The sequence below is a fragment of the Nelumbo lutea genome, chromosome 4 (genome assembly GCF_056320005.1).
Source record: "Nelumbo lutea isolate HS-2025 chromosome 4, American lotus-T2T, whole genome shotgun sequence".
NCBI classification, from domain to species: Eukaryota; Viridiplantae; Streptophyta; class Magnoliopsida; order Proteales; family Nelumbonaceae; genus Nelumbo; species Nelumbo lutea.
In genome coordinates, this window is record NC_142687.1 from 90,407,585 (window position 1) to 90,510,831 (window position 103,247).

At 38.0% G+C, this 103,247-nt stretch overlaps 6 protein-coding genes, 1 long non-coding RNA gene and 1 other non-coding gene across 15 annotated transcripts; 2 read left to right on the forward strand and 6 right to left on the reverse strand.

The window, feature by feature from the left end:
* Positions 1 to 15,578: 15,578 nt before the first annotated feature.
* On the reverse strand, positions 15,579 to 15,660 carry TRNAS-UGA (transfer RNA serine (anticodon UGA)). The gene has a single exon. It is a non-coding gene; the product is annotated as a tRNA-Ser (tRNA).
* A 148-nt stretch (positions 15,661 to 15,808) lies between these two features.
* On the forward strand, positions 15,809 to 23,238 carry LOC148861729 (uncharacterized). The gene is made up of 2 exons (XR_016112685.1): positions 15,809 to 16,226; positions 23,026 to 23,238. It is a non-coding gene; the product is annotated as an uncharacterized LOC148861729 (long non-coding RNA).
* Positions 16,331 to 29,158, reverse strand: PPDK (pyruvate orthophosphate dikinase). Its single transcript, XM_088983401.1, has 20 exons — positions 28,827 to 29,158; positions 28,589 to 28,645; positions 27,245 to 27,478; positions 26,943 to 27,080; positions 25,973 to 26,135; positions 25,576 to 25,811; positions 25,339 to 25,467; positions 23,728 to 23,907; positions 22,628 to 22,765; positions 22,005 to 22,169; positions 21,752 to 21,913; positions 21,497 to 21,586; positions 20,816 to 20,954; positions 19,922 to 20,099; positions 18,462 to 18,591; positions 18,112 to 18,240; positions 17,735 to 17,872; positions 17,165 to 17,242; positions 16,655 to 16,746; positions 16,331 to 16,565 (listed from the first exon to the last, which is right to left on the reverse strand). Exons 1-20 carry the CDS (start codon positions 28,836 to 28,838, stop codon positions 16,523 to 16,525), a joined length of 2,631 nt encoding a protein of 876 aa, XP_088839527.1. The 5' UTR covers positions 28,839 to 29,158; the 3' UTR covers positions 16,331 to 16,522.
* Positions 29,159 to 40,777: 11,619 nt separating this feature from the next.
* Positions 40,778 to 48,876, reverse strand: LOC148861731 (uncharacterized). The gene is made up of 2 exons (XM_088983197.1): positions 48,232 to 48,876; positions 40,778 to 47,993 (listed from the first exon to the last, which is right to left on the reverse strand). Exon 2 carries the CDS (start codon positions 44,806 to 44,808, stop codon positions 43,744 to 43,746), a length of 1,065 nt encoding a protein of 354 aa, XP_088839323.1. The 5' UTR covers positions 44,809 to 47,993; positions 48,232 to 48,876; the 3' UTR covers positions 40,778 to 43,743.
* A 1,652-nt stretch (positions 48,877 to 50,528) lies between these two features.
* On the forward strand, positions 50,529 to 53,804 carry LOC148861732 (Cox19-like CHCH family protein). Of its 7 annotated transcripts, XR_016112689.1 has the most exons (6): positions 50,536 to 50,760; positions 50,867 to 50,912; positions 51,421 to 51,517; positions 52,373 to 52,461; positions 53,299 to 53,360; positions 53,460 to 53,804. XR_016112689.1 is itself a non-coding variant. In XM_088983403.1 (4 exons), exons 1-3 carry the CDS (start codon positions 50,620 to 50,622, stop codon positions 51,480 to 51,482), a joined length of 249 nt encoding a protein of 82 aa, XP_088839529.1. In that variant the 5' UTR covers positions 50,529 to 50,619; the 3' UTR covers positions 51,483 to 51,517; positions 53,299 to 53,804. The 7 variants fall into 7 exon arrangements, 3 of the variants coding, with proteins under 3 accessions (XP_088839529.1, XP_088839528.1, XP_088839530.1); XR_016112687.1 differs by having other exon boundaries at positions 53,299 to 53,804; XR_016112688.1 differs by lacking the exon at positions 53,299 to 53,360.
* Positions 53,805 to 55,112: 1,308 nt separating this feature from the next.
* LOC148861733 (putative protein phosphatase 2C 35) lies at positions 55,113 to 60,063 on the reverse strand. Its single transcript, XM_088982618.1, has 3 exons — positions 57,720 to 60,063; positions 55,522 to 56,073; positions 55,113 to 55,403 (listed from the first exon to the last, which is right to left on the reverse strand). The coding sequence occupies exons 1-2, from the start codon at positions 58,659 to 58,661 to the stop codon at positions 55,936 to 55,938; spliced, it is 1,080 nt and encodes a 359-aa protein (XP_088838744.1). The 5' UTR covers positions 58,662 to 60,063; the 3' UTR covers positions 55,113 to 55,403; positions 55,522 to 55,935.
* Positions 60,064 to 61,180: 1,117 nt separating this feature from the next.
* On the reverse strand, positions 61,181 to 75,262 carry BSM (Mitochondrial transcription termination factor family protein). 2 transcript variants are annotated; one of them, XR_016112692.1, is made up of 3 exons: positions 75,129 to 75,262; positions 72,881 to 74,596; positions 61,181 to 61,731 (listed from the first exon to the last, which is right to left on the reverse strand). XR_016112692.1 is itself a non-coding variant. In XM_088983405.1 (2 exons), exon 2 carries the CDS (start codon positions 74,565 to 74,567, stop codon positions 72,993 to 72,995), a length of 1,575 nt encoding a protein of 524 aa, XP_088839531.1. In that variant the 5' UTR covers positions 74,568 to 74,596; positions 75,129 to 75,262; the 3' UTR covers positions 72,721 to 72,992. The 2 variants fall into 2 exon arrangements, 1 of the variants encoding a protein (XP_088839531.1); XM_088983405.1 differs by lacking the exon at positions 61,181 to 61,731 and having other exon boundaries at positions 72,721 to 74,596.
* Positions 75,263 to 82,373: 7,111 nt separating this feature from the next.
* On the reverse strand, positions 82,374 to 84,103 carry BUD2 (Adenosylmethionine decarboxylase family protein). Its single transcript, XM_088983406.1, has one exon. The coding sequence runs from the start codon at positions 83,878 to 83,880 to the stop codon at positions 82,858 to 82,860; it is 1,023 nt and encodes a 340-aa protein (XP_088839532.1). The 5' UTR covers positions 83,881 to 84,103; the 3' UTR covers positions 82,374 to 82,857.
* Between the last annotated feature and the right edge of the window lie 19,144 nt (positions 84,104 to 103,247).

Genomic DNA, 103,247 nt, shown 5'->3' on the forward strand with positions numbered 1-103,247 from the left:
AAGAGCCAAAGCTAGACATGGCCAGAGCTGCAGGCTGTCTCGTACAATTGGGCAAGGTCTAAAAGGTTGACAAATATAGCATTGTTATAATCCAGTTGTGATTTGTTTATGTTTCTACTTGAGATGTGGGTCAAGCTGATGGACAGACAGACTTGTCTTACTGAGAAAACACCAGCAATGCATGGGTTGGTCTTGGGGTCATGGGGATATCAGCAGAATGGACAGCTTTTCTGTCCTATCTGCTCTTGAAAATGCTTGTGGGTGTTGGGTCTCCTTCTCATCTTCCATCATGTGGGGTTACTGAAATTTAGAAAATGGAAAGCAGAAAAAGTGGGCAATTGCAGTACAGATTTAAAATATTTTGAGAGAGCAATATCTCAGTGAAAGATAATTGAGAGAGAACACAGACTAAACAAGCTTCACAGAGAGGGGTCAGCGCTAATGACAAATTGTGGATGGTTGGGCTCAGGAATCTCTATTATTTGGCGTGGATGATAGAACAGCTGACTTGTTTTGCGTGTGCGGTATTCCACTTAGGTAGCTGTACATTGAATAGGTTTGTCTCCCAAGTCTATGGATATTTGGGTAGAGCTAAAAGCTTAACTCTTCTTCTCCTCCTTCTTCTTCTACTCAAAACAAATTTCTTAACCATTCTCTTTGTTTCTGTTCTTATTTTTCTTTTCTCCACATTCAACAAACTAATTAAGCTCAACCAAATTTGATCTACCTTGTCAGTGCTTAACAACCCAATCGTACAATAATTGAACAACAGTCTAACCCAATCAAGGCTAGAAGGAAGCTGAGCAAAGCATCCATAATTCAAATTTCAAGTCAAGATTCACTGAGGAAAATATGGTATCCCTAGTCCAAGTGAATGATGTAGGAGCATAACAACCACAGTTAGTCATTTCTATAATGTTAATAGTCAAGTGAAGTTCTAAGTATCAGAATAAAGAACCATCAGGTCTAGCAGGGAGCATAACCACCACAGTTAGTCATCAGAAGGGTCTTTTTGAAACATTCATGTATGTCGGAAGGTTGGATTCTTTAGGTTCCGGTTTGAAAAGAGAATAAAAATAAATACATAGAGTGCAAATACATATAAAATATAAAGTTTTGCATTCTTCATATTTGTATTTATACTTCTTCCAAACTAGCCAAAGTGTATAAATTAATACAAATATATTTAATATTAATAGATACAGAATAATACAAAATACAAAATTTTGCACCCTACATGTTTGTCTGTGCTCTTTCCAAACTGAGCCTTAATGTCGATTTGCCTTTACGAGTGGGAAGGACCGTTTTTAATTAATATGGTTCTGGCATCAATTTACCAATCGTATACAATGCACAGTCATAGCTTTCATGGCTTTGCATTCCCAAGTGGATAGGACAGAACAACATCAATGCCTCATTGCTCTGATGTTCATGTGATATCAACGCTGTCACCTCACCTTCCTTAGAGTCAATTCCTACAGATAGCAAACCAAACACCCCCTAAGAAAGGTAAAATAAATAAATAAATCAATTATAGGAGTCATTATCCAATGGTGGCCCCAGCAATTTAGAGTTTTAGAAGTGGTAGACTGGATGCGTATCTGGGGATATAAACAAAGGGGAATGGCAGAACAGGATTCATGTAGATGAATCCATACAGTTACAGTTAGGGACAAGGCTCACTTAAACTGAATTGTAGAGTGGGTAAGGATTTAACAAAGGTTCAAAGTATAGAGCATTTCATCATATCAATACTCTTTTTTCTTAACATTTTCAGTTTGACAATTTGCAAGTTATCTTCTTCTTCTTATTATTATTATTCAAAAGCCCCACACTCTATGTATTTCACATATAGGTGACTCAGTACCCTTTCATTTTTTTGGTAAGTGTGAATTCTAAGAAAACTCAAAATTTTCAAGTTTTTTTTTTGGCAACTTACTATGTTAACTTTTCACCAAGAGAAAAGGCTGCCAAAATTCATTTAACAAGTGTTTAATTAAAACAAAAAAAAAGATGTAAGGATAAATATTCAATAAAAAAGATACGGTGCCGTATATATCAATACAATCATTTCTTTTTGGTTAATATATACATACAACCTTTGAACATGCTTAGACCTAACCTCTGGAATTAGGGATGGCAACGAGGTGGGTTCAAGGGAGGGTTTTGGAAATTTTAAACCCTATCTCCCCCTCCCCCTAAACCTCTAAACCTGTACCAGCCCCAAAATCTATAATGGGTTCGATTTTGACAATTCAAACCCTTATCGTACAACTTTATCCTCTTCACACTCAGGGGTAGGGGAATATCTGATTTACAATCCACATCTAATTTTCTATTGTTTCTTGTTGTATATAAATAATAAAAATAACAAAAACAAACAATAAAATTTTCAATATAAATTAGCCTTCATATAAAATTTAAAACATTATTAAATCCAATATCTAATACATAAAATTTATGTGCTTTCCAACAATATGCAAGTTAGGAAGATTGGATTTAACCTAATATCATATCGTATATATACTCATGCAAATTGTAGAATTCCAAAACACATTCCTGACCTAAAACCCATCCTTCGCGCAAAAAAAAAAAAAAAAAAAAAAAAAAAAAAAGAAAAAAAAAACCACCAGATAGGATAGAATTATTATCCCTATCTGAAATTGAGCAGAGTGGCTGCTCTCAAACTTAGAAACTAAATAACCTCACATGATTGTCCTGACTGTTCTTTTGAACCCAAAATCAAGATATAATGTCTTGGTTCATTGTACTTCTAAAGGAAAGAACGTAGTAGTTAATATCAACCTTTTATATGTCATGTTGCTTCCAGTTCCATACAAAGGAAAAACGAAGAAAAGCCATTAATTTGTGTGTGAGGATTTCAATTCTTAACACAAGATCCAAGAATCGGGTGACATCCCAGCAGACTAAGTTCTTTAGTTTTATTTTGCAGAAATTTACAGATATGTGGTCAATTTCTACGGGAAGAATGGCCTATTTTGAATGAAATTGAATTCTTTGTAGTAGGCACTTAGCAGTGGTCTTGAATCTTGATAGTCGGTCTATGGTAAGTGATGAACAAGGGGGAACCTTCAAAGCTCTGAAAAACATCACTATTACTGAGATGCCTGAGACCCTAAATTTTGGCGGGTTGAAGTTAAATGAACCTTCTAAGAACATCAAAGAAGCAGTGAGAAGAAGCTTGTTCAAAGGAAAAGAAGGTAACCCCAACCCCAACCTTAATCTTGAAACTCCAATAACAGTCGTGTTGTCACTGGTGAAGGCACAATGAGATGATGCAGCTTTTTCGAGACGTAAGGTCGGCGCCCTCTCAAAGGTGGACAATGAAGGTGGCTCGATAGTTTCCTTTTCAGTGAATGCCAGCAGGGAGAAAGGAAAAAGAAGGTAGTTGTAAGCTCAAGGAAGCTCATGGCCGGCTCACAAAAATGGAGTCACCACCCTTTTTAGAGAAAATGGGCCCTTATTTTTAGATTCAACAATTGGTTTATTTGCTTTGATAGTGACTCCATTCTTTGTCAAGAAAGGCACCTAACCGAGTCTTAAGTATTAATTTCCCTTATACCCTCGCCTCTCTACCTCTTTTTCTCAACCTGGATAAAACCAGAAATGCAAGTTTCCTATGGTTTTGGGACCTCAAGCAACCTAGAACACTGAAAACAGAGATTTACGAATTTAGAAAAAAAAAACAATGGTGAAACGAGAGACCTACCTCTCGTGTGCAACATTGATAAAGGTTTTCCAGCAACTAGAGACGCTTCAAACGAAACTTAGGTGAGCTATCATATTAGGATGAGCATTTTTGGCTTTAAATTTGTACTCTAGAAAACAGGGGAAGTAGATTTGGGGCTTGGACTTCAAGGACTTCAAGATTTTAGGTGAAATGGGTGCATTGCAAAGACTAGGGCAATGCTCTTCTCTCCCCCCCCCCCTTTTCAAGTTCAACTTGGGCTTCTATTTATAGAGGAAAAGAGAGGGAAATGGGTAATTCGTTTAACTACGGTGTCTACGATTCAGTAGAGTTGTTTCATTGAAATAGGCAAAGATTTTGAGAGAAAAAGGCTTACAATTGACCATTTTTTCTTTGTGCAACAAATTTTCTCAAGTTTGGAAGGCTTTTAATGGATTTCGTGCGTCCGATGTGGGCTTGGGGCGTGCCAGACGTTGCAGCCCCATATTTGGAACCAATAGTGGTAAAAAATGTAAATTTGATGAACTTTTGAATGTAGTTTTGTCCTTTCTTAGTTTCAAGTGGGGGTCTGTTTGGTATTTTGAGCTTTTTAAGCCTATTAGGCTCAAATTTATTGGTCCAGGTGTTTTAATTGGGTCAACTGATCAAGTAAGGAGCTAACATCAGTCCCCCACCCTCTTGAGATCCTAGGATGGGACAGTTGATGTGATGATTCAATCTGGTATGTCAAAATGGAATTTCCCAAGTTTAACGGTCAAGTAGGTGAATTAAGATGTAGATTTGGCATGCTGGGTTTTTTTGGGTTTCTAAACATGTTGGTGCAGTCCGATTTGTTAAATAACGCTTGGATCATAGAGATTCATGACATGTAAGCTTTTGATTAATAAGATTTGTCAAAATATGATCAAGGTTTGATGATGGGTCAAACGAGGGAATTTTGAGATAAAATTTGGTGGGTAGGTGTGAATTGGGATTATGAGGCTGTTGGAAGGATTTGATCATGTTAGGTATGTGCAGATCATATGTTTTAGGCTCAAGGAGCATCGTAGTGTTAGACGCATCGAAATGAAATCTCTAATGGATGATTGGCTAAATCCTGGAATTTAGGGTTGGATTTTTTTGTGATTGGTTGTTTAAGGATTTTGTTTCACGTGATGGAGTTTGATTAGGGAACAAGTGTGGTGATGTAGCACAATCAAGACCATCGAGAGGGAATCATGTAGATTTAACGATGGATTTATGGGCATTTGGGTTAAAATTTGGTTTCTTAGAGTTTTTGCATATTTTAAAGTGATTGGTGTGGAATGTAAGAGATGAGTCAAGGAAATAACTGAGCAAAAATTGAGTGCTAACACTAGTTATTTCCCCAATTAGGAATGGATCACATGTAACTTTGACAGAGCTCGACAACTTGAGTGATATTGTAAAAGATTATATGAATGAGGCAAACAAGGGTGTCGGCTCAAGCATGGGCAAGGGAAAAATCACAAAGGTTGAAGATGATAACTGCACCTTAGCAGCAAACCATGGTATAAAAAGAAAACCATAGTTAAGTGTCTGGTAGGATGTGGACCCATTAATTGATGGGGATACTTTGACAAAGACTAAAGCACTAAAATGAAATTGAAGGCCATTTTTACAGAGGATCCTTATCAGAAAATAAGCAGCTTCAGCAAGTGTGCTAAGATAGGCCTAATATGGATCACAGATGAACTAATCCCCAACATGAGTCAAAGTCAAACCAACTAAGGGAAAAAGGATACAATTGTATCCATCCATTCTAAAATGACTACTAAACTAGTAGGAGAGCATGGTGATGCTGACATGGACTTGGACATCTCCAATAGCCAATTAGATGAGGTACTTCTAAACTTATTTAACTGTTGCGCTCACTCTAATTTTGTTAAACTATCCTGCACTTATTTTGATATCCAAAGGAATTACTCTAAGGTTGACCTCTTGTTCCCAAAAGACCCGAAATCAGCTCAAACTTCTAATTCTATCTTAGAACTCTTAGATGTCAAACACAACTACTGGGGCCACAAACCAAAAATGAAAAGGTACAATAGGAGTTCAATTAGGAGTTTAAAAAAATTGATTAACTACCAATCTAGAAAGGAATTTAGTATTAGTTTTCACTCTAGAAAAATGCCTTTGACAAAACTGAACTACAACAATGAAAGCCTTACCCATGGATAAAAATCTATTTTCTAAGATGAATTATGCGTAGAAACCTTTTCAAAAGAAGTCATACATCGATTAGCACTAAAAGGGGAATAGAAAATTCTCCTTGGGAATGTGTTGTAAATTATGTTTTGATTTCTAATAAGTCGGTTGTGAGTCATGTCCCAAAACAAGGCTCAAGGTGGAAATATGGCTATTTTGTTGGAACTATTATGGAATTGGATCCTCCGTTGACAATTCATTCCCTCAAAAGGACCAGTTTTTAAGAAAATACGAATATCATTTATATTATGGAATCTAAAACATCGGTTTTGAATTGCAAAAAAGAGGTTACACTTTTTGAATAATTAGAACTATTGGGGAGTTGATTCTAAAGGCTTAAGTGGGGGGTCAATCTTGTTCTAGAAAAAAAAGATATAGACCTCAGAGTGTTATATGCTGACCCAAATTTCATTCATGCTTTTATCCAAGAGGAATCCTTTGGCCAATGTGAGTATTCCTTCACTTATGGGGAGCCAAACAAATCTAATAGAAAATTCTTCTTTGAAAAACTTAAATCTCTAGCTAGCAGGGTTTCTAGGCCTTGGGTCTATATTGGAGATTGGAACTTTACTCTTTACTAATCAGACAAGCTAGGGGGAGCCCTTGTAATATGAGAACTTTTCGGAGAATAAAAAATGTGCTTGATGAGTGCAGTTAGGGGTGAGCATAATTTGGTTAAAACCGAAAAACCGATCCAAAAATTTTGGTTTCGGTTTCATCGGTTCGGTTTAATCGATTTTTCAATCAGGTTCAGTTTTATTATTCGGTTTTTGAATATTTCAAGTTTCAATTTCGATTAACATATTTGTTATATCGGTTAACTGAAAAAACCGATTTAGTTTTATAATTATATTTTTAAATATTATTTATATTATATTTTATAGTTTATATTTAATATTTAATTAATTAATTGATTAATGATTAAACTTTATACATCGAAGATCAAACATGGACATGCAATTCCAATTTCCAATCCATAATCATAATGAGCAATAAATAAAAATTTGACTGATTTGTGTATTACACACAAAAAGTTTTCGTGGAAAACACTCAAAATAGGAAAACTCTTCGTTTTCCTTCGGATCCTTCCATTGTTCGTCGTCTATTCCATAGTCACACAATGCATAGTCCGCTACACTTCGACGCTTCTAGAGTTCCAGTTCTAGACTCCAGAAGTCTAGAGCAGAGACAAAGACCAGACTCCAAAGTCGAGAGTCCTCCCAGTCCTAGCCCTAGGCACTCTACAGTCAGCACTTAGGGACTTTCGACTGCCACAGATTTAGACTAGTGACTTCCATTGCGCTCTTTTGGTCTTCTGGTGCTGAACTGTTGCCACTGTTCTTCTTCGGTTCTTCATCTTTACCACTAGGCACCAGTTACAGTTCTTACAAGCTTACAATAGAAGTCCAGAGTCCCGGCTGTTGTCGAGTGTTGACTCTATTGTTCTTCTTCTTCTTCTTTTTTAGAAGTCCAGAGTCCCAATTGCCGTCAAGTGTCAATTCTGTGCCATCATTCTTCTTCTTCTTCTTCTTTGTTTTTGATAAAACACAGACTAACTTGCTCTAGGCTCCAGGTTCTACTGTCGACAGAAGACTTGCCCAGCTACCACTACATCAATGCATCTTCCCTCTAGCTCCAGGCTCTGGTTCACCACAAAACAAAAATATTTTGGTTCTAACCGAAATAACCAAAATAAATTTCGGTTCGGTTTTTTCGGTTTTCAAATATTTCGGTTTCAATTCGATTTATCATATAACTAAATCAATTTTTAGAATTTTGGTTGAATCGAAAAAACCGAATGATCACCCCTAAGTGCAGTTTGTCTGAAATTGATAATCATGTTCCAATTTTCACTTGAAATAACAACAAACAAGATGATGAAAATGTTAATGCCAAGCTGGACAGAGCCTTCTGTAGTACTGATTGGTGCTCTTTGTTTTTAGATGGACATGTTAAGTTATTAGTGCAACTGGCTCAAATCACCTTCTTATTTGCTTGAGTACTCTCCTAGGATTGCCTAAAAGAAAAAGATCCTTCAAGTTTGAAGAGATGTGTACTACCTGGGAAAACTTTGAAAAATGATAGAACATGTTTGGGAAGGAAATCAGACGGGATCCAATCAATTCAATGTTAGACAAAAAACCAGGGAGCTAAGGAAAGTCTTGACTGAGTGGAATAAGAAAGAATTTAGAAACATAAACAAAAAGATTAAAATCCTACAGGAGAAACTCCAAGCTAAAAAAGATGTTGATCCAAAACTCTTTGATAAAAGCAAAATCAAGAAAATTGACAAAGAATTTGATGACCTCCTTAAAAAATAAGAAATCATATGGGCCCAAAAATCTAGAATCCAATGGCTCACCTATGGTGATAGAAATACCAAGTTCTTCCATGCTTCAGCCATCAAAAGAAGGGCTAGGAAAAGAATCCTCAAAATCCAAAATGAAGAAGGAACCTGGATTGAATGCCAAAAAGAAATTGAAGAAGTTCTCAATTCCCATTTCATTAACATCTTTAAAACCTCTGAGCCTACTGGCATTGATGAGATGGTATCCTATCTTGAACCCAAAATCACAACTAAAAACAATAGCTGGTTAGAAAGGGAAATTCAAGATGATGAAATCAAAGAAACGTTATTCTAGATGGCCCCTAGGAAAGCTCTTAGACCCGATGGCCTCCCCAACCTTTTCTATAAAAAATTTTGGAATATAGTGGGTGATGATTCGACTAGGGCTGTCAAGAACTTTTTTAAGTCAGGTCACATCTTGAAGGAATTCAACTTAACTTTCATTGCTCTAATTCCAAAAATTAGGAATCCTTTTTAAGCCTCTCATTTTAGACCCATAAGTTTTTGCAACACCACTTACAAAATCATTGCAAAAATTTGAGTCACCCCTCCTTCAGAAGCTCATAGGTGAAACCAAAGTGCTTTCACTCCAAGTAGAGTAATAAATGATAATATCCTGATTACTCATGAAATTATAGACTCTGAAAAAGAGTAAATCTAAGAAGGCTAACATGGCCCTGAAGCTAGATATGAGCAGGGCTTATGATAGACTTGAATGGACTTTCTTGGAAAAGGTGTTAAAAAGATTGGGTTTGGGGATTCCTAGGTTAAGTGGGTCATGGAATGTGTTACTACTGTCTCTTACAAGCTTATTATCAATGGCTCACCCAATCAAAGTTTTAAGCCTGAAAGAGGGATCAGGCAAGGGGATCCTCTATCCCCTTATCTCTTTCTACTTTGATTTGAGGTTTTCTCTACAAATATTAATCACTTGGCTTCTAACTCTCATTTGTCTAGTGTTAAGCTGAACATGGAATGCCCTACTATTTCCCACTTGTTCTTTGTAGATGACAACTATATATTCTCTAGAGCAACCCTAGAGGAATGCCATGTACTTCTGGATACCATCCATGCCTATAAGAGTGCTTCAGAACAGCGGGTGAATCTTGCAAAATCTGAGGTCTTTTTTTAGCCATTGCTTTCACCCAAGATTGCAAGAACTATTAGTCGGGACTCTTCACATGAAGAGAGTGGAGCATCCCTCAATCTATTTGGGTCTTCCAACTAAAATTGGGAGATAAAAAAATAGTTGTTCTCCCACATGGTTGAGAGAGTAGGACCTAGAACAAATGCTTAGAGTGATCAATTGCTAAACCAAGGAAACTATAGTTTCAGCAATTCCATTCCTGCCTGTACTATGTCATGCTTTCTAATCCCCAAGCAAGTGTGCAACGAATTGGCTAAATTATAAACAAAACTCTAGTGGGGTAGCAGCAATTCTAAGAAAAAGTTGAATTAGGTCAAGTGAGAGAATATTAGTAAAAACAAAGGGGATGGTGGACTTGGGCTTCAACCTTGCTCTCCTAGCAAAGCTAGCTTGGAGATTTTGTGTAGAGGAGAGTCTTTGGGCTAGAGTCATCAAAGCAAAATACCTTAAAAACAAAATCTCTCTTTTCAAGCTTCCTCATAAAAGGCATCTGTTGGAGTGTCTGCCCTATCTCTAAAGTTAGGATTTGAGATGATCCTTGGCTTCCAAGTGTGGATGGGTTTAAAATAGTGGGACCAAGGCCAACTTATCCAAACATTATTTGGGTCAAAGACCTCATGGTAGAAAGGGGAAGAGTGTGGAATGCTCCTCTTATCCAATTAACTTTTCCTCCAACCTTTGCAAACCTCATTCTAAAAATTAATCTTTCTAGAGGACAGTGGGAGGGAATGCTTTACTGGACCCTAACCTCTAGTGGAAATTTTACTATTAAATCAGCTTACTATGTGGCAAAACATTTAGTTGATTTAAACGAGGGTGACAAGAGAGTTGTTCACATGAACAACAAACATTGGAGGGCTTTATGGGCAGGGGTGCAACTTGGGCGGGCCTAAGTCGAGCTCGAACTGGCCCAACCCAAAATTTATATAGGTTGGGCTTGGATTTTTTATCCTCGAGCTGGGCTCGTGCCCAAGAAATTGGACTTTTCTATTTTTTGGGTCGGGCCCGAGCCTAGCCCTTAGGTAGCCCGAACCCAGCCCAACTTATATATATATATATATATATATATGTTAATTACGCATACATATTTATGGGTTAACTTTGGCTGTTGGGGCCCAACAACATAGGCTGTTGAGACAATTTCTGGATATATATATATATATATATATATATATATATATATATATGTTAATTACGCATACATATTTATGGGTTAACTTTGGCTGTTGGGGCCCAACAACATAGGTTGTTGAGACAGTTTCTGGGCTGGACACGTTCTGGGCAGTTCACCTATTCACACCCATGCTTTGGTTTTTAGTAAAAATAAAGTAATATATAATTACTAATTTACCCATTCTCGTGGTAACGTGGCATTCCCAGAAATTCTCTCAACAGCATAGGATGTTGGCCCCCAACAGCTAAAGTTTTTCCCATATTTACATATATATATACTAGGGGTGCAACTTGGGTGGGCCCAGCCCGAGCCCGAACCGGCCCAACTTAGGCTGGGCTCGTGCCCAAGAAGTCGGGCTTTTTTATTTTTCGGGTAGGGCTCGGGACTATCCCTTAGGTAGCCTGGACCCGACCAAATTATATACATTTATACATATATATGTGTATATATGTAAGTGTTGCATACATATTTACATATATATGCATATATATATATATATATATATATATAACATTTGTATAGATGTTTTGCATACATATTTACATACATACATACATATATACATACATATATATATAACATTTGTATAGATATTTTGCATACATATTTACATGCATACATACATATATACATACATACATACATACATACATGCATACATACACATATACATATACATATGTATACATACATACATACATACATATACATATATATATATATATATATATATATATATATATATATATATATATATATATATATATATATATATATATATATATATATATATATGTATATATATACATATATATATTTGCATAAATACACTTATATATGTATAATTTTAGAGTAGGTTCATTGATCAACCCAAGCTCGAGCCCAATCCGAGTGCATCAAATTATAGGGCGGGCTTTTCTCGAGTTGGAAAAATTGGGCTTGACCTTGGGCTTAAGTCTTAAGCCCAAATTTTAGGGTCGGGCCTGGGTTGATCATAAACATGGCCCAACCCACTCGACTTGCACCCCTAATATATACATATATACATACATATTTGTGTGTGTGTACATTTGTATACATATTTACCTATTTATATACATATATATATATATATATATATATATATATATATATATGTATAATTCTAGAGTGGGTTCATTGACCAACCCAAGCCTGGGTTAGGCTCAAGCCCAACCTGAGTTCATCAAATTATAGTGCGGGCTGGGCTCGGGTTGGGAAAATCAGACTTGACCTCACGCTTGGTCCGGGCTCGGGCCTTAAGCCCACAAATTTTAGGGCTGGGCTCGGGTTGACTATAAACTCGGCCCAACCCGTCCAACTTGCACCCCTATTTATGGGCTATTCCAATGGACCCCAAGATTAAGGTGTTTGTGTGGAAATGTTGTTGGGAAGCCAATGCAATTAAACCATCCTTGGTCAAGTGAGGTGTTGGAAGCTATAGTACCTGCCCTGTCTGTGGGAGTGAGTCTGAAGTAGTGTTCCACGCTCTCTGCTCGTGCCAAGTTAAAAGCTGTATGTGGTTTGGAAGTTTGTTTAATACTAGACTGGATTCCATACCTCAGCCCCCATCCTTTGAGCATGGTTTTCATCCTAGATTGATCTATGTTCCTCTATGGCTGAAAGAAAACAAGAACTACTACTTTGATCTGTTCTTATCCTTTGGAATTGGAATATTTGGAAGGCTCGTAATGCTTTAATTTTTGAACATATTAATATCAATCTTGTTCCTTTACTTTTGTCCATTAATAGGGAGTTGAAAGTGAGGGTGAAGACTTTCCAACTAGGATGACAAGAGTCTGCCCAACATCCTAGTTCAACCAGTCATAATCTATTTTGGTCCCCTCCAGAATCTGGTGCAATTAAAGTCAACATTGATGGAGGTTTTTGTGCATCCAAAGGGGCTAGTTTTGGTGTTGTAGTGTGTAATAGTGAAGGCCAAGCATTAGCAGTATGTTTTGGTCCTTGTAATGCTACTTCCCCCTTAATGGCTGAAGCTTGGGCTATTTTGAAAGGTATTGATCTGATAAAAAATTGTGGGCTTTCATCCTTTTGTGTGGAAGGGGACTGTCTCCCTCTCTTAAACCTTTTTGCCGGGGTGAGTAGCAGTGTTCCAACCAACATCCTTTTCTTGTTCAAAGAAATTTCAGAGGAAACCCAAGGTTTAAATGTTCATTTTAATTTTGTTAAAAGAGAGATGAGTTAGTTAGCCCATTATCTTGCTAAGAGAGGTATGAGTAAGTCACGTTTCTTTGTGTTTAATTACCCTTAATGGATTGCAACCCTTACTTCCCAAGACTTGTTGGGAAGGCTTGTTGTTTGATTTCTTCTTTTTAATATATATCTCTTTATTACTAAAAAACTAGAGTCAACAAAGTATGTGTGTTGGCATCGGTGCTGGGAACACCACACCGTTTTCTCATGAAAACGGTGCTAGGTATGTGGAGTTATAAGTAATATTTTCTCTTATTTTTTGTTTGGAAATGGTGCTGCCACATAGGCATTTTTTGAGAAAACAGCACTGGTTTTGTTTGGTATCAATGTTGGCAACAACATTTTCAACATTGGTTTATATTATCCGATGTCCAAGATGATGCCACATCATTGCACTACTGGCACCAATGCACCATTTTCTTAGAAAACATTGAATTTGGTGTTGGTCCATATCATACTTTTCCAATTTCTAAGGTATGGTCTGGAGCAACATTTTTTTCTGGAAAAACGGTATCAAACAAGAGGACATTATTTGAAACACCACTTTCTATAATGTGGCGCCTATATGGAGCCGTTTTCTGAAGCAATGGCATTGATGCCAAATGCACTCCAAATAAATAATTATAACTAGACACCTCTTCCAGAGAAACCAAATGGACCCTAAATCATGTTAATCAATTTCAAAGAGGAAACTCAATTCCAAGAGGAAGAAAGGAGTACCCAAGATGTTGGGCAAATTTGTTCAAATATTCCATTTTCCCCCTAAAGGTTGTGCTTGTTTGTAGTGTAAATGTTGGACTGGTGTAATTAAACACTCCAGTCCAATTTTGTAGCCGTTTGGGTGAAGTATAATTAAATATTGAAAATCGATGTAAAACTCCACACACGGCGAGATTTACATTGATAGTTGATGTATGTAAACTACAACTTTGATAAAAATGATATACACATTTCTATATCAATAATCCCACTGTCTATTTACAATGATCCGTAACTTTAAACCAATTGGTGTACAATTCCATCAATGTAAGTGTACTTTTACACTGCAATCAAATATAGCCAAAAGCCCTAAATCACATAAATGGGTGAAGAAATGCTTCATCACCACAAGACCACAAGTAATTGGTAAGATGGCATTAACGAAAGAGTAAATGGAGATGAATAGACCTGGCAAAAAGTTGATCCAACCCACGAAGCCAACCCAACCCAACCCAGGGTTGGGTTGATCATGGGTAAACCCATTGACATGTCTAATTTATGTATTGTTAGAAGCTTTCATTCTTTAATTTTTACTATTTAGCCTTTACTCTTTGAATTGTTGATTGTTCAAGTTTTTTATTTTATTGTATGTTATGTTTAGAATTTTAAAGTTAATTCCTTTAATTTTGGGGCTAAGATATGAAAGGTAGGTAGTTGAAAAATCAAAATTTCTAGACAGCCAAGACCCCTATGAATAATTCCTGGGGTTTTAAAAGTTTGATGGTGGATAGGGATGTCTTGAAAGAGGGTCTTTGCTGGAGCATAAGCAAAGGGGAAAGATTGGACATTTTAGGAGGACCCTTAGATTATAGCTTGGCCTTCTTTTAAACCTATGGGTCCAAGGTTCAACCCAAGTCAAGCTAAATGGGTCAGTGATCTGATTGACACCCAAACAAATAAGTGGAATATCCAAAAGATTACAAATCTGCAGAAATAGCCTCTCATATTGTGCTTTATAGCTTCCAAGACTAAGGAGGGGAAGATAGAATGGTCTGGACTCCCAATCCCAAGGTTCAATTCTCAGTAAAGTCAGCTTACCATATGGCTCAGAAGCTATTAAGTTACTCACATCAAACCTCTAGATAAAGTCCTTTGTCCTCAGCCCAGTGGAAAACTACCTGGAATTTGAATATCCCACCAAAGTTAAAGCACTTTGTTTGGAAAAGCTGCCTAATGGTATAACAGTTAAGTAGGTTATGGTCAAAAGGGGAATGGGTGGAGAGGCTTCATGTCCTGTGTGTGAAGGTGCTATCAGTCCCCCCAACGCCACTGCAAATCTGTTGAACATGGCTTCCTTCCATAGATGGAACAGTAAGAAACATAGTTTAATTGTGAAAGCTCTTTCAAGACTCAAGACCTCATTTGACAGGGGACGCCAACGGTGTATCAGCACCATACCCTCTCTGGTTTCAATTGTTGAAGTCACCAATTCCTTGTTTCCAATACTCTCCTTATGGCTGCTCTGGTTTGCTTCAATAAAGACGTGTTCGTGGGTCGTGTTGATGGGTCTGACTGTATGCGCACTGGCGTTGAATTCATCAATTTATGTCCTCTGTTCTCTCATCAAGTCAATGCAATTGTGGCTCAGTGTTATTATGGTTCAATTTTAAGGTAGAAAATGAATAGTGTTTTGTAGGGTAATTTGATATTTTGAAAATTTTAAATTGATAAGATAATTGACCGACTATTATTCTGTTAATGGTGAGGACTAATTTGACACCTTTTAAAAGTTTGGGTACCAACTTGATACTACCCAAAGTTCAGGGTAATAAAGTGAAATTCTCCCAAGCATTCAATTCAATTAAGTCTTCTCATGCCAAAATGCCTCCTCACAGTCACAGACTCACAGCCTGACCTGAAACCTGATGGATGGAAATCGGGTTGCTGGTTGAAGGATTTGGGCTTTCAACTGCAATCAGGTTCGGTCCCAGAATCCACCAAAATCAATAAAACAGGTTCCTCAAAAACATTGATCAAAAAAAAACGTCGACAGCAGGGCTCGAACCTGCGCAGGCGGAGCCCAACAGATTTCAAGTCTGTCTCCTTAACCACTCGGACATATCGACGATGGTTGAAAAACTTGGTTTCTTGATAATCTTCTTCTGGAAAATGCCGGAGGGGAGTGAGTACTTAGAAACTGGAATTGGAATGGTTGGAATCTGAAATAGTGAAATTGGTATCTCTACAATAGTTGACCAATCTGCAACTCTGTGAGTCCATCAGTCCACCCTCAACCACCAGCCTTGTAAGTAGCCTCATCTGCTCGTTGTAGGCTAACAGAGGATTCTCCTACCTGTAGGATTTGATCATTGTGGCCGAGAGAACAAAAATCTACATTCTCTCGTTTCCTCTGCCACGTCCATTCCATATTACCCTGTTTCTCTTTTTGGACTTGTTTTATTCTCCTAGGGTTGAATAAACAAGGGAACTGATATCTCACCGAACGGCTAACTGGTTGAATCCATACTCACCCACACTTGATTACAAGAAGGGTCATTGGATTTAGTATTAGATGGGAAATCTCCATTTCCCTTCACAAGGTGGGCGGAACAATTAAATTATCAGTTCCAGTTGGCTTTATCAATTATATATCATCACCGCCCAAGTCGTCATTTCTGACGTTCCAAACAAGGTAAAGGATATCTGCACCCATCCCATTTCACATTGTAAATGATTGTCAACGCAGATCATGGAAGGTCTGGTAGAGTTCCTTTGGCCTTTTCTTAAAGAGTAAGGTAGACTGAAGAGATGATATACTATTCATCAAAAAAAAAGGGCTGATATACATAGCAAGTAGCAACTTTATAATCACGTCTTGATTATTACATCATACAAGAACAACCCATGATTATTTACATAATTCCTGCACAAAGTTATCTAAAACAGCAGGTGGTTGCCTTGCTTTATTTTCCTTGATTGACTCCTCTCTCAAACAGCCACTTGAGCTGCTGCTAGCCTTGCGATTGGAACCCTGGCAATAGAAATCAAAATTTGCTTTCAAAACCCATCCTAGAATCAAATACAAGGTTAGATCAATTCCCACAAGCATTCTTTGCTCACCTGAATGGTGAACAGGAGACGTAGTCAAGTCCAACCTTAGCAAAAAATGCAACAGAAGAAGGTTCTCCACCATGTTCTCCACATATTCCAATCTGTTTATGAGTATTGTTAATAAATCCAAGTAAGAACATATCAGGAAAAGCAGGCAACATTCCATAATGTTGCAGGAATTGGTTTAGTTCTTCTTTAAGCATGTAAATGATGCTAACAAAAGGGCAGCATCCATCCTACTCAGATGAGATCTTGTAAGGTGATTACAACAGTTTGACCAGGTCAGGTTCAAGTAGGGCCACCAAATATACAGAGTCGCATTGTTCATTTAACTAGGGTGTTTGGGCTGAGTTGATGGAAAATAATGCATCTAGATTTGTAGAATTCCAGACACCATCATGGTGGGAATGCTGAATTACTTGAAAAGGCTAGCTAATGATAAACATATGAAATGAGACCTACTTGGTGATAGGAAGCAATCTCGTTAAATATTTTATAGCTTCAAGATTTAATACCAACCTTCAAGTTAGGCCTAGCCATGCGTCCTTTTTCTGTGGCAACCTTGATGAGTTGGCCCACACCTTTCTGATCAAGCACCTGAAATACCAAAGGTGGGCTCATATAATCAGTAATTATAGTTGTAACTTAAGCCTCTTAGGTCACTAACCATTTAATATTTTGCAGTTCATTCTTATATTTATGGGAGAGTCTGAAAGGAAAATAATGCAATAATCAGCTCTAATGCTTCCCCACAACTTCCAAATAGGTTGAATTTTCCTACATGTCCAAGTTTGATGTAATGCTTTTGTTCAACCCACAAGAATACGAAGAAGGGCCGAGGTTGAACTTAATTATCTCAAGGCTTGATCCTGCAACCTGCAAGTCATCTTGAGTTGCAACTTGTATGAAGCACATACAAGCTTCATTCAATCACAGTATCCACATTCTATGGTCCCCAGAAGTGTCTCTTGCAAGTCCAGCTGGAAAACATGAATAGTTTGATCCAATTGCTTTGGTATGGTGGGTTCAACTAAACTTGAGGATCTTTACACAGATTAACTCAAATTTTACAACATTCATATACTCTACCTCAAATGGATCACACTTCAGAATGCCCTTTGCTAGGTATACGGGTAGAAATTTGCCAACATCATCTCTACTGTAACCAAATGTCATCTGTGTGAGGTCATTGGTCCCAAATGAGAAGAACTCTGCTTCCTTTGCAATCTACCATGTAAGTAGAAAAGTAAATGAATAAACTGAAAATTTCTTCAGAAAAAGTTCAATAAATGAAGGCCACCATACTCCATTGTTGGGTCAAGGTTCTGAAATGCTAACCTACCCGACAAATAAATAAATAGATAGTTGGAGTCCTCATTACTTTCCCATATACATTTTCAAGGTGAAGTTACTGAAAAATGCAACTGGATATGTCTATGAAAACAAGAGGGCCTATGTTCCTTTACCTCATCTGCAAGTAGAGCAGCCCTAGGGACCTCAATCATGGTTCCAACCTTATAGCTAATGGTTGTTCCCATCTCAGAGAACACCTTCTCTGCAACACCACGTATTAAACTGACTTGGTGCTCCAGTTCCTGCCAGTCAAAGCTTGAGTATTCAAAAACAGACCCTAAAAAGTAAAACACCGTGTCATGTCTTCCAAAATTTAAGACTGCTTTTGAAATCAGGGTCAATACATTAAATTTGTTGAAATAGGACATAGATAATAACATTTGTTTCACATTTTTTATTTACTGTTAAAAGATGAAAGAAAAATCACAAAAACAGAGTTACGTGAGAGAGATGAAATTCATACCTGAGGTGTTCCGATAAGGGGAACCATTATTTCAGGGTAAACATCAACACCCTGCTTGCTCATGGAAATGGCAGCTTGAAAGATAGCACATGCCTGCATTTCAGTTAGTTCTGGGTAGGAGATCCCAAGCCTGTTACACATAATCAAGAAAAAAGTTCATAACATAATACTTTTGAGATCCTCTTAAGTGCTTCCTAACTTCAACTAAACAGATTCGTAATTAATTACATTTCTACCAATTTGAACACATGGGGGCATGCATCTTGGACAAATTACATGAATTGAACTGGTGCATATTCACCTTCAGAAAACTACATACTATGAAATCACTTCACTTGATGATTTAGATTGATTAGTTGACATTTTCCACCACAAGCCAAATTTACCCACAATAAGTAGGACATTTGCACCTACAGCCTTGTCATTTAGCAAATTTACATTTGTCCCCCAGGTCTTATATGTATCTCCCTATGTAATTAAACTACTTGCCTTACACTTAGTAGGTCATTGTTCCTTGTCTCTATAGGCCATACTTATCTGCAGCAATGTTAGCTTGTGAATCAATATAGATCATGTGATCAATAGGCCAAATGTGAAAATATAGATATGGACAGGGATAAGCCTTTTCATCTCTTGACATTCAGGATTCATGTACACATGGGTTGGTATAAAGTTTTAATGCTGATCACAACCTGGCAAAACTAGTATACTTGAGCTAGGCAAGATATAAACTAAGAGTTGTTGGTGACATAATTTTGATCCATGAGGATGGAGACAAGGTAGCAGGATAAATGCAATACTAAAACCATTGATAGGTAATCCAAATCAAAAGGTTTTAATATAAATCAAACTAAGATGAAATATAAAAATTACACAGTTATAGTAAAACCGAGTACGAAGTCAGCGTGCATCTAAAATTGATGATCAAGAGATACCCCAAAGTAATTACTTTTGCCATAGGATTAGGGTGGGGTGAGTGAAATGGAGGTGTGTCTGGAGTTCTGTCTGATCGGTATAGATCAATCAGAACAAAAACATAGCCTTTATAAGTTGGCTGTATGACCAGAAATGTTGCAGGGAACATAATGTTGGGCAATCAAGAAACAATACACACACAAATGAAAATATCTAGATGAATAAGCAGTAAAGCTAGAGAGATAAAAATGACTACATTCATTCTAACTTAGAAGTAGCTGCAATTTGTGACAAAATGAGGGAAAGATGATTGAGATGATTTAGCCATGTGTATAGAAACCAATGAGGCAATGATTGCAATTAAGAATGACTGACTCTGTGAAGGTTGAAGGTTTTAGAAGAGGACATAGGTTGAAGCAGTGAGAAATGGCTGAAGTACTTACAATTTGATAGAGCATATGAACCTTACATGCATGAGGAACTATAATACTTGAAAACACTGTTAAAAATAATAATGAAGAAGATTGGATACTAAGAAACCAAACCTGCAGCCACGGAAACCAAGCATAGGATTTACTTCTGATAGTTTCTCAACCCTTGCAAAAACCTCATCTTCAGTCACTCCAGTGTCAGAAGTTAGTTCACCAACAATATGTTCTATGTCACCTTCTGGCAAAAATTCATGGAGTGGAGGATCTAAGAGTCGGATTGTCACAGGAAGACCTGGAATGCCAATATCTCCTGTTATGTCAACTAGAATTGCAAAATAAAAAATTGCAAAGAAATAAAATGCTCAAGGAATCCTAAGAAGCTTGTCACTGTAGATGGGGTGATGCGAGTCTAATCTCAAGAAACATCCCACAGTGAGAACTATAATTTTAAAAATGAACCAAGATGTACCACACAAGTGGACATTCAACAAGAAGAAGACTACAACTACAAATGTAGCATTATGTTTTCTTTCTGGTTAGTGCATAGAGAATTAGTTTTATACCTAGAATAAAGCACATCTGCAGATACAGCACAAGACATTTAAACTGTAGCGGTTCAGCATAGAGCAAAAGCTCGTATGGGAAAAGTTCATGTTTAGATCGTTTTCAAGAATAAAGGTTCAGTCCAAAATTTGGTCAAAGAACTCAATACATAAATAATCAAAAACATTTTTCATGTATAATACTATTAGTTAAAATCTGGAATGATTTGGCCTTCTCATATGTTATATATAAGTGAACCCGAATGTACCAACTGAATTATTCACATTATTCATTTTGCTGAATAATTTTTAGATAGTTCACCGGTTCTTTCAAAACTTTGAAAAAAAATCACAAGTGTTTTTCAGAACTTATTAAATCCAGTTGAAAAACGCCTCATTTAAAACAAGGAAGAGATCTTACATTTTCTATCAACAACATAATTTTAGAGAAGGAAGATAAAAGTACCGTCCATTGCACGAAAAATGCCTTCAAAGTCAGATCGTTGATAAGGCAATAGCAAGTCTAGTGCTTTCTTCCTCTGTTCAGGTGTTGCTGCCATAATCATCTGTCTCACAGTCTTTATCCTCTCATCTGATGCAAAGAACTAGGATACCAAACACCAAATCAACAGATAATCAAATGTATCAAATAACATGCAACCATTCATGATGGAGCTATGGAACTTATTTATTGGAGGCTTAAATTCTTCTCAAACTCATGAACCTACAGTTCTTATCCTACCAACCTTCTTATAAGGAACAAAAAGTATGATTGCTCTTACAAAGTATACAAAACCCACCCTTAAGAAACTTTCTTGCCACTTTTTCCTTCCAAAAAGCAGAAAAAGTATTCTCATAATATTTTAAAAACCAAAGGAACCAAAACAATAGATAAATAGATGTATTATGCCTTCAAGTTTCTTCATGAAATTATCTTCTTTTCATCTTTTTCTTTATTTTACTTTTTGGAGGGGGAGGGGATGCATGGAAGGAGTTGGCAGGCACTCTACTAGGAAGGGTTTCAATTTTTAGTTCTCTCACTAAAGGAGACAAATGGATACCAGCTCAACTTTTGTAAATATGAGAAGAATGATGTCACAAAATTTAGAAATTATAAAACAATAAAAAGTGAAAGTTCAGCATATACCATGTGTTCCGTTCTACAAAGCCCGATTCCTTCTGCACCATTATTTCTTGCTGTTTGTGCATCCTCAGGTGTGTCTGCATTTGCCATAACCTATCAAGCAGCATAGTCCTCATACATTAGCTGGAATTCTCAACCACATATCATCATCATCTATGTACAAGTAAATTTTAGACCCTTCTTTCAAACTTAAGTTTGAGAATATCTATCTTTAGGCATGTTAATCCATGTATTAGTGAATTGGTATCGAAACATTACCTTGAGATGGCGTATTTCATCGGCCCAAGACATGAAAGTCTGTAAGCCACCACTCATGGCAGCAGGAGAGAGTGGCTGCTTCCCCAATATCACTTCTCCTGTAGATCCATTAAGTGACAACCATTCCCCTTCTTTAATAATTTTGCCTCCAACTATAACAACCTGCTTTGTAAGTAATATAACCCAAGTATAAATAGTGAATTCTTTTATATCTTAAACATCAATTCTTCAATTAATGAAGCATTTATTTCACCTTTTCACTGTCATTTACACGAATGTCAGAGCAGCCTGAAACACAACATTTTCCCCATCCACGAGCTACAACAGCTGCATGGGAGGTCATGCCACCTCTAGCTGTCAAGATGCCAGCAGCTGCATGCATGCCCCCAACATCCTCTGGGCTGGTCTCCATCCTCACCTTTCATCCACAAACAACCCATTATGGATGATAGTTCCAATTATAAAATTGAAAATGGCCTAAATGCTGATAGGTTTTATATGAAGTACTCATGGACAAGAAATCTGATATGATCATTCAGGAACTTCCATAAGGAAATGCTGTTTACTGAATGCAAATAAATGAAAGGTTAAAGATAAAGATAAATGAACATGCATGCATTCATACAAATTACACACACAAGCAAAGAAAAACATATATGGAAGATGAAATTTTCCCAAGTATATTATGGTGATGAGTCCTTTCCAGAAAGTTCTTTTGACCAAAAATAACACCATGAATCAATTATCACCTTCTAATAATATCACATGATTTTTACGAGTTAGGAAACAATCAGTTAGGATCATCTCTGGATATTCTCAATCAACCTATATATCAAGAACATAATAAACAATAAATTTTAATAGAGAAGAACATACCAAGATAACATCCTTTCCTTGTGAATGCCATGATTCGGCATCATCAGCACTGAAAACAACCTGACCCACTGCAGCTCCGGGTGATGCAGGCAATCCAGTGGCAATAACTTGCTCTTTATAAGCAGATGGATTCTCAAACTAATCAAGAAGTTTTTATTATCAGTTAAGCAGATATGTGAATACTTAACTACACAAAACACATGCTTCCAAGTTCCATCAAGACACTAAGGTAAAAATGTATACACCTGTAGGTATTGGGAGCTTTCCTGCTTTATTTTTCTGTATAAATAGATCTTTTTGCACCCTAGTTTTGGTTTAGACAAGGAGTCCTAACATAAACTTGAATCTTGATTGGACTTACAATATCTTTTTTAATTTTTGAAACTATTGAAGTGTAGGCTTTGGTTGTTAGAGCACCTCGCTAATGCAGGAAGGTGTGGAGTGAGGTCTTACAAGTGTTCTGATGTAATGTACTCTTATACAAGATGAAGATGACAAGGCCCAACCCAGCCTGAACAGGGTTTGGCTCAGGCTTTTCAGTTTAAATTTTCAAGTTATGCCAGGGCATTGTATGATGGTTCATTTTATAGATTTCTTTTCTCTTTGATTCATATGCCTATTGCTTTACTTGCCCTGTCTGACCCACCTGCCCAGCTGAATTGAATACACACATGATGCTATGCAGAAAGTCATCAAGATTTTTACCATAGTATGCAGTGTGTCAACAAAATTTGTGAGTGAAAGTGCACTTATTTATTTCAGTTAATGCATATAAGCACAGGAATATCATGACTCAAATAGTAATATGATTTAATAAACTGATGAGAGACACAAAAGTGTAATGTCACACTTCCACAGTAATATTAACTTTATGCACCAAGGGTTGAGATGGTATCCTCAGCCCATGATGTTACTTCAAATACCAGTGTACTGTTTTCTCCAATATGAATGGCTCATAGAATCTAAAATCATACAGTTGATTATGGTAAGAGTCAATGTACACTAAAGCAAGTTATAAGGTGTATGTTTTTCTTTCCCAGTTCTGTAGGTGTGACAGTGTTTTCTTTTGGGGGGGAATCTTGTGCAGTTAACATGTCTACCTGGGGATGAAGAAGTTGGTCAAGATGCTGTGGCTCAACCATCTTTATAGCAGAACGAGTATCAACAAGACCTTCTTTAACCATGTCAACTGCAATCTTTACAGCACCCCTTCCAGTTCGCTTTCCTGTTCGGCATTGCAACATCCATAGCCTATTTTCCTGAACTGTGAATTCAATATCCTGGGATAATCAAAGGAAACCCCTCTCAGTAGCAGCAGAGATGATAAAATTGAAAAAGAACATCATCATCATCATAACAACAACAACAACGACCATAAACCATCAATCAAAACCAATCAAGTAATCAAAATATCCTGTCATTGTAGAATCACATGGATTCTGTAAGCCATACTTGACTTCTTCACAGTATAGGACACTAAAAAATTTCAAAATTACAGGATGAACCTTACATCCAAATTAAGAAAAAACACTAGGAAACGAATTTCATCTCTAGCTTCAAGTATAAGATTGGTTTATTATGTTTTGTAGTTTCTTCAGAGACATGCCAACTTTATAATACATTTGGAGGCTTGCCTTATGTGGAAGCCATGTGTCTCACATGCTGATTCACATCAAGGTTTCTGACAGGAATTAAGATAAAAACAAATAATATTCAAAGTTACTGAAACTGGGACTACTTCAAAACCCTCGTAAATCTCCAGCACATCAAGATTTCCCTTAATAGATGTTCAAGGGTTTAGAACCAGCATCGAACAAATTAGATCTCTTTTGGACGGTTTATTAGCATCAAGATCACCAATTTCAAAGACCATTTGAGATTTTGTAATGTATGATAATGATAAAAAAGGGTATATAACATATTATATACATCAACTAAAAATTAAACATTAACCAAGGCAACTGCATAGATTCTATATCTGTGTCTCTGTCTGCATGCAAGTTGGCTCTGGGAGGTGTTAAGACATTTGTAATGCGTATAATATCTGTCGCAAGTTTCTACTTATCCTGACAAGTGAACAATCACTACATTGCAGCTTTGTCAAGTTGGTAATATCTGAGGGGTTCTGTTATAGAGCTAAGTATACATACATTCAACTACTTCACTAAAAGTCCTAACATGTGACCATTAGCCTGATTATTTCTTGAATGAGAGAAAGAAGGAAAAGGAATCATTAGAATCATTTTACTCCTTCAAAAGTAGATTGCAAAAATAATGTGGAGCTAGAGAAATGATTTGCTTTTCTTCCCTTCAGATGGAAAATGTCAATTGATACATTAAACTTTGTGTCAGTTATCAAATTTTGTTGTTTAACTTTCTTTTCCTTTTATTTACTCACTAGGTGGTCACTAGAAGAGAATCAGATATTTACTTGAATGAAGAGTCTGCTTCCTGGGTCTCAGGTCCATTAATGACTTTTGGTTTAACTTGATTAATTTAATTAGAACCCAGCAGGATTTGTTTACAGTTTCCTGCCCTAAGAAAATCTCAGCCACAGTGCCACACACCAAGTTAAACTCCCTTTCTCAAACACTAGTTGGCATGTTCTCTAAGACAAAAGAAAGTATGTAATTTAGATCACAATGAAGAGATTAAAAACAAGAAGTTGTAAAACCAGTGAAGAAATATCTTCTTGTATTGGGAAACTTTACCATCATATCTTTGTAATGCCTCTCCAGAATTTCACAGTTTTCCACAAGTTCCTTGTAAGCTTCAGGCATGCATTTTTTCATGGTGTCTAGGTCCTGTGGTGTTCTAATTCCAGCAACAACATCCTCTCCCTGTTTAAATACAAGTTAATTATCAAATGACTCAACAAAATTATCTAATTAGAACAGATTCTCCACACATATAATAACAAAATTAAGATAGAAGTAGGATTTGTGCACCTGAGCATTGACAAGAAACTCTCCATAGAGCTTATTTTCTCCAGTGCTTGGGTTCCTAGTGAAAAGAACACCTGTTCCAGAAGTACTCCCCATGTTTCCAAAGACCATACATTGAATATTAACAGCAGTCCCCTTCAACCCAGTTATTTTGTTGATGCTCCTATACTTGATAGCCCTTGGACTATCCCAGGAGTCAAAGACTGCTTTGACAGCCAAGTCTAACTGCTTCTTTGGATCTGCAGAAATATGTAAGCAAAATATAAGTGTTTGGGATACATCCTTGATGGAAATAACAGAAATCCTGTCACTTAGATAAATTGTTCAGGCAAACAGAGATCCTACTAATAATCCCAGAGCAGACAAGGCTTATTTAAGTTTACATGGAGAGTTGGTGTACCTGAAGGAAATTCTTCACCCCTGGCTGCAACATAGACTTGCTTGTATTGTGCTACAAGCTCTTTAAGATCAGAAGCTGTAAGGTCAGTATCAAGATCCACTCCTTTTTCATCCTTCAGCCTCTCTAACTTTTCCTCAAATAATGAATGTGAGATGCCCATGACCTCCAAGCATTAAAAAATAAATAAGATAAAGCTTTAAATAGAAGGTCACAAAATGTAAAGCATTGAATTAAGGTTCATAAGAACAAGAACAAGCATTATCACATGCCACATCAGATGAAGTTTTTAGATTGTGGTTTTTTGACTCAGTTTGGCAGGAGTACAAATACAATTATGTAGAGTGCAAAAACTTGTATATGTATTTGTACTGTACGTATTTGTATTTGTACTCTTTCCTAATTGAGCCTTTTATTGCATTTCAAAGTACAAATTTGCAACCAAAATCAAGGTTTTAAAACCGTGATTATTGACCTGGATGGATGATTAGACATACAGGTTCCGTTTCAACCCCAAACTGTTTTTCACCAAAAAACAGTTAAATTGGTCAGTGACCCGCTGACCCTGGTGGTTGAGCCGTTGACCCATTCTTCGATCCACTCAACCTGAACAACGGTTTTGGGCTATTTTTCTATTTTAATTTAATTTTGTATCGCAGGTTGATCCATTCGATGTGGACTGTCAACCGCTGGCCAAACGGTTCCGGTTCCAGGTCGGTTCTTAAAATATTGACCAAAATGGAGTCATTTTGGTTGCTAGCCATTTCAGAACTGAATTCGTTTTCAATTTTGGCTTCAACAAAGAATTCATTTGATCATTTCCATTTTTTTTCAGAACTGCAGAGAGAGAGAGAGAGAGAGAGAGAGAGAGAGAGAGTTATAATAGTGTGAACATACATTAATTATAATTCTAAAATGTGATTTGAGTGAAATGTTGATTGAGAATGTGTATCACACATGAGAAACTACTTACAACGTCTCCGAACATATCCAGAAAACGTCTATAGGAGTCATATGCAAAGCGGTCTCCACTCTTTGCAGCCAAACCAGCAACCACCTCATCGTTGAGACCAAGATTAAGGACAGTATCCATCATGCCCGGCATGGATATCTACATGAACAAATTCATTTACAGCCATGCATCATCTATTTTTATGATTTATTAGATACACGTGGCAAGAGGGACATGTGGGGCCAACCACATTGCCACGTGGAAGCTTCTGAACTAAAGGGGACCCAAGTAAGAAGAGAGACAGGACAGGATGAGAAGTTTACCGCAGCCCCAGACCGCACAGAGAGGAGGAGTGGCTTAGAAGGGTCACCCAGGAAAGCATCCATTTGTTTCTCGACATTGCCCAAAGCATTTAAGATGTCCTCCCACAGTCCATCTGGCAATTTCTTTCCAATCTGTTGGTATTCTTGGCATGCCTCCGTTGATATCGTGAGCCCCGGCGGTACTGACAACCCAATGCTTGCCATCTCTGCAAGATTTGCCCCTTTCCCACCTAACTGCAATTCAACAACACACAACAAATTTTATGCTTTTGTAAATTATAATCACAAGCCGCACTTACCATACAATATTGGTATTGCATGTGATATGGGCTTTAAATTAGGCCCGAACCCAACCCAATACACACCCTGGGCTTAAATTGCACGGTCCCGGGCCGTTTAATGAGTACTGACTTCAGGATCCACACAGACCCAAAGTACTGAAGACTAAAGAATGGGCTCCATTCCAAAGGCAAGCAAAGAATTAGAATGTTTCCTCATGCTGACTATAAATCAAGAAACGTGGGGCCCTGTTGAAAAGATCGATGATGATAATAAAAGTTAAAAAAACATGAAGCACAGTGATTGGCTGGTTATTCTGTATGTCCAAACAAGAAAATTGGGTCGGGACTTGTCACTCCTCAATAAACAATAAACAAAGCTTTTAATATTTAATTTACATAATTAATTAACCTGAGAATGCTCACACCGATCTGATGTTACATCCGATCTGATGTTACATCTCACCGTGTATTGAGAACATCTCTTCCTCAATAATAAAAATAAAAAGTAAGGAGATGTTTCCAACGTGCGACTGAAACATTGTCATGCGGTTGGTTTGAAAAACACTCTGTGACTGTGAGTAGCACATCCAGACTAAAGTTAGTAATTTAGTATAGTGGCTTGTCGGATGTGACTAGAATGAAGGGGCATTTGTTGAAGATATAATATATATATTATAGTGGCTTGTCGGATGTGACTAGAATGAAGACAAAATTTCAGAAAACCTCTGAAAAATAAAGCTTGTCCATATATAGCCTATATACTCTATAGTCCATTGCTAGGAACCGGCTAAAGTTGAGACTAGTTGATAGGCATGGACCTCAGCAGTCAGCACTGGCTAAGAAGCATTACCATTCATTAATGCATTTCCTTGTTTCTGGATGATTTTTAGTTTTTCTTTTACCAAAACCTTCCCATTGCATTCTCATTGACCAGTATCCAAATCATAAAACCAAACACCCCCTTAATCTTTTAAGCTGAAGAGTATGCAAACTGCATGTATTCTGAAAATTAAGTAATCAAGTTAAATAAGAAATATTTGGATATGTATATATGGCTGCTCACCAAATCCTTCATGCCCTTGTTTCCTTCACTCCTTCCTTTGCCAAAAATGAACACCCTCTGTGTGCAAGTGCAACAATAACTAATCAATGAGTGAAACCCAAACGCACAGCAGACAGACGTAAACACATGCAGAATAGAAGAATAGCAGATGAAATAGAGGAATAAGGAAGAAAAACGGTGTATATTACGCTACAACGAGCAGGCTGCGGGTAACGGAAATATGAATATTGAGTATTACCTTCATCTTCATTGTTTCTTGCGTCGTTGCAGCAAAGTTTAACTCTCTACAGCTTTCTCGTTTTCTCTGATTCTCTTGAAGCTGCCGGCCTTATATAAGTAGTGAGCAAGGCAAAATTTGGTGGACTACATGACAAATATAGCCCGCAAGTGGACGTTAATACATGCACATGTCCTGGTGACGTGTCTTTCTGCGGCGTTCGGACAACTGATACAGCGATACTCTCTCTTAAAGAGAGATGATCAAGTGGAGCTATAACCTACCCATGCCAGTACCCACTACTTCACCTTCACGTGTGGTGTGAATCATGAATCATGAGTCCCTCGTATTCAGCAATCCTCCCTCTTGGCCTTGTAAAATAATAATAGTCATCGATATTCCACCCGTTGAGCGGCAAACACGAACCCTCACGTGTGACCGACCAACACCGTATCGCCAAATGACACCATAGCTTACGTTATGAATCTGGATGTCCGATTGTCCATTGTCCATGGCTACAACAAGATTCCAACCCACGTGGGTCCAATCATTAAACAAAAAATCTAATTTGAAAAGACGGATAAACACGTAATCCGATTGACATGTCATCACCCTAATCGTATTGTTTTTTATGCGGCCCCTCACATACTTATCAACATCTTCCTATTCGGCGACAGATAAGCATAAGGTCCAATCCTCCTTATTTATATCATCGGCTCCCTATGGACGAACTATGGAGATCGGCTTTCTATTGCCGGCTCGCTCCAGTCTCCAGCCTCCAGCACAGGAATCAATCACCCTTCACCGGTTTAGGATGTGTTTGTCCTGAGCCGACCGAGTACTACGAGCCCAAGCCGGAAGGCGGAGAAAGCTAGGAGAGAAACAACTTTCTGTGGGCGGCATGGCATATCTGATTTATCTTCTGATCTGTGTGCTTGGTGGTTTTAATTAGGAATCGCAACGGGGTGAATTCAGGTCGGGGCATTCCTCTTCATTTTCACCCGTTGGGTTTAGGGCAGGGAGAGGAAAAACTTTTGAATTTTTTTGTGCTGAGACAATTATCTAAAAATATATTATAAATTATAAGATAATTTTTAGAATAAGATTATGAGAATTTGAGATATTTTAAAATTAAGATTATAAAATTTTAGGATATTTTAAAAATAAGAGTGTGAAATTATAAGTTTTTAGGAATTTAAAGAAAACTGAATAGCATTTTAGAAGTAAGTAATAAACCTAAAGGTATTTTAATTTTGTTTGGAAAATCTGCGAATTGGGGAATTATATGCCAACCCCATCCAAGCTTGAAAAAATGTTTTTCCTTTCCCCACCCGTCCCTGTTACGATGGGAGAAAACCCGTCTCATTTGGTGCGAGGCGGGGTCCGGTATATATAGATGAGCAAACGTACTTTGACATTGATTGATTTTGTCTTCCTTTTTTCTTTTTGTTTTGGGTCATGAAGGATATAGATTTTGCCCCAAATCGATCTAAAGCCAATGTCAATGCCAATGCTAAATAATGTGGCTGGAGAACAGACTCTTACTTGTGTCTATCCCCTTGCTTTGAGCATTGATTGGGACTCACAATCAGAATAAGCCATTATCAACTCATCCACACAAGGGAAGAGACTGTACTGTTGTAGTCTCCTAGTTTGGTTGGACGTACTGATTCTTTCTTTGAACAAGTGGTAAGTTACAAATCAGAGATGGCCTAAACCCAGTCTAAAGGGGTTTACCCTACCAAAATAAAGCTCGCTCCAACAATGATATATGGATATAATATGGATAGGGGTAGAGCATCCCCAAACTGATAGATAGTTTTGATTGGCCATGACAGATTCCTTACGCGGCAACAATAGAATAGATGGGTCATTGATTCTTACATAAACTTATTTGAATTTTTTTAATGAAAGAAATATCTTTCTTATTATTATTTTTTATATTCAATGCATCAATTTATGTATTTTTTAAAGTAATGTAATATCTAAAATCATGTATAGAATAAAGGGTCCGTCTGGACACTTTGAAGTTACGGGCCGGGTGGATTCAGTGAAACATGAGTCAAGCAAGAGTCAAGGAATTTACTAGATTCCATCACCACTCTGACTCGAGGTGTCACGTTAAAATTTAAACTATTACTATCATAATACACACATATATTATATGTATTATTTTATATTTAATTTATGTTTTTTATTTTTTTATTTATAAAAAAAATTCAAATTTATAATTTGAAATCAAAAAAGGGTTTTTTTTTTCATGAAAATAGCGGAACAAGGCACCTATGGCCCTTGGGATGCATAGTTCTCTAAAAGTTACCAAAAAAAAAAAAAACAACTAGACATTGGAGTGCAAAGCTATGGCTTCCAAAAGTTTGTATGCATTGAATATGCAACCCGGTCACCGGGTCGAACGATTCTTGACCAAGTCAACAGTTTTTGACCATATGGTGGGTCTTGAGTGAATCAGGCCTGAATCCAGAATCCTGATTGGATAACAGTTCAAACAATTCAACAGGCTGAATCAACGACGGATTGAAAACATTGTGGCAAATGGAGTCATGAACTCAACTCTACACTCAACAAACCATGTCTACTACACTCTGCACTAGGGCCTTGTTGACATCCTCCTTTAGCCTAAAACTGTTTATTGCAAGGTTTGGTTAATTTTATTATTTGGATAATAATAATAATAATAAATTGGGCACCATTCTAGGTTGATAAAATATACATAAATTATAACAATGAAGGATCAACAACAAAAATGGAAATAAAAAAATAAATTGTCAAGCTTGAATACATCCAAATGGGCAAATGACAAACAAACCGTGACAAAGTTGTAAACGTGGAGATGTTGTTTTATGGAGCCTCTTCATAAAAATCGGGATGTGCCCAAATCACTTTTCTATTTTATTCTTTTTGTGAAGAGAATATTGGGGAGGCTAGTGTCACTTCAACATCTTTTGTTCTTTTACAATATAATAATAAATCCTTTTTTATTGAAAGATGACAGAATGGATGACAAAAGTGGTCTGCCCAAGGAGTTTGTTTATATGTATATATGTGTTTTATATAATTAGTATGAGTATATATATATATATGTGCTTTTTAAATTTTAATATCTAAGAACGTAAAGAATATTAATTCTTAGATGTATCTGCTAAGGTGAAGTTAGGCCTGACTTTAACTTGTTTTTTAAGTGAATTTTCATATTGGGCTGGACCAAGGTTCAAAGTACCGATACAGGCCAATACACAAGTACTGATATAGGCGGTACATTTTTTTGGTTTTATTTATTTATTTATTTTTTGAAACCAGTTCAGAGGGGTTGGTTTAAGACCCAATTACCCTCTGAACCAGTGCCTGACCCGATACAACCCCTGGAGGGACGTATTGAGAAATCATCGGCACGATACGTATTAATTGATACGGGCTGATATATATCAATACTTTAAACCTTAGGCTAGACCCATCAAAATCAAAATCAAATTAAATAAAAAATACCAAAACTCACGTTTAAGTAGAAGTACAAAGCCAACAACCAGGAGACATAACACATTGTGTTTATTATAGTTGATGTATTAATTATATACAAAAGCTGCATTACTCGGTTGTGGGATGCATGCTAGAGTTGAGAGACGTGTATGTGTGTCGTGTGGGGTAACATTAATACATTATTTAGAGTTGCCTTCAATGTATAGGGATTATAAACTAAGGCAAGTGACATATTACTTGCTAATAATAGAACAAGTGGATTGTAGAGAAGTATATAATAGAGATTTTTAAATGGTTTTTCCTTTTCTCTGTTAAACCAAAGATAACCAGTTGTAGTGGAACATTTTGTTTTTATTGAATATATTAGTTAAAATTAATTGCTATATATATGATATGTTTCCACTTCAACATTTTTACGTGCATCCATATTTTTCTTTACATAATCAATAGTTTTAAATTTCTAAATAAAAGAATTATGACAGCTTAATTATTGGGTAGATGGGGGCTTTGGCCCAGTTTTGGAACTACAAATAATGAGTTTATTCTAGTTTTGATAAATACGTTATACATATTTTTTTTTAGTTCCATGGGGATACACAATACGGGGTTAGACTCTAGACCATCTTAGTCCAATTACAGATGTATAAGATTCTTTTTGCTTTATTAAATCGCATGTATTGCAAAGGTCTATTAATATACACACGGGCTTGACTATGATATGAAAAAGATATGATATCTAAAAAATAATTGACCAATAAACTGTTTGGAATCATAAACGTGGTAGTAAATAAGGTGTTATTTATCAAAATTGATGGGTTGCTTTTGATTGGTCAAAATTCTTTCCATACCATGACAAGTATAAGGACACGGGTTCGGGTCTAAAAGAAGTCACTTTGCCAAAAAGGAAAAAAACCAAAGATTAAAACCATATCCATTTTACCCCTTTCAATATCCCAAATAGCTCAGACCAAGTAATCAATATATATATATATATATATATATATATATAGTTGGGTTTGGAATGGTGACGTGGTTCAATGAGAGTGGTGGGAAGGGGAGAGGAGAGAAAGTCTAAGAGAGTGCAGGGTGGGGGTAATGGAGCAATGAGAGGCATGTTGACGTGGACTGTCAATGGGTCTTAACCTCGATGACACAATGGTTAAAAGAATCACATGCACGAAGCTTTATGGCATTTTAAACTAAAGGATATGGGGAAAAGTGAAAATAATAGCTACTCCAAATAGACCTAGCAAAAAGTTGATCCAATTTGCAAACCCAACCCAACCTAACCCATAAAAACAAGGTTAGAGTCTCATATTTAACTACCTAAATATGATAATGATCCAACCTGTAAAAACTGAGTTGAGTTGAGTTGGGTCATGGGCCAACCCGCCGACCCGATTGTCAGGTCTAATTGGCATTATTTATGTATTGTTAGAAGTTTCCACTCTTTAATCTTTACTATTTAGTCTTTAATCTTTACCGTTTACTCTTTGAATTGTTGAATGTTGAAATTTTTTATTTTATGTTTGGAATGATTAATTCATTTAGCTTTGGTATTTTTCATGGGCCAACCCTAACCCAAACATTTTAGGGTCTAGCATTTTGTTGGCCAACCTAAAAGTCAACCCAACCTGAAATCAACCCAAAGTGTGACACAACCAAAACTAGACCCACCCAACCCAATTGCCAGGTGTACCTCGAGGTGAAAAGTGAAAAGTGTTTTGCTACTATAACTATTATGTATGTAAATGGAACCAATAATCAAGTAGTAACATTGTGAAGTGTAGAATGGACCCTATTGTTCAATTTCTTTAATTCTTTTACCCTTAATATGATAAGATATTCCTTATTCATCTTACTTCACGTATGTTACTCCAGCTTTATCATTGTCATGACCAAGGTTTTAAAATGATAAAGACATAATTGAGGCATAAGACTTAAAACTTAAGGAAAAATCAATGAAAGTTTGTAAATTGATGAAAATAACATATAATATGCCGAATTAAAATTATAGAAAGTATACAGATCCATAAACTAGAAGTTTATAAGCAATAAGTTTCATCTTTTAAACATTAAATAAAATAGTAATTAATCAACTAACAATTATAAACATTTCACATTTTATGTAAAAAAAAATCAATTTAGAAGAAAGGAAACAACTTAGTTGATTTGATCTATAATAATAATAATAATAATAATAATAATAATAATAATAATAAATGAGAAAAATAACAAACTTGGGACATTACATTTAGAATGATAAGAAAAGTCCTACTCAATTTATTTAAAAGAAACTAAGAGCTTGATTAGTCTTTTTTGCATTGAACTCTCTTAAAACATTAAGAAAAATTAATAGAATTTGATCTGCCTTGTTTGTATTTTTTTTTTACTTTTTTATTTGGCCTATAATTATTGAAGTGTTTTTATATGTTTTAAATTATAAATATTTATATTTTTTGCATTAAATCACCAAGTAATCATTAATACTTGAGGCTTACACCTTTTTATGCCTCAAGCTACACTTTAGGCTTTGAGGTTTGAGGCTTATGCTTCATTCCGATAAAGGCTTAAGCCTCACATCAAAGTCATGAGATTTAAGCCTTGAGGCAAAATTTGTACACCTCACCTCAAGGCTTAAGCCTTTTAAAACAATGATCCTGACTAGGTGATTGCAAGAACCAAAGAGTAAGATTTACCTAATTACTCAGATACCTTTTATGGTAGACCAAACCAGGAGATAGAGCAAAGAATTGATTTGGGCACACCACAGATGGGTGATTTAATTTGATATGGGCACAACATGGTTGATTAATTTTGATATGGTCACACCACATTTTGCATCCCATTATGTGCATGGGGTGTTGATAAAACATGAAGAAGACTTTATTCTCTAGGGTATTGTAATATTTTCCCTCCCCCATTAAATCTCCTCTTTCCTCTTAAATCTTGATTCACCCTTTTTTGGACTCTCTTAATGGGTATAAATAAGATTGGTTTGGATCAGGTTATAACCAACTTAACGTTAAATATAGAACTAATCTGTACCCAAACTAATATTAAAATCCAAATTTATAAATCCAAATCTAACCAAATTTCAATTCAAACTATGCATTTGCATGGATTTACTTGCTAGTAACGAACAGAACCATGATAGAAGCAAAGGATGACTATTCGTATCACATCAAGTTTTAAAAGGATTTAAGGGACTTTATTTTTGTTAAAAAAAGGCTGGGCAAGCTTGAACAAACCGAAGAGATAGGATTTACTATATAAATAGACATGCATGAAACATTGACTCGTTGTGACTAGGGATGACTCGCCTAGTTATTCGTTTGAGATGGTTGAGATGCCCGATAAGCCACACCAGTTATGTTTCCTTCTGCAGAAATATTAAAAGGGAGAACCGCCCTTGAAAGTAGGCTAGTTATACTATGGCCTCGTTTGCTTTTCATTAAATTACTTACTCGGGTAAATGCAGTTAGCTGGGTAAATTTTTCCTAGGGAACACTTACCCGAATAAGTGCATTTACCTATCTTCTTTTATTTCTCATATAAATAAGGCAATGGCTATTTTAGCCATAAAAATCCATTATTAAAAAGGGCATTTTTATCCCATTCAAGTGTTAGCAACTTTACCCCTAGGTGAAAAGGTTATTTACCCACCTAGGAGATGGGTATCACTTAATATACTCAGGAAAATAAACTTTCACTGGTCCCCACATAAATCTGAAAAAAAAAAAGAATATGGGATTCTTGGTCAATGGGCACCAAAATCCCATTGACCAACTTTCCCCCCTCTCAAAATCCGAAAAAATAACGCCCCCTATAAGGTAAAAAAAAAAAAAAAAAAAGATCTGGGGCATGCTTACAGGTATTTGGTCATGTTTGGGAGTGCTTAAGTTAAAAATAAGTGCTTAAAACAAGTGCTTATTTGAATAAGCACTTATTTGCATTTGATGCCCAACTTTTTCAAATGCTTATTTTAAAAAATACACTTATTTTATATTGGACGTTTGGTAACATTTTTCTTTAATAAGCATTTGTGGCTATTTTGTCCTTCATTTTCTTTCAAATTTTTAAAATATACCCTTTGAAAGTACTTTTATTAAATTACTTTTATAAAAACACTTTTTTAAAGTACTTTTATGAAAGTACTTTTACGAAAGCACTTTTACAAAAGTATTTTCATAAAAGTATTTTTGCAAAAGTACTTATATAGAGTGCTTTCATAAAAGTTAAAAGTACTTTCATAAAAGTGCTTTCATAAAGGTGCTTTTATTAAAGTGCTTTCATAAAAGTATTTTCCTAAAAGTGCTTCCGTAAAAGTATTTTTATAAATGCGATTTTACTAAAGTGCTTTCATAAAAGTACTTTTACGAAAGCGCTTTTATGAAAACACTAATAAAAACACTTTTATGAAAACACTTTATAAAAGTACTTTTTTAAAAGAACTTTTGTGAAAGTACTTTTATAAAATTCAGCTAGGGATAATTTTATAAGTGGTATTTTAAAACTCAACTAGGAATAATTTTGGAAGAAAAAATTGAATAAGTGCTTATTGTATAAACACTTAAAAAAGTTGGAAATTTGGGCTTAAATAATAAGCCATTATTTTTAAAATAAGCACTTATTTTGTGTTTATTTCCCAAATACCAATAAGTGCTTAATGGCCCAAATAAGCACTTATTTTTAAGCACTCCCAAACATGGCCTTACTCTGTTAAACGGTTTCTCTATGATTTTCTCAACAATTTCTAGAAAGTATTCAAGGATAAAGCAAACAAGAAGAATCGAGCAAGACCCTATAATTGTTTTAAACTTGATCAGATGAGCCAAAAGCATCAAATCAAAGGCCATTAATTTGTTTCAAAAAGAAGGAAAATTAAGAAAAATAAAAGCAGTTCAAGTATAGTGTGCATGCTAAATTTATATCTCAAGCAATTATGTTAGACCAACTAGTGGTGGCTTGGTTGGCATGTTAGCTGGGTAGTTCCATCAGAGATGCGGTTTCGAATCCTGCTATTTACCACCTATGTTGAAAAGTTAGTGTGTGTTGTGTTAAGTACAAAAAAAAAAAAAAAAAAAAAAATTATGTTAAAACCTACTAGTAAACATGTACATGCATTTTCATGTGGCAGTGTCTCCAAGACAAAACTATTTATAATTCATGGGCAATTTCTGAACAGTTATAAGTGGCTAGTTTATGAAGTGAGAGTAAAGGACATATATACCCTCTTTATGCCCATTGTATGCTTAGACAAAGTAGGTAGAAAATGTCCAATGAAAATTCCAAAGAGAAGGGGCATTTGCGCTTGGTAGTATAGATTTTTGAATAAAAAAGTGAAATGCCCTAGTTATCTAAAAATTGGGGTCAAGGGGTTATTATCTTTTTCTAAACCTTCCAAAATTTGGGGAAAAAAGAAAAACAAAGAGAAAAAAATTGTGGATAAACTCTATAGAGTGATAAAATGGGGTCAAGGGGTTATTTCCTTTTTCTATAGAGTGATCATCAGAGCTTCATGTGGATAAACTCTTCGCCAATGGATTGGTATCAGATGGGGATTAGGGTCGAGAATAGGGATATATTCCAAACTTGGGGTAGGGGACGAGGAGTGTGATCCCACCACGAACCCGCTCCGTTTCCATTCTTGATTTTTAACCAGAAAAACCAAATCTGGTTAAAAATGGAAGGTGTGCCATGGAATTTTCCTTGCAATCGACAAAAAGAGTTGTAAGGACTATGTTACTGCCAAAGCATTTTTAAATAATAAGAAATAAACAAAATGAAACTCTCTATCTGGCTAAGTGTTTTTAACCTCTAAGCCACAGAATTGAACGATTAAATGGCTTCCTCAGAGTACATCAACAGCCTTTTCTTGGGAAACAAATGGAGCAGGATGGGCTATCAAAGGATCATAGTGATTAGCTCGAGCACTGCACCAACCTGAACAAGAAAAGATATTAAAGAAAAAGAAAAACTTTAGGGATAATTGTAGATTTTATCTGCAAGTTATTTGGTAGAAGTGATAAAATAAACCAGCATATGACAGCAGCATGAATTATAAAAAATGAAAAACAATAATTTGTCAATTTTAACTTGTATTTCTGTTGGAAGGTTGGACTGGACATCTGACCCATGAGCTTGAACCTATGAAGAAGGTAAATATTAAAGGGATAGTTAAAATGAATAAAAGTTAATAACAATAGGTGGTATTTGTGAATAAAAAAATTTGCTGAATATTTGACTCAAAAGAGAAGAGACAATAATTCATGGTAATTGATTCCATAACAACAATCATCATGTTTTGTTAATGGAGAAAAAAATGAGGCTGCTCATATTCTAGCTAACTTAGGTTGTAAAGCTAGAGTAACTACTCACTTTGACTCTAGCCGAAACTCTCATGTAATCTTTAACTATCAATAGTATGAAGTTGTCTCATTGTTTTAAAAAAAAAATCTAAATGAAGCGAATTAAATTTTAAAATAGATATGGCTATTGATGTAACCGTTTTCGGTCACGTACCAATGTTTTGTGATGTAAAATTTTTTGGCTAAATACCTCGTTATTTGACCCGGTGGTGGCGTGCCCTAGTGATGAGCTACTTGGTGGTGAACTGCCTACTGGCAAACTGCCTGAGGGCGAACTGCCTGGTGGAAAACTGCCCGGTGGTGAACCGTCTGGTGGCGAACTGCCTGGTGGCGAGCTCCCTGGTGGCGAACTGCTTGCTGGCGAACTGCTTGGTGGTGAACTGCTTGGTGGTGAACTGCCTGGTGGCGAACTGCTCGGTGGTGAATTGCCCGGTGGAGAACTGCCTGGGGGTGAACTGCCTGGTGGCAAACTGCCCGGTGGCGAACTGTCTGGTGGCGAACTGCCTGGTGGTGAACTGCTTGCTGGCGAACTGCCTGGTGGCGACTTGGTGGTGAACTGCCCGGTGGCAAACTGCCCGGTGGTGAACTCCTTGGTGGTGAACTGCCTGGTGGTGAACTGCCCGGTGGTGAACTGTCTGGTGGCGAACTGCTCGGTGGCGAACTGCCTGGTGGCGAACTGCCTACTAGGCGGCCGATGACTTAGAGAATGCTGGAGCTCCCTGGTGCGGCGCAATCCGACTGCCCTCAGCATGAGGTGGTCTTCTTTCCTTTGTAGGCTGCGGGAGCTGAGGGACCTGCGAGAACTTCATCTTTTCCTCCTCTTTGTAGGTGGCGGGAGCTGAGAGACCTGCGAAAACTCCATCTTTTCCTCCTCTTTGTAGGCGGCGGGAGCTGAAGGACCTGCGAGAACTGAATCAGAGGTCCCGGGGGTATTTTCCCGGTGGGGGCTCTCCGACGCTTAAGTTAGCACTCTTATTGTAGAGAGCTTTGAAGATAATATGAGAGAGCTAGAGAGCAGGGGTTACTTCCCTTTTTTCATCCCCCTCTCCTTTGGGGGGTGAGGTCTTTATATACCGGAGTCCTCGTGGGTTAGGTGGGTGAAAAGTCTCCAAATGGTAAGACTTGTCGCATCCTGTCAGAACCGGGGTATGGTGGTGAACTCCTTGAGGTCGTCAGGCTGGCGCTTGTGTCAGGCGGCCAGGTCGGCGCCTTGGCCGGGTTGTCAGAGGGGCGCCTGCGTCAGTCGGCGGGTCAGTGTCTAGGCTAGGTCGTCAGGTCGGCGCCTGTGTCAGTCGGCGGGTCAGTGTCTAGCCAAGTTTGTCGGTGGGCGCCTTATGGGCGGCTTGGCTGGATCATGCGCTAGGCTGATCCAGGTCAGCCAGGTCACGCACGCCGCACACCGCACGCAGCTCGCGCAAGCCGTGTGCAGTTCGCGCAGGTCGCGCGCGTGCCGCGCGCAGTTCGCACAGGCCGCGCGGCAGGCAGGCCAGACTGGTGCCCGGGTGGGTCACCAACTTCGTAAGTTTGTTGGCTGGGTGTTTTCCTAGTTGTCACGAGGTGCCACGTGTCACAATTTCACTGGAGGGCAAAATCTGTCCTCATCAACTATGATAATAAAGAACCTTGAAATGACAAAACTTCAAGACCATTCCAGGGTAATGTTCTTATCCCTTTAGGCTATGTTTGGTTTGAAGGAAAAGGTAGGGAAAGGAAAGGAAGGAAACCTTTACAAATCTTGTGTAGGTTTCCCTTTCTTTCCCTACTCTTTCCTTCAAACCAAACATAGCGTTAAGGTACTGTATTTCTTTGTCTCATTGGACAATCGAAAATATAAAAACAAGAATCACCAAGAGTGGGTATTAGCTAGTATCTTCAGAAGTGATCTATCTCTTCTAAAATGCTTTTTTGCTTAAGTTAATAGGCTAGGCATGATGTTGAGGGCCCGAGAATAGGATCTCGTCACGGGTTGGTCCACGAGAAAAACCTCCTGTTTTACCTTGTTCCTTCCTGCTCTTGATGAACCTATCTTGGCGCCTCTAGTGATTTGTTCAAGAGATCACCAACTCTCCTAACTCACTTCTTTAACTGAATATTCGATATCCTCATTCAATAATGGTGTCTCCTTAAATAGGAGATTACAAGAGTCCTAATCTTAGGGAGTCTCTTTGCTGAATAGGGAGACTTCCAGTTCTATCTTGCTAAGGATAAGATAAGCTAATCCTAATCTGATAATCTACTAACAAGATAAGATAAGAGCAATAGAATAAGATAAGAACAAGCAAGATGATCTAATCTAATCTAGATAAGACTGTTGTTGCCAAACTGGGTAGGATGAGAATCATTGAATCCCTGTTGCTGTTGGAGGTGGGTCAGGTTCCTGTTGCTGCCGGCGGCAACGGTACGTCTTCCCGAGGAATGCGTCCATAACATTACTCCCCTCCTGGACTACGAGCTTGTCCTCAAGCTCGAACTCCGGATATGTGGCATGGAACTCTGCCAATGGGATCCATGTGGCTTCGGCCAATGGTAAATTACACCATTCCACAAAGACTTCAAGAATTTCACGATTGAGACGAGAGCGGGTGAGAGCTTTAGGTTGGGGAACCAGTTTTCCATCTTTCAAGGGAGGTAGGGAGGGGACTCGGTCCGGAGGGGCACTCGTAAATGGCTTCAGTAAGGAGATGTGGAAGACATCATGAATCCGGCTGGTCTCTGGCAATTCCAACTGGTAGGCCACACTGTCAATCCATCGTAGAACCTTGAAGGGCCCATAGAACTTAGGGGCCAGCTTCGGGGCAGCCCTGTGGTGCAAGGAGCATTTCCGGTAGGGCTGGAATTTTAACCAAACAAATTGTCCTGGATCGAACGACAGTTCCCGGTGGTGCTTGTCATAGTTGAGCTTCATGCGGAGCTGGGCCTGCTGTAAGCGAAGGTGGACGTCGGCTAGGAGGGCATCACGTTCTTGTAAGAAGTGATCAATTGCTTCCAAACGAGTAGAACCGGGCTCATAGGACAGCAAGCGGGGAGGATCCCGACCATAAACGACGCGAAAGGGAGTCATGCCGAGGGAAGAATGGTAGGCTGTGTTGTAACAGTACTTGGCCCAAGGGAGCCAATCCACCCACCGTCGCGGTTGATCGCTTACGAAACAACGGAGATACATATTGATTGTGCGGTTGACCACTTCCGTCTGACCGTCAGTCTATGGCCGATAAGCTGATGAGTAGGCTAGGGTGGTGCCGTGTAGCCGGAATAACTCCTTCCAGAAGGCACTAGTGAAAATCGGGTCCCTATCACTAACGATGGATTCTGGTAACCCATGTAAGCGAAAAACATGTGTAAAGAAGGCGAGGGCAATTGAAGTGGCATTGTACAGGTATGATAGAGGAATGAAGTGGGCGTATTTAGAGAAGCGATCGACTACCACGAAGAGAACTTATTTGCCACCTACCTTGGGTATTCCCTCAATGAAGTCCATGGAGATGTCGGCCCAGATCTGTGTCAAAATGGAAAGGGGCTGAAGGAGGCCTGTCGGGTGTAGGTTTTCCCATTTCTGCTGTTGGCACGTGGAGCGATTCTGGACAAAATCTCGAATAGAAGTCTTCATACCTTGCCAATGGAAATCAGCCCAGACGCGGTGGAGCGTTTTTTGAACGCCTCCATGGGTGGAGTTATGGATGCGGGTGATGATGGTGGAAATCAACGGGGAGTCTGGCGGAAGATAAACTCGTCCTTATATAGTACCAACCCGTCTTGAAGTGACCAATTGGGGTCAGCAGTGCCGGACTGGATCTTCTGAACCAAGAGCGACCATTCTAGGGACTGTGGTGTTGCCTTCTTAATGTCGTCAAACAGAGAGATCCGGGGTTAGGAAATGCCACACAGAGCCATCGCGCTTCATCTTGCCTAGACAAGGCATCAGCTGCGCGATTTTAGGACCCCGCCTTGTATTCCACCCGGAAGTCGAACCCGAGTAGTTTGCTAACCCAATGCTGCTGAGGGGAAGTGGTGAGACATTGCTCTAACAGGTATTTGAGGCTATAATGATCAATTTTGACGACGAATGACCGCCCCCACAAATATGGCCTCCAGTGTTGAACGACTCGGGCTAGGCCGATTAGTTCGTGCTCATAGACTGGAAGCTTCAGATGCCGATCGGCCAGTCTGCGGCTGAAGAAAGCAATCGGGTGTCCTTGCTGCTGTAATACGGCCCCGATACCTACTCTGGAGGCATCGCACTCGACTATAAATTCGAGGGCGAAATTTGGTAATTGCAAGACTGGGGTGGAAGACAGGGCATTTCTCAGTGTCAGAAAAGCTTCATCGGCTGCGTCGTCCCACCGGAAGGAATTTTTCTTTAATAGGTTGGTTAACGGGGCCGCCAACAATCCATAGTTCTTGACAAATTTGCGGTAGTAACCCGTTAATCTGAGGAACCCGCGTAAGGCCTTGGCTGATTGAGGCTTGGGCCATTCTTTTATAGCCTAAATTTTGGAACTATAAACTATCACACCCTGCCCATGGATGACGTGGCCGAGATAAAGAACCTGACACTCCCCGAAGGAGCACTTGGACTGTTTGAGGAATAATTTGTTGTCGTAGGAGCTCAAAAACGGTCCGCAGATGGTGCACATGCTCTACCCATGATTTGCTGTAAACGAGAATATCATCAAAGAAATCTAAAACAAATTTGCGCAGATGGGGCTGAAATACCTCGTTCATTAATGACTGAAATGTGGATGGGGCATTGGAGAGACTGAATGGCATGACTAAAAATTCGAAGTGGCCATGGTGGGTGCGAAGGCAGTCTTTTTCACGTCACCGGGATCCATGCGAACCTGGAAATACCCGGACCTGAGGTCCAACTTAGAGAAATACTGAACACCGTGCAACTCTTCCAGCAGTTCGTCCACAATGGGAATAGGGAACTTATCTTTGATCGTTCGGTCATTGAGTTCTCTATAGTCAACACAGAACCTCCACGTTCCATCCTGCTTCGCCACCAATAGAACCGGCGAAGAGAAGGGGGAGTGACTTTTGCGTATGATTCCTTGTTTCAGCATCTTTGTACACTATTTTTCTATCTCGTCCTTCTGTAGGTGAGGGTAGCAATAAGGCCGGACAACGACTGGTGCTGAACCCGCCACCAAAGGAATGCGATGGTCGCAAGCTCGGGGAGGAGGGAGTTCCTTGGGTTCCTGGAATAGATCTAAAAACTCGGCGAGGAGTTTTTCCATGGCTGCTGGTTCTGTCAGAAGTGCATGAACCTGTGGTGTCTTTTCTTTAACCCTGCAACCGTGCCATGAAACTTGCTTCCCATTTAGGTGGAATGTCATTGTGAGCGTGCTGAAGTCCCATAAAATCGGGCCTAGGGTAATTAACCATTTTACCCCAAGAACAATATCGAACCCACCCAAAGAGAGTACAAATAAATCAGCAAGAAACAGTTCAGAATTGACCTGTACCGGCACGTCCTTACAAATTCCTGGACTGTGAACTCTCTCACCATTTGCGACGGCTACCTGTAGTCGCGGCCAGAGTTCCATTGCGAGTTTTAACTGAAGGGCAGCATGTTCACTTATGAAGTTGTGTGTGCTCCCTGAATCAACGAGAATGCGTACCGGTTGACCTGCTATTTGTGTCTGTAACTGCATGGTCTGAGAGGTTTTAATACCGGTGATCGTATGGAGAGAGATCTCTGGCTCGAATATGATGGGTTCTCCTTCATCCTCCTCTTGTTCATCGATGAGGAGGCAAAAAAGCCTCTTGCATCTATGTCCTGCCGAGTAGAGGTCATCACAGTTGAAACATTGGCCTCTCGCTCGGCGTTCAGCCATTTCTGCCCTGGTCAAACGCTTAATGGGTGGAGCGGCCATGTTACTACCTGTACTTGTCACTGGTCTATAGGCGGTGGTTGTGTGAGATTTCAGTTCCCGGATGGTAGCAAAAGAAGGGGTCGTTGTTGCTGATCTTGGGGGTACCCATGAGTTTGGTGGACAACCCACATTAAAAATTCCACGGTTGAGTTGTAGCTTGCACTCGAACGCGCGGGCTAAGTTCATGGTTGTGACCAAATTTGGGGGATTCTGCATCTCGACATCCACCCGTAGGGGTTCTACTAGCCCTGCCGTGAACATATCCACTTGCTGGTCGGGTCGCACGGAGGATGCCCTCGCAAGGAGGGTTTGGAACTGTCGCTGATATTCAGCCACTGTGTTGGTCCATTTAAGGTTAATCAGCTCGCCCAGGGGTTGTTGGTCAGTGGGGGTCCGAACCTAAGAAGGAAATAGGACTTAAACTGGGGCCAACTGAGCCCGGGTTCTTCTTGCTCTAACCGATAAAACCAAAGTTGTGCTTCCTCTATTAAGTGAAAGGCGGCTAGACTTACCTTATCCCGGTCATCTATCCGTTGATTCTGAAAAAACTGCTCGCAGCGATACAGCCAGCCTAAGGGGTCTCCGTTGCCATTGTACGACGGGAATTCCAACCTGCTGTACTTGGGGATGACTGCGGCTCCTTGGATAACGGACTGTTGTTCGCCAGAAGACTCTGGTAGATCTGGTCGGCTGTTGTTAGCGGTTGTCCCTCCTTCAGAGTTCCTTTCCCTGCTAGAAAGGAATAGCTCCATCAGGCGTCGCAGCTCCCTCACTTCGTCTTTGATCTCACATACTTCGGAGCTGGTCTCCACGAGTTGGTGCTCGAGGTCGTGGACCCTGGATTGTAGCTGCTCCAGATCTCCCATGACGCCTTGCTTTGATACCAAGTTGTTGAGGGCCTAGGAATAGGATCTCGTCACAGGTTGGTCCACGGGGAAAAACTCCCGTTTTCCCTTATTCCTTCCTGCTCTTGATGAACCTATCTTGGCGCCTCTAGTGATTTGTTCAAGAGATCACCAACTTTCCTAACTCACTTCTTTAACTGAATATTCGATATCCTCATTCAATAATGGTGTCTCCTTAAATAGGAGATTACAAGAGTCATAATCTTAGGGAGTCTCCTTGCTGAATAGGGAGACTTCCAGTTCTATCTTGCTAAGGATAAGATATGCTAATCCTAATCTGATAATCTACTAACAAGATAAGATAAGAGCAATAGAATAAAATAAGAACAAGCAAGATGATCTAGTCTAATCTAGATAAGACTGTTGTTGCCGAACTGGGTAGGATGAGAATCATTGAATCCCTGCTGCTGTTGGCGGTGCGTCAGGTTCCTGTTGCTGTCGGTGGCGACGGTAAGTCTTCTGGAGGAATGCGTCCATAACACATGACCATTTAGTAAAAGCCTATAGTATATGTCAAATGGTCTAAAAACAAGACTTAGTGGTCCTATACAAATAATATACACAGTGGACTCCCTTCCATATCTTGAACATTTTTACTTCCCCATAATTACCCATGACACACGGAATACAAAAATTACCAGTTCAGGAAAGAATGAAAAGATGGATTGATGTTAATCTAGTACAAGATACTTGTCCATCTATGCTTTATGGCTCTGGTTGAAATCAAAAAGAAGAAAGAATTTTGGTACTGGAAGTTGGCAAAAATACTCATCAAAAGAAAATATGAAAAATTTTCCACTTCCATTTTCAGATGACTTATCTCTTCCATGATGAATTTTACCTCAGAAAACAGAGACACCACAAATTAATTCTCAATCAAGTCTCTAAAACATGTTTCAAATAACACTTCTAGTATACCTATTAGAGCACTCCAACAGACTCACCAACATATTTTTTATATCCACCTTAAAAAAAGGTTGGGTGAATTTGGGGAGGGGGGGAAGTCCATGCCAGTGTTGTCAATGTGCCATAATCAATAAATTCACCATAGCTACAAGTCATATTCTCAATATTGACTGTGCAAAGAGGTTTAGCTTGTTTTGAAATGGGGAAAAAGGTATTATTGTTGGCTATGCACTCATAAAAAATCAAGTAAAACACAACCACAAAAGTTAGAAAATTAGCAACTTACACCAAAGTACTAATGACAAATTTCTCTATTAGCTATCTGCATTTTTTGTTGTGTTTCCACCTTTATCTAATACTTCACAATGATCAAAGGATTTCTGGTATTTTTGTTTTGTCATTTATTCGAGCTTCTCTGGAGCATTTCTAGAGAAAGATACTATATTCTATATCCCTATTGTTTTAGTTTCATAAGACAAATATACTACCTTCAAGGGAGAAATGTATCCATTCCATTCACAAATATATTCATGCTCCATTTCCAAATTTAATTTCACAACATCCTTTGTCCTCTTCAAAAGCTTCACATGTATGCAGAGACATGCATCTCATCTTAGTTATCATGGGAATGTTTTTATTTTCTTGTCCAATAGGATTTAAATGCATTGAAGATCCTTAACATAATTGTGGCTCCATGTTACTCAGAAAGCAAACTGGAATCCCATTTGTCCCCATTAAGAAGAAAGCAAAACTTCTACTGGAAAATGATGAATCTTTCATGGCAGGGGGCAACTCATAAACTTCACCAAGGAATTCAGTCTAGTAAAGAAAAAATTACTCTATAAGAATTTATGATACTTGGATGCAATAATTTCTAACAAGATAATGCAGGAAACTATGAATAAAGTAGAAGAGAGACACATAAAAAGTTCAGACCCTGCTTTTCTTGATATAGGATTACACTGCATATATAGGTATTTCTGATGGAAAACGAGGTTGCTAGCTTTTAGGAGTAAAATCCTTTCTTCCCCAATATATTTAGTTTATAGAAATAGTCATCAAGATTTGGTGAAAAGAGACATGAAGCCTTATGAAGAACTTTGCACCCAAGGGCCACCAATGAACCATCATGTTATTACTCCAATGAGTTTATTGTGCTTTGTAACTATGCATCATGATTAGTAGCAAACTGATCATTAAGTTTTCACCTTCTCAGTTCATTAATCTGCCTAGAGGAAGAGATTCAAGCATTTCCAGCATCTAGCACCATCTTTTAAAATCTAGTAATAACTTCTCTAATTAAGAATAAGATGAAAAAAAAAAAAGAATCTGTTAAGTGCCTCGGGGTACTATCTTTATACTTAAATTTTATGACCTACAAGCAAATGCCAACCAAGGTTTTGAACTTATTTAGCTACTATTGACCAGAAAAAGAAAAACACCTTATTTGGATACTTAACCTCTCCAACTTCAAATACTCTTTGCCAGAAGTTAAAGGAAACAAACTGAGCTATTTGTACCAGAAACTTTCAAAGAAATACTAGTTTCCAATGCCATACCTCTACCAAGATCATCAGGATCAACATGTACAACAACTACCCTTCCCAGTATTGAGTGCTGCCCGGTTAGGGGAATCTACATTTCAGAGAGAAAGTAAAATGAACTCTTCAAAGCTCAAATGAAATTGGTAAGACACTCCATAATGCAAGAATTTGAAATGGTGGTTTAAGACACCATTATGTTTCCCAGAAGCAAAGTAAGCTATAGACAAGTAATGGGTGAAAATCATTTGCACCTGCATGTCCTTAATGAAAATTTCAGCAACTCCTAGAAGCAAAGTAAGCTATAGACAAGACAAATCATTTGCACCTACCACTATGTTTCCCAGGTCACCCGTATGCCGCTCTTCATCAGAAGGAGCTCCATGATCCTTCTTTAGTGGATTGAACTGAGGTCCTGCAATAAGGAGATAAAAGGGAAAACACCAAAACCTATATTTTATTAACCAAACCAGAAGAATAAAAATGAAAGAAATGGGTGAAAATCAACATTCTGACTTGATTAAACGTAGTGACTACCACAAAAAATGACCATTTTAGGGTGATCACCAATATGTATAATTTTGTTTTGTGAAAGAAAAAAAAATCAGACTGAAAACACAAAACCAGAATTGAAGGTTAATAAATAGAGAAGGAGCTCAACAATCCTTCTTTACCGGGTTCAGATGAGGCCCTACAATATCAAAATCCGAGATTAATTAATAGACACAGTTCATTATCCTTGTTTATTGGATACAAATGAGGGCCTTTAACATGGGAAGAAGACAAAAAGAAAACACAAGAAACCATGTTTACTAACCAAACCACAAGAATAGAACCAACAAAGAAATAGGTAAGCATGAACGATTTAGTGTTGATTAAAAAAAATTTAACCAATTAAACCAAAATCATAAGATCAAGTAAAAAAAATGGGTAGCCAATTGCAGCCATTGGTGGTATTGCCAAGAGCATGAATATGAAATCCATGGAAACAACCTTGTGAGAGGCCTATGATCTTTCCTTTGACATGGGTAGCCCCTATAAATTAAAAACCACTACAAACTAAGAAAAGTAAAGAGAGAGAGAGAGAGAGAGAGAGAGAGAGGTGGGTGGTGGAAGGGAGAGAAGTAGAGACCGTTGGGTTCTTGGGCAAACTGAATATAACCTCACGTTGTTGCTGATGGTGATGACAAGTTGACAACAATCCCTTTAACAATGCCTTTTGCAGCCATTTTCTCAAGGGGTGGTTTCTGAACGGTTATAAGTGGGCAGTTTAGATTTACTTTTCGTCACCAATCACCACATATGCATAGTGCCACAGATACCATAGATTTTGCCTAGAAAAAGTCTAATTAGTGAACTTAAATTCCATTTGGTGTTGTATGGTATGTAAGGGTGGCAACGAGCTGAGTTTTTCACAAGTTGCTCGAGATCGACTCGGCTCGGTTTTAGTCGAGCTTGAGCCCAATTCAGTGGCTCGATTGTTAAACGAGTCGAGCTCAAGCCTAGTAGAGCTCGAGCCCAATTATTATAATTCTTAAATTTTTAAATATAAAATAAAAAATTTATATATAATTTTATTTTTATAAAATAATTTTTTCTAAATATTTTTATAAACAAATATTTATAAAATATAAAATGAGCCAAGCCGAGCCGAGCCGAGCTCGAGCTTATGAACTCTTGACTCAAGCCGAGCTCGAGCTCGAGCTTGAGCCTTATAGAATAGTCTCGAGCCGAGCTGAGCTTGGGTACTATTCGGCTCAGCTCGAATCCACCCCTAATGGTATGGTATCATCGATATGTAAATTGTAAAGTTCTAACAAGTCACCCCCTCCCTACCTAGATGTTGGGGGTGTCAATGGACTGGTTTTCGGTTGGACCCATTCAAGTCAAAATCAATTTAGATGGATTGGATGGACCAATAAAACATATTGAATTGGATTAATCCAAACTTAATGACCCAAAATGTTTAGTGGATTGAACTGAACCTAGTCCATCCATAATGGATTTATATTGGATTGGGTTGTATTGAACTAATATCAAATCAATAAATAGAAGACAAGAATATAGGTGTCAATGGACCGGGTTTGGGTTAGAATCAATCTAATTTAAATCAATTTGAATAGATTGGGACGGTCCAGACATTGTATTCGACTGGTCTAAAATAGTCTAAAGTATTCGTTGGATTGGATTGGACCTAATCCATCTGTAATGAACTCATATTAGACCAGATTGGATTCAACCGATCCAATTGACACTCCTATCCAGATGGTCACACCCAGAAACTAAGATAGAATATGGAAAAGTACGAATAAGCTCAATGCAGATTTCTGAATTCCACTGTAGACCTATAAACATTCAAAATGTCAAACACCCCCACTCTATACACCAATGCCTGCCCGTGATTGACATCAATTCCGAGCTACACCTACCCCAACTGTACTTTGGGCCTAAAAATTCTGACCCTGGCCTGAACCGTCATTCTTCCATTAATATAGTATTATAATATTAAATGAATTAGCCTCGTATCAAACCCGTCCTTCGGTTTTTAAAAATGTTCAAACCGGAATCGAACTGAACTAACCAGTTAACCGGTTGACTTGTTTTGGTTTTTGACCGGTTGGGCAAAGGTATGGTTTGGCCAGTACTCAGCACTTCAGCAGTCGTAACTTTTCTCTCCATCACAAAACAACGAAAGAGATCCTCCGGAGGGAAGATTTAAAATGGACCCAACAAAATCCAAGGCAACCTTCCAGCCCCCATCGTCTTCCCTACCTCCTCCCCTTCACCAGACCGATGCAGACGAAGAGGATGAGAACGTTAAGCAGCTCAAAGAATGCTCCGCCCTCTACCTCTCCTTACAGGTAATGTTGTAGTTTTGAGTTCTAGTTTCTTTGGGTTTGAAACCCTAGCCAGAAGTCAATTTCACTGTTTCTGAGAATTTCAAGATTCCATTATAATATTTTGCAGGACTGTCTTGTTGAAAACAATAGGAATTGGAAATCTTGCCAGAAGGGTATGTTTTCATTTTTCATCCTCATTTCATCTATCATATTCTCTTCGATTTCAATCATGATTATGTGTTCGAAATTGCTGCTTTCGAAATGGTTTACTATATATTTTCTTATAGGGCATTGCTCTTCTTATGGGCATTTGGTAGAACTACTTGTCTTTGGCTTTCGTCAGCTAATGGAACATGGATGTATATTGTCATTTATAATTTTCATGGGGAAGGAAAAAAAGAAAAAAGAAATAACTAGACAAAAGGAAAGAGAAGAATAGTTTCAACTTTTTTTCAGATGCCAAGTAGAATGTGAATAAAAGGATCCAAATCCTAAATTTCCCCCCATAGACTTGTGTCTCTATGTTAAGTGTCCTGTTGTTCTGATGTATGGTAGCCAAATTTAGGTTTCTTTGTCTTTCAGTTTTGACGAGGTGTACTGTTTTCTTGGTTTTATAGATGCCAATTTTGTAGCTCATATATTAAATGGATTAGATGTTTGTTTTTAATTTACTTTTAACAGAAGTTCAAGCTTTAAAGGCATGCCATGAGAGAAGGAACAAAAAGAATGACAAAGGGAACTAAGATTTGCACCAATCCACCTGGCACCAAGCAAACTTGTAAGTGAGATTATATGGACTGCATAATGCATTTTATCTTAAATTATTGCTTACATTGGAGACTGTTTCCGAGGGTCAAGGAAATACTAGGAATGCCATCCTTTATGCTGGCAGCTTTTCAATTTCTCTTGATTCATCAACAACTTCATTCTCATGTAATACTAGAATAGCATAAACTTTGCCCCTCATGGAGAACTCCACAAGAGTTTTGAATCTTATATGTAATGAACAACGATATTTGTATGGAGTGGAGAAATTTCTTACAGATTATTAGTCTTTGGCTCTTTGCTATAAGGATGAGCCTTGAGGCATTTAGTCTTAATAATGTTAGGTTTGATCTCTTAGATGCATGAGATGCTGATTCATTTGTTTCTCATGATAGTTCTTTTTATGGTTGTTGGCCATTATGAGAATTCTTTCTCCTGTTTACTGAAAGATGGAATTATGGATTCTGACTTCATGTTTATTGTCCCTATCCTATCGTATTTGCCCTTTGTATTTTTCTGATTTTATGAATGAGAGATTCTCAGAGCTAATGGTTTCCATTGGATGGTCTGTTTCAAGCATAGAAGCTATTGAAAGCTCCATAGTCATGGTGTTTTGGTGCAATATAGATGTTTTTACTGAGTAGCACATGAAGAGTCTGAGAAAGCTCAGTTTAATAATAAAAAGGAGCCTCTGAACTAGGTCTAGGTAGGCAAAGCTAGTTATTCTAAAATCTAAAATTATAGATTTGGCTGGTTTGTTTGAGACCACTCTTAGTCTTTCTCATGGTTGTCAAGGCAACACCTAGGCAGTAAGGCATTGTCTTTGGATTTCCATACAAGGGGTCTAATAATTCTCCTTGTAATGCAGATAAACCCTATCATATTGTATAAATGGAGTAAAGGGGGTATAAAAGGGCATCACAGATGACCAATTTTCAACTTGGAGAGCCATAAAATGTAATTTTCCTTTTTTTCCCTTCTTTTTTTTTTTAAATCCTTCATAATTGTTTGACTCTATCTTGCTAAGCTTAAATAAGGGTCTGATACATTTTCTTTCATTCTGTAACGAGCATACTTTAATATTCTCTCCTTTATTTATCTATTGTGCTCAAAATAACATGGGCTTCCCTTCATATCTTGCAATCAAAATAACAAGGGCTTTATTCCTTCATATGTTTGCTTTCTCCTATACTTTGTCTTAACATACACATAATTGTCTTTGCATCTCCCTCTTACATTAATAAAATAGAGACCATCCCTTGTTTTTTTTTTTTTTCCGTAGGCTATGGAATGTTGAAATTGTAGAACCTTGGACTGACAAGTGTGTGAGAATATGGCTTTGAATCTAAGAAGCCACTTGGGGCCCGTTTGAGTAGTCCAAATTTGGTGGTAGCGGAATTTGTATCCTCATCTTTGTGGGAACAAACCAGCTAACATACCAACTGAGCCACCCCTCGGTTGGCTAAGATGATTCTTAAAAGAATATGGATGCAAACTAAAATCAACCAACCTTTTTTATATAGTCAAATCAACTTAAGATAGACTATTTAGATTTTCAAAAGCCACATAAGTTTTTACTGTTAAGCATGTCATGAATTAATTTTTAATCACTTTGGTGTCAATGCCTATACAAGGCGACTTGATAAGAAAGAAGGTTTTCGATTTAACTAGTAAAATGGTGTTACCCAAATAGACCGAAGGATTGCAACTTGGCCCACACCACCACGCCTGTCTACAATTGACCACTAACCTCTTGGGGTTTCAATCTTGTCGGCTAACAGATATGTCTTGCAGGTTTCCAACCATGGGCAGCCGGGAACTTTCTCGAACTGTGTCACCTCATGACCAAAATTTCAGTTAGGGGAGCCGGGAACTTTCTCGAACTGTGAACGCCCACACTCCATAGGATGTAAAGCTGAATTTGATTTATTGATTTATAATTTATTTATGTGCAGATTTCTTGGAATCGTTATGGTGGGATATAGATATGAACAGGCTCCACCATGATAGCTGCGACGAAATCATCTTGGCGACTGACGCCCTGTGCGAGTTTTGTTTTTTTTAGTTTTCGCTGAAGACGCACGCTGCGAGTTGGGAAACAACAAAGGCTTCTTCAAATGAAAATTTACATTAGGCAATTTTTTATTTAAATGTTACTTCGTAAATGAATTTTGATTACAGAAGAAGAACTAGTCAAAAAACTTAGAAAGTAGCTCTTAGAATCACAAATTCATCAGAATTAGGGAAAACATGACAAGAGCTTGTTTGTTTCCCATCTTAATATACACCATTATTTTTTTTTTTCATGTTGTCTGATCTCAAACTAGTCTAGACTTGGGTTGGGAATTATCAATCCCAGAATATTGAACTCACAGCCCAACTAGTTTTATCTAACATGGGGGTTGCAGAAATGCCTCCGACATAGCAAATTGAAACTACCAAAACACTTAAATTAGAGAATAATTACAATGGCAAAGTAGAACATTTTCATTACCACATCAATATTTGTCTTTTCTAAATCTAAACAGGTTTCTAGTTCTACGTAAAAGACTACCTCGACCTTTTGTTGCATTGGTATTATTCTGCTAATCAAGGCAAGCCAACGGCCCAAAAAACGGCAGCCATTTTAAAAAGCACCTAAGTTCTTAGATGGTTCTAATTTCTAAGGTAACGTTTTCATTTGTGGTGAGAATTTGAATCGGTTCCACAATATTTGGTTGTGTCAATCGTTTTAAGCTATCTAGGGAAGGTTTAACATAAGCTCTAAATCTCAAAGCAACATATGAAGAGGAACTAGGGAATTGTGGAGGATGAAATCTTTAAGGCATGCTTGTGGGTAAATTAAAGAAAACTATGAACAGTTGTAGGCGATGGAATCTATCTTAATTTACAGTGTTTTCAAAATCGGACTAGAAAAACTAGCAATCAGTCACCTGACTGGTTCCATTTCACCTCAAAACCACTTTTTTTGGCAAAAAAAACATTGATTTAGTATCACTGACCCGGACAGTTGAACTGTCAACTCGAATAATAGTTTTTGACTTTTTTTTGTCAGTGGGTAATCCATTCAGATCAAACAGTCAGACCATTTAACCCACGAACCAGACCCCAGAACTGCTTCCTGTCCGATCCGGTTTTAAAAACCTTGTTAATTAATTACCAAGAAAAAATCCTGCTTCCTATGCCAAATCGGAACAGAAAGACTAAAATATATAAAAAGTTGGATTTCACAAGACATGACCAGATTTTGTAAGGCATTTCACAAAACATGACCAGTCCGGTCCGGTTTTAAGCTTCGTTTTTTTCGGTGGGAGTGTTTTTTTTTTTTTTTTACTTCGAGATATTTTATTTATATCTTTGCCCATTTGGCAGCAAAACCTTTGTTGTCTGCCACTTCTAGATGGGAAAAAAATGCATCCTATAGCCAGAAATTTAAAAAGAGTTCCATATCTTCATTAGACCAGGGGGATGGGGCCACAAACTTGTGAGAGATCTTCCATCCATGATTTGATAAGTTAGTATTTCTACAAAGATAAGATTTCTTGCAAATTGAAGTGTTAAACAACAAGATATTATGCAACTTCAGAGTCATGACCAAAAGAACATGATTCAGCAACAAAGACTCTAATGAATGGAAATTTCACTTGATAAAAAAATTGTTAATTTTAGGATCATACAACTGGTATTCTCTTGCTTACTCTCCACAGAACACACAAACAAACACGATGAACAAAGCATGTAATTGAAATTTAAATGCATCTCCCCCCCTCCCCCCAAACCAAAAGAAAAAAGATTTAAACAAAGTTTATGACTTCTATTTGTGAATAGCATGTTGGTACCCTTTATGTAGTAAAATGAGCGATGAAAGGCAACTACTTGAAGTCCGTGTAACTTTATTACTGCCAATGAAAAAGAAAACCAGTCTTAAATTAGAGAGAAGTGGAAACAATGAGGAACTCAGCACAGAACGAGGAAGCAACCATTTCCAAGCAAGTAAGATGTGTTAAGAGATTTTACCAATGAATGCAGTGTGTTTTGTGAGAATATTAAGCTGACAAGGCTACAATTCTGAAAATTGTGTTGCATTCAACAGTATACTTCTGATCTGGTGGAAACAGGTATTTCAGAAAATCCTTCTCCTATCATCAACAGAGATGGTTTGCTGGTAACTCCACGTCTCCACTTATTCCATCAGTAGCATCAGAACCTCACTAATGGAACTCACAAAAGCATCTGGCAAACAACCTATCAGTAGAGATTAACTGCAATAAATAGCTATCTCCAGCAGGTGGTGTCACAGTGTCACTCCTCTGCATTCTTATCACAACATGACTAAACCACTATAGGCTTACAGAACACCCACCACCACCTGATGGGACATCTGATTTCATTTTCACCTAAAACCAGTGGCGAGAGGAATACTTATCCCCTTCATACATTAGTTAGATTTTTAATATGTACAATGATGATCGTGATATCGTCTGTTCGATTTTCATGCTCTAACCATAGCCTATATGATTCTCCAGCAATGGCAGCACATGCATCTTGAGGATCTGTATATCCCATCACCTATATGAAAATAATGGGGAATTTGTAAAGGGTACAATAAAGTTCAGAAAGACAAACAAAAATAGATACCACCACTGATAGAAGGTATGAATAATTTCAAACTCAGTTATCTTGGTCCCACAATGTTCAAAGCTAACAAAAAGGGGAGGAACATAAGCTTATTGCTATGGATCTGTACACACCATACAAACAACACTGAAACAACCAGCACTGATTAGGCTGATGTGAGAAAAGTGATCAAGTAATACCAATAAAATGTTTATTTCCATTATTTCCACCCATTTTCCATATTTAGGTAAAGAATATTCAGTTGATCTTCTTCTTTGGGGGTTGGGGGTTGGGGTGGGGGTGGAATGAGGGTTCCATTGCATAGATGTGTGAACACTACCACAGAAATAACCTGAAAATGGTCTATTACACATGCATATATACACATTATAGTTACATAGATACATATGCATATGTCTCGACTGGTAACATTTCCACCATCCTTTTCTTTTTTACGGAAATGGTTGGTAACACTCCTAGGTAGCACCTAGATACACTCCCTTTGACTAAATTTAATCAATGTAGATGGTTTTGGATTTTGAACCCATATCTGGTGTCCTTGACACATGGAGACATCTCCTGTGGACTTCCATCTTCTGCCATTTAACATGCCTAGTGGGAAACCATACCATATACAAAACCATGCAGGAAAGAGAAAGCCAGACAAGAAGCAGAAAACGCCTACCAGCCCTAACCCCAGTTTTTTTTAACCAAAAAAGATATATATATAAAACCTGTGCAAAACCCATATTCATTCAAGAAAGTAAAGACAGGTTAAGCAGGTATTTCTGAGAGAAAAATGCATTTTCATGAACCATGAGCTACAATCAGCACATAATCCATAGGATTTCCACCTATTGGACTTTGCCAGTGAAGAAAATCACTAGAGGAAATACTCTTTTATCTCTAAGATCTAACGGAAAGAAAAGAAAGCCTTGTAAATTTTAGGTAATTATGGATGAAGACAATGAGAATTTAGGTTTTAGGGTTTTGAGAATAGGAGGAAATGAAAAATTAACATGTATTTCACGAGGATGAGTGGTTGATACTGAATGCACAGTAAACCAAGCAGATAATTTAAAGAATTTGCCCATGCTATGCTGCACAAAAAGACTAACAACAGAGAAGCTGAAGGTGATGCTAAATTAAACATTAAGTTTCTGATATATGCAAACGGTCCCATTTGATGTCTAGAAGCCATATTTATAGTAATCACTAATCACTTCTTTGACCTACTTTATTTGAGTTTTTTTTTTCTTTTTTCCATTGCATAATGGTATGCCTATTGTATTCTCTTTTCACATGCTTTGCTTCAAGTTGAGTAATCCTATAGGTATTTCTACCAAAGTGCAAAGAAAGTGGAAATTGAGAAAGATTAAGCCAATGACCCCCCAAACCCCAACAAGAAGTTGGAGAAATCCATCCAATCAAGATGCAAGATATTGCATTGAACAAAAGAAAATAACAAAATTCAGAAGAAGAAAAAGGAAATACATTGCAGATTGTTCACCACCATTTGGATGTGAAGATAAAGCATTGGAACCATAAATCAGTAAAACAAGCTGAAGTTCCTTGTCTCTAATGCTCATGGGTCTTACCATATTGACAACATCTTGGCTGGAGAGAAATTCGAAAACACCATCGCTTGCAATGACAAAGAACAGGTGGTTAGGTGTGAGCTGAATCTTCAATACCTCGGGAACAGCAATTACACCAATCTTCTCAGCTGTACTATCGCCCACACTCCTGGTAAATGCAGTCCCAGGATACATCCCGTTCTGTACCCACAGCCTTGGGGGATCGCCACACTCACTTTCTTCATCACCCCAGGTCTGAATGTCTGGGTTCTTCAGTCCTTCTACCTGATCGACACTCAAAACCCTTGCCCCACAAAGCTTCACTCTCTCATATTCATCCCTCCTAAATGGTGTCTGGTCGTGTGACAAGTCCTCTGCAACAACCCGATTCCCATTCTCAACCGCCATTACTGCTCTTGAGTCACCCACATTTGCAACAAAGAGCGTGTTTCCACTGACCAGAACAGTAATTGCAGTGGTACCGCTCATTGAATCGTCTATCTCGCTATCGTGAAGTTGGGAATTTGTGGCTAGAAATGCAGAAGTGTATGCTTTTACAGGATCATCCAACAATGAAGGATCACTAGAGAGGATTTCTACCAACCTGTCTCGAACAAAATTCGAACACCGGGTGCCGAACTGACCGTGCCCATCGAAGACCCCAAAGAAATGGAGGTTTGGATTATCTTGGACCTGGGTCTTGATGCGGAAACTATCTTGATTTTCTTTATCAGGAAAGTCAGGGTAGTAGCCTCGTTTAGTGAGGACCGAATACCCCAAACAGAACTTGTGGGAAGGCACGAGGGCCAACTCCAACGAGTTCTCAGTGAGTGCGTCGCCATGATTTCCATGAACATGGAGGTTGCTGCTGCTACAACACGGACCAACTTCTTGCGAGTCTGGGATATCTCCATCAGAGGAGGATGGATAACGACTACAGCACTTACCATGTATGCAACCCATGATCTGAGAATTAAAAAGAGAGAACGCAACTTCTAAGGAAATCCTTAGAAGCAAATGCAATGGTGTCAGATCAGAGTGGGAGCGGGAAAATGGGCTTTTACAGAAAGTAACATTGTGGAATTAACGTGAGTTCTTTTTGCACAGAATTTCTGCTCTGGGACTGGGACAGAATTAAGAACGAAATAGAGAAGAAGCGAAACCAGTGTTATGCAATAAAAGAAGCAACTGGATTACTAGAACTCTGCTCCAAAAGAGAATTTCGGTTTGCAGAGATGATTATGATCTGGGTTTTTCGTGAACGAAAGCTCTCTCTGCAGAAATGTCAAAAATCCCGAAGCAACTTCCTCCTCATTACGAGAATTCCAAATTCTAATGATGATGCTGATCTGAGATTCTTGGAAAAGATGAACTTAGATGCAAAACCACCTTAATAATAGGGCAAGGAAGAATCTGAGGCGTTTTTCTTTAATTCTGCAAAGGTTTTAACACAAAGACAACCTGACAACGTGCGCCGACCGTTAAACCCTTATTTTATTAAACAAGGGTCTCCTTTCGGTAACAATGCATTCCTAGACAAATTCAATAAAGGAGGAAGCCTAAATTGACATGGAAAATGGGAACGAAAATGAAGGATTGGGGGTTTCTATCAAGAAGTACTAGGTAGGCCATAAACAATATGGAATTCTCTGAACAAATTCATGCTCCAAGAAAGAACAGAACATAGAAGAGGCCAAAAATCATAGGAAAGGGAAACGATTTCGAAGACCCAACAAGAAAATGGTCTCAGTCTAATTGGATTTGATGGTTTTGGACCTTTTGGTCTCATAATAGGAAGAGAAGTGGAATTTTCTTTAAGATGAGGTTTTCAGAACGTAACCCCTTCCTAAAGTCATATCTTTGTATGAAAAGTTTTGGCTTTTCTATTGTATTCCCCTGTTGGATTTCAAGAACAGTCTTCTGCTTTTTGGTGGGTGTCTCGATACAATTGCTCATCGATTATTCGACTATTTCATCTCACCTAGTAAAAAAACAGTACTTCATCTCGAACCCAATAAGCAGCAACACTTCTTATAGTCAAACAAAACTTTAGCAGGGCCCTAAATGAAGAAGGGCTCAGTAGGTTAACTAGGAATATGGAATTCAGAGTTCACACTGATTTTCATGCCTGTTGACGGGTGAGGCAAATCTCTGGTTGAGATAATTTTGTTGAGCTCCTAACATTCATTGAGGACTCACTGATGGATAATCTGTGAAAAGAAGGAATGCAAACTAATGAATATTTTTGCTGTGGTGCTAATTGGGCAACCAATTGCCCAACTGTGTAAAATGATCAACACAATTCAGTAGCTGCCATGTGCTGGTAACATGATCTGGCGTCATCATTTACCAAGCAATAAAAAGCCCATTGATGGTTGTGTTCCAAAAAAGAAAAAAAATTAAGGCGTCGTTACAATTGACCATAGTACTTATCTTTGATAGTACAATCGATGGTAGTTAAAAGAAATGGCATATAATATTGCAATTTCATGTGCAGAAGGAAAAAGCAGTCTTTCCTTCATGGGTCCGTTTGGTTCCCAGTCCAAATCCCTCAGAATCCGAATTGGAATTGTTCATTTCCATATGTTTAGTTCAGACAGAAATTGGAATCAGCTGGAATAGGATTTCATTTCCAAAGGAGGGGGTGAGATTGGCTATTCCCAGATTCCCTTAGATGGGGGAATGCCATTCCACCAAGAATGAAAATGGGATTCTGATTCCACCCAACCAAACAGTTAAAATTGGAATGGCTGATTCTGACTCCAAACCCCTATTCCCCTGAAGCAAATGGGCTATCAGTTCCAACATCAGAGTTTACAACGAGTCAAGTGCAAATTTCACTCTATGGAAGAATGTCCACTCTTCAGCCTAAATAGGGAAGCCACAAGGAAGAGGTATGGCAAGAGAGTAATCAGGGTGGCCATTGTGGTCTGGTCCCTAACAACAATACCAGGGCTCAACAATGTGAGATTTATCATTTAATGCATTGCATCATTAAAGGGATAAGGAGAACATGGAATAAGTGGTTTTTGACAATTGCTTGTGAAACAAAGCAGTACCTTGGGTATTGGAGATTAATCTTTGCCAAATACTTAGCTGCGCAATACAATATATTACATGAACTTCAGAAGAGATTGCATCGCATCAGTCATCATCATCCATGCCTTACCCCAACTATATGGGGTTAGCTACATAAATCCTGTTTCACCAATCCGTTCTACTTAAAGCCAGATTGCATCACATCAGTGACCATTTTAATATCAACTTGATGCAACTATGAAATTTGACTAAATATGCAACCAGCTTGATGGATTACAGAAGTCTTCAACCAACTAATTATATGGATTGACAAAGAGCAGACCCTGTAAATATTACTGGCAGACCAAGCAGAAAGTTGTAGAAGTCTATTACAAATCTGGAAAGCAGCAACTGGTTGTTGCAAGACAGATGCTAATGTGACACCCCAAAATTCTAAGCTCAACTTGCAAGAAAATAAGCAAAACTCATGTCAGATTTCAAATGGATTTCTCAGATTTTCAATGTCACTTGGGAATCTGTTAAGATGAAAAAGTAGAAATGTTTTCCCAATGCTATTATATGTCTGTAAATACACGTGTTAATCTAGAAACCAAAAAAAAAAAAAAGCAGCAGATCTCAACCCATCCTCAAAGCATGAGTATTAGACTTCACAATTATGAGGACCCTCTGCGAATACGATGCAGGTTGAAGTTGGAGCACATTGCTTGTTTGGTCAAGAACAAAGAATTGAACCCCAGTCCTGAAGCACCCAAATTCAACTGCATTCTCCAACTGATACCCTCCCACCACAATCGGAGCCCTTGAATTCAGCCCTCCACTTAGAAAACCCAGACACATACATCATCTGATACCCGACCATTGTGTTCGTGTTGAGGATCCTCTAGTACACCATCTCGCTCCGCAACACCAAATCAATGGTGGATTTGCATGCTATCCACGCCTAAGTAAACACCAAAGGTTCTATTGATGCTACTCTAGTGTTGTAGAGCTCAACCTACAAGAAAAATAACACCTCCTTATTGTTAGATCCCAAACAAAAGACAGGCCAAAATTATAAATAAAAGAGCAACAGTCATGCCACGAAGCAACCGGAAAAGAATCCAAGGCACCAATAAACCGGAAACCTCCACACAAACCTAACTGAAACCTGCAAGAAAAAAGAAACCCCAGACAAAATAAAGCAGTAAGTGCTGAAAACATGAAGAGCATCAAACAATGTACCTGAATCTTGAAAACTTGAACTTGATTGGAGCTCTACGGTCAACTGCTCCTGAGCCCCAATCTTGAAAGGGAAAGACAAGAGAGGAGAAAGAACAGTAGCAGCAAAAGGGTGGCCAAGAAATGGAGAAGAAGAGAAACAAACCTCAAACCCTAACAAAGTGAAACCCTAAACCCTAACAAAAAGAAAAGACAATTGCATGACTAACATACCCACACAGACCCAGGCCTTCGGTCAGAAAAACACTTGCATGCTCTGAATGATTTCACATGTGGATACCATTTATTGAACACACAGCAAGCCACGTTTTAAATGCTCAGCTGGGCACACCACCCCACCCCCACTAGTTGCAAGCAAGGACATCTATTCCTTCAAGAGTTTATGAGCAAAATTACAAAGTTCCTCATGAAAAGCTTTTGGAATCGAACACACACACACATACACACAATATAATAGGAGGGCCAAAAGTACAATGACTCACATGAGCACCCAGCCCATCAAGGTTCTTTGAGATTGGCTTTCATATTGTCTCTCCTATCCCTACTAAGTTACTAGAGAGTTTATGCTTAAAGCACGAAGGGCTAAATGTTTAAACATCTGAATTTCGCCAAAGAAGCTACCTCAAGCCCCAAGGCCAATAACAGTGTCATCATATGCCAATGCAGCCTCACCAACCTAGTGGCCTTGCTAACAGTTATTTGCTCATGAAAGGCTAAACATTGTTATACACTTATACTAGAGAGTAGAGACTAGAGTCATGTCATAAGCTCCTCATCTTCATGCCTTAGTTGGGCCTAGTGGCTTGAGCTAGTTTGACTCCATCCACTTGTTTTCTCTTTAGCTAAGCATACCTACCTCTGTTTAGGTTGAACAACTGCCTATCAAAAATAATGAGAAACTTAATCAATTAAAATTGGCCTTGATCCAACCTGTGATTCCAGGATACCAGTTTGACATGAAATTGACTCTAACAACCACTACATGGGAATTGGTATGTCCTTTGTCCTCCATTTGTTTTCCTTTTCAGTTGTTTGCAATTATATTGTGATCAAGCTCCATATCTCAAAAATTCTGACTGAATCGGATGCACACATATCTTCAAGCTTAGGAATGAAGGGCAGTGAACCAAACTTTTACTTGTTTCCTTTTTGCAGGCATGAGTGTGGGAGGATAAATGGCTAGTGAGATGCTTCATTGAAATAAAATAAATGAAGATAAAGGTGAAGGGGTAAAAATAAAGCCTACAAATGGAAAAAATAAGTAGCTGGAGGACCTCCATTCTTCACTGTTATAAAGATTTGAGGGTTAAAATTAGTGTTTTTGAGTTTTTCACCAAACTTTTTGAAGTTTTGCAATTCCATGCCAATCAAGCGGAAGACCTCATCTACCCTCTTAAGAATCATTTGGAAAATTTCTCCACTACATGTTCTCAAAAATCCACACCAAGCAAGGTATTAGTAATTTAGTATTAAAGAGAATAGGACATTGGAAAAGAGTTTAACAATTGATAACCTCAAAAAGGAGAGGTATGGTGCTGGAGCTGAACAACGAAGTCTGTGGACTATGCTTGGCACACTCAGAAACATTCCCATTTGTTTCTCACTGTCAAAGGAACTATAAATCTGTGGAAGAATTCTTGGGTGTATGGAAGTTGTGATTATGTTTAAGCAAAAGAAGTAAATGTGGTATGAATTGACACCATTAGCAGTTTTTTTTTCTTTGGCATTATGGGGGATAAAGAAATGCAAGAATTTTCAAGCATAGAAGTAGGTTAGAGGAGGTGTTAACAGAGTGACAGCGTCAAGGGCTATCAGTACATAAGAGTTCCCCAAGTTTCAGGGGCATAGGTTTCGATATTCATTATTCAACAACCGGATCTGCCCCAAACAATGCTCTCAACATCACACTCCACCTATCCCACTACATGAGACAAAGACTCACATGTGTGAGACTAACAGGACTCCCAACTACATCACTTTTTTCTAATCCTATTGTCTTCCCACTCTTGTTCTTATTTCAACAGCATACCAGCATCAATCTCAACTTATCACAAAATCGTAATTTCCATTCTATTAATTATTAAAAAGAAAAATAATAATCTCACAATCAAACAATTCGGTGAACACCTTTGGACCATAATCAGGAAAGCTTAACTTGAAGGAACAACACAAGTTGTTCGAATAAATGAATCCTTACTCTTGAATGAATACGTACTTCTCCAAACAAGTAAAAAGCTAGCAATTCAAAAGAATTTTGTCTGAACCCTACATGGGAAAGCAACCGGAGATCAAGCCAAGAAAATGAATCTTGTCTATCAATCCAAGAAGAAAGAGTTGAAATAATTAGAAGGAAATTAACTGAAACTGAAAGGAATCAAACTGCAAAACTCAGATATGTCTGATAGGGAAAATGAATCTTGTTTGGCATGCTGAAAGGGATCTAACTCCAAAACTCAGATCATGGGAAAGCAACCAGCAATCAACAGTTTCTTTAACAAAGTTCATAATCTTTAATAAAAGCCTTTTCTCAAATATCATCAACCTTGGAGATATAAATATTCTAATCCAATGGTTTTTCCATCACATACCATATCTACCATAGAAAGGAAGATAGATGGGCCATGCCCAGATCAGAGTCTGGTTTTAATTTTTCATGTCTTTGTTGATTGTAGTATTAGGAACAAAAATCTCTTTGGCTCTTTTATTCATTAATTTTGTGTCTAAGGTATGAGGGCTTTGTTAAGTCCACCTCTACTCTTACTTTTGGACTGACTTGAAAGAGATGTAGACCCCACCTGTAATAATCTGAAATAAAATAGAAAATAGAAGAGAAGAAGAAGATTGAAGAAGATGGAAGAGAGAAAACAATGGAGAAAGTAGATGGAAGAAAAAGGGAAGAAGGAAGAGAATAATTCGAACCTCTTTCCAGCCCCCACAATTATCTTGTATATCTTTCATTGTAAAAGAGGTATAATTACATGTATACCCTTAGTAGGGAAACCAGCACTAAAAACAGTAATGAAAGAAATAAAACAGGCCCATAACTAAGGCCCACTAACTAACAAATAAAACATGGATAGAAATAAATAAAATACCAATGTCCTATGGCCCATTCAGCCCATCATCTCTACAGAAAGCATACAATCATTCACATCAAGAACATGAGTTAATAGCCTGCTTAAATAATTGGCAAATGTTACTCACAGGCTAAAAGATCAATTCTTGGAGTTATGTCCTACCTAGACTATAAAGATGAGAGATTGCAACGGGTAACCATCACCCAACCATATCCATCCACTTAAATTTGACCAAATTTAAGTGGGTTATCAATCTGTCTACAACCCACTAACTATGGGGGTGCTCGACCATGTGAATGGTTTTGGGTGGTTACAGGTGGATGGGTTGGGTGAGTCAAGAGAGTTGGCAGAAATTGCTATCCCTGTGTAACAAGGGTTATTGAGTTGTCAATCAATCTACACCAATGATATAGGACAAGGCAAGGGTTATTGGGTGGTGAGCTTTGTGGGGTGAATGAGGGGTTGTGGGTGATTAGAGATGAAGGAAGCAAGTAGAATGCATGCTGTCAGTGTAAACACCAAAGAGATAGAGATAGCTTAGAAGAAGAAGAAATAAGAGAAAGAGGAGAAAAAAGAGAGAATTTTCTAGCAACAACCAGAATTCACCGAACCAATCTTTATTTCATCAAATCACTCTCGTTAACTCCAATTACACTGACTATTTATAGACTCAACTTATTAACTCGGATATCCCTTTACAGTCTCCAATTTGGATTAGGAAACTGACCCAAAACATCTCCTAATTGTTTTAATACCATAATAAATCAATAGATGACCCATAAAAACACTCCAATGAGGAATTGATTACTAAAACAACTCTAATTACACTTTCCTAATCCCACTAAGACTAGCCTAATTTAAAGACACCAAAAAGTACTAAAAATAGTAATCTGTGAGTTTACTATTGTTGAAAGCTGTTATTTTTCCTAAGTATAGTACTGCAGGGTACTATTGTACTTTTACCTTTTTATTTTTTTAGTTGCTGTTGCCCTAGTATATATAACAAAAGTTGGCGCTGCCAGCATGCTTTTTGACTCTCAAATATTTCTTCTCTCTTCTGCTCTCTCTCCTCTTTCTTCCTCTCTTCTTTTCTCCTTCATCACTGCACTGATAACATGGTATCAGAGCGGGACCATTAGATCTGAAAATGAGAGATCGCCCAGACTTCCAGATCTGCCGCCACCATCTACAGTTCGAGTGATTGAAGATCTGCCGCCATCATCTACAGTTCTCACGCCTGAAGTAATCTCTATTCTTCCCTCTTTTTTTTTCTGGCCATGCACCAGGGCATAACCTGTATTAGGTCTGCTGATTGAATGTGAGGTGACCAGCACCTCTGTATTTCCTTTTTTGTGGGGTCAACTTACCCCTGGAAAATTCTGTAGGTCGATAAAGACCTTTATGTGCAGCGACAGCAGCTTTTATGCTGAATTGTAAGGTCAAGGTGACTTGTACTTGCTGTAACGGCATTTGTGTTTGATGCATAAATCCAGAATTGATCTGTCAGCCCTGTAACTGCACTGGTGTTTATCAAAAAGGGGGCCTGTTAGTGCTGTAACAGCACCTGTGTTTTTTCAAAGAAAAAGGGGGGCTCCCTTTTCTCCCTTGGTGTTAGCCTTTTTTTAAGGTTTTGCCCCACTCTTAAGAGATTTTTTTTTTTTGAATCTGTTACCATGAGCAGTGAAGATTCTGTTACGTCCGGTGTTTCCTCAATGCAGAATGGAATGAGTGGGGGTGTCGACCTATCTTTTCCCATGGCTGTTATTCCTCTTGACAGTTTAAATTATTTGGAATGGTCAAGGGGGATTAAGTTGTACATTACTGCAAGGGGAAAGATGGGTTATATAAATGGGAGAATCAAAGAACCCAATTCTAGGAGTGCTGAATATGACAGATGGAACCAGGAAAACAACATGGTCATGTCTTGGCTTTTAGTGTCTATGCAACTTTAAATAAGAAGGAACTTTATGTGGGCTGAAACAGCAAATGAAATCTAGGAACAGGCACAACCAACCTATTTTGAGCTATGTCACTATGCAAAGATTTATCAGTTACAGGCAGAATCGTCCACTTGTAAACAGGGGGAAAAGTGTCTTTTTATGTACTACTTAGACTTGACCTCTGTCTAGAAGGAGTTAGATCATTATCAGAGTGTGGATTGGAAGTGTAACAAAGATGCAAAATTATACAAGAAACTTGTATCTCAGCAGAGAGTGTTTTCTTTTCTACATGGCTTGAATCCGGCATATGAATCTATCATATTTCAGATCCTAGGTAGCAAGGATCTTCCCTCCATCCAGGAAGTTTATGCTCTTGTACAATCAGAAGAAAGTAGAAGGAACTTGATGAATAGTTTTGGAGGGGATGCAGTTGGGTTGGCAGCAAAAGGAAGTGTGATTACAAGTGGTGGGAATACCTTTAAGAGAGGGGACTCTAAAAAGGGGGCGGATGACAAAGACAAATTGTGGTGTACTCATTGCCAAAAACCCCGACACACCCGAAATACATGCGGGGATCTTCATGGGAAGCCAAAATAGGCTCAAGATTTGAATAAAAAGCAAGGTTTAGATCTGAATAAAAAACCAGGACAGCAAAGTACAAGAAAGAACACTGTGGCAAACATGGCCTCTTAGGAAAATCAGCCCCCCATTACTACTGTGACACCGACTCACGTCTCTGGATCTGACCCAATGGAGGATATTATTAATTCCTTCTATGACCATTTAGAGCTCTATGGTAGAGCAATTCGTCAGATGGATGCCCCTCCCTCAACTTCATTTGCGTCTACATCAAGTAACTCTGCCACAGCTTTCCATATTGCATCTCATACCCCTAACACTCCCTGGATCATTGATTTTGGAGCGTCTAAACACATGACTAGTATGTCCTCTTACTTTCAAACCTATCACCTCCTTTCTGGAAGAGACAATGTGAGACTAGCTGATGGATCATACACTGTCAAGGAACCATTTCTCTTCCTTTTGGCCTTACCCTCTCTGATGTTTTACATGTCCCGAAATTTCCCATTAATTTGTTCTCTGTTAGAAGTATTACTAATTCCTTAAATTGCTCAGTAACCTTTTTCCTTCTTACTGTGTGATCCGGGATCTGGCCTCGGGAAAGACGATTGGTAGAGGATGTATGGTGGATGGACTTTACATGCTGGAGCATAAGGCTGGTCTTCAAGTCATAGAGTCTAAGAGTCAGTCTTGTAAGAGTCATGTCTATTTATGGCATTGTCGTCTTGGTCATTTATCTTTTGAGTCTTTAAAAGTGGTGTTTCCAGAATTGTTTGAGTCAGTGTCAATTTTAGATTTTTCTTGTCAAACTTGCCAATTGAGTAAGCAGTGTAGAACTCATTTTCCTTCAAAAATTAATAAATCTGAATTTCCTTTTCACATTGTTCATTCTGATGTGTGGGGCCTTGTTACTTTACCATCTAAGAGTGGCTACAAATACTTTATTACCATTATCGATGATTATTCTAGATATACATGGGTATATCCCATGCGAACCAGGGATGAAGTACCAAAAATTATCCATGATTTTCAACGGATGGTCTTCACCCAATTTCAAACTGAAATCCAAATTTTTCAATCAGATAATGCCAAAGAGTATTTTCATAGCGATCTCACAGAATTTTTTGTTTCACGTGGTTCACTTCACCATAGCTCTTGTGCCCGAACACCACAATAAAATGGTGTTACCGAAAGAAAGAACCGACACCTCCTTGAAGTGGCCCGGGGTTTACTAATCCATATGAATGTCCCGAAACGATTTTGGCTTGAGGCTGTCCTTTGTGCTACCTATCTCATCAACAGTATGCCCTCTCGTTGGTTAGAGTGCAAGGCCCCACATCAGCTTTTTTTTCCTAAGGCTCCCATTCTTTTCATTCCTCCTCGTGTGTTTGGTTGTCGCTGTTTTGTCCAAAATCTGTCACCTACTCATGGAGAATTAGACCCTCGTACTATTCCTTGCATCTTCCTGGGGTATTCTTTCACTCAAAAGGGATACCGTTGTTTTGATCCTGATTCTCAGAAGTTTTATGTTTCCATGGGCGTCTCTTTCTTTGAGAGTGAGCCTTTTTTCCCCGTTTCTCCTTAGGGGGAGTGTAGGAATGAGGAGAAATTGGTTCAACTCCCTCCTATTCCTGATCCTCCTCCTTTTTGTGTCTTCTTTCGTTGTTACAAAGGCGAACCAAGTTCAAGAGTTGTGGAGAACCTAGAAGTTGTACCTCCAATGCCATCAAACTCTCCAAGGGAGAATCATACTCACTCAGGTATCTTGGTTCTTATCGATGTCCCTGACCCTATTGCTATTGATACCACTGATGCTAATGACCTTGACCTTCCATTTGCTCACAGGAAAGGTGTTAGATCTTGCACCACTAAATACCCCATTTCTCACTTTGTTTCCTAAGAAAACATTTCACCCTCTTTTCGGGCCTTTCTCACTTCCATTGACAGTGTTCCTATCTCCAAGAATGTAGCAGAAGCTCTTTCAGTACCTAAATGGACAAATGCTATGAAGGAAGAAATTTATGCTTTATATAAGAACGACACATGGGAACTAATAGATCTTCCTAAGGGAAAGGATCCAGTTGGATGTAAATGGGTGTTCACAGTCAAACATATGGCTGATGGCATGGTGGAACGGTATAAAGCTCATTTAGTGGAAAAGGGGTTTACACAAGTGTATGGAATTGATTATGCAAAGACTTTTGCACTCGTTGCCAAGATGAATTCCATTAGAGTCCTTTTCTCTATTGTTGCTAATCTTGACTGGGATCTACATCAACTTGATATCAAGAATGCATTCCTGAATGGTGACCTTGAAGATGAAGTTTACATGGTACAACCCCTTGGTTTTCGGGCTCAAGGTAATGAACAGAAAGTGTGCAGGTTGAAGAAGTCATTACATGAGTTGAAACAATCACCGATCAAGAATGCATTCCTGAATGGTGACCTTGAAGAGGAAGTTTACATGGTACAACCCCCTGGTTTTCGGGCTCAAGGTAATGAACAGAAAGTGTGCAGGTTGAAGAAGTCATTATATGGGCTAAAACAATCACCGAGAGCCTGGTTCAGCAGGTTCCATGCAGCGGTTTAGCAGAAAGGATACAAGCATGTCAATCTGATCACACATTGTTTGTGAAAAGAGGGGAAGGAAAAATTGCTGCTTTGATAGTATATGTTGATGATATAATTATCACTGATGATTGGAAGGATGAAACCCAAAAGTTAAAGATTTTTCTTGCTACACAGTTTGAAGTAAAGGATCTAGTTCCCCTAATATACTTCCTTGGAATTGAAGTTGCCCGCTCACAAAAGGGTATCTTCATTTCCAAAAGGAAGTATGTCCTAGATCTACTCTAGGATACAGGAAAATTGGGAGTGAAGCCAGTTGATTCCCCTATTGATCCTAACCACAAATTAGGTGACTGCCAAGGTGAACCTATCAAGGATGTGAAACAGTTTCAGAGACTTATAGGAAGATTGTTATATCTTTCTATGACTCACCCAGACATTGCTTACGCAATTAGTATTCTTAGCCAATTCATGCATTCTCCCAAGACCACTCACCTTGAAGCAGCAGAAAGAGTTCTCAAATATCTTAAGAAGTTCCCAAGTGCTGGCTTGTTGTTTCAAAAGCACGGACATTTGAAAGTTGAAGTGTACACTAATGCAAATTGGGTAGGATCTTTGAATGACAGAAAGTCAACTAGTGGCTACTATACCTTTATGGGAGGAAATCTAGTTACCTGGAGAAGCAAAAAGCAGAATGTGGTAGATAGATCCAGTGCTGAAGCTGAATATCAGGCAATGGCTCATGGAGTGGCTGAAATTATGTGGCTAAAGAATCTATTGAGTGAGTTGGGTTTTCCAATGGACGGATCTATGACCCTATTCTATGATAACAAAGCAGCCATAAACATTGCTGCTAATCTAGTGCTACATGATAAAACTAAACACATCGAAGTCGTCAAACACTTTATCAGAGAGAAGGTTGTCACAAGGGAAGTTTGCACTCCTTATGTCATCTTTGAGGATCAACTTGTAGACATCTTTACAAAAGGGCTACACCACTCATGGCATCATGATTTATGTGACAAGTTGGGCATGATTGACATCTATGTCCCAACTTGAGGGTGAGTGTTGAAAGTTGTTATTTTTCCTAAGTATAGTACCGTAGGGGTACTATTGTACTTTTACCTTTTTATTTTTTTAGTTGTTGTCGCCCTAGTATATATAACAAATAGTTGGTGCTGTCAGCATGCTTTTTGACTCTCAAATATTTCTTCTCTCTTCTGCTCTCTTTCCTCTTTCTTCCTCTCTTCTTTTCTCCTTCATCATTGCACTGATAACAATTATAAATAGTAATTCCGAGAGATACCATAAATAGTAATTTTGAAATCCATAAATAGTAATTTTGAGGCACCACCAACTAGAAAACAAATAAAAAACTCAAACAATATCAATATCCTATAACCCAAAATTTCTAAAACTGACATAGGAATTGGAAAATAAGTTTGTCTCCCCATGAATTCTTTCCTTGCTTCTGCATCGCATCAAACCCACTGAACTACATGAATGGATTTGGGCGGGTTACAAGTGGATGAGTTGGGTGGATCAAGATGATTGGGTCAGAAATTGCCACCCCTATGTAACAAGGGTTATGGAACATAAACAAGAAGAAAAAACTTATTAAAAAATAAAGATTTGAAAATATCTTAAGTGAGGAAATAGACTAAGGCCATTACCAAATGCTTATCCCAACCAACCGGGATCTTTGGAGTCATGGACTGGTTACCTTAGAACTTATTACAGGAAATGAGAAGAAATCAATTATAAATGCTACTATAGAATTAAAGGTGCATTAATCATTTAAGGCTCAGTTTGGAAAGAGTGCAAATATGAATATGTACAATGCAGGTGCAAGGTTTAGAGCATGATTTAAAGTATCAATACACCCAAATGTATCGGCAGGGGTGTATCAATACTTTTTACCCCACACAATTTTTTTGTTTTTTTTTTTCAAATTTTCATTTTTATACATATTTTTATATTTTTAATCAATAAATTAATTGGTTTCCCGAAAACACCTTTAAATAGGTGTATCAGAAACCCAACTATAGGATACAATATGCCTGATACGGGGTGTATCATATTGATACTTTGAACCTTGGTTTAGAAATGCTGTATAGAAGGTTTTGCATTGCACATATTTGTATTTGCACTCTTCCCAAACTGATCGTAAAAGTCATATTTAAGTCATAATTGAAGAACATAACCTTTATATTCCTTTTGGCATATGAACAATAACCTATAAAATGATAAATATATCCCAAGTGGTGTATGCTTAACCTGACTTTTTTCCAAGCACTAGTTGTAAGACTCCCAATAACCACTTGTAATTGGCCTCACAAGTCACAATAGGTCAGGTTTGGGCCAGGGCAGGGTAGACCCTGTACTGAATCTATAAGATACACCTAGACCAGGTCCTGATTCAGACTAGGTCTAAGAGTAATAGAGATGCAACTTGGGCAGGCTTCGGTTGAGTGAGGTACACCCAGTCAACAAATGAGGACCCAGTAATTGCATTTAGTAAATGAGGTACACTGATTCAACATATCTCACTATTTTTTTTTTCTCCAGAGCCCAAAATTGATCCCATTATAAGAAGTACACTTAATTACAAATATGGTAGCAAATTGGATTGGATTAATTCTTTTGGAAACTATTATAGCTATGCACTGAACAATGATCAACATGGAACTTATAATGTTCTCTCTTCCACATTGGTCCCAATCTAAATTTTAAAATACAATACATATTTAGCATCCTTTACCTGTTCTACTTCTCAAGTACTAGTCCCAGGTATTCTCAAGAAGATTCAGCTCAAAATAAGCTGTATTTTCTCCACAACAGACAATTCTGTAATGCTTCTCATCAATACCAGTTTATGTGTATTCATCGTCACTGTCTTCTTCATCTTCAGAAGACAACTCATCTCCCCTTGGTCCCAACAGTGTATTCATGTTGAATGATGTCTCCATTTCCATCTCCTCCATGTCAATAGACTCATAATCCATCCGTTCCTCAAACTTCTCATCTGAGCAGTTAAGAAGCCATGCAAGAGAACATCTTAAGCCTTTCTTGGTGACCACCTGATGCCTAGGTTTTATTGTTGACTCCAAACCATAAGTAAAGAAAGCTGGGAATGCTACCAGGTCATCCAAATCTCTACTCATTTCTGCCTGGAAATAATCAAAGCTAAGCTTCATTATGTCGAGATTCAAAGCAAGTAACTGAGGGCATTTCATAACCATGTTTCTGATTTGTGGTAAGGAGAACCCACAATTCTTTAGGAAATCCACATGCTTCAATATAGGAGATTGACTGAGGCTAACAACCTGTGGCATCTTTTCAACAACTCTATAGAAATCCTCAGGGCCCACGTCAATACTTGAGTTCAGCAAGCTCTGTTGAGATACAAGTTTTGGTTTCAGATCAATCCCCATAATTTCAGGATATTGTGCTATCACAGAAGCAAGTGCCTCATTTCTCACACCAAACTCTAAAAGGGCTTGCACGTTTGGTTTCACTCGATTGTCTAATCCAAATCCGAGGATGTGAGGCCGCTTTTCAATCAATCTAGCCACAGCTAGTTTTGGTATGCCTAGGCTCTCAAGGTACTCCACAAAAGGCTTGATCACCCTGCCAACTCTCATTCCCAATATCTCTGGGTATCTGGTTAGAACCCCTCCAATTTCTCTTCTTGCCACGCCAATTCCAACCAAATAAGCCACAGATGTGCTCATGGTCCCCTCAAGTTTGAACCCCAATACCTCTGGATACCTCTCAAGAACTCGAGGGATATCACTTGGTCTAATGTCCATCCCTTGGAGGTACTTGACAACAGGTGCAAGATCTACAACAACACTAGCATGGAGGACTTGAGGATATCTCCGCAAAAAATCTGTAAAAGTGGATTTCCGGACTCCCAATTTCCCAAGATAATCAAGCACAGGAATCATGTTCTTCTTCACACTGCAGCCAAGAACAAGGGGGTAGTTGTTTATATCTTCAATTGTGAGCCCCAATTTGTGAAGGAAGTCAACACGCTCTCTCATGACCTCAACTGTGACAGGAAGCTCCAGACCATCAAGCTCATCAGGAACAATACCAAGTCCCCTCAAGAACTCATAAATCCTGGCTCTATTAGCAATTCTCTCATTTTTCATTTCCAGTAAACTGGGCCTACTGTACAAGGAGGATGAGCCTCTTTGATGCTGAACTGAAGGAGTGGTGGACAAGTTTGACAAAGATGAATTTGCAGAACTAGAAGCAAATGTTCTCTCGGCAATGGAACACTCAATTCTGGTTACCAACCCATTATTCTTCCCGACTAAAATTGGAACTCTGGGAACAGATGGAGGATTTAGCTGTGGAATACGGAAGGTAAGAGCGGATAACTCTGAATGCGAAAGCAACAAACTGGGTTTTGCAATGCCAGTATAGCTGAGAGCCTTCATGTTTTTAAGTGTTTGCGGTATCAGGGAATCTACACAAGAAGAATAAAAATTCAGTGGTCTGTTAAATGTAAGGATTGTTCCATGTAAGAATTTAATACAATGACAATTGAAACAACTCACAGTTGCTTACTGGATGAAACAGAACAACAAAAGGAGAACACAAATGTAGTGAAAATAGCATTTATTTATTTTTATTGTAAAACATGGAAGTAAAAATATATGAAAAGCGATGGAATAACTAAAACCAGAACTGAATATCCCAAATTCAATGAAATTGAAAAAATAATTAAAAGATAAAAAGAGAAGGAGAATGAAAAGAAACAAGATTATGATTCACAACACCAACTGCAGATTAAAGCAGAAAAAAATTACAGAACAGACAGGAAAAAAAAAAAAAAAAGCCAAGATTTGCCAAGGATATGATACGGGTTTCTCAGGTTTGCACTTCTCATTTAACTGATAAGTTATATTAAAAATCGAAGTCAACTATAAAACCCATAAACCCAAAGAAGATCTACAGATGACTAGATTTAGAGTTTCCAGACAAGTTAAGAGTAACACCTCTTTTCTCGTCCTCACTTCTTTTCCCTGTTTATGCGTCTGTCGCTAACAGGAAAGAAACCTTCTGTGGATAAAATGAGATATCCGACTTCTGCTCACACGGGCTGTAATCGTCTTAACTCGTAGTGGTTTAAGACTGATCCGGTCCATCCGGACGGTTCGATCTGAAACGTCAATAAATTGATGATGATACACAAGCAGGCAGAAACACAACAGGAACAGGCCCCTGGAACCGTTAACGAGCCAAACGGGGTGGAACAGTTTCTGATTATTGCGATTTTAACCGATCTTGTCAGACAAAACGGACGTTAGTACTTTTGATCACTACTAGGTCATGGGTGGAACGGTTGGACCGTCCGATCCACAAAAACAGAAATTGTGAAAAAATCAGAAAAAAAAATATAGTGAGCATTTGCAATCCACAAAAACAGAAATTGTGAAAAAATCAGAAAAAAAAAATAGTGAGCATTTGCAAACAATCTTTTAAACCTATTTTAAATCAATAAATTTAACATGACAAATATTATAAAATATAACACTTTTATGGTAAATTTTAACCAAATCAACATAATAATGATAAACGGACACAATTTTGCCACAAAATTAGATATGACATGTGACAAAAAAAAAACATTAGATATGATAGAGCACCACATAGGCCTCTTCTTTTCCAATGACATTTGATGGCGATGTTTGGATAGACTTCTCCTTTTGTATTTTAAAAAAAATGTCAAGGTATAAAGTTATAAAATATTTTTATTTTGGTATTTTTGTTTTGAAAACCGTTTGGGTAAAAAAATTTGAAAAGTATTTTTTTAAACAAAAGTATCATTTTCTATTTGGCAAAAGCATGTCCATTTGTACTTCCAGTGACAGTTTCCAGTGGTTTCGGGGTCTGAGACCAATGACGGCAATCCAATTCTAACAGTGGTGAGCGGAGGTATGGTCGAGAGTTTTATCAAAGGGTGGTCACGTGACCACCCGTTCGCACAAAAATGAAAGCACAATTTCGCCAAAAGCATGAAGTATAAAAAGCTAACCTTGTGCTTTTGGGGTTTTTCATAATTTTAAAAGTATAAAGTACATAATACAAACATTATGTTTGTATCTCTAATAACCTTGGATCATCATGTTTTTCGTACTTTTATACTTCCAAAAGTACGAAAGTATTTTATAAAAGTCTAATTCAAACAGGGTTGTATCTCTAATAATTACTTTTTGAAGTTGGATAATTTCTCTTGGTTATGAAAAATAGCAATTGACTATTTTAATATTAGATATTTGAAAGTTTTTAATTTATTTAATAAAGTAATTAATAATTAATTATTTACCAAAAAATAAAATAAAGTAATTAATAACTAATTAATGAATGTAAAATGATTAAAAACAAAAAAATTGATCAAATATTATAAATTGTAATATAAGATCAAACTTTTGCTTTTTCCCATCTCTTTTCAACACCAAATACCTTATCATGATGATCCAATAGTTGAGATGATCAATCCATGCCCCTCCAAAAAAGGAAATCTGCATAGCCATATTTTCCTTGTGGTAAGGTCAATGGACTTCACATACACAAATGGTTACATGTGCCCCACTATTAACATGTTTGTGTTTGGTTGGGGGTCATAAGGGAGTTTTATGACTGGTCATGGTTTTATGCCTATAATAAGGGTTATAACTAAGACGGCAACTTGGACCAAGTTGGCCCAAATTCAACCCAAAAAAATTAGGTTGGGTCGGGTTGGGTTGATGCTTAGGTTAGGGTTAGGGATAGGATTGAAATTCATGAACCCCATTTTACTTTGAATTGGGTTAAGGTTGACCCCTCAAGAAACCCAACCCAATCAAACCCGATTCTATAGTACATGTCATATATAAATAGATTTTATATATATAATATATCATACATTGATTTATTTAGATGCATGATAGTTGTATAGATCCCACCACATATTATTATGTCTTTCTCTAAGATAACCACTTCACTTAATTCTACTCAAAAATATTAAAACCTTAGGCTTACTTTGGAAAGAGTACAAATACAAATTTATAGAGTGCAAAACCTTATATTTTGCATGTATTTGCATTGTACATATTTGTAAATGTACTCCTTCCAAACTGAGCCTTAATAACATATTTTATTTTTCTTGTTAGACACCCATCACTTGCTTCCCATTAAAGATTTATCATAAGTTATAATAATAATAAACTATAGTTATTAACACTTGTTTTTTCTGAATTTTGTATTAAAAGAACCAATAAAAACACCAACAAACAAGTACTAATAAAGCGTAAGATTAACATATATAGTGAAAGTTGAGTTAAGATGTGAGATTAAAAAGTTCTATGTGATTTTAAGGGATGGGAAGAAGATTGAGTTGGGTTGGATTGGATTAGGATTGAAGGAATTTAGTTAGGGTTAGGGTTGGCCTCAACCCAACCTAACTTACATGGTTATCGCAATATTTTAAAATCTAACCCAAAAATAGAATCACTTTGACCTCTGGTTTCCGAGCCAATGGTTCAATCATCTAGGTCAAACTATTTGACCCATGACATCATAAATATATTTATAAATAACATATTTTTTCATAATATGCCAATATTACAATTAGATTTTGTCGAGCTTTTAAGACTTGTAAGTTGTAATAATTTGGATGCCACACCATGTATCGTCCCTTTTTTTTAAAATCTTAAAAAAAGAGAACTAAATGTAAACCAAATTACACATGACCAAAAGAGACTCCAAATGCCTGCTTGCTTAGATGACCAAGCCAACTTTCTTACCTTTTTTATTAATCTCTCCTCCTTTGTTTAACTACCCAAAAAGAAAAAAAAAAAAAAAAAAACTATTGTTGCCTTGTCTATCAAATACTAACTTTCTTCCAACCACTATAGGAAATTAGAAGAGGGATAAAAATATTTTCCAGGGCAATCACCGAAACAAGAAATAGAAAGCATTGATGGTCATCTTCACCTGTCACAAGTAAATTCTTTAAGGCGCCATCAAGTGACGTCCATCATGTCAACATGACGTCCAAGTATCTCTAAGTGTGTCTTGGGTGGGGCAATCTATGTATTTTGTATTGGAGAATGCCAATGGCATTATTATAATTATTGATATAATTTTTCAACACTTTTGATGTCTCTTTTTGTCACTCCCCAAAAGCTTAAGTTATTCTTTGAGATGAGGTAGGTAGTTGAATGATGCCAATGTAACATGAAGTCTTCTTGACACAAACTTGTGTGATTGTTGCTTGCCATTTTTTAATGTAATACAAAGTGCCTTTTGACTAGTTTGTTTGTCATTGTTGTTGTTTTTTATTTCTTGTTGCCTTGTTTCGTAGACTTACTTGACCCAATCGAATGCTGCATGGGACCTCATCAATGGATGCCTTCATTGCTTCCCTCACCTCAGCTACTATAGATATTCAAAATCATTGAGGTTTGAGAGTCTTATCTATTGAGAAATAAGTCTCAATAAACCCTAAAGCTGTATTTGATTTGAAGGAAAAAGTAGGGAAATGAATGAAAAAAAAAGGAAACCTATACAAGTTTTGTAAAGATTTTCCTTCCTTTCCCTACCTTTTCATTCAAACCAAACATAGCTAGAAGGAAAATAATGAATATAGGACTATCCGATTGAAATACTTATTTTTACTTTTCTTTTAATTTCGACCTAACCATTGCCGAGTTGAACAAATTGACTCAATTGCACGTGTCAACAATTCTTTGACCATTTCAACTTTTTTTTTTCAAAATAACAGTTCAGGATAAAAACAGAAGTATATAATTAAATTTTATAACCTTGGGTTATAATCTAAGCCTAGGGACTTTAGGCCTAAGTCATTGATTAAATTTTATAACAAGTATATAATATTTTGTATTATATAAATATATGTATAAAATATATGATATAATTTATATAATATAAAATATTATATATAATAGATATTATAAATTTTATTTTATAATATTTATATACTTAACATAATAATATTGTAATGGATCGTCAGCTGATCTTAAAAGGTTGGCCCAAGCCTGGCATACAAATTTCCAGACTTATCGCCAGCTTCGGCAAGCCGGGCTGGATTTCCAAGCTGGGCTAGGAAAGTAGGAATAATCACCCCTAGTCACAGTCAGCAGATGCGCGCTACATAAATCATGCCAACGACATCGCGATCTGTTGAATTAGTCATCGGGGGCATAATCATAAACACCAAAATTATATTAAATGGGTGGTTTTTTTTTTCAAACCGAAATATTAGAGCTATTATCTCCATCTCCTTCATGGACAAAATATTGCCTGATCGCCCTTTTAATATATTTTAATGGATGCAAATGCAAGGAAAACAAAAAAATTCCATCGTAAATGGGGTGATTATATAGCCCAAATATTTCATCCGGAAACATAGTTCCTCAGGCTGTGTTTGGAATCAATGTAAAATATTATTGGTGTAAAAATACACTGATAACGTTTTACACTGAACCTTGAAAGTGATCGTTGCTTTTTGAAAAATGAAATGAATGGAAGAGTGCAAAGTTTTACATTGATAAAATTGATGTAATTTTTACATCGATTATTAATATAAAATTTTATGCTTGATAAGGTTTTACATCATTTATCGATGTAAAACTCCACTCCATCCAAATACATGCAAAAATGAACCAGAGTGAAGTTTTACGTTGATCATAATTTACATCGGTTCTTGATTTACATTGCTTCCAAATGCAGCCTCAGTCTCAAATAGAAACAAACAGAAAATAGTTAATTTTTCTTGTCCAAAATAGGGGTGTCAATGGACCAGTTTTGGGTTGAATCCATCCAAATCAAAATTAATTTAGACGAATTGGACCAATCCACAATTAATGGTCTAAAATATTTATTGGATTGGATTCGACCTGGTCCATTTATAATGGATTTATATTAAATTGGTCAGATTAAACCAATATCCAATCCGTTAATAAAAAATAAGAATATAGGTGTTAATGACCATGTTTGAGTTGGAAACAATCTAAATTAAGAACAATTAAATAGATTGAACTGACAAACATTGAATCAAACTGGTCCAAAATAATTCAAAGTATTCATTAAATTAGATCAGACCTAATCTATCAGTAATAAATTTATATTGGATCGGAGTAGAATGGAGCAAATCTGAGCCAATTGACACCCCTACTGCCCTACAGTCCAGACTCCAGAACAAACCGAGCATCTACCGTGTAATTAATTTTTCTTTACCTTTATTGTAGACATTAGGTTAAGTTGACGATTTAATTAATTAAATTGCTGGCCTTTAACAATACACTCATCAATGCGCCATATAAATGATCCTTGGGCTTTTCCTATCTAGACAAAGGACATACTTAGCCTAATTAATTTGAATGGGGTTGATTTATAATCTTTTTTTTCTAACCAGCTACCCTCCCAAACCACCAAGTGTCTAGTTTAAAGAGATGGGAACCCACCATCAGATAGGTCCCACTCTATGTCTAAATAAATTATCTGATGAAACCTATTTAATGGTGGTTCTAGATTCTCTGCACATGAAACACATGCTTATTGAAGGGAAGGCACCAGGGCACCACAATGCAGCTATGGTGAAGGCAACCTCATTGTAGTCTGGCTTGAATTGAATTTTGAGGCGCTGTTTGGGAATCACCCCCACCAGGAAGGAAATTATCTAAGTTGATTATATATATCTTTTTCTTGAAAACAATATAGTTGGCTGCACCAGTTAATGTAAGGTGAACCAAAAGGCACTTAAGGCAGGGATTTCGATGAAAATTAAAGTGAATATTTTTAGTATTTAAAAAAAAAAAAGATCTACTTCTGAATTTTTCGACTGTTAAGAAAAACTAGGATGATTTAGCTTCATTTTATGAACTCATGATCTGCCTCATGTGGGTTCTATATGTATAAATACCGGCGTGTTCGTTCATGATTGGTCATGTCCCCTATTGCCGTGAGCCAAATGGGCCCCTCAGTATTGATTGTAAATTATGTTGCCCGATTTGAAGGTTTTCAATTACATAAGGCTTGAATTAGGGTCCAGGCCCATTAAAAATTTAATGGGCTTAATGGGCCTGAAAAGAAGTACGGGCTAAGTTGAAGTTGGGGGCTTAAAAAAACACGAGGTCGGGGAGGGTGAAGGCGGGATTTCATCTCAGCCCAGTGGGAAATACTTCTTCTGACCTTATCATCCGAGTCAGATAGCAACTTCTCCCAGCAATTTCATCCTTACATGATTCATGTATTTAATAAAAATGGTCGTGCCCTTTGAAAACGAACCTACTGTGGGCCAACTACAAGCCCATACACCTCCCTAAGTTAGGAGATGTGCAGGGACATCTGGGTTGAAAATCACACCAATTGGACCGCTCTTTGGATGGACCTTGGAGTTGGATCCAAGTCCAAGGTTGCTAAGCTGAGATAAAACATGCCCATGCCCATGCCCATGCCCATTAGGCCAGTCCAACATGTAGCCTTAAAAGGTCGTAATGTTTGATTGTCTGAAGGCTGAATTGAAAGGATTGCTTTGTTGGTTGACATTGAGGAGTCAATGTCAAACGTTTGTCTCTTTTTGATACCAAGTAGACCTTGCTTTCTTCAATAGCTGCTGATCGTCACACAAAATGCTATGTGATTGGGCTGGGCTTTATCCTTCTATGACCTTAAAAGCTTATATAGCTGCCAAATGGCATCCACGGAGGCAGCACACACCTCCACTGCAATGCTAGCTATACTCCTCTAGTCGTACCTCCATCTCAACCAATGATACAAACATCCAAAGTACGTACTTAATCTGATGTGCACATATTGTTATAGAATATAGGTTATTTGGTGGGGACCCATTTTATGGTGGGCCCCAATGGGTCTCCTCCCTTCCTTGGTGGATTGATTATGATCAAAACCACCCATATCTATCTAGTTTTTGAGCTTCAATCTTTGAACCATATGCCATCATAGGTAGCGACTAGTGAGAGCCCAAGGCAGTGAGAGTGAGACCCACACTCTAATGGGTGCTTGCCACTTAGAAAGAGCTCTTATAAGATGATCCTGAACCAATTTGATCACAATGGATTGGACCAGAGAGTCCTGAAAAGAATCCACTCTTTTGGTCCTTTTTCCAAACATGTACATTGCATTATGTACATTCAATAGAACCACCAACTGTTTACCAAAATGAGCAAGCATATACGATGGTGAAAAGAGAGGAAGAGGATTCTAGAAACGACAAATAAAAGGAGAAACAGAATATATATTAGGTAAAGGAGAAAAAGTTTGTCCTCTTTTAAGCTTTTTTCTTTTTTTTTTTTTTTTAAAAAAAACAAGAGATAAGGGAGGGAGTGGGCAAAAAATAGTCTCAAACAGACAGAGTCACTTCCCCCCCCACTACACAATACACAAACTTAGGCGTGCCACACCTAAGTGGGGTGCATTATCATGATGATCCCTCCCATCAAAACCTCCACATCATCCCCATTCCCTCCACATCTCTCTCCATTTACTCTGCAGCCTCTTCTGTCCTTCTATGGTCAACCATATAAAACCCATATGCCCTAATTCCACATCATCATCCCCATATGTCATCATCCATGACCCATCATCATCCATGATCACCATTAATCCCCCCCAAAAAATTTTTCCTTCAACTCTACCCCTACTGATCTCTTCCATGAGTCCTTTTTATGTGACTACCGATACAAACCTTTTTTTTTCCGGCTATTTCCGGCGAGTCGTAAATGTTTGGAACACAACATTCCCTGCAGCCGGGAATTCATCGATCATGCTACTCCGGCAATTCAACCCAAGTGGCTCCAAAGTCTTGGCTACACACGTCCATACGTCTTGGCTCACGCAAGTAGTAGACACTGACATCATCGCCGGCCGGAACACTTGCACCACCTTCTTCAACACCTCACCGATATCGTCGTGGTCGTCGGTGAAGCCCACACACTCGAAGCTCGCGTAGCTGAACCCATCCTCCGGGGTAACGTGTATCGTCGAATACTGGGGGCCATCAATGCCATTCATGGAGTACCCACATGGGTCGAATGCGAAATCGCACACAAGCGCGTGCGAGTTGATGTTACCGATACCCGTCAATTCCGTCATCTCCTTCCCAGCCACGTCGCCGGAGTTAGCATCTCCGGGCCGCCGGTAGAATTTACGTGCCAGCACACGGTCGAGCTCCGTCATGCAAACCTCTATGGTGAACACATTGGACATGTTCTCTAACACCATGTGGCGTTCATCACTGGCCGAATAGACATGCCACGAGTGTGATGACACCTTTGAAGGCATAACACAAGCTTTTCTGTAACAAAGGTTATTAGGCAAACTCTGCTCTAAGTACATCACTTCCTCTCTGAAGCTGGTGTGGGGGTAAGGCTGAGCTTTTGGGAATATAAAGTTGCCTCTGGTGTACCTACACCCGCACAGCCCCAGGCCCATGTCACGAGCGTGGGACAATAATGGAGGGATTGATTTCAGGAGCTGCGTAGTCCCACATGTCTTGATGATGATCTTGGTTGGGTACACGAAGAGGCTGGATTCGGACAACACATAGGCGTCGAAGTATCTGTTTCCGACCGCCGATACAACAGTGCATTGCACGGCGTCGAGCACTTCTTCTAGCAATTCCATGTCGAGCTGCCGGAGCCCGATACCTTCAGTCACCGGGTCGTCGCCTGAGAAATGGAGCTCTAGGCGTTTCTCAAAGCCTTCAAACCCAGAGAGAGCCATAGAAACAAATCGACACAGAGAGATAGCTAGCTAGCTAGCTGTAGATAGGAATTAAACCAGTGGAAGAGATGGAGAGAGAGCTGCTACTGCTTAGTGAGAGTGAACGGGAGCGAGAGGGTGCAGGAAATTTTATAGAGAGGAGAGGAGAGAGGGAGAGAGATGGGAGGAGGGAGAGGGGGGCATGCGTGTGAGGCAACCAAGAATAATCATTGCAGGCATAATGAGTGAGATGATGATTATTTTTGCGAGATCTTCATGAGACAGGAAAGGGAACGGGAATTCAGCCCACGCGCATTCTAGTGGGAGTCCCAATTTTTATTTAATATATATATATATATATATATATATATATATATATATATATACCTCACAACACAAATAAGGATTAATTTCATCCCCCCCCCCCCCCCCCCTTCTGCTCTCTGAATTCTGATTTTCTGCTTTCATTTTCCCTAGATTTTGCTTTTGTGTTACACTTTTACTTGGACATGGGTGACACAGAACTCTAAATTATTCATCAATTCAAGCTCACCCAGAATTACAGTAATAATAATTATAAGCTAAATTTTCCAATTTTCAATTCATTAGTTTATCAAGTTTTTGATGCAGAGGAGCTTAGCTAATGGTAATCAATTAATTTGAACAGCGCTGAGAACGTAACAACTCCCATACAGACGTGGGTTTCTTATAAATATAATAAAGGAGGGGGCTTAGTGTTGCAATTATAGTTGTAGTGTTAAAGAATTAATTACTTGTTAAGAAGAAAAAATGATATCAGGGTTTGATCCAGCATTAGGGAACATCCACTTTTTATCAGTATGATGTTATCATATGGGCCTTGGGGTGGGCGACCCTTGTATGTGGAGATCCCACCTCTGTTCTCATCAGTCTCACCTACTGTTGTATAGAGGGAGGCTTTTGATCAGATTGCCACTTGATCCTACGGTTGTCAAAGCATTAGAATGTTCTCTTAAAAAATATTCTGAGATTAATGCTATTATTTTTCTGTATTTTAGTTTAATTTTTTTTCTAAAGCATCCATTTTTTATGTTTGGAAATAATATGGGACCGAGGGTTTACACTAAACTAATGATGTGTTTGGTTTGAAAGAAAATGTAGAAAAAAGAAGGGAAAAGTAGGGAAAGCCTGTACAAAGTAAACAGACACTATTTATCTGCTTTTATTTGCAGTATCTTGATTAATATATACATGTATATTATAATTTATAGATTTACATAATTTGATTCTTAATTAGTTGGGTTAGAAGAAGTAAAATCCATCTTGACACTGATTCAAATTTGATTGATTTGGGCCTAACCCATTGACATATCTTGATTAATATATACATGTATATTATAATTTATAGATTTACATAATTTGATTCTTAATTAGTTGGGTTAGAAGAAGTAAAATCCATCTTGACACTGATTCGAATCTGATTGATTTGGGCCTAACCCACTGACAGTCTTAAATACGTCCTCTCTTTTGGTTTATTCTATTCAAAATAAAAAGATATTCCCAACTTTTTATATACCTACAATTTTATCATACAAGACGTTTAAAAATGTCATTTTGCTAAAGATATATAAGATATCCTTAGAATATGGAGATGAAGAGAATTGACAGCTACTATTCGGGTTTCTCTCTAAGGTTTTTCTCTAGGGTTTTTTGTTAGAGGTGCTCTCAAAGGGATTTCTTTGGGAGTGGCTCCCTATAGGGAATCTTGAAGGGAGCTGTCCATTTGAGTTCTCCTTCACCTTCCTCCTAGTTTCTCTCCCTCCTCCCTCTCTCTCTGTCTTGAAAGAGCCTTCCTCTTGAGTGTTTTCGAGGCTTCCTCTTGAGTTTTTCAAGGTTTTGTTTTTTTGTTCATGGTCTGAATCTGCTCACGGTTCTCGTTCAAGTTCATTGTTTGCCGACAAAGGCAATCTTTTGGTTTCTTCATCTGTCAGTTCGCGGTTCTTTGGCAGTTGCTGTTCACGGTGAGTCCCGTTCGCAGTTCTCCGATTGATGCTGCTCATGGTGAGATATGTTTGCTGTTTTCCAATGATGGCAGTCTTTTGGATTCCTCCTCTACCAGTTTCATTCGCCATCTGTGGTGGATTGGAGATGTGCTTATTTACTTCTATTGGTGATATAATTTCACCATTTCTCAGTTGCTGAAGATCTTTTTATTCTCTTTCATCAATTGTTTTATTTTGTTCTCTTGAGAAATTGTTTCTGCGCTTTCTGATTGGCCTTGTCAACTTTTTTGTATCAATTTCTTGATTGAATGAATGATGCCTAATAGTGATTTCAAAGAAAAAAGAGAATTGACAGCTACAGTCCTATTTAATTAAGATTAGGTATTAACTGGTTAGAACCACAACTGGGATTACTAATATAATAATAGAGTTGCTTCCAAGGGGCCATTTAATGAGTCCAGATCTATTGACCACAACACATTGCTGGCCACATTCATCCAACCGCACAACAGGATTATTGGCTATACATAGTACAAGAGATGCTCTCAATGTGTGGCTGATGAATGTGGCCAGCAATATGTTGTGGTCAATAGATCGAAACTCCTGTTTGATAACAACCAATCGAAGTGGCTGAACTGAAAAGCCTATTGTTTTAACTTTTAATGAATAAGATTTTATGGAGGTTGGGGGCTCCTTAATACTTGAAGCTCAAGTTGGATAAATTATTATACTATAAATATTTTATTATTTTATTATTTAATTTACTAAAAGACAAAATAATAAATCATTAACTTCAGCTATTATCAAACAATCCCAAGTGTATTATGTTATAACTTGGTCCGGGGGTTTCTTATCAGTTCACGTCTACCCTGACATGGATAAAACCCAACTCACGTGTAGCTTTAGGTTTATTTCATTGCATTTAAATAGAATGTTGTTAGACTTACACTTAGACCATGCTTGGTTTGAAGGAAAAGGCAGGGAAAGGAAGGGAAAGACAAAATAATAAAGGTTTTCCTACCTTTTTTTTCCTACATTTTCCTTCAAATTGTCCAAAATGATTTTTGGATAATTTAATTTTTAAAAATGCTGATTTGGTCAAATTTACCTTAAAAACATGTCTTAATAAGTGTTATAATTAAGGAACAAATTTTTGCAACTTATGGACTTGTATGTCACTAATATGTTATTTTTAAGTCATTGTTTTAAATGTTAAATAACATTATTTCCACCACCTCTGAAATTCTGAAAAAAAAAAATTAAAAAGCTTAAAAAATGGTAGATCCAAAGTACCGATGCACCCTTCTGACATACTGGGGTGTATCAATAGTTCGTTATAACCTCTAATATTAATTGTTTTGTGTTTTTTTTATGCAAAATAGCCTTAAAACAACCTGAAAACATATTCTACATTTTTATTTAAATAAGTTGAATAATCAATCTGAACAATTAAACCATTCAAGGGTAGCCCAAAAGACCTCGACCCAAAACTAACACAATTATTAATGAGGACTATTGGTGACCCAATTATAATTGACTATTTTTTCTGTAATTTCAAAACAAAAGAAAATGAATACAGCTATTATTTGAATTGATACATTTGCACATCATAATACGAGAATATTATTTTATAAGTATTTCAAGAGAAAATAGGTATTAGATAGAAGATATCTTTTGTAGCATGCTGATATTGTTATTTTGGGTCTAAAATCGGTTTTCATGCAAAACCAAAGCAGATCCTGTTCCTGACCTATTATAATCTGAACAAAATAGGAAAACCAATAACTGATCCAATTCATAATCGGGACATGTAATGGCCCTATATAATTGGGTTAGTTCGGTTCAATTTCGGTTCTATCGACCCGGCTCCATGAATAATAGTTGGGAATATCGTAGAACTACGATTAATAACATTTGTTTGGGAAAACTAGAAAAAGGAAGAAAGAAAGTCATCAAGTGTGGCAGCTAAATAATGAGCATATCCATGAATCAGGGAGGATCGTACTGGACATGAAGGAATAGCCATCATTTTCCTTTGTAGGTTTCCCTGGTTTTTTGTGTAGGTAATGTTTTCATCATTTTTTTTGTTATTTTTCAGTTTTTTTAATTATCGTTGATCCGGATGGTCGGACTGTTTGGCCCAAAAATTATTCAGGCAACCGGTTTTATTTCACCCTTAATCTGTTCTTGGGGAAAAAAATACTGACTTGATCAGAACTGCCGATTCAGGCGGTTGAACCATCGACTCGTTCAACCCAGACAATAGTTCATGTTTTAAGAAGTGACAGTTGCAGAGCAGACTAAGATCTCAGATCTGTGATCACTAATATTCAAGAGAAAGAGAGAGAGAGAAGATTGCAGATCTGAGATCACAAAGAGATTTTGCTGCTAAGTTTTCTGTTGTCACTGTCGCCGGTTGGATGCTTCTCCTCCTCTTCTTTTTTCTTATTCTTTTTCTCTCCTCTACCTTCTTCTTCTTCTTCTTCTTCTTCTTCTTCCTCCTTCTTTCCTCCCTCCCTCCTTTTCTTTCCTTTCCTTTCTTTCTTTGTTAGCTGACAGTTCTTTTTGTGTTTTTCTTACAAAAGACTGAAATGAATGTTATTTGCCCTAATAGTCTAAACCGCCTAAACTGTTTGACTTGGATGGTTGAATGCTGACCCAAAAACCGGTGGCCAAAAAGGTTCCATTTCCGGGTTGAATTTTAAAACCTTGGTATTTCTTATTTCTTAGCTAATTTCTGATTAGGGCTGCAATGGAATAGAGTTCTAATAGAATAGTTTGGTTTAAAGTTTGATTAGGTTGTTGAGTTTGAATCTTAAGGTAAGTTCAATTACTTATTTGAATTCAAATCGAATTGTAATCAAATAATTTGGGCTCGAATTTAATTAGGTTGCAACTCGAACCAGGAAATAGAGATCAAATTGAATGGTATTTTAGTCAAATCAAGCCAAGACATACAGAAGTTTGGTTAGTCTAATTTTCTCTTAGTTTGGAAATGCAACCAATTATGACTTTACAAGGAACCTAAGCACAAAATTTTCATTAAAAACCCATGGAAAAACCCTCTATCTCTATATCAAATTGCATTAGAAACAAGGATTAAAATAATGATACACAGCATTGTATATTTATATTGATGCATCAAATACACATAAATATATTGATATATATATATTTTGAAAGTTTTAAAATTTTGGAATGATAAGTTATATTCTTATAATCTTCATAAACTAAAAAAAATAAAAGTATTGATCATATTGATATGCACCAATACATCCATTTTTAGCTATCAAACGTATTAATATTTTAATCCTTAATTGAAAATCATATATTATAATAAGCTACATCTGAATGAAGGAATCCACGCAATGGGCCAAACCACTCATGATGGTTGATAAAAGTGCTGAACCTGAACCATCTTCCTGGTTCAACCATGATCGTGCTTAAGCTCAATTAAGGCAGACATTGTGGTCCTGGTTTAGAAATCAGAACACTGGTTTGTAATAGAGCAGATGAATGGAAGGAAGGAAGATAATGCATGCTATTGTTGTTGGAGTGGGGACCTTCAAATTGGGAGGGTGCCCCATAATTAGTCTTTGACACCAAAACCAAAAGCTCTATCCGACTGAGATTGCATGGTAGGCATCATGCAATTGAAATTAATATTTTTTTTTTCTTCTGGGTGCAGAAGATCTTCTTGGGAGGACTCATTGAATGATGAGTTCCATTTCTCTGATTCTCCTCTCTCTATGTGAGACTGTGAACAAGATGTGCTTAATGTTTTTCACCGTGACCCATGATGAACTTAGATAGTTTAAAAAATAATTTAACAACAATAAATTATATCAAGCCTTGATTAAACAACTGTGATCAACCTATTTAATTCATGCCCTTAGAAAGTGGTAATTTATACAAAAAAAAAAAAATAACAATGAAAATGGGGGCATAGAGATAAGATGAAAATATAAGGGCCCATTTGGTTTGTAACGGGAATCAAAATTTTTTAAAATGGAAATGAATCAATTGGAATGGAATTCTCATTCTCAAGGAAAAGAGAGGGAATAGTCATTCTTTCAAATAGGACAATACCATTTCATCAGAAACCAGGAATGAGAATCGAATTCGGATTTTGCCCAACCCAATCATACTGTTGGAATTAGATTGAGACGTTTTGGTTTCAATTTCCCAAGAACCAAACAGAGCCCTCTGTAATATGGTGAGAGGAGAGTGGGAGGGAGGGAGAGTAATGATGTGAAATTGTTGAGTTAGGAACAAAATTTGCAGTTTTTAGGGCACGGCGGAAATGATTCGGAATATGCGTCATGAATGTGATATCATGGTGGCTGGCAGCCCATAATGACCACCTCTCACCCTCGGAAGCTGCACGCGCGCGCATGCACCTGCGAACCACCAAACACAAACAAAAACAAAACTGCACTCACTCTCACACATACACCTATGAATATCACCTGATTCTCTTTCTGTACCTTCACTTCACTCGCAAGTCGCAAACAAACAAAACTCTCTCTCTCTATATATCCAACGAATTTGAACTTTGTTGTTCCCTCCTCAGTCCTCTCTCCTCTCTGGTCAACAACCAAAATCCCACACCACACCAGCCAGGGCCAGGCCCAGCCAGCCAGCTATCAAATCTTAAATAAAAGACTCGAACGTCTGAACTGAACCATCAATTGAACAACAAAATCCCAACTTTTACATCAAAAGAAGGATCCAAACCAACTCTTAAGTCTTTGTAAAACTGAGATGGAATCTGCTCTTCACGCCTGGTGCCTTAAGGCACTTCACACGCATATCTTATCATGCATTGTAAACATCTCCCATACTTATTAATTATTATTCATGGAAAATATTCCCAATACACGGTAGATATACTTATAAGGAGCAGATCCCGTTGCAGTAAAACAAAGCTTAAATCTTTTTTGACCTTTCTAATATTCTTGACCTGAAAAGTTGAAGTGGAAAAGGAAAACCCTAGAAAGCAAAACCCTAATTTGGCCCACTAAACTAAATAAGTCATATTCTAAAGCCCCAAAGCACCAAGGCCCCAGGCAGTCCCCGCCCTAAGCAGTAAGCCCCTAACCCACACTGCTGCTGAGTGTGAGCGACTGCCCTTCACCTTCACTATTCATCTCCCCACTCGCATTCGCATCAGGCATCATTCACCCAAACCCTATAATGGGTCCCACTCATCGGTTTTCAGTTTTGTGTGCTCCGACACAACTACTGTGGATGGCCCCACCGAGGCGACACATCATCCACCCTTGCGCCCCAACTCCTTGACAAATCAGGGCCCTTTTCCTAATCCATCCTCGACATATCGACCCCAGTGTGCCCCTCCTTGAGCGACACCTGCACTTTGTTGCCAACCATCCCAACTGGATTTAGCCGCCATACGGACTCGCACGCGTCCACAACCTATCTACACGTGCAACGTCCTCCATCGTTACAGATCTATCTCCAGCAGACAGCAGTTGCACCAACCCATACACCACATACATGATACATGGTTAATTGGGTACTGTACCCACGCGCACAAAATGCAATGGCTTGAGCCTCACGGCCCACCCCACCACCACAACACAACCCAACCCCTCCATTTAGATTTTAGTGCGTGATTACGATGTATGCAGTATGCACATGTGCGAGCGTGCGGCCGGATGTGGATTCGAATTGGATGGTCTCACTTCAACAGGACCCGTATTTTTTTGTCCGTTCGCGTACATGTACGTACGTATTCGTACCAACTCCATTTCTAGATGTGTCCCCCACACATGAATGAAGAATGATGAATCACTTCTGGTGTGCCCTATCCTATTAAGCTTGTAGCCTTATTAGCTGTTTGTTGTTAGAATTTTGGCTTTTGGGCCCACCATGCAACAAAATATTGTTCATTGTGGCAACCTATTTCTTTGATGGTCTCTAGTTGGAATTAGGATCAGAATTGGAACCAAATTCCCTGTTACTTTAATAATGTGTTTAGTATTTAGTTTAGATGATCAAAATGGGAATTAAAATCAGCTGAAACAGAAGAGAGAGAGAGAGGGAATGACGATTCCCAATGGGCCCTGAATCATCCAATTGGGCGAGAGAACGAGAGTCCAATCTCTGGATGAAGCTCGGCAGGGCACCACATCACTCCTCGTGCAAGCAGCCAACCCAAGGTCCCAACCTTGTTTTTAAATTATCAATAAAAGGCTCGAACCCTGTAGTGTTGGGTGTTGGGTGTTGGGTTGATGGGTTCTTAGTTTCTCCACCCAAATCTCCCTCGATGCCCACGCAAACATCATTCCATTTCCATGCGTGTGAGCCGGTGAGATGTCTGTGTGTGTGTGACTGTGACTCCTTTTCCTCTTGCCCTTATTGGGTCTCAGTAATATGATATGAGTACAGACTACACACTACAGACTAGAGATATTGTTGTGAGCATATCGTATTCCCCTACATCGGCCATCATTCTGCCCTAGGCTCGTAACTCGTCCAGATCTGTTTCATCATGTCCCTCACTGCTGACACACGCCCATACATCATTTGTCTCTTTCTCTCTCTCTCTCTCTCTCTCTGCGTGCCCTTCAGGCCTTCACCCTTCCTTCACCCTCCTTGTGTTGCACTGCACTAACAAGTAATCTTTCCAGTTTCAACCCCTTTTTCATTTCTTCTGGTAGGCGTGCAACTCCTTGACCCGACCCACCCACCCTTCTAATCACATATTGATGTTGCCAGGTGGCAATTCATTCCCCAACTCGACTTCTGTTTCATCTGATTCAATCTATTGTTAGAAGCTGGACCCGGTGCAAACCAATTGCTAACTAGGTGAGGTGTAGCCGTTCCATTATTTGTTGGCTAGCTAGGCCAGTCAGTACTCAGTAGTAGCCCTAGCTAGAGCCTGAGCCAAGGCCATACTAGTCATCATTGTTAATGACTTACGTGGGCAAGACAAGAGAGAAACGCATAACCCAGTACCAATGGTACTACCAGAGGCAGAAATAGAATCCAACAAAAAACTGAGCCAACTAGAACGAGTTGAAACAAACTCGGTGAGTGAGTAGATGTCGGTAGAAACCAGATTGTGCCAATAAGAGTAAAAGTAGGTGCAGTCCAAGGAAAAAAAAAAAGCACTTTGAGAATTTCAAGAGATTCATCTCCGACTCCGCCTCAATTCCTCCTTTTTTGAAGGATTGATATTGTCAGGCACGGATAGGTAAACATGGAGGCCATCATGTTCCCTCTGCTCCAAACCCTCTGTCCTCCTAAAGTAGGATTAGTTTATAAGCAACTTTCCACAACCCTGACTCCTTCTCATTGAGTGTGTGAGATAACTTTTCTGCGTTGCAGTGGCAAGAAGAGAAGGAATGAGATGAGTGCAACAGCTCAAAGGCCGCACAGCACTTTGCTTTCCCAATGAAAGCGAGCCAAAAAAAAAAAAAAGTGATTAAGCATTTATACTGAAAGAGACGTGCGGACGTCTGGGAACTCTTGTGCTGTATTCGTTTTTATTTTCGGCTCGGATCTGCTGCTGTTCCCACATTTTTACTGGTTGGTTCGATCTGTTCTAAGTTGGAATCGGTCATAATTTAGGCTTTATGGGACCGGGTTCGGGCCTAAAGTACCGAATCCATTTTTTGATCGGGTTTGGGCTTTTTAAAAAAAAGCTCAGCCCAAGCCTAAGCACGATTTGATATTATATATTAAATAATAAAAGTATATTTTATTTAATAAAAAATATATACTATATATTTTTTTTTGTTTTCTTCTCTTTTTTCCTAGTCAGATGTTTATTATTTTTGAGTTTTAAAAGTTTCTAATATAAATAAAACATTTTTTATTGAATAAAAAAGAAGAAATTTCTGTTTTCAAATTTCAGATCAAGCTTAAGCTTGAGCCCGGGCTTTGGGCTTTATATGAGGGTCGGGCTCAGGCTCGAGCCTGAATGTATTCTGTCGATACATATACCCAAACCCAGCCCGGCCTATGAACAGGTCTACCCACAACACATTACAGCCTTACATTGAAAATATTTCTTTTTTTTTTGGTAATAAGAAAATATTTCTTTATAATTCGTAGGAAGATATTCCTAATACAATGCCTTGGTTGTGGGTAGTAGATTGAGGGTGGTTTTTATGTGTTTTTGTATTTTTTGTAAAAATAGTAGATTTTATGTGCGCAATGCACCGAAATATCATCCCTTTGGTAAGAACTTGGATTAAGTAGATACTCTAATTCTTAAATGATTCTTGATGCCCGTTTGGGACAGTTGGGATAGGTAGACACGTTGTAAGCATGTTAAGTGAATACTTATAATTTTTTTTTTGACACTTGTAACTTAAAGGGATAAGTGGACAGCAATCTACCTCAAAAATCTGAAATTGCAGCACAGAGACTATAGTTCGAAGAAGGTAAGTTATCTTCTATTCAATGTCAAATTTATAGTTGATTATATGTACATGTGTTCAAGAGACAGCTGTAAATGACAACTTTAATGGCAGTTGTAATAACAGTCTCTAATGACAACTGTAATAACAATTGAAACAAATTAAACATGTGTCTAATAGGCCCCCTCAAGTTGGAGCATGGGGTGGAACAATGCCCAATTTGGGAAGGAGAAGATGAAAGGAATCTCGTCCTAAGGCTTTTATGAAGATATCGGTTGATTGTAGATGTGATGGAATGTAAGCAGTAGTAATGTTGTGAGACTAAAGGTGTTGTCCGACATAATGGCAATCTATTTTGATATGTTTGGTGCGCTCGTGAAAAATGGGGTTTGCTGCTTTGTTGTTGCAAAACAATTGCATTGGTTGGGAATGAATGAGGCTCAGATCATGAAAAAGACGTCTAGTAGTAGTAGCCATGGCCTAATATTCAGCTTCGACAGACGAGTCTGAAACCGTTGATTGCTTCTTGGTTTTCCACAATAAGGGGGAAGAACCAATACTAATAAAATATCCAGTGGTGGATCACCGAGTAGACAAGCACCCATCCCAATCAGAGTCACAATAGGCTCGTATGGAGAGATCACAAGACGATGGTAGAAGGATACCGTGGTCTGGAGAAGATTTCAGATAATAGAGGACGTGCATAGCTGCATCCAAATGTTGTTGTCGTGGATTGCCCATAAATTGCCTGAGTATATGGACTGAGTAACAGATTTCTGGTCTGGTAATGGTCAAGTATATCATCGACCAACCAACCGTCTGTACTGATTTGGATTGGTAATTGGAGATCTAGAATCTGGTCCAAGACCAACCCTGAGCTGTGGCCAAGGCTAATGGGCAGTGTACAGTTATGAGTTTAGCGACCGGGGCATAGGTGTCAGTGTAATCCACACCCTTACTGTGGGTGTAACCTTTTGCAATGAGTCGAGCTTTGTAGTGATCAATGCTTCCATTAGGTCGAAGCTTGATCTTGTATACCCATTTACAAAATATGGGTGTCTTTCCTGGTGGTAAGTCACTAAGAGTCCATATACGAGTATGCTCCAAAGCTTGTAATTCAGCCTGCATGCCCTATCGCCAGCACTCATGACGTTGGGCCTGTATGTAAGAAGTGGGTTCAAGGGTCTCATCAATAATTTCAGAAGTATGGGAAGCCAAATCTTTTTGTGTAGTGAGGTAATTTGATATGGGGTATGCTAGACCAGAAGTGGTTCGTGTTTGGAGAGAAGGACAAATGAAGTCATTAAGATGAGATGGTGGTTTGTGGACCCGAATAGGCCTATTGGTGATGGTCCTGCGATCAGATGAATTGTGAGACCTTGGTTAATAGAAATCTAATTATCAAATTGAGTAATTGGTAGAGCATTAGACTTATTAATGGTTGGATTATTAGTGACAATATCAGGCCTACAGTTAGGGGATGCAAGTGGGGATTTTGATATGTCATCAGAAGCTGGAAGTGAAATTACTAGTGAGTTTCTTGTATCAGCAACCTCAGAAGATAGAAATGGAAAGCTTTGCTCACAAAAAATTACATCCCGTGAAACAAAATTTTTCTTGGTGTTTAGATCATTTAGTCGGTAACCCTTCTAGCCATGTAGGTAGCTGATAAACATACATCGTCTTGAATGAGCGACAAACTTATCTCTACCATGCTTAGAAGTGCTTACATAACACAAACACCCAAAGTTCTGCAAATGTTGACAAGAAGGTGTCCGATTGTGAAGTATCTGAAAGGGACTTTTGCCATGGATTACTAAAGAGGAAAGTTGATTGATTAGGTAAGTAGCTATCAATATGCATTTGCCCCAGAATTGGATAGAAAGCCCATCTTGAAATCTCAATGCTCTGGCTATCTCTAAGAGATGTCTATGCTTCCTCTTTACAACACTATTTCATTGAAGGGTGTCTACATAGGAAGTATGGTGCAGAATTCCATGTTGCATCATGTAACCTTGAACTGGACCAGACGTGGACTCAGCTCCATTGTCAAATCTCGTGCATTTAATAGTGGTATGGTATTGGGTGTCAACCATTGCAAAGAAGAAAAGAGTAAATGCACAAGCATCAGATTTACATTTCAATAGATATACCTACGTTGCTCAAGAAAAATTGTCAACTATTGTAAGAAAGTAACGATGTGGGATGGGGCCCCCATATATTACAATGTATGAGTTCAAAAGGAAACCTATAATGAGTGGTACTGATTGGAAATGGCAAGCATGTTTGTTTTGCCCGCATACAAACATCACGACATTTATTGTTAGGTACAATAACATGTAATTTTGGGATTGAAGACAATTTGTTGTATGAAGCATGTCCAAATCTGGAATACTAGAGGCTGGAAGTGGAGTCATGACTAGAATGTAGAGTAATTGGTGGTAAAGGCACAGGCGCACTAAAGTGATAGAGGCCATCAAGCATCTTGCCCACCCCGATTACTTTCTTGGATGTCAGGTCCTATAAGATACAAAATGTGGGGAAGAAAATAACAACACAATTTAGTTGTGATGTAATCTTACTGATTGGCAAGAGATTACCCCAAAATTCTAGTACGAATAACACATCCTTAAGGATAAAATCATCTGTGATGGAAATATCTCCTTAAGAGTGGACATGGAGAAGATTTTCGTTGGATAATTGTATTGGTCAAGGTTTTCAATCAAGAGAATGAATAGTTTGGTGGTTGAATTTGGCAAAAGCCATATGATCCAAAGCTCCACTGCCTAAAAGCCAAGAATTAGATGACAAAATGCAGTGAGACTGGGAAGGCTTACCACAAAGTTTGTTGAAATTCCTAACTTTTCTCCATTCAGTAAACAGAGAAGTTGAAGATATTGCTCAAGATTGAGGCCAAGAATTGGTGATGATGTTTCAGTTGTTGCAACAGTTTGAACTAATGCCAGTATCTTGGAGTTACCAGACCCGTCAACTCGTTCATTAAGGATGGTACCTTGCTTCCCTAGATTTTTCTTCATAACATCGATCTTTAGAATGCCCATGTTTCTTGCAATGCTCGCATCGAACTTTGGATTGTTCTTTCTGAATCTTGTTGTTGTTGGGACGAGTAGATCCAGCTATGTGTAGTGCTGCTGCTTCAATGGTAGGGATCCGATTACTGGCTAGTGCCTTGTGTTTCTCTTCTTGAGAGACGAGTGCATAAACACGTCCTATGTTGGGTAGCGAATCCATGCCAAGTATACTTGATCTGATCGTATTGAACCAATCACTAAGTCCAAGAAAAAACTAGTATACATGTTTTTTCTCCTTATTTGCCAAGAATTCTTTTCTTGTTTCACTGCATGAACACATTGGAGTCATTGTGTATGTTGCGAGCTCATCCCAAATTGCTTTCATCTTGGTATAACAGATGGAGACCAACAAGTTTTCTTGTTGTAACAAGATCAGCTCTTGCTTCAGGTGGAAAATATGTAGGGTGTTTTCTTGCAAGAATCTTTCCTCCAAGTCAAGCCAGATTTCACGAGCACTCTCCACATATGCAATGCTCTCGTGTAGCTCTCAGGCTAGTGCATTGAAAATCCAATAGATAGCCATCAAATTGCATTTCTTCCAAGCCAATAGCTCAACGGTTTTTGAGGAGCCTGGTTTCTCGATCAATCCATCGATGAAACCTACCTTGTTCTTGGCCCAGAGTGCGTTCACCATGGCTTGTTTCCAGGTAGGGTAGTTATCCCATGTTAAAGGGCATGAAACAAGAATGGTGCTTGGGTTATCAGATGGGTGGAGGTAAAATGGTGACACTGGATCGATGAACTTTTCACCACTGCTGAAGCTATCCATTGCCATTGATCTCCAACCAAAAAGAAATTAACACAGACATTCAAAGGAACCACGATTGAGGATAGAAGCTTTCCGTACTTTGATACCATATAAGAACAAAGACTTTAGTTTGAAGAAGGTAAGTTATCTTCTATTCAATGTCAAATTTATAGTTGATTACATGTACATGTGATCAGGAGATAGCAGTAATAACAATTCAAACGAATTCAACATGTGTCTAATACCCCCTATAAATCGTATCCTGCCCGTGAATTTGGCATCAATCCACCCACGATTAGGATTCATTTGACTTGTTTGGCGGGGGTCAGATTTCTGAGGTGGACTAGAACTATAAAAACCCCTAACTTAAAATACCCCCCGACAACCTTTTAAAAAGATTAATAACCACTTTTGATAGTATCAAAATATTTATGAAGTACTCATTTAATGTGTTTACTTTGTTGTGCCTACAACCGTTTGGGAGGGCTTTCATGCAACAGCATCCAACTTTGGGAGGTGAGCCTCATACGGCTAGCTTATATGTTGAATTAGATGCGATTTGAATCTAAATTGATCCGAAGAATGGATTGGGATGCCTTGATCCTAATAAATTAGATCGAATCAGAAAAATCGATCTTTTGAGCTAATAGATAAAATTCAAATATACCCCGATCCGATCCAATCCAATAGTTATTATTTATATAATTATATATTAATAATATTATTTATATTATATCATCAAGTTTTTTTTTTATTACAACTTAAATTGAATTGAATCCAAATCAGATATTTGAATTGAATTTCAGATCACAACTTTGAAAATCCGTCAGATTTTTATCAGATTCAAATCACTTAGATTTCTTATCAAATTGGATCGAATATATCCATTACAAAATTCAATCAATATAAAGTATGTTTGATGAAAAATCCGAAAAACCCAGATAAAGCTATCTTTGAGCCAAAAAAAACTGGCTTTCCAGTGAAACTTCCTTTAGTATCTTCTTCAAAACGGTTCAGTTTAAGCAGCTTAGTCAAACTTTCAGTCCTCCCAAATGGGTCCTCAAACAAGTATTGTAGATATAAAAATGTCAATAGATGGCACCAAAGTTTTTAAAATTGAACGAACAACGAACCGATCAGGGGTCTAGTTCTCGGCTCAAATGGTCCAATCGTTTAAACCGAATAGATGGCCTATTCTGAGAAAATTTAAAAACAGTCAAAACTGTTAAACAATTCAACCACTCAAATTAGCATTTTGCTTACCAAATCAATGATTTTTTTATAAAATAACGGTTCTAAGATAAAACAGAATCAGTCACCTGACCGGTCCCAGTTTTTCTAGTCCGTCCATCCAGTCCGATCTGATTTTGAAAACCATGGATGGCGTCAAGCATCTGATCCATAGATGTACAACCCCTCCTCTCCCCAATCTCCCTCCAAAATTCATTTGTGACAATTCATCAAGCACATTTTCAATACTAGAAAGTTTAGCCCATGGGCTAGACCTTCGGTTGATTCTTTAGGACGCGCTAACTCTTGGGCCCCATCTTATGACGTCCTACGGTGGGTTTCAATGTCTCATATAGACCAGTCCAGATCAGGTAGGCACAATGTTATATCTTGTAAGCACGTCTGATGAGCATTTGAAAAACTATTTGACACTTATCCCTTAAAATATCCTCAACCTACCCTTGAAAAAATTAAAAACCATTTTTAACAATTGTCACAATATTACTGGCTAAACCGATTCATGGTTTTAAAGACTGCATTATTATGGGCAGCATCAACCAATTTCGCCTTGTATTAACTGGGCGTTCTAGGTTGAGCTTTGGCTTATCATGGCCTAGCCAAAGTCTAGCCTGTTTTCTTAACAGCCTTGCCTTATCCTTGTGCAATAACTTATCACATATTTTGAGGATATAATATTCTGAGAAAATGGTGCTGGGTATGAGAAAATGGTATTTGTTTTTTATTTGGAACTGGTGCTGTCACATAAGTGTTTTTTAAGAAAATAATAATGGTTTTATTTGATACCAGTGCTGACAGCAACATTTTCAACATTGATCTACATTATCCAACGTTCAAGATGATGCCACATTCTTGCATCGTTGGTAGTAACACATTGAATTAGACATTGCTCCAGACCACACTTTCTCGATTTCCAAGGCGTGGTTTGGAGCAACATTTGATTTTAGAAAAAATGGTACCAAACAAGAGGGTGTTGTTTGAAGCACCACTTTCTCTGATGTAGTGCCTACGTGGCATCACTTTCTCAGAAAATGGCATCGATGCCAAACTCCCATTAAGGCAATTTGCACCGTGCAGCAAAAGATGTGATTGGTTGAAAGTGATGGCAAATACATTTTGTTAAACATAGAAATACATTTTGTAAAATATGAACCAATGAAAACAAAGTAAACTTTAACATGTAATTTGATAATAAACCTTTGACATCATAACCTGATAATATTACAAGTGATAAGAAAAATAAGCTTTTTTATGGTGAATGAGCAAAATAAGTTTCAGATTAGAGTATCTTTCTAATATGCCAAATTCCCAATATATAACCATTAATCAGTTTGAGTAATCAATTCCAATCAATCAAAACTGATTTACAACCCAGTTAAAATTGAAATCACTTGCCAACAAAACACGTTAAACACACTCCCAGTATGATCCGATACTGCACATCTTACCATGGGATTAGGACCCACCATATATTAAATGTCTGGTGTTAGATCATGTTGAAAGGGTGTTGGAAAGTATTTTATTGACATATAATCCATAATCACATAATGCAAACTCAGACAATATATGATTGAGTCCATTCAGGCGACTCAAAATGTCAATATAAATAAATTAACCAGTATAGAACATTGAAATTTGGTTACCGGAATCTGGGTTAGCACCCCACTTGGGGTGCACTCTACGGGAAACCAATGCTATTACTGGTTATAGATACTAAAAATCACTACTAAGGCTCAGTTCGGAGTGCAAATCCGTAGAGTGCAAAAACCTTCTAGTTTGTATTATTTTGTTTGTATTTATATTGTACATATTTGTATTTGTATTCCTTTCAAATAAAACATCAAGCTTATTAAAAAGAAGCAATGATAAAAAAGATGAAAATAAAACCGACCATATCAAAGTTCTTAAGTTGTTATTTGGTAACGGTGTCGAAAGTATAGATACCACGAACCAAGATCAACATCCCATCCTCACCACTATAGCTTACTAACCCACCAAAGGTAAGTAGTGCTCACTGGGCCGTGATTTCCACCATCCAAAAAAGTATCACTCATTCATTCAAGAAAGAAATGAAAAGAAAAGATACACAACTGGGATGATAACCCAAAGGCCATGCCCCATTAAAAAGCCTGAATTCTACAGTTTTTTGGAATTTCCTTCTACCATGAAACATTGTTTTCAAAACCGGTCAGGTGATCGGTTTCTTTTTATCCCAGAACCGTTATTTTCTCAATAATCGTTGATTTAGTCAGCAAACTACTGACCCAGGTAGTTGGATCGTTTGAACTATTCAACGGTTTGATCGTTTTTTATTTATTTTTTGTCAGAACAAGCCATTCATTTGATTCAAACAATCAGATCATTTGACCTGGGAATGGACCCCTGACCGGTTCGTTGTCCGGTTTGATTTTAAAAACCTTGCCATGAAATGCTCCCTAACAGGATTAATTATCCCATTTCTAGTTCCACTTGCCTTGATATAAAATATAACCCAGATTTAAATTGTTAATGGCTAAAACAGAAACACAGTTTTTTCTATACCTCTAAGTTTAGTTCAAGTGGAGGGGCAGGGGTGGCCATCTTAAATTTTATTAATTAACCATTATCAAAATAGAGGAAAATGATTAATTATAGGTAAGGGTGTTAATGGACTAGTTTTGGGTTGGACCCATCTAAATCAAAATCAATTTGAACGGATTGAATGGACAAATAAGACATTAAATTGGATCAGTCCAAATTTAGTGGTACAAGGTATATATTGGATTGGATTAGACCTGGTCCATCCATAATGAATTTATATCGAATTGAGTCAGATTAAATCAATATCCAGTCCATTGATAAAAGATAAAAATACAAGTGTCATTGGATCAAATTTGAATAAACTAATGAAAATTAAAACCAATTTGAAGAGATTGAATAATCCTTATGATATTGAATTGGACTGATCCAAAATGATAAAATATTCATCAACGGATTCATATTGACCCAAATCCAATCCAATTTGAGGATATAGGCCGCTTTGCCCCAAAATTCATAATCCATATACAAAACATATAACCTTATCCTCTTATGTGACATTATTACACATATGAGCATTAAATGTATACAAACTCTTAGAGAAGTAAACTGTTGTGCTGACTTCTAGCCAACTCAAGACACCCCCGTGAGCTGATGGTTTTGTTGTGCGAAGACGACCGGAGGCTTCCAGTTCTTCATGTTGGATAAGTGGTTCTCTTTAAGGCTTTAAACAAGGTTCAGTGTGGCAATTGTTTTTATTAATAAAAAAAGCAAAATTATGCATATTTGACAAACACCACCCTAAATAAAAAATGTCTAATGTTTCTAATGTTGTCATGTCAATTTCCACAGCTACTTCATGCATAATGAGAGACCTGAAAAATGCTAAAAAGGAGATTGGGCTCAAGTGCAACCCTAACCAAGTTGCACTCTGCCTATCACATGCAAGAAAATATGTTGTTGTATGCATACATTATTCTCTAAGTGAAATCAATAAAGTCATTTACAATATAATTCTACACATAATCTATCAATATATATACATACATACGTACACACATACATACATACACTAGTAAGGTGTATGAGTGTATCGGTCTGTATTGGTCTTTTTTTTTTAATTTTTTTTTTTGAATTTGATTCAGATGAATTGGTTTAAGTCTTGATTACTCTCTAAACCAGGCCCTAACCTGATACAACCCCTGTAGGGACATATCAAGAAGGGCCTGATACGATAGGTATCAACCAATACAGACTGATATGTAACGATTTTTTAAACCTTATATATATAAAAGTTGGCATTTTATTTGTCTTTTGAGTCATAATATAGCCACCCACGAGTGGGCTAAGATACCAGCCTCAACTGTGACTGATGAGAATCCAAAAAGGTAGAAAGAAAAAAAGTACATGT

Excerpts from the sequence above, each read along its gene's own strand:
- PPDK (XM_088983401.1), bottom strand. Across the intron at positions 21,914-22,004 it reads GTGTAAATGACAGTGAAAAG|GTTGTTATAGTTGGAGGCAA; the intron begins GTGAAATAAATG and ends CTTACAAAGCAG. Across the intron at positions 17,873-18,111 it reads CTGCTCTACTTGCAGATGAG|ATTGCAAAGGAAGCAGAGTT; the intron begins GTAAAGGAACAT and ends CTTACATGGTAG.
- BSM (XM_088983405.1), bottom strand. The coding sequence starts at position 74,567 with ATGAAGGCTCTCAGCTATACTGGCATTGCAAAACCCAGTTTGTTGCTT.
- LOC148861732 (XM_088983403.1), top strand. The coding sequence starts at position 50,620 with ATGGACCCAACAAAATCCAAGGCAACCTTCCAGCCCCCATCGTCTTCC. Across the intron at positions 50,761-50,866 it reads CCCTCTACCTCTCCTTACAG|GACTGTCTTGTTGAAAACAA; the intron begins GTAATGTTGTAG and ends AATATTTTGCAG. Across the intron at positions 50,913-51,420 it reads TTGGAAATCTTGCCAGAAGG|AAGTTCAAGCTTTAAAGGCA; the intron begins GTATGTTTTCAT and ends TACTTTTAACAG.
- LOC148861733 (XM_088982618.1), bottom strand. The coding sequence starts at position 58,661 with ATGGGTTGCATACATGGTAAGTGCTGTAGTCGTTATCCATCCTCCTCT. Across the intron at positions 56,074-57,719 it reads GCCAAGATGTTGTCAATATG|GTGATGGGATATACAGATCC; the intron begins GTAAGACCCATG and ends ATTTTCATATAG.
- LOC148861731 (XM_088983197.1), bottom strand. The coding sequence starts at position 44,808 with ATGTTCACGGCAGGGCTAGTAGAACCCCTACGGGTGGATGTCGAGATG.
- BUD2 (XM_088983406.1), bottom strand. The coding sequence starts at position 83,880 with ATGGCTCTCTCTGGGTTTGAAGGCTTTGAGAAACGCCTAGAGCTCCAT.